General features: G+C 45.6%; 3 protein-coding genes across 5 annotated transcripts; 2 read left to right on the top strand and 1 right to left on the bottom strand.

Annotated features, from left to right (window-relative positions):
• Nucleotides 1-13,682: 13,682 nt before the first annotated feature.
• Nucleotides 13,683-53,700, bottom strand: STX6 (syntaxin 6). 3 transcript variants are annotated; one of them, XM_082833113.1, is made up of 8 exons: nucleotides 53,610-53,700; nucleotides 36,736-36,905; nucleotides 35,499-35,593; nucleotides 26,879-26,941; nucleotides 23,576-23,701; nucleotides 22,237-22,343; nucleotides 18,256-18,350; nucleotides 13,683-14,427 (listed from the first exon to the last, which is right to left on the bottom strand). In XM_082833113.1, exons 1-8 carry the CDS (start codon nucleotides 53,642-53,644, stop codon nucleotides 14,351-14,353), a joined length of 768 nt encoding a protein of 255 aa, XP_082689239.1. In that variant the 5' UTR covers nucleotides 53,645-53,700; the 3' UTR covers nucleotides 13,683-14,350. The 3 variants fall into 3 exon arrangements, with proteins under 3 accessions (XP_082689239.1, XP_082689240.1, XP_082689238.1); XM_082833114.1 differs by lacking the exon at nucleotides 53,610-53,700 and adding an exon at nucleotides 44,411-45,067; XM_082833112.1 differs by lacking the exon at nucleotides 53,610-53,700 and having other exon boundaries at nucleotides 36,736-37,039.
• A 15,448-nt stretch (nucleotides 53,701-69,148) lies between these two features.
• Nucleotides 69,149-70,965, top strand: LOC309958029 (major histocompatibility complex class I-related gene protein; the record flags this gene model as incomplete). Its single annotated transcript, XM_082833642.1, is given in 4 exon segments — nucleotides 69,149-69,419; nucleotides 70,062-70,081; nucleotides 70,083-70,251; nucleotides 70,865-70,965. Coding segments are annotated over 4 exon segments (546 nt in total). The 5' UTR covers nucleotides 69,149-69,163.
• Nucleotides 70,966-97,120: 26,155 nt separating this feature from the next.
• IER5 (immediate early response 5) lies at nucleotides 97,121-99,221 on the top strand. The gene has a single exon (XM_082860913.1). It carries the CDS (start codon nucleotides 97,319-97,321, stop codon nucleotides 98,294-98,296), a length of 978 nt encoding a protein of 325 aa, XP_082717039.1. The 5' UTR covers nucleotides 97,121-97,318; the 3' UTR covers nucleotides 98,297-99,221.
• The last annotated feature ends 15,445 nt before the right edge of the window (nucleotides 99,222-114,666 follow it).

Here is a 114,666-nt window from a genome sequence, read left to right as displayed (position 1 = left end):
GCTTTTTTTTCCAGAAATGAACAAAGTGTCCTGGAGTAACAGCCTTACAGCCATTGACCATATATTCCAAACCCAAAATTAGCACATGTGGTCTGGTGGGAGAACATCTGGGAGATGTTATCTGGTAGTCAGAATATTAGGAAGTTCTGGGAAATCTTTGTGATATAAGGTTGAAGGAACAAAATGAAACCGAGACCAATTTCAGGGAAGTGCAGCTGTGGCCAGTGGGACCGGCCAGACCAGCCCTGCCCCCCACCACAGCCTGGCCATGAGGACCTCTGTCTTGCTTCTCCTGTGACCTTGGACACGGGCTGCAGCTGGTGCCAAGCTGTCCCCAGCCACAAGCTCTCTGCCCAGACTCCCTGAGGGCAGCTGTAGGTGGGCCGCTGGCAGGGAGATGGCAGGGCACGAGCAGCGGGATGGGCTGTCCTGCCTGGGCGTGTCCACTGCCCAAAGGGTTGGGACTCTCTGGGAGTAGGTGGCTGTGTGTCAGTCTTAAATTATTAAAGAACAACGCTGAAACTTACCCTACTCTGAATTGCTAAATTCTGGGCTGGATGCTCACTTGACCTTCACTAGCCTGGCAGGGGCCTGGGGTGGAGGAGGGGGACGGGAGGGGGAGGGAGGAAACAAGCACAGCAGTGAGCAGTGTTGGCATGCCAGAGGGGGAGGGCTGGGGAGGCCCCTGGGGTTGGGGTGACGCCAGGGTTGAGGCGGAAGCCTGCAGAGACCATCCTTTGGCTGGTGGAGGAGCCTTGGGCAAGGTGCATTTTGGAGCAGGAGACAGAATGGAGCTAAGGGGCCTCGGATAGGAGCAGTGGGGATGGGAGGTGCTTGGAGTGGGCAGCCCAGGGCTGCTGTACAACTGGCTGGGTGCAGGCTGTGCTGAAAACACAACAGAATCAGGTTAGAGTGAGTGTTACTGCACCTCTCAGCAGGCAAGGTCGCTGAAGGAGACACGTGGCCTGAGAGAAAGAGGATGGGGGAAGGGGTCAGGCAATCCTGTGGAGTGTGTGTGCAGTGAGTGTTCTCCCCTTCTCGGGCCTTATCAGCAGGAGCCAGTTAAAACCCCTCTTTACTGTCCCTGGAGGGTGGGGGGAAAGCATGGCTCCCAGAGCCCCCCAGCACTGCAGGACGGGGAGGCTGGGCTGGCCTGGGGTGGGATGAAGGGGGGTTGGGGAGGCTCTAGCAGGTGAGCAGGGGGACCAATGGAACAAGTGCTTGGGCCTTCAGGATGTGAAGAGGGTGCTGGGACACCTCAGAGAGCAGCCTGGGGCCCCCAAAGCATAGAAATAGTCCCACAGCAGAAACTACAGGAGTGGGGAAACCCTAGTGGCTCCCATACCCCAGCTTGTGGCCTTGTGGTCATAAAACTTTGGGGAAATTTCATGTTGAAAAATGCTTCTGGGGCAAAAATCACCTTTGTTTTCTCTGTCTGGTGAGGATGACGATACCGATACCCTGCCTCAGCTGAGAAGAAATGGAAGCGGGGGTGGGGTGCTAGGGCTGGGACTGGGCAGGGAAAGGTCTCTAGGGGGTACTGAGCAGCTGCATCTGTTACATCCGAGGTGGGGGGGTCAGGCTCTTGACACATCTTATTTTGTCCTTAAAATAGTCCAGCCTGGGATGTCCCATTTATTGTCTTCATTTACACAGATGGAGAACCAAGTTTAGCAGCAATGGAGGCCATTTAGACCCGCACTCTGACTCAGCGCCCACTCTTCCTACTGCAGCTCGCTCCCCCCATGCCAGCAAAGGCTGGATGCAGCTCGCTCCCCCCATGCCAGAAAAGGCTGGATGGGGGGGAGGGAGGGAGGCACTCTGAGCTGTGTGTGAAGTAGACCTTCCTTGCTCTAATTCTACAGAGGCAGAAGGCCCTCCTTCCTGGGGTAAGATGCTGGGCCCCGACTTGTGCGGGTGGGAGGGGGCTTTGGGTTCTCCAGCCTCCTGTGTGACCTTCCCCATCTGCTCTGCCTGGGGAACGACTGACCTAGAAAGCTATGTCCAGCCCTGCGTCATCTGCGCCTCCCACAGGACCATCAGAACGCTCTTACTTAGGGCCTCGTGTTAACTAGGCGCCAGGTCACATGCCAGGCAGGAGCTCAGAGAGATGAGAAAGACGGGCTCTACCTTACCAGGCCAGAGGCTAGGGGCAGATCAAGCATTCCCACCTGGCCTGGTGGGGCAGTGAGAGGAAGCACCTGGTTAGCCCCGGTGGAGAGCCTAAGTGGTTAGCGGAGAGGGGCGGGGCGGGAGACGTGGGGGGGGGGCGGGGGAAGGCAGGCTTACGCAGTGGGAGGAAGTGCGTCCACGCTGGGTTTTGTAAAACGAGGAGGAACTCACAGGAAGGTAAGGGAAAGGACGCTCAGACACGGAAAATAAACAGCATGTGCAAAGGTATGGACTTCTCCCGAGTCGGCTTTCTGCCCCTCCGGTGGCAGTGTAATGGTACGCTACGTGTCCAGACCTCGCTTCGCACAGGTAGGCACCTGACACTGCAACAACGCGGTACAGAAAGTGGCACCAACTTTAACCTCAGGCGTGACGTCAAATCCTTAGGATGACGGGAGCGGGGTGGGGTGGGGTGGGATGGCAAGTTCCGAAGCCTCCAGCCGAAACCGCGGGCCCGGTGCTCGTCAGGCAGGCCTGGGAGGCCAGGGCGCCCCGACGCTGATTGGTTTTCTGTTTTTTGTTTGTTTATTTTCAGGGGCGCCTCTTCTCGGTGGCGGAGGCAGGTGGGAGGCGAGAGCGCGTCTCCTTGGCAGGGTGCGGCCGGGTGCCCCCGGCGTGGGGACCGAGGTGTGTCGCGGGACAGCAACCAGGGGGCGACTGTGTGGGCTACTACCCGGCGCCCACCGCGCCCTCCCCGCGAGGCTACTTTGTTCCTCGGGTGTCGCGGGCAAGTCGGGTCGGCCGGGTGGGGCTCTGCGCCGGCCGCACCCTTCCCGCCCCTCCGCTGACCCGGAGGCCCCCGCCGCGCCGGCAGGAGGCTGGGGCGGGTCTGCGCTCCAGGCCGCCTGCCTCGGTCCGCGTCTCCGCGCCTCCGGCCGCTCGTCTCGGTGGGGCCAGGGATGCGCCCGGACGCTGCCCCGTTGGGGACGTCCAGCCGGGCGCAGGCGCGCTCACAGCCGCAGGAGGGTTGGAGCCTGGAGTTTGACGGGGCCGGGTTGTTGGGGGTTTTACACGCCCCACACCCCGCACACCCAGGACGCTTGGCCCGGCGCCCGGGGCCGGGAGGAAGACGACCCTCAGTTTAGCCTCGAGGAACGCACCGTTGGGGGCGGGGGCGGGGGAGAGAGGGCAGCCTGGAGTTGCACGGAGCGCGCGCCCGGCTCTAAGAAGGCGGTGGTGGCGGCGCGCCGAGCGCGGCATGGGGGACGAGCTGGAGCCGGCGGGAGGGGCAGTGAGGCGACGCAGGGGCGGGCACGCGTGGCGGGGTGCAGTAATGGGGACCTGGTGCGCGCAGTGCCCCGAGGGCTGTCGCGTGGAGGAACAGCAGGCACCGCTCGAATTTTGGAAATCAAGTTGAACCTGGGAATTCAGGGACGCGCAGGCGCTGTGCCGTCTCCCACCCTGCTCTGCCTGCTCAAGTATTCCAGAGCTCTGCTGGGGACATAATGGTCACAATCCTGAATGCTTACGGCGACGCTGCGAGGGAGGGACTACTTATCTCCGTGTTACGAACTAGGAGTCCGAAACTCCGGGGGTAAATTACTCATCCAAGGTGTGATCCAAGGTCACACAGCAAGTAATTAGCGGAGGGAGGATTTGAACCCGGCCCTCTGCAACTCCCCGCCTGCGTCCATTAACCTTCCTGGGACCCTGTGGGGCTCACCTCCGTCGGTGAGCAGCTCGCGAGGCCCGGCTCCGCAGTGACCTTCACCATGACGGTGTGGGGGGCTTGGCTCGGGTTTTGCTTCAGGGAAATGGAGCTGGCGCTCCCACCTCCCCGCGGGGGGAGAGGAGTAGGGCGGGAAAATCATTTTACAGAACAGTGTTTCCCTAACTGCAGGCACAACCACTAGTGGGTCACAAAATCTATCTTTTAAAGAAAGACCAACATTAAAAAATAACGGCTTCCTTGCACAAGGCAAGGGTAGGTTTTGTGTGGGAAACGCTTCTTTCAGATGTGTGTCCTCAGTTGTAATCTGAAGTGTGTTCTGGCCATGCTCTGTCCTCAGGGCCCAGCACTGCCCAGCTTGGAAGCTGATGAAACCTGGCCTGGAGGCTGGCGTGAATGCACCTGGCCCCTGGGGGGAAGAGGCCTCCTTGCTCCTACATCCCTGTCATCTAGAGGAGGCCTGTGCCCTGGGGGTGGAATGCAGTGACTGGACTGGACTTCCTGGTCCTCCAAGCTGGCCTCTGGCAGCAGAAGTCCCACGTGAACATTTATTGGTTTGAGCTTCAGTTGTTGGTTTCTTGGTTCCACCACACCCCAACTCCATGCATTCATTCATCCACCCATTCATTTAGCTTATTTGTGTGTCTTTGTTGGAGCTATCTTCCCCTTGTCCACCCACCGACCCCAGACAGCCTTCAAAAATGTCAGAGGTGCCTGCCCTGGGAAGCATTCCCTGACACTGATGCTGAAAACGTGTGCACCAGTGCCGAATGGAATCTCGGAGACAAGAGTTTTGAGTGAAGTAGAAAAGAACAGCTTTATTGCTTTGCCAGGCAAAGGGGGACACGGCAGGCTCGTGCCTTGAAAACTGTGTGTCCCAATCTGGGAGGATTTGGTGAGGAGTTTTATAGCAGTGGTTCAAGGGTGGGGTTGCTGATAAGATTAGGGTGTGTGCAGGGCCTGCACTCCTTTAATCTGGTCTCAGGTAATCTCCTGGTTCCTTTAATCTGGCCTCAGGGCGTCTTCTCTGGAATGAAGAATGCTAACATCTTCCATTTGTTAGGGCTTTTAGTTCTGTAAAGAACTCAAAGATATTGTTATGTGTATCCCCTGAGGCAGAACCAGGACCTGCCCCAAGGCTGCACTATTGTTTCTTGGCCGCTCCTCCCTTGTCTCTGTGTCCCCTCCCCTCTCTGATTAGCAGCTGTTCGAATCTGCCCTTTGGAACTCAGGGAAGGTCATGGAGGCTGGAGTCTGTTCCCTACAAACAAGAAATAGGGGACAGAAAGGCTTCTGTGCCCAGGAGCCCCACAGGGTCCTGCTTAGTTTCAACACCTGCATGCTGTGGCTCCCTCCCCTTAGCTCCCGGAGAATCTGGTACCAAGGGCTCTTCATTGTGGTTCTTTTCCCATAGAACTGCTTGTTTATCCTCTACCAAACTTACCTGGCAACAATTGGACTTCCCTGGCTAATCTGCCCAACCTATTTCCCACCCCAAGTCTCCAGGCTGCCTCCAGAGCTATTGCAAAGGCTGGGCTGTCACCTGGTCCCCTTCCTTCCCTCCCTCCCCATCATCCTGAGTTTTCCTTTTCCTATAGAGCCAGAGCACCTGCTTAGAAATGGCAACAGCCTTCCTTGGCAGGCAGCTCTGCCCAGCTCTCTTAGGCTGCGGGTTTGGCTAGGTCGGAGTGCTGGGCCCCGAGGAAGGGGCTGCTGGGACTGGCTCTGACACTCTGCCCACAGCGCCAGGGCTTAACAGCTGTCCTGCCAGGCCTGGAGGGTATCCGGGCTCTCCTGTGGATGCTGGGCTGCCTGCTGGGCCCGCCTTTGTCTTGTCCTTCTGCAATCTGGACTCAGGCCCCAACTCACAGTGTGAAGCTGCCCTTATGGGTCTGGCCAGATGCCGGGTACTGGGGAGAGGCCTGCCCTGCCCTTGCAATGCCCATATACCCAGGGTGGAGGCAGCTACAGCTGTGCAAAGAGACAAACCCGTGTGCCAAGGGCTACAATGGGAGCCCCAGACAGGAGGCCCCATTGCACCTGGTGAGCAGAAAGGCTTCCCAGGAGAGCCAGCCCCAGGCTCACTAGCCTCCCTCCAGCTTGGTGTTATCTCAGGAACAAGGAATGCTGGCAGCCACGGGAGCTCACAGCAGCCTTCAGATGCCACAACTTTCTCATCCTGTGCTCCCCAGACTGTCTCCAGGCTTTTCTGAGTTTATATAATGTTTGCCTCACTTATTTTTTGCACATTTCCAGCCAAATAAACAAAAGCAACAGAACATTTCATCAGCAAGGCTGAACCGCTTGATTGAGGTCCTTGATCAGATTTCTTGAACTCTGCAGTAGGCTTGTAGGGTTCGAGTTATGGTCTAGTCCAAGGTGGCTGGTGTCCATCATCATCTTCGGCACTTCTAGTTCAATGCTTTCATCCGCTGCTAACTTGTACTGCAGGTTATTTGATCCCTCTTCCTCTCCTCGGCTTTACTCTACCGTTTCTCTGGTTAGAACAATGGCTTGCTGAAAGAAACATCTGCTTGCCACCCCTGAAACCTGGATGGTGACTTTTCAGGGAGGCTGCATAATAGTCCAGTCAGAGCTGGGTTCCCATTCTGACTCTACCACTTACTGATTGTAACCTTGGGCAAATTCCTGAATTGCTCCATGCCCTAGTTTTCAGGTACAAAATGGGCCTCAACAGTATTTCCCTTGGGACTTCCCTGGTGGCGCAGTGGTTAAGAATCCGCCTGCCAATGCAGGGGACACGGGTTCAAGCCCTGGTCTGGGAAGATCCCACATGCCCGCAGAGCGACTAAGCCCGTGTGCCACTACTACTGAGCCTGTGCTCTAGAGCCCGCGAGCCACAACTGAGCCCATGTGCCACAACTACTGACACCCTGCGCGCCTACAGCCCATGCTCTGCAACAAGAGAAGCCACTGCAATGAGAAGCCCCTGCACTGCAATGAAGAGAAGCCCGTGCTCGCCGCAACTAGAGAAAGCCCGCGCACAGCAACGAAGACCCAAGGCAGCCAAAAATAAGTAAACTTATAAAATCAAAACCCCAAAAAAGAGTGTTTCCCTCATGGGGTTGTGAGAATAAACAAAAAAGTGTTTTATTTCCTCAACGTGTCCCTAAGGCCTTGGTCAAAGACCTGCTGGCACATCAGATTCTCATCAAATATTGGCCAGAAGTATTAGCTTTATTAGCTACTAATGAGATACAAAGATTGAGAAATTTGCTCCTGGAAGAGTTGAGGACCGCTTCCCAAAGGCCGGCCAGTCCCGTGAGCTTTTGTGAATGGACACGAAGTATTTAACGGTGTCCCTGAGGGAGGACGGAGAACGGGAGGGAGGAAGCGGCAGTGCAGAGGTCAGGGAGGCTGGCCTTGTGAGTACATGTCCAAGTCCAAGGCGGCTTCTGGAGCCCATCGCTCCCTCCCTGAGAGGTAGTGGCGTGGACGTCTGTGCTCAGGCTCTGCCTGCACCAAACAGGAGCCACCGCTGCGTTCTGGCTGTCAGCATCCTGGAGTGGGGGCCCTGTTCCCAGACAACTGACACCCTGATGTTCCAGGGATGGGGGCGCACTCACTTGGAACGTGTCCTCTTGGACAGTGAAAACATTGTGATGGCACGGATGGGTCTTCCCGTCCTGTGAGTTCCGTTTTTGCCTCGGGCCTCGGCCTCGTCTTTTAGCACTTCCAACGAGTTCTGTGTAAGACTTGCAGCCAGTGGGACCTTGGGAACAACAGCACTCTTGCTGAGCCGTGGGGATGCGCTTCTCCCCTTGTCCACGCCACGTGGTCCACGTTGGCCCCTGGGGGACAGGGAGGTGATCGGCTTTTATCAGGAGATACATGGAACCGTTTCCTCCTCCTGAAATAGTCACCGTTAACTCTCAAAATAAGCACTCACTCCTCTGTCGAGGCTGGTTGGTATGTTGATTCGCCTCTGCCCCTTCTGGCTATTAGGGGGACGTCAGGCTGAGGACTCGGTAAACACTGCTGGGCCAATTTTTATGTGAGGCAGCGGGGGCACAGTATGTGGTCCAGTGGATGGACCTTGAGAAACTACTTGTTTCCCAATTTCCCCATGTGCAGATCTGAGATAATATTATTAGATGAAGAAACCTCTGGTTCACACAGCCATTTCCAGTGCTATATGTGTTAACAGCAAGTACTTAGAACAGTGCCTGGCACACAGAAGGTGCTCAGTCAGGCTGAGCAAAGGTGATGATGGCAAGAGGAATGAGGAAGATCCCTGCCCTTAAGGAGCTCACGTGGCCCGGTCGCCTTGTCCCGCAGAGCTACCAGCTGGGATGGGCACTATCCTTGTTGGTTAACACTTCAGCAAGAGGGAAATACGGGGCTCAGTTCCTTTGTGTTCTAGTCTCTCTGCTCCCTCAGGTGCCTCATTCCAACTGAAACTGTGTCGTATGATATTGGAAAGGAACAGTATGGCTGCTTGGGGGTTTAAGAATTCATATAACCTGCTCCGCCAGAGAAAACAGTTTAGAATTCACATCTTCCACCAGGCACAAACTTTTCCCACCCCAGACATACGCACGTATCCATGTTTACCAGTGGGGATGGAAGGAGGGGAGGGAGCTCTGTTTCGGTATGAAAAGAACTAAAAATAAAAACCAACCAAATCAAAAACCAGGACAAAGTTCATGGTCTCTCCATTTCTCTTTAATACTGAACAGTAGTCTTTATACAGTTGTAACATAATTTCAAGAGTAGAAGTAAGAAACATTACTGATAAACTTAAGGGTGTAAAAATATCACTTTTAAGGATGGCTAGTTGAGGCTTTTTTAAACACAAGTTTTTGGGTTTTTTTTAAGTTTTCAAGTTTATAGTGTCATCAACATTTGTTTAATGTCAGGATTACAATGAAGGCCATGAAGCTGTTTCATTTTACAGGGGTGGTTTACTGTAGCCTAAATTCCACGATGCAGAAGCAGTGGTTCGCACACTTGACTGTGCATCAAATCCCCTGGAGGGCTTGTTAAACAGCCCACTCACCCCACCCCAGTCTGTGAGTCTGGGGCGGGGCTCGCGAATCTGCATTTCTAGCAAGTTACCAGGGGATGCCGCCGCCGCTGACGGTCCCACACCACACTTGGAGACCCACTGCATACAGGAAGCAAGCTCTACCCACAGCGGGGCTGTGAACTGCTGGCACCAGGGCTCTGGCACCGTTCTCGTGTTGGGTGCGGGGAGAGCACCATCTGGAAATCACCGCGGCGTTTTGCATTTCTAATCCTTGATCTCACTTCTTTTGTTTGTACCTTCTAGTTAATTAAAAATAAAACGCCGTAAGGTTATTTATCCTTGAAAGGAAAAAACAATCGTTTAGTCCTGCTGAGCACTGCCACGTATTACACACTCTGTTTTTAATTACATTAATTTTTTATTACAAATGAGCCGGTGAAAGCTTACTTCCACTTACAAAAACCGAATCCATCATCATTTACAGCTTGCTTTCTTTGGCCCTTTCCGGGTTTCCAGGCCACCCCCCACCCTGCGCCTTCTCCCAGCCTGGGTCAGCCAGGACATCATAGCATGGCACTTAGAGGAGTTCCAGTAACTTATTAGTGGGACACCTGCCTGGCCTCTCCTCACCTCGCACAGACAACAGGGCACAGACGCACTATCTACCTGAGGATTAGGACGGCTGTCTCTCCTGGAACCGACTAACTGTGGTGTCACAATTCCCATTCAGTAGCAGGGTCTCAGCCAGAACCTACTTTCTGCAGAGCAGGAAAGAACCGTCCTGAACTCAGTCCCACCCCGGGGCTGACGGAAAGCCGGGCTGGAGTGGAGTGCTCGGCTGCCGCCAGGGAACAGGCTCAAGAGCTCCGGTCAGCAGACAGCAAAGCCAGGTGGTCTTATTTCTAACACCCCTGGATAATCAAGTGGCTTCCGGGTTTGATAACTCATAACCTTTAAAAAAAATTAAAAAGGTAAAATATACTTTCTCACAAAGCGTCTGGCTGCAGCTGGCAAACCAGGACCATGAAATGTTCATGTGAAACCCCGGCAGCAGGGCAGGTGATCGGACAATCCCAGTCTAAGCACAGCTCCCATCTGCACGGCCTCGGGGAAGGGCATTTCTGGACAAAGGTCACATCAGAAGGAAGACAGCGCCAACACATTAGCTTATGTCAGAGGGAAACCAAGTTCTTTTTCTTTTATCCTCACCTCCCCAAGCTTCTGTCCTAGTAAAGAGACATAATATCATATAACAAAGAACTTTCAGCGCATGGAGATCGCAGCAACGTGACCAGAGCGCCAGTGGTTGTCCAAAAGCAAAAGACATCAAGTGGCTGGGCTGAGGCGGGAGCGTGACAAGCCGCTACCAGACTACGTCATGTCACTGAGGTCAGCTTGGTCCAGATGGGGTGCAGGCTCCCCGGTGCCAAGTCTGCACTGCAACCCACCCAGTGACTCCCATGTCTGCTGCGGGAGCTGGAAGTGTTTCAACTCTGAAACAAGAGGACTGCTGAGCTAAGTGACCATAAGTCCTTCTGAGGCTACCGTCAGGGATGCTAACACCCCAGAAGTCCGCGAGCTTGGAGCTTCGGCCCCAGCCTGGGGGACCCGGCACCCGGCTTCGGTCTGCAGGTTCACAACAGTGCCGTCCTAGGCTCTGAAGGGCTGTCCTCTCTACTAAGAACTCTCCTGGGGTTCTGGACGCGACAGCAGCCTCCCTGTGAGCGTTATCAGGCAGCCATGGTGGGACGGCACCCATGTTTTATAGACAACAGACCGACACGGGCCTTGCAAGACAGGAGCTCTTGTTTTCAGCACAAGCATATTCTGTGAAGGATGGGAGCTGGGCAGGACAGAGTCTTACCTCCTCCTGCCAGGGCAGCCCAGGGGCTGAGCTGCCCCTCGAGCAGGGCCCTGGAGGAAGAGGCCGCCGCGCCTGATGGCCCCTCGGGGCCCTGTCCTCGTGTCCCAACTGTGGTCGGGGACAGCGCCACCTGACTGCAGGGCTGAGGACCCTTTGGCTTCACCTTCTCTCTGCTTTTGATGGACAAAGAACAGTCTTCAAAAGGAAAAAAAAAATCTTAAAAAACCTGGGAGTGGAAGAAATGCCAACGAGAGACGAAGAGGGAGCACTGACGGTAGTGCGTTCCGTGTTTTAGAACTTCAGCTTTCCAGACAGTCCGAATTTTGTTTACAAATTTGTCCTGTGTACAAGGTAACGCCAAATGGTCGAAATTCCAGAGTGGGAAAACAACTCCTATTTATCAGTTGGTTTGAGATCTTCAAATGCTATGCGTTCTCTAGAAAGGTGGTAATGGTCTCACTTGACAGGGAAATTACCAAAAGGAAGATCTTGGCTCTGCCACCTTCACTTACAGAAGGTAAAACACTTAGCGGAGACAGATTTCTGCTGGAGTTAAGACTACATTTTTCTTCGCAGCCCTTAATCTCACGAGGTGAGAAGGAGTGGAAGTTGCCAAGTTGTTGGCTACCAGACCCATCAGTCTGTTTAACTCTGGCTAAAAGCAGAGAATAATGGGCAAGTTACCAAGTTTCTCCCCCGACTCTGGCGTGAAGATCCTCATGTAACATACATGCTGCGACTTCCAATTGCCACACGGTAGCGGCACACAGAGCGCATTGTGATTCTTCACGGTTCTCACAAAGACAGGATCAAAAATCAGGACGAAAAACTAAAGGTATTTCGCTTTTCCAGCTGGAGTCCCACCCTGGCAAATGCTCTCCACGGTTCATTACCCCATTCCACCCCACCTCACCAAACCAGTGGAGGAGAAATGCTCTTCCAAGAAACAGAAGTCGAGCTCTTTCTGTTTGTTATCCGTCATATTCTGCCAGTTTTTTAGCAATGACGAGTACAGCACGAAGTACAGAGGCTGAAGGAGAGAAAAAGCCCCACGGCTACAGGAAGTGCCTCTAAGCCTAGCAGGGGTGTCGCGGGCATCCACTCCGCCCCCCCCCCCCCCAGTCCACCACTCAGGGTCAGGGGACCACTTGCAAGGACCCCAAAGCATCAGGATCACTGATGAGGAAACCTAAGCCCCGGCATGCTCTCTCTGCCAGTCTGGAGTCTGACTGGGCGGCGGGCATGGTCTTCAAGTGAACACTGGTCTGTAGTGACTGCTCAGTCCTGGTACAACAGGGTGGGTCCCAGGATCAGGTCACGTAGGCCGGAGGTTACATCTCGGGCCAAGCGGCTCTGACAAACACATGAAGAGGCGGCCTATCGGAGAACGGCTCCTCCGAGGCCAGGAAGAGCAGTGGCCCTACAGGGAGAATGCCGCAGTGACGGGATTTTAAGCAATTTTTCTTTCTAAACAGATTCCTCTTCGGCTTCAGCCCAGTCTGGTCTACAACAGCCACTGTTTAGCAAACACCTTAAATCAGCGAGCCTGCCGACCCTAAATAGCCCCACACATTTAGCGGCTAAGCCTCGGCGTCACAGAACTTGGTCCCTGAAGCCTGGGGAGAAGCTTACTCACTAATGACCGGCGTGTTCCCAACAGGCCCTGCTGACACACGTCAGTTTCGAGGGGCACAGTACATCTGGTAACACCCAGATAATGGCATGGCGTTTAAACAGGGCAACCCTGTAATTCATCAAGAAGCCGGCTGCTTCGTGTCACGTGGAAAGTGGGGATTACAGTACTGAGACAAGGTCCACGTGGATATTTAAAAAGACGTGTACATTTTAATGCAAATCTAAGGACCAGCCCTGTCCTCGGTTTGTAGAAGACTATCGTAACAAAGTCTCAAAACTCTGTAAAACAAATAATCTAGTATCCTACACCTGAAGCCCTTTGTAATAATCACTTTTTTTCCTAATTTGAAAAGAAATAACTTATATGTCACATAGAGTTGAGTGTAAACGTGGATGTCAATCACCCTTTTAGTTTTATAAACCTGCTTTTAGCTTTCATCAACAGGCAGATTTCCTTACCTACCATGATATAATACCCTTCTTTAAAAAACTGTTACAAATATTTATTAAAAAGTGCAATTCAAAGGTTAGCTAGGCAAGTACAATTACAACCCCCCCCCACACACACAGAAAACAAAAGCCCAACACAAACAAACAAGATACAAACAAAACAAGAAAAAAAAGCGTGCTGAGGAGTGGGCCCCGAGAGATGGGGAGCTGGAAGTCAAAGCTAGAACTCTACCCAGATGTTGCTGTGCTTCCCAAGTGCAAAAAAGATAGTGAGGAGAGACCTGCAGCCTCCACTGCCAAGTGCTGGCTCTGGGCGCAGCTGCTACTTCAATATTAGGTTTTCATCAGGGAGGTTATAAAAATATCCTATATACATGTGTACACGGGAGGCATTTTAAAAGTCATCAGAAGCTTGAAGGGTACAGTGTCTCAGCAGTTTCAGCTACTAAAACCCAACTGAAGTGTCTGTCATTTAAATTTTGATTGGCTCAGTTATTTGAATGGATGATAAAATTGAACTGTCATCTCAGGGAAAAAGGAACCAAGTTCACCTATCCATCCTTGCAATCACTCACAGGGTAAGAAAAATCTGGTCCAGAACTAGCCTTTTTGACATTATAGTTTCTGAGTAAATGTGATCAACGTGCTGCCCCCGCCCCCGCCCCCAGCCCCCAAGGCAGAGTGCTGCAGGAATAAAACAACTGCCGATGACACCACCTCGGGATCTCAGTCCACTCACGTGAGCTGCTCATCTAAGGGTCACTCCAGAAATGCAACTTGCACCTCTAGGGAGGAGGCTGTAGGATAGCGGCATGAATCCAGCAAGGGCCTGACCCTGGTGACCTCACCCGCCCTCTCCAGCTGTGTCCTGCTGCCCTGTCCTCCCTTCCATTCAAGCCACAAGTTGCCAGCACCCCCAAAGCCCAGTGCTTTTCATTCTTTTCCATTGGTTATTCCTACCACAAAAAACTGTGCTCGGGGAAGCACTTTCACCCTAGCACTTATCCCTGAAAAACCAGTCACTGCATCTTCTGTCACAAAGTACTTCCGAGCCCTCTGTCCCCACTAACCACCAGCTTTCGGGGGCAAAGGGACGCTGCCGCGACAGGATGTGAAACCCACCCAGGGGCCCGCACCCCCGATGGATGCCCCTGGATGGGCCAGCGCGTGCTGTCTGGCGGGGGAAGGGTCTGAGCCGGGGGTGGGGGGCAGGAGGAGCTGCCAAGACGGATGGAATGAGCAACAGGCAACACGAGCCGAGTCTGCGAATTTTTCTGGATTCCTCGAAGGCCCTCCAGGGGGAGCAAGGTCCAGGGGGGCAAAGCAGGGCCCGCTGTCCTCGGATCCAGGCCAGGGGGCACCAGGAGTGTGCAGTCGTCGACTTCCTCTTCCCGCCGGCCCTCCCCAAGCTGGGCTGAAGGACCTGATCTCCATGGTGGGGTAACAGAGAGAAAAGTCAGCGCAGGCTGTGTTTCCAGGCGAGGGACGCGAGGGGCGGGCACACCGTGCGCTGCTTCTCCCTCTCCCCTCAGGTTCCTGTGCAGGAGGAAGCGAGCCGGGGGCCCCGCTGTCACAGCACTAAGAAGAGGATGAGCACGACCAGGAGGACCACGAAGAGGACAGCGATGGCACACCACTGGCGCCGATCTGGAAGGCAGGACACGAGGGTCAGCTCTCCCGGGACTCGACGTCCCCCAAGATACAGTGACAGGAAACTTAAGGCAACACCTGGATGCAGACAGAATGGGCAGAGGCCCTGAACCTGCCCGGGCACCTGGACTCTTACCGCTGCTCTTCCTGGCCTGCACTGCACGTGCATTCACAACCCTGCCCGTCCCCTGAAAACCAGCCTTGTAACAAGTACCTGCTTTGTGTCTCAAGTCTCTAATTAAAATCTATGGATCACAGTTCTCTTCTGGCAGTTACCACATCCCTGGAAAAGATGTTGGCGTTGGTATTACAGATCAAAGCTCGTCAGCTTTAATCTCCCACCAAAATCAAATCATTTAAACAGTAATCATGTTCTTTTCTTAATGAGCACAATGGAAGAAGGATAGAAAGGAGATGAAAGCTACTGCTGGTCACTTCAGGAAACAATGAGCTGAAAAAAGCAAGCTGCAGTGATCACGGGGTGATGAGCTTCACACCACCCCTGGGCAAGAAAGATCCCTTAACCAGTAACTGTGTTAAAGTAACTGACACAGCTTATCTATAAATCAAAGTGGAATGTCTTTTCTGAAGCTTTCTGCCCTACTCACAATTGAGAAGAGGTGCAGTAAACAAAGTAGCCAGAATCCATCTAAATGGCCGAGAGCAAGGAGGCCCCGAGGGACAGAAGGGCCCACACAGGCTCCCGCCCACAATCCTGACTGCGTCCCCCTAACTCTCAGGGCTGCTGGGAAAACTACACAACACGAATACCCTTGCACCCTCTGCGGGCCCACAGTCGGGGCACAGGATGCTGTCTGTCGTCAGGATGCACCCTTCACTTGGGCAGATGTAGGAAGAGCAAGCCTCTCTCCACAGAGGAGCCCTGCTGTTTTGCACAAAGGGTCAGGCTGAGATAAAGCCTGTGACAATGCAGCTCAACTGCTGGAAGAGTTCCATTTAAGTAGAAATATAAAGGTACATACACTGATTCACCAAAAGTTTATTTGAAAGCCTGCAGATTTTAGCACACCAGAGCTATTGAGACTCACATTATAAAAAGGTCTGAATCTAAGAAAATACACTGCAGAACTCTCCACAAAGCAATGCGCCAAGTCCACAAAACATGTACTTAAGTTACTTAAATGCCACGGACAGCAAAGTCTTAGAACCGGCCAAGAGAACTGCTACCAAACGGTGGTGAGTAAAGCAAGTACCTTCCTAGTGGCTCATCCTGCTCTCCATCACACATGCTAGAAACTCACTTAGTAACTGGGGATTAGGGTCAAGACCTCAAGTCCATCTGTTCCTTTTCTGAAACAAGACTAGTCCAAAAGGTGTGGGGAAGCAGAGCTGGCCTATAAGAGTAATAGATAATAGATTATGGTATTAATAGATAATAGTATTAATCTGTTTAACTATCACTTCAGTGGTCCAGAAAACTCAAGTGCCTAGCATTCTTTCATCTATTTTAAAATGTTTATGACAATTTAAAAGCCCTCTCATTAAAATGATTAGTCTATATTCTAGGATGATACAGTCAAGGTAAATGCTTCCTAACAAGGCATCCTGCCATCTCAGACCTGGATTTCCAATACTGAACCAGCTTCCCGTCAGCCTCTACCCAACCCTCCTCCCACCTCCACTCACTTTCTCTTCTGCAACTGAACTAAATAGGGGTTTTCATCAAGGAGGACAGCCATCACACAAGCTAGCACAACCCAGGAATGCTCTTTTAAATGCACTTTCCTCTGAAGTGTTAAGTTGCTTCTAGGAAGCAGGAACTGGGCAACCCCGAGCTGTTACCGTAGCAGACTTACCCCCAGAAGGGGCGGGTACTAACCACAAGGGCTTTTGTGACCTCAAGTCACAAAACCAGCTTTTTGCAAGCTCAGGACCTGCCTCAAAAAGTCAGGGGGAAAAAGGGGACTCCACAGGTTTTCCCCCTCCCAATATAGTCTCTTCCCCTAAAGAGAAAAGATGAACAACAGAATTTGGGGAAGTGAGGGGAAGAAAACCTTGGTATCCACACAAAAGAATATACTTTTTGAGGGTAGGAGATTGACAAGATTAGTCTCTCTTGGGTCATTCAAAATAGTAAGCATGGCGTCTTGGGTGATTTCTGCCCAGGAAGCAGCCAGCACTGGGCCGGGGGCGGGGGGGGGGGGGGGGGGCGGAGGTCTCGCCTCTGCAGGGCTGTGGAGCGTGGGCGTTCAGTCACTGCCTAATCAAACTTCAGCGTGTCTTGACACTCTTTCTTTATGCACAGGCTTCGTTGAAAAGCAGTGAACTTTCCTAAAAGTTATGGAGGAAAACAGAGACAAACACAAATTGCCTCGCTGTCAAATTGAAGCCAACACCGCCAAGTAGGAGGCCCCGAGCAATTCTCTGGGGAGCAAACAGAGATTAAAATGAGCCCCACAGGCAAGCTGTCCAAACCTCAGGGCCTTTCAGGCTAAAGGCTCTGTTTCCTGGCTCTCTTTCTTAGACAAACATAACTGAAGTTCTTACTTTGCTCCCCAAACTTTTCTTCTGGGAGAAAGCATGAGAAGGCATAAGCAGGCCTAGTGCTATTTATACACACTGAAACACTTATCACAATGCAAGTACTTTTCTAAATTATTCATACCCAGAATGCTGGGGACAAGGACACAGTGCATCTTTGTTCCGCTGCTCTTCTCCAAACAAAACTGGTGCTGAAGTAGCTACTTGACTTTGCGACTAATACATAAACTAGTGAGAGATCTGGTTGAAATTGGTTATATAATACTTCAGTAAAACGTTTTTTTTTTTTTTTTTTTTAAGAGGGGTCGGGTGGAAGAGGAGAGAACAGAGGGAAGCAGGAGAGGACTTTGCAAACCTCCCTCTAGGTGTGTGGAAGATGAACTAAACTGGTGCCTGCCACAGGCAATGAAGAGCCTGCTAGAAGCATGAAGATATTTGCCCCTGGAGAGAATGAAGGAAACCGGGAAGCTAGGAGCTTCCCTTTGTCTTGAATATAACAGGTCCTTTGCCCCCAGGGCCATCTTCCGCCTGTCTTATCCTTTATTTTTTTTCAAACAAACATTTACTATGTACTAATACGTGAGAGACACCATTAAACGCTTGTACACTAATTATTATTTCATTTAATCCTCACAATGACCTGGAAGAATGTCTCAGTTCCTCCCTTCACCCGGAGACTCCCACAAATAAAGGGAAAAAAAGATACTGGATTTTCTTTTGACTTATTAAAAAGGTATTATTTCTCATATAATAGGGAAGATGGGTTGTAGTAACAAAAAAAATAGTCACTGGAAAACATCTTCCTACACAGTAACTAATTTGAAAAATGTTGCTTCTTTATCCCCAGCCTGGTGCAAATTTGCTGGAATAGTTTACTACAAATTTAAATAAAAACAGTTTAAATGAGATCTGCAAGGCCATCTTATTCTGAAATGGTAGAGGTTTTTCTTTCGGTGAAAAGTCAGTCCAGGAGAAACAGTAACTGGCTCTTAATTACTGTTTTAAAATGAATTCCCTATTTTGGCAAGGAAATAGGAAAAAAAAAAGGAAGGATTTTGTAATTGTAAAGAAAGTTACTCCACCAGAAGGAACGTCATCCGACACCATCAGCCTTGCACGGTGCGGACCACAAAGGCACTTCCCAGGTGAAGGCCACGAGCAGGAGACAAAGCCCGTGCGTGCTCGTCTTCTACTCCCTGACCCCAAAGCATGAGAAAAATGTGCCAGAGGAAAGGGATCTGAATGGGCACACCTGTGAGAGACCCCCTAGACTGTGTCTCTAGAATTTAGTAAGAATTCTCGAGCTTAAAAGCGCATACATACCACTGGTCATGTGAGATACTTTTGCAAGTTTCTTCATCACATTGTCCAGCCGAGACTGAGTGCTCTCCAACTCGTGAGAGAAATCATCCAACATACTAGAAAGACAAGCAGACGCAGGAGGCAGCTGGTCAGCACAGTCTCCAGATACACTGGCCATGGATCTGGGCCTCAGTTTTAGCAAACGTCGAACAGGCAATGTTGGGGTCAAGCCCCCAGTCTTTTATCCTTAGGACAAGGTATGTTTTTGATTTCAGAATTTTGGAAATTTAAAGAAGTAGTAAGTTACATACACTGTGTATTAGCCAAGCCCCCAGCAGGGTCTGGGACAGTCCCCATAATCAAACACACAAGTTACTATTTCTGCAAAGAAAACTATGAGGAGTCATAGCTGCAGTCAGTTCAGGTGAGGTTTAGAGCTTTCTAGATTTCAGAATTGCAGACAAGGCCAGTGTGGACCTGACCATACAATAATACAAACTCAGCAGCAGTGCAGTGTAGCAGAAAGAACGCGGTGTGAAGCCAGGCAACCAGGCTTCGCCACTTGCTCCCTTGGACAAGGGACCCTGTTTGCTTATCTGTAAAATGGGGCAATCCTATCAGCGCAGCTTCCCTGCCAGGGTTCCTGTAATACACAAAGCACTTTACAGCAATGTGAGTTAAGAAATACGCTTTGATCAAATAAGCACCTCCTTTACGGCACCCTGCGCTTTAGCATAAAGCTGGCGGCCTCAGGACCGAGTTCCTGACGGTGTGTGCGCCTCATCTCCACCCACAGAGGACAAGCTCACACTGGTTGCTGTCCAAGGTGCAGGTGGGAAAGAAGACACCAAAATACTTATACCAACGGTGTTTAATTTCATAAATTACTAAGCATTCCAGACTTCTCAACTTAAGATTAATATATGATTATCCTGAGGCTGGAACGTGACACACCAATTAGCACCGGCGGGCTTATTAACCACGCTTTATTCCCCTGGCAGCATCAAGGGCAGCTAGAACTACTGGTCTTGGTCTGTGCCCACACGAGGCACTTGACAGCCCTGCAGGATTCCGGCAACCAACTCCTCATTAAGTCAGTCATTAAATAAACTCCATGTTGACAACTAAATAAACAAGCCTTTGTCCCTTACCTGAATTTTCAAATTAAAACATTTGTAGCTCATTTTAGATCCTGGTAGCATCTGGGCCCTGCAGCTGGCAGACCTATCCGGGCAGGGCCAAATGCTGAGCTACTTTTCTTACTGAAGACAAAAACGGGTAAGTCATCCAACCTCCAGCCCAAGTACACCCACTAACCACCCACTAACCAAGTTTCTAGCCCAGCTCCAACTAACTCAGCGCTGTCCAAAAGAAATACAATGTGAGTCACATATGCCGCTTCATATTTTTTAGTAGCCACATTAAAAAGGGGGGGGAATTAATTTTAACGACCTATTTGGCCCAATATACCTAAAAATTATCATTCTGACATGTAATTTTACATTTTATTCATACTAAGTCTTCAGAATCTGGTATGCATTTACGCTCAGGCCCTTCTCAGTTCAGACTGGCCACATTTCAAGTACTTGATGGCTGGTGGCTATTGTACTGGACAGCAGAGGTCTAAGTCCAAGACCCATGTTTTTTCCTTTTAATTTACTTACTATTTTTATTAGTTATACACATACACGGTTTGTAGAGCTAAACAGACCTACAAGGCCTCTTATTAAAAAAAAACACAGCTGTCTCGCATCCCCGAGGGCCACTGCTTTCAGCCCCTCGCACTGTTCTCTCGGTGCTGTTCTCCAGTTTTTGAAGCTACACGCTGGCACCTCAGTATCCCGACCCTGCTGACTCCGCACAATGAAAAGCTAGGGCTTGGCCCTCCTCCCATTCCATACCCCACATCAGCATCCTTCCCACTTCTCTTGCCCCTTCCTTCCTTCCAATATAACTGGGTCACAGTTTGATAAGGTCAACATTCAGGGTTTACACTATCATAAGTGAGGAAACGCTCCTCTCCCAGCTCAAGGGTTTGGGGCATGAATCACACCGCTCCTTGGCTCTCCCCTCTGGCTAGCCGAAGATTTGGCTTTTTCAGGTCTGTTGAGTCAGTAACCATTCATCTATTTTGCAGTATCTAAAATGTAAAGGTCATTGCTTCTTATTCCAAGCTCTATGTCCCCATAGATTTTATGCCATTAAAAAAAAATTCCTGGGCTTCCCTGGTGGTTCAGTGGTTGAGAGTCTGCACGGGTTTGTGTCCCGGTCTGGGAGGATCCCACACGCCACGGAGCGGCTGGGCCCGTGAGCCATGGCCACTGAGCCTGCGCGTCCGGAGCCTGTGCTCCGCAACGGGAGAGGCCACGGCAGCGAGAGGCCCGCGTACCGCAAAAAAAAAAAAAAAAAATTCCCTCTGTTCCTGTTCTAGTGGACTTTAGAGAAAAAGCAGAGATAAGAGGTTGTGTTCAGTTCACCATCTGTAACCAGAAGTCTGCCAGGCTCTACCTCTACCCAACCAGGGAAACTGCTCAAGTAATTTGTCCTTTCCCATCCCCACAATACATTTGAGGGTAAGAATGCATTTTAGACAAATTAAACTGCATGCCTAGATTCTTATTCTGCCAGCTTCCGACCTGGTCTCCCTGCTTCCAGTCTTTTCCACCGTGGTTCATCATCTAAACCACAGAACGATGGGCTTCCCCCAAAACATAAACCTGACCACGGCATTACTAACACAACCTTCGCTGGGGCTGTGTTTCCCACTGCCCTTTGAATAAAAAGTCCGAACTCCTTAACATGGCTTCTAGGGCCTTCCCTGATCCGTTCTCTGCCTCCCTGACTTGACTTCTGCAACCTCCCTCTCAATCCCCATGCTCTAGACACACTAAACCTCTCTGTTCTGTGCACTTTTTCACCCTGAAATCGTCACAGGGCTCTTTCTTCCTTCCGGTAGGCCCTCCCCTCTCCCCCGCTTCTCCCACCCAGTCTCACCCCACCTGGCTACCTTCTACTCATCCTTCTGGTCCCAGTTAAACCTCTCTTCTCTTCTCAGGGACTTGAGACTGAGTCAGGTCTGCAGTTCAGGCTATTAGGGCCCTCAAGGCACCACGCATCCCCTACCGCGGTAGCCTAGCCCTCCACTTCTGTCATCACTTAACCATTTATGCAACATCTGTTCCACCCAGTGACCAGTAAACTCTGATGGCAGGGACACTGTCTATTCTCTGGGCTCCTCTGTGGATACCCAGGGGCCTTCCAGTAGAACAAGATGCCCAATTTGAATTTGTAATGAATGAATCCATAACGTTGAACACAAAATCGAGGTAGGAGAGTTTCTGAAATATCCTAGTGGAACGATTATTTTTTTTCAGAAAAGGTATTTGTGAAATGGTAAAGGTATTATATATATATGGTAGCATTTAAGAATGCTGTTTTTGGTGTCATACTTCAGGAGTGCTCAAAGAGATTGTTCTTCAGGAAAAACAAGTCCAGTTATATTTTCTTGCGTTTTCTTCTTTTTCTTTTTGTGGGGGAAGAATTTTTTATCAGTTGGAATTAAATTGATACTTTTTTCCCCATAAAATTAAAATTAAAGATACAGAGCAGAAAGGCCAGTTGAATGTAGTGGGAGAGGCATGGGATGTTAAGTTAGCCCATGTCCTATCCTCTTTGGGACAAAAATCTCCACAGAGCTTACAAAGCCGTATCAGTTTCACATTCCCATTCACAACAATACTTCAAATACCTGTTTGGAGGAATTTGTTCCTGTTTTTGCAGGTGTTTAAAAATGTTAATAACTTTGCCTAAACCCTGTTGAAAATTGTATCTGACAGATTCGCTTCTTTTGGAGAGGCCATTCTGTGAAACAGAATAAAGATGCAGCTATAAGCAAAATAGCTTTTGGTTTTACTAGCCATGTAACTGTCAGGCTCTTTACGGGTCCTTAAGACGGCTTTTCCCGCCATTTCTCTGCGGCAAGAGGGGCATCTCGGTACTCACACTGCCTGCTCCTCCAGCTCCCCTCCGATGCGCTGGGACATGTTCTTCAGCACCCCGATGCTGCCAGAGACCAGCTCCAACTGCTCATCCTGCTGTTCCACGATCAGCTGGTGCCAGAGAAATGGGAAATCAGCAATTAAAATCCATCTTACCTGGTTCCAAGCCCAGCACTCTAGCAGCTGCTAGCTTCCTTGCCAACTCGGGACAATTCACATTCAGAAGCAAAGCCCAGAAATCAAAGGACCAGACCGTTGCCTCGGAGAACACGCTGCTCAAAAGGCTGGGTTGTAAAGCTACTGATCTCCCCTGCTGATGCAGCTTGTGAGCAGTCAGCGGGGCTTGAAACCACCCAGAGAGATTTACCCTGGTTGGCTGAAGTCCAACAAGGGACAGACAATGGCCGAAAGCACCTGTGCAGTGACCACAGACACATGGGGACGCTTGGGAAGAGGAAGCCCGCTGCCAGGGTCAAGGTCTCAATCGGCAACAGCCGGCCACAGCTTAACTACAAGAGAACGTCTGGCAGATCTCTAGATGTGGGAAAACTACGCACACAGAGTCCTTTGCTCCCTCCTCAAGGACAACTAGAGGAGGCTCTGTGACAGCAAGCAGACAACTTCAGAGCCATAGTTACTTTTAACTGTGTTGTAGTCGCCTTTTTATTAAAAAAAAAAAAAGTGTGCTTGGTTAATAGCAATGTAAGTAGACAAATGGTTAAGCAGACATGCTAATAGAAGAAGAACAAAAGAACACATAACCTACATTGAATATATAAAACACAGTATTTAAGAACCAGTAGTTTTGATGGATAGATAATCCTCAAATCCCCAGATACTTTATTATTAGCTTCCTTTTATTAATACAACTACATATCAAAAGCAACAATACAAGTGTAATCAACCTCACTTTCCTTCTACCCCTTAACCTCCACCAAAGCAATCATTTTTATATATAATGGAACCAAAAATTTCAATGAAAAAACAAGGACTGAATTTTTCTCGAAGTGCCTTTGTTGAAATGAACAAAAAGCCCAGCACAGAAGTGGAGGCTGGGGAAGAGGCTGCTGTGTTTTTAAATCAATGGCCGCCTCTGTCAGTTTCGGGTGTCTGGTCTGCTTGTCCTAAGAAATCTAATCAAGATTGGTTCTCTGGAAACTGTCATGCTCTGAAGGACGTTTTAAACAGCCTTTCTATATGCAATCATCACACAGGTAGACTCAGGCAGCTGCAGGGCGAGCTCTGGTCCATCCTGCCTGTCAAGCCCCCGGGGTGGCAGAGGAGCGGGGAGGGAGGTACCTGGCCTCCCACCTCCCTGTGCTCGGCTGGTGGTTCTCAGGTACCTGCTGCTGTGCCTGTTGCTCCTCGATGAAATGGGAGTTGGCCAACTGGAGCTCCCGGTCAAGGCGCCCATATTTATCCATCGTTCCAGTGCTCCAGTTCTGTCCGCCACTGTCTCCTAGCAGGGCCTGCGAGAGTGGGGCAGGGGGCAGCAGGGCAGAAGAAACAAACCATTACTATCTCTGAACAAATACCCCATCACCATGATACAAAGATTTCTCCCAGTGCTCATAAGCTGGCCTCCCTGGGGTCAGCCTTTTATGTAGTGGTGTAGGGTAGTGCCTGTGGGGTACAATTTAAGGAATGCCGGGAAGGGTACTCTCTATTTCCAAGCTCTCCCAACGGGACTCACAAATGGGCTCTGTCCCATTAAAATGCCAGTAAGTGTCAACTTGAAATCAACAAACACCCATCTGTGTACTGCTTTGTGGATCTAAAGGCACTTGGTCTCTGTGGGCCAGCTCTTCCTAGCACCCTTGGAAGTTCACCAGAGACCTGTTGTAGGTTATAGTCTAACTGATTCCAGACAGCTAGAGTCCTTTCTATTTAAGTATGACCCAGGGAAGTTTTGGTTTTTGGGAGGGGGGAGGAAAGCGTTCCCTAAAATGACAAGAAGCTAAGTCACAGCCCCCTCACACACAGAAGGCTCAAGAACCATCGATGTGTATTCAATGTAACCCACAGATAAATCCCAATGCCCTTCAGGTGAACTAAAAGGCTACAGGTTTCCCAGACAGAACTGGGGGTTGCTTCACCAGGCAGCACAGTCACAGCGGGTGCGTGACCCTGATGACCCAGGCAAGCGTTGGCCCTGAAGTCAGTTCTCGACCTGGGCCCCCAGATGCCAGGGTCAGGTTTCTCAGTGTGAATTTGAGGAAGTTTGTAGCCAGAAAAGGATAAGTTTGGGAATGTCTTCCTTCCTTGAAGAGGCCAGCCAGCAATGTGAGCTGGCCCTGCCTGGAATGCCCACAAGCCTTTCTGACTTGGCCAAAGTACTGCTCAAACCAGCCCTGCACAAAGAATCGGAAGACGCTGGCGAATAGGATTCTTCTTCCTTGAAGAGCTGTCAGATCTTCTCAGCAGGTACTTTTTAGCTCTGGAACTGTTAAAAGCCTACCTGACTACTTGGTTCTGTCTGAAAAGCCCTCCCATAGCCCCTCAATGTTGACATTAGCCTCACCTGACTTTCAGATGGGAATTCAGTCAAATGGCCACACCTGAGGCTAAGTTCAGGGAAGCTCAGGATGCATCTTAGGTTCTGAGCAGTTATGAGAAGAAAATCAGGAGGCCTGAGAGCTTCCAGCAGCCCAGGGCCTCAGTCAAGAGTCTGGATGGTAACTGTCTCTGGTATAAGGCAGACCCAAGGCATTTTGGGGATGGCTCTGCTCCAAACTGGTTGCAGGGCTGTCAAGATTTCAAAGGTCCTGCTCGTTCTGATGCGAAGGCTCTAAGGACTCTATGGAGGATACTGGGGCCTAGTGATAATTTTTTCAAGGTCAGAGAAAGGCTACAGTGCATCATTAGGCTATGGGCAGAGAACTGGAGCTCCCGGGGTCACAGTCAGGGCTATTTTTTCTAGCTTACCTGTGGTCTACTCTTGGGGGGACATATGTCATGCTGCTAAGAGTCATCTGTGCTTTATTGTGAGGCAGTTTAGATTTCCTCAGTCTGACCTCCAGGAGTCTGGTTAGTGGGAAAGAAGATAGAGGGCCCGGAGCACCAAGGACCAGCCTGTGTGTAGGTGCCAGAGGAGGAGGTCCTGGCTAAGCAAGGGGCACCTGGTGCTAGATGAAGAATCGAGGTGGACTGTGCCTGTGCGAGTGCTTAGAGAACCCTGGCCCCGCTTTTCCTTGAAACCCTGTGACTCGGAGACATTTTACTCACCGCCCAAAACAAAATTCCCAGCCATACTTGGAAAGGCTACGTATAAACACACATTTTATTTATTTATGTTAGTTCAAATATACTATCTAGAGAATAAAAATTCAAATAGAAGTAATAGAGGATAGGTGTTACTATTCACTGTCGAAACTACTGATACTTCAGGTAACTGTCACTCAACTTCTGTAAGCTGAAGCAGAAATGAAAAGGGGACTCCAAAACTTGGCCAGCCTGCGGCCGTTCACTAGCTTCTCTTAAGAGTTAGTGCCAGACGGGATGGCTAGCTAATGGCTTTCCTAGCTGCACTGAGAAGAGCAAGGAGGGTAAATGGGAAGAAAAAAACAATGACTTGGAAAATGAGATGCAGGGAAAGGAAACAGGATTAAGTTAGGTGATATTTAGAGCATCCTCTCCCCTTTTTAAGCTTTTATAATACTTGTTTTCAAAATTAAGTGGGTCAAGAAACACCTACAGGTATAAAGTGAGCATTTACATCATAAACTACTGATTCCTAGTTAGTTAAAAATGCTGAGCTGGGCTTCCCTGGTGGCGCAGTGGTTGAGAGTCCGCCTGCTGATGCAGGGGACACGGGTTCGTGCCCCGGTCCGGGAAGATCCCACATGCCACGGAGCGGCTAGGCCCATGAGCCATGGCCGCTGAGCCTGCGCATCTGGAGCCTGTGCTCCGCAACGGGAGAGGCCACAGCAGTAAGAGGCCCGAAGTGTACTGAAAAAAAAAAAAAAAAAAAAAATGCCGAGCTGATTTCTTGAGTTAACAGTCTAATAAATTCAAGGACTGGGTCTCTTGTAGCTTTTATTTTTGATGTGTCAATATCTGGGCTTTGGTTTCTGAAATTAGGTTTCATAATTTATTTGTAATAACTTATAAAAACTGGACCTCACATCAAAAAAACGAAAGATACTTAAAATGGTGAAAGATTTAACACACATTAAATTAACACACATTTAACAAATGCTTTACATAAAATTTCAATCATTAAATGTCTAGTGACTTCTATGCATAGGCAATGTAATAGCAGCTAGAAATAAAAAGAAAAAAAAAAAAGAAAAAAGACCATGACACCATCCCTCCTAACTCACAAAGGAGCTTGAGGTCCAGCAGAGAAAGTAAGCAATTACAGCTCTTAACAGAGCGCCTGGTACACGGAATACGCGCAACAGGTGCAGAATAAATGGCCTGGGGCAAAGGCTCTAAGGTACGCAGAGGGTGCAACCCGAGCCCAGAGGAGGAAACCAGAGGGTGTGAGGGAGGGGAGCGGAGGCGAGGCTGCCTGCCAGCATCACTATGGGCTCAGCGCACAAGGTCTTCTGCCTGAATACATGATACATGAAGTCAGAATTTTTTAATTCCAAATATCTCTGTATTTTCTTTGATTGATACTGTATATTCTGACATTTACCCACCTGTCTATTTTTCCTTTCAGCTAATGCCTGCACAGATGAAGTTGACATCTGATCCTTCATGTCCTAATGAGATAAATAGAACACCAGAAAACAAATGAACATCCTTAAACAAAATCATGGTTAATATTTTGCACACTAGCAAAATATGCATAATTTATTATTAATTTTTAAACAAAAATACAGCATTCTTTGACTTCTATTTTCAGTCTTAAAAATAAAGGAAATAAAGAGAAGGACATGCCCTTAAAAAGAAGTAAACTGGATACTAAATTTAAATATGAGGAAAGAGAAAGTACTTCCTGGGTACCTACCATAGGCCGGAAACACTGTTAAACATGTACACATATGATCACTGACTTTCCACAATGCCCCTGGGAAGCTGGTATTACCTTCATTTTACAATTGAGGACACTAAGATCTAGAAAGACTAAGATACTTTCTCAAGGTCACATAGCCAGTAAATGGCAACCCGGAGGTATACAAACAAAAGCTGTGTTCAAGGGCTAGCATCTTTAAGTACAATACATGTAAAAAAAAAACATGCACTTTATGATAAAGTATATTTACCATTACATGCCAGAGAATATTTTCAAATAGTGATAAACAGGTAACGTATTTTATTTGAGTTGCGTTCATGTGAAGTATAGACTATTTCTAACACCAGTATTTTCCAGAGTGGTATCAAAAATAATTTTGTATGCAAAGAAAAATGAATTACTTAATCTAAAAACACTTGGGGATTCCCTGGTGGTGCAGTGGTTAAGAATCCACCTGCCAATACAGGGGACACAGGTTCGAGCCCTGGTCCAGGAAGATCCCACATGCCACGGAGCATCTAAGACCGAGTGCCACAACTACTGAGCCTGCGCTCTAGAATCCGTGAGCCACAACTACCGAGCCCATGTGCCACAACTACTGAAGCCATGTGCCGCAACTACCGAAGCTGTGTGCCTAGAGCCCACGCTCCACAACAAGAGAAGCCACCACAATGAGAAGCCCGCGCACCACAACGAAGAGTAGTCCCCGCTCACTGCGACTAGAGAAAGCCCGCGTGCAGCAACAAAGACCCAATGCAGCCAAAAATTTTAAAAATAAAACACTTTATTAAATATGAGCCATTTGCATCATATTGAACTACAACCCAATATACTTTAAAATAATTTCAGCTGAGTACATGATTATTATAATACAAATTTTCTTGAAAAAAAAAAAAGGATGCCAAAATACTTTATAATTTCCTGTTGGCAAGTAGGCTATTTTAGAGGTGCAAATGTTGAAGTATTAGGCTTTAAAAAACTTCTTCCAAGACCCACGACAAGTGAGTGGTAGATGAGACAGTGCCACAGCTTTCCTGATTCCTACTATGAGAATTCTGAATGACAACCACCTTGCTGCAACCTTCAAACTGCCTGATCCCTCGCTCAGCAAATACCGACTGATGCCCAGTGTGTGCCAGAGCACAGCGGTGACGATACAGACAGTGTCCTTGCCCGACGGAGTTCACATCATGGTGGACAAGAGGCAAACAGCAGTCACACACACACTTCAACAGGGTGACTTGCATTTTGGGAAGGAAGGGAGTCAACAGGGCTGAAATCCAGTGGGTGAACGCCACTTTAGAAAGATGGGGGTGACACTTGATTGAGACCTGAGGGCCGAGAATGAGCCCACCACAGAAAGAGCAAGGGCAGAGAATTCCAGGCAGGGGAAACAGCAAGCACAAAAGCCTGGAGGCAGGAAAGGCTCAATGCTTTAGCTTTTGAGAAGGAAGGCCCGATTGTCTGAAGGAGCCACTGTGTGCTGGGTGTCCGAGGGAGGATGTAAGACACGTCTGGCCAAAACACGCAGGGCCTTCAGGCTGCTTAGATTTTATTCCGAGGCAGTGGTTGGCAAACTTCTTCTATAAAGGAGTAGATATTAAATATTCAGCCTTTGTCACATTTTTTTTTTTAACCACCCTTTAAAAAACGTAAAACCATTCTTAGCTCTCATAGGCCACAGACTGCAGGCCCCTGCTCTAAGGCAATGGAAAGCCCTTAAAATATTTTGAGCAGGGCCATGGAGTATTCTGGTTCATGTTTTAAAAGATCACTTTGGTTATTCTGTGGGAAAAATGTTGGCAATTAAGCAAAGCAGAAGTAAAGAGATCATCTTACTGCCACACATTAAAGTGCTGCCCACGATGGGAAAGGTGCCTCTAGGAACAAGTGCCCTGACGTTGGAGGCCTTCAACAAGAGGGTATGTGAGCCCTTGGAAATGACACTGGGCAAGTAGGGTGTCGTTCACCCACTGGATTTCTGAGGGTGCTCTACCTGGGGTCCAGCTGACCCATAAATTCTAAATTTTATCTGTTCACAAACCTCAAAAGAAAAAAAAAATTATATATATATATATATATATATATATATATATATATATATATATAAGAAAGCCACCCACAGAAACTGAGAAAAATTTACTTAGTAAAAAAAGTATTCACCATAAAAATGGAGGTATTGGTACATTTAAAACAAGGGAAACTTAGTGATATAAGCCATGTTTCTTAAATGTTTGAGATCTACCTGAGTCAGTCACCTGAGGTGCTGTTAAAAATGCAGGTCCCTGGACCCCACCCAGCCCTACTAAGTCAGACTCTAAGGAACAGTTTAACAAGTCTCCCAGGCGAGAAGCTGTTCGAGAAGCTTCGATCCCCACAAATTCTAGAAGCCTTCAAAGGAGACCATTATGCTGTTATCTCCTGGACTGCAGGATTCCTTTTCTAATTATCAATTAAATTGGAGTTTAAGATGATATTCTGATATTCAAACAATATGAATAGCACAATCCCATTTATTTAATATATATTAATAACTACACAAAGCAAATATCTGAATTGTTCACTGGTGGGATAATATATGCTTTTTTTGTTGTTGTTTGTTTTTTGTTTGTTTGTTTGTTGCGGTACGCGGGCCTCTCACTGTTGTGGCCTCTTCCGTTGCGGAGCACAGGCTCCGGACGCGCAGGCTCAGCGGCCATGGCTCACAGGCCCAGCCGCTCCGCGGCATGTGGGGTCCTCCCAGGCCGGGGCACGAACCCGTGTCCCCTGCATCAGCAGGCAGACTCTCAACCACTGCACCACCAGGGAAGCCCAATATATGCTTTTTTAAAATGCATTTAATATATTTTACAGTAGCCTTTTTTAAAATAATGAACATTACTTGCATAATAAAAATATCAGCCCACATGTATGGAAAAAGTGACTTTGAAGTTCTAGTTGAACTTTGAACACTGTCTGTAGAATGTGCTTTTGCTGTTAGAAGGTAGGACAGTGAGGGGGGCAGTAATGACTAAAAGCACACAAGGGGGCTTCTGGGGGTGCTGCGAATGCTCTGGAATGCTTCTGGGTCTGCTTCCATGGTTGTGATCAGTTTATAAACTCTTTAAACTGTATATTTGGGGTGCATGCACTTTTCTGTACTATTATAACTTAATAAAAATGTTTAAAAGAAAACTACTGCTCTTGAACAATGGCTGGGAGGTAAACTAGACCAACCCTTTGAAAATAAATTTGGCATTTTGCCTTAAGAGCTTTGATATTTGTAACAAGTATCCACTGCCTTGACCCAGTAATTCTAATAGGACTTATTTTAAGGAAATGATAGAAAATATAAACTGAAACAGATATGCAAAGATGTAAACTGCAGTGTTATTTACAATATGAAAGAAAAGTAGAAATAAGCATCATATCCAAACAAGAGAATAGTAACTTACAGTAAACCTATACACAATGTAATATCATGTACTAGACATTACACTTAGGAAGAGAGTTCGGTGAACAGACAATTCACAGAAAAACACAAATGATCAAACATGAAAAGATGCACTAACCCATTAATAATCAAAGAAGTGCAAGTTAAGAGATATTTTTCCCAGTTAGATTGGGAAAGATGAAAAAGATGAACACTACTTAGTGTTGATATAGGTATTAAGGAACACGGAATCTGCACTCTGCTTTTAGAAATATCATTGATAAGGTCTCCTTTCAGGATACTTTGAAAATATTAACCAATGTTTTAAATGTGCATTTTCATTGAACTTTTTAGTACTTAAATATTCAGGATATGCTCACAAAGATGGTTCCTGAAGTATGATTTGCAATTGCCAAAAATTAACAACCACCTAATATCTACCAATAGGGTCAATGATCAAACAGATCATAATAGAACCAGGTTAGAGAAGAGGTTAAGAGCATAGTCTTTCATGTCAAAGACCTGGGTTCAAGCTTAGTTACGCTTTTTAGTAACTATGCAAAGTTGTGCAAATTACTCAATTTTTCTAAGTGCCTGTTTCTTCTGTATAATATTTTATAGGGTCATTGTGGGGACTGATAAAGTATGCAACCATTAAAAAGGATAATCTAAATCTACTCTATCCAACAGCTATTAGCCAATTACGGTTACGTATTGAGATCATGAAATGAAGTCAGTGCAACTGAGGAATTAAATTTTTAATTTTATTTAATTTTAATTAATTTAGATTTAAATTCAATTACTGGAAAACTTTCACATGTCTGGAAAACACATGGTGTGCAAATCAACCTTTTCAACTGTATTATAAACTCTAAATGCAATGAAGTATCCCCAATGAAAAGTTCACTTCTGAATTGAGATATCCTTAAGCGTAAAATATATGCCAGACTTAGAAGTTTTAGTAAAAAAAGTTTTAAAAATTTAACAAAAAATCTCTATTACTTTTATATTGATTATGTGTTTAAATAATAATCTTCTGGATATACTAAGTTAAAAAATACATTAAATTCACTGTTTCTTTTTACTTTTAAAATATGACTACTAGAAAATTAAAGATAGCTTGCATTTTAATATTTCTATTGGACAGCACTGGTCTAGATATATCTGTACTGATATAAGACTACGTCCACAATATTTTTTCATAGAAAAAAATTACAGACTAATGTCATTTCTTTTAAAAGTGTACTTCAATGTCTACAAAATGGCTAGAAAAAATACTTAAAAGTGTGATTTTTTTTTTTAGGGAGTGGAATTACAGAATGGAGGGACATTTCACCTTTCTTAATCAAAATTATCTGCATTTTAAAAATAGTATGAATTACTTTTAATTTTAAAAATTAAAATAAAAAATGCTTATGACTGCATAACAGTATGATCACAACTACGTAAAAAACACAACAAAGTTTTGTGTTTACGTTTCTTATTTTGAGTTTAGGTTTTTCTATTTTTTCCTCTTGTAAAATTTTTCTCATTTTCTTTGAAATGAACACGTGTTACTTTAATGAAATACACGGTTTAAAGTTCCAGTTTAAAAATTTTCTGTTTAATAAAATATATGTGTGGGGGTATATGTTAGCTCTGATGGTCAGTGAACTCAACAGCCGTGTGGTGCGCATCCTGTTTGGGGCCATGGCAGATGGTAAAGAGCTATGGCCTTCACTTTCAGGATGGTACTTTTTTTATGTAGTGTAAAAGTTGCCAGATACCATACCACAGATTACCTTCTTATTAGGATATGGAATTTTAAACTATGTCACTAAACAGTTTTGAGCATTTTTTAACCACCTGTCATGCCAAAAACATAATTACTCATCTTTTTAAAAAAAAAAAAAAAACAGTTATTTGTTGTTGTTTTGGCCACGCTGTGCAGCTTGTGGGTAGTTCCCCGACCAGGGATTGAACCCGGGCCCTTGGCAGTGACAGCGTGGAGTCCTAACCACTGGACCACCAGGGAATTTCCTCATCTTCTTTCTAATACAAGAAGTTTAGAACAAGCAGTCAAGACAGCAGTTAGTATCGATAAAAAATGGTTCACCTGCCAAAAGAACAACAACGGTCCCGGTTGTTTATGCTCCTGTTCCCATTTTATGCCATCTTCCAAGCTGAGTGAACGGCACACTGTAAATCCCAGTGCTTCCCACTCAGAGGAGTCACATCCCAGTGTCATTTGTAACCACAGAGTATGACTCACCCTTTTTGATTAACCAAAGCCATTTCTATCTTGACTTATAACTGACTACCAACAATTCCTGGGTTTTAAGAGGCTGGATTTTGGGGAGGCGGTGCTATAGTTCTGACTGCCTTTGAAAGTTTAAACAAAGTTGGAGAATGTTAGTGAGGATCATTTAATTGATAAAACTGAGATCCAGAGAGGCTAAATGACTTGCCACGCTGAAAATGTATTAAGGTCTCAGCTGAGCCTAGAACTCAGGTCTCCTCACCTCTCTCACTGTTCTGCCATTCACTGCAAAACCTTTCACTACTAAATTAACCCCACGTCCCTTCTGCAATAGATTTCCATAACACGAACATCTCACAAGCGAAAACTCTGATGTATACGTGACTCCACAAATGTAAAAATGATGACCTCAAAAATACCAAGGTTATATAAACAAAAACAAGAATGTTTTGCTTTCTTTAGTAAAAACTGCCAGCAAAACTTAATAAAAACTGCACGAACTTAAAAGACGTTTTGAAAAACATATACAAAACTTTTTAAACAAAAATGACTTACTAAAACACAGTGGACATTGAGAAGATAAACAAAAATAACTTATTAAAAAGCAAAAACAGTGGACGTTAACTGAGAACAAACACAAGAGAAAGATTTAGTTCTTCAGGTAGAACAGCAACAACAGATGTATAATGCCCTAAGAAGGAGAAAGCATGACTGGCATACACTGTGGATCAAAAGGTATTCCTTTAAGCAACTAAATGAAAACCCACTGATAATGGTAACAGGAGCTTACATAAACTTGTGATGTACAAATTCCTAATCTGGGCTTGGTCTTGTGTTTCATTTCCCCAAATTGCTAACTCTCTGATCCCACAATATCAGTGTCCTCCAAGTGGAACCCAGAGAGTTCTGGATACAAATACTGTTCAGCTGAATGCAATAATATTGAATCAACACAATGCTTTTTTTTGAAAAAAATCAAGTTAGCATCAATTACCACTTCTCTTCTACAAAACCTCAAATAGAATTTATTAAAATCAGATGAGCAAAAACTCAGGTACTATTAACCCATCACCAGCAAATAGTAACAGCTTTCAAAAAGGAGTCATAAATTAGAAGAATGATTAAAAACTCTAAAACATTCAGTTGGGTCACACAGTTGAGTGCAGTTTAGATCTCAACTATAAAAGGACTGCAACATTATGAAGTATGGACTTGATTTAGAATACTTCTTTCAAAGAACGTACTTTAAAAAGCTTTTCAATTATTATAAAATGAACTTTGGATTATACTTCCAATTATACCAACTCACTTAACTTTTACTATGTTGACCTCTGAATTTCAATTTGCAGAATTTACAAGTACTACCTTGCAGAAAAACAAATATGATGGTTAAAGTCAAGAATATACGCTTCACTGCAAGGCACCATTTAAATACCAACATCTACAGAAGTCATTTTCAGAAAAATCTATCACAAAAAATTTAAAAAGCACATACTACATTTATAAAATAAGGAGTTGGGAAATTATTTACCTTACCAAAAAAATACATCACCCAACAACAGGGCTTCCTTATCAGAACAGCCTCTGAACTGGCTAGAGACTAAGAGCGTCTAATCCAAATGTTCATCGTATAGATGGGGCACCTAGGTCTAAAAAGGTTACTGCCCCCATTACAATGTGGGTTTATTTTTAAACAATTTAGGTACATGGATACAGAAAGGCAACTAATGAGTAAAGGAACAAGAATATTTAAAGTGCAGTGATAACCTACCATCTGAAATAATTTCAAAAGGAAATCACATGACATGGAGTCTTTGGCAAGCACACACCAAGGTTCCCGCCTAAGATGACTCTTAAAAAGCCATATGTTAGCACTGGTATGATCCCAAGTCTTTTTATTCAAGGAAGCTGCTTTCTAGTACATATGTTAAAGACAGGTGGTTCTCCTACATCTAGTTATGCTAATCAACTGGCTTAGCCATATAGTTTCAAAATACAAACATATCTTAACGATACAAGATTTCACTTAAATGCTATTTTCTCTTAGGTTTTTTTAATAATAGGTTATTATCTAAATAATTTGAGACTGAAGATTTGTTCCCTTGGACTGATTTTTTACACGCTGATAGATGCTTGCTTGCTTTGGGTAACTCCCGAAAGGCTGTCAAGCCGTTGTATATGGAAATGTCAGTAAATGGGTTGCAAGAGTTCCAGAAGCAATTCAGATGGTGGAAGAGGCCGCCATCCAAACCCAGTAAGAGTACCCTTCACAATGCAAAGGGATTACCAATCAATCAGGAAAGCAAATGGTTTCTACAATAGCAGTTCTTCTTTTTGTCTAGAAATACAGTATACTAAGAAGTAAAGAGGAAAAAAGATAACTGCTTTGGAGGAATGAGAGGTATGGACAGGAAGATTACAGTAACCTTCCCAAAGCCAGCAGCCTACTCTCTCATTTTTGCTCTGAGAAAAAAGGCTGACCGATACTAAAAACAGATTTCTTTTCAATCAGAGAAATATGTAGAAAACTGGCATTTAATTCATATTAAAAAGGAGTTTCAGAGTTGACCTATTAGTTTAAATTAAAGGGAAGAGTTCAGAGAAGTCTGGCTATTTCTTGCACAAATTACACAGTAAGATCACATCCCTTACCCTGACGACTTGCCGAGTACTTGTGATGAAAGCTTTTCTTATACTCAATTCGGTTGCATCGAGGTTGAATTTCCTAGGATTTGCTTCGACTATGCGTGGGTCAAAAAGTCAAGGTAAAGCAATTTCATCATCGAAAACCTAACAACCAACATCATGTGAAACCACAGAATCTCACAGCAATAAAATCTGGCCCAGCATTTCTGAACACATAGTCAACTTGGCACTAATCATTCTCAAACTTTCTCTGCCCACAGCTAGATGAGGATCCTTGTGCCCTGAGGCAGAGATGACCTGCCTGGGTTCACTGCAAACCCATGGGTGTCTGACCACAGCTGAGCTGGGCTCTTCCAGATGCCTGCCAGCACGTTTTTTGACTCCAGATCACCTTTCCCAGGACAGCTTTTGTCCTGGGAAACAGCAAGCTGTTTTCATTTGCCATTCCAACTCATTCCACTTCTGTCAAGAAGCTAACTCTGCTTCTTAACCTAGAGATCGAGGCTTCTTTTGTGAAGCTTTCCTGCTCTCCTCACCCCCAGCTTGGTTCTGCTGCCCCGTGTCACTCACATGGCTCTCTGTACTTATCTCTTATCATCTGCAAGTATACACTTGTGCCAATATTTGACTAATGTCTGTTTCTCCCTCCCCCAAGTCCCTCTATACTCCCACAGTAAATTCTACAAAGGCTGGTATAGTTTTGCTTATCCATCCAATCTCAGTAACTAACAAAATGTCCAGCACATAGCACACTCAATAACTATTGCGGAATGACGAATATCTATTAAAACTTTTGTCCTCTTATCTCACAATTTCTCTTTCTCCCCCAATCTTCTTCTCATCCCTCCTACCTCGAGGGAAGACATATCTCCCTGTAACTGTGCTTTTGATCCCACTCCCTCACATATGTTGTTCCACTAGTTTTAGAGAACACATTTGTCTTTTAATAATTTAAAAGGTGCCCCGGGGTCATTGTGATTAATAGAAATTATGGACTCCACATCCAGTCTGACTCCAGGGTCCAAGCTCAAAATCACTGCACTATGCCACCTTCACGTTGCAGGATTTGACTACTCTACCTTAGATTACTGGTCAACGATTTTAAGTGTGTCACGGTACGAATAAGGGCAACATCAATCAACGATAAAAGGCAACATCTAATCTATGTACTTGAGACATCTAGATGAAACTTGTCCATCTGTCTGCTTGCCTCACGTGGCACAGACACTGCAGAAAAGGATATTGATGGTTTCGTCAAGGTCCTCTAGATCCCACTCTATGCTCCGGAGGTTGTTTCTCAGCTCGTTGGTGGTCCAGTCGATTTCTTCCCTCGTGGCTGTGGATGGGTCCTGGAGGAGCTCTGTCCATCTCTGGAACAATCCCTGTGCAGTGTTGACTGCTTTCTGTACCTCTCTGTATTCAGGTGAAGGGAAAGGAGAGATATGAGACAGCATGTTCCACAAGCAACTTATAAGACTCAGGTGAACCTTTACGATCAGACACCATCCTCAGCAACCACCATTCCCCAAAGTGTTTTTAAGTCGTTACAGAAGGCTCTTCATGGACAAATAGCAAAGTTCAAAACTTTAAAATAACAGGCTGAGTATTATGTTCTCAGCTGATTTCAAAATAAAACAGCCTCTACTTAAGCAGCTATATTACCAAGTTTGTTTGTGAAGGACAAAATTTAATTTTTCTAACAGACTGTCCTTAAAAGTAGTCTAAGAAGCTATAATATAAATTAACTAAAGGGCCATTAACATTCACACATGTTGCCAGTTGGAGTGAAGTAATTTATATTCAGAAGAAAAGGTTCTAAAACAACTTTCCTTTTCTTGGGGAGGTTCGTGTGGAAGAGGGGTAAAAAAGGATAGAAGGAAGGGTTACTCTTACACAGCTAGTCTTTTAGAAGGCAAGTATTTTAATCTGAGACATTTTAAAATCCAACATCTCATTAGAAGATTCCTAAACATTATTAGCTTTAAATTTATCTACTTTCCTGGATTAAGCAACTCTGTACAGCAGATTCGTGTGCTTCATGTTTAGGGAGTGAGACTAGGCCATTAAGAGCGACGGCCTATTTTGCTTTTAGATTAGATACAGTCACAAGGTCTTAAAAACTCCTCGCCTGCCCCTGCCATTGGGCCAGTATCCACCATTTAAATATTATAATCTAACACTACCACATATAAAAGCCAAAAAGGACTCATTTTATAATCATGGTCTCTTGTGTACAAAGATTGTAATCTTCATGCTCCTAAACTAAGAGATCTGTTTTGATCCTTCTATGATTCCTTAACCAATTCTTCTGGGTGTTCAATCAGTGTGTTCGTTATCTATTGCTTTAAAACAGAAATTGCACGCATCCTATTCCCTCTGACATTTCAAGTACCAGAGGAGACAGCACTAACAACATGAAGAAAGGTGACTTACAATATCTTGGACTGTGAATACTGATGAGAGCTAAAAAGCTGAATGTTAAATAGAGAATACAGCCATTGGGACTAGCTGAATAAATCACTGAGCTACGCGGCCAACAATGAATCTACCAAGGTTATGTTCATAACCAGTTCACGGGTTAGGCAAGTCCCCTCATTTTTCCTCTCACATCAGTCTTATGCTTTTAGCGCCAAAGAGAAACTCTATTGAGACAAAAAGAAGAAGGACTAAGTAAGTGAGATGTCAATCTGCTATTTTTACTCTATACTGAGGTTTCTGGCTGATTTGATAAAGAAAGAGGTATACATTTTGCCATAATATGAAGTACTTGGTTTATCTGTAAGTGCTGAATATCCTCTATGACAACAGAAGACAGAGTTAAAAAGATATCTAAAATGATATCTCATTCTAAAGAATATGAAAATTATCAGTTCTGTAAAGGAAATCTGAATTCCTTTTTGAGAACTAGAAGCCTCAGGCTAGGGTATACCACGTTCTCCACACCAGTAGACAACTAGGATGCCGGAATTAAACTCTTAAGCAATGATCCATGAACTTTTTTGGTCTCAGGGCTCTTTTGCGCTTTTCAAAATTACTGAAGACTCCAAAGAACTCAGATTAATGTGGACTCTATCTACTGCCACTTACTGTATTAGAAATTCAAACAGATATTTAAAAATATTTACCAATTAATCAAACATAATGATGAAATTATGATATGTTAATGTTTTCGCCAAAAATTTCTAAAACAACAATATTTAGTTAAGAAGAGTGGCACTGATTCACATTTTTGCAAATCTCTTTAATATCTGGTTTAACAGCAGACAGGTGGATTCTCACATCTGCTTCTACATTCAGTCTGTTGACATATGTTTTGGTTGAAGTATATGATGGAAATCCAGGCTCATACAGATAGGTAGCTGGAAAAGGGAGGAGTATTTTAACAGTCTTTTCAGATAATTATGGATATTCTTTCTTGACACAACACAAAAACTCAACAAGTGGCAGTTTCTTAAAGATTAGCTGCAACGTGGAAGCTGAAACTGTACCAAAGACGTTGTATATTCTCATACATTACAACCCACTGCTCCATCTTGTATTGTGAAGGGATGTTCTACCCACATATGATTTTACAGCATCACGTACTGGTCATTTGTAAAGTATTAGTTTACTGAGCATCAAAGATCTTCCAAATGCTGACTCATTTCATTATACAATATCCAAAATCATATAATAATATCACCACCAATTCCATCAGAAAAACTTAACTACTGGGAATCTGTAAGATGATAGCAGTTGATACGAGCTTTCCAAAATTCTATTTTTTAAAAAAAGGCTCTAATTTCATCATCCACAAAAATACTGTCAGTTGTTTTCTGAGAAGTGACAGGTTCACCTCATTCATTTTTGAGAAAATCTCAAGATAATTTTGAGATTTGTGAACATATGCAAATCTCAATAACCAGTTTGCAAGTCATTCTTTTACGAAAAAATAAGATTCTATGGAGGAAAAAACGAGCTATTTCAGCTCACAGCTGGATCACAGAAGTGCTTTCCCCGGAGTCACCATCTTAGCTCACAATACAGCCAAAGCGTTTCACGCACTCTCTCATTTCGTCCCACAGAGTATTAAAATGTGTACTAAGGCTGGGAGAAAACATTTGTGCATTACATGTCTGATTAATGACTTGTATCTACAATATATATTTTTTAAAAAAACTCTCAAAACATAAGAAAACTCAATTTAAAAATGGACAAAAGATCTGAACAGTCACTTCACTAGAGACGACATACAAATGACAACTAGCACGTGAAAAGACGCCTAATATCATTAGTCATCAGAAAAATGCAAAGTAAATCCACAATGAGATACCACTACAAACTTAGAATGGCTTCACACAACTAACCAACCAACTGACAATGCCAAGTGCTGACCAGGTGGTGGAGTAACTGGAACTCTCATTCATTACTGGTGGAAATGCAAAACTGTACAGCTACTTTGGAAAACAGTGTGGCTGTTTCTTAAAATTAAACATACAGGGGCTTCCCTGGTGCCGCAGTGGTTAAGAATCCTCCTGCCAGTGCAGGACACACAGGTTCAAGCCCTGGTCCGGGAAGATCCCACGTGCCATGGAGCAACTAAGCCCGTGCGCCACAACTACTGAGCCTGCGCTCTAGAGCCCGTGAGCCACAACTACTGAAGCCTGCGCACCTAGAGCCCGTGCTCCACAACAAGAGAAGCCACCGCGATAAGAAGCCCACACACAGCAACAAAGAGTAGCCCCTGCTTGCAGCTACTGGAGAAGGCCCGCACGCAGCAACGAAGACCCAACGCTGCCAAAAACAAAATAAATTTATAAAAAACAAGAACCAAAAAAACACACAAAACATACATTTACCATTATGACCCAACAACCCCACTTCAAGGTGATACAAAAACACACAGGTTCATACAACCACCTGCAAATTCTTATAGCAGCTTTAGTCGTAACAGCCAAAAATTGAAAACAACCCAAATGTCCTTCAACTAAGGAATGGAAAACTGTGGTACATCTGAACAATGGAATACTACTCAGCAATAAAAAGAAACAAACCACAAATACACACAACAATATGGACAAATCTCAAATGCATTATGCAAAATGTGAGAAGTTAGAAGGCCACACAATGTATGATTTCATTTCTGTAACACTCTGGAGAAGGCAGAACTATAGGGACAGAAAACAGATCAGTAGTTGCCAGATGCTGGGCATGGGGGAAGGGGGACACAGAAACTTTTAGGGGTGATGGATCTGTCCTGAAACTTATTTGTGGAGGTGGTCGCTACTGACTATACACATTTGTCAAATTTCACAGAAGTATACACTAAAAGGGTCAATTTTACTGTAGGTAAATTATAACTTTTAAAAAAATGAGGAAAGGTGTTCTTGGGACTCAAATTTGATAAATTTTTTTTTTTTTTTTTTTTTTACTGTTTCATGAAGAACATTCTTGAAGGAATATGATTCTCATTTTTCTTTTCCTCTGTGAGGGAGGAATACAATGACTACTAGTACAGTTTGGTGCCACTGCCTTGATTTAGGCTAAGGCACCAGCAGTTTGTACCATCAGTGTTATTGTCAACATGATGAAAAAAAGCAAATAACATCTGAGTAGTATCATGAAAAGCAGTTTAAGCTGAGGGGCTCTTCTATGAAAGGATATTGAGACCCCCTTGGGATCCAAGGGCCACACTTTCAGACTTGAGGGGGAGGAGGGGCAGGTGGGAAGACTCAATTCTTGCAGCACAGAGTGAAATCAAAGAGTCCTTAAGCATGCAAGAACTTGTGCATGTCCTAAAGAAGAAATGAAAGAAATGGCAGGAATTAGAAAAATGCTGCAAAGCATTCCCAGGACGACATTCAAAACCCAACAGGCCTGGCCAGTGACCTGGCTTATTCCACTCTCAATCTCTTATTTTTAAAAGAGGTTTCATTTTTAGTTTTCATGTAATAGCATAGACATGAGAAAATCAAAGTAGTCTTAGTTTACATTTCTAAGACACGTTCTAAGGGATCACAAAGGTGGGAACTGTCAGGAATGAAAAGCCAGAACATGCAGTGTGTCAAGGAATCCTATCTTAAAAGCAACTAACGGGGTCCCTCAAAGTTTAAAACATCTCCCAATTTTTCTTCTTCCAATATCCACTCAGCATAGCATTACCCTGAAAAAGAAGGCATGAATGAAGAGAAAACGTGTGTCACAGACAAAACCTATTTTTAAGCCAAATATTAATGGTAACCAGAATATACCAAAGAACTTAGAATTTCTGAATAGTTTCAAGAAATACAAGACACAATGTAATAATGTACAAGACCCTACCTAGTGAGACAACCTGCTCAATTCAGAACTATTTGTAAATATCTGGGACTAACTATTTAGAATCACCTGTCATTCCAAGTAAACAGATGAATAGGACAGAGGGGTATATAACCACGACAGCTGTTTGATATTTGTGAGGGTTTCAACAGAGAAGAGCTGGTGGAATTTTCTTCACCTACTTTCCCAGGCAAGGTAAGGGAGTTGTTTCTGCATGCATTGGCTAGTTAGGCACTTCCCACACAGGCATGCCCAGCATCATCTACTCCATAGTTAGTGCTCACCACACAGTGAGCCCATGTGAGCACGCTGCACGCTGTGGGCAGCGCTGCAGCCGCCGACTCCTTAGTCAACAGTGATCCACTTTCATCTGTGCTCTCCAGAAAGGTCAAAATCACAAGATATTGCCTCTGTTTCCTGTAGAGTTAGGTGCAGCTCTTTTCAGGTTTTTCTTCCAAGTGCGTAATGGGAATGATTAAAGTCTGACACTCACAACTTTCTATGAGGGGTCATGTATACCTTGAATTTTTGGAGTTCTTCAGTTTAGCAATCTTCTTGGTAAATAATAATCTGCTCACAGACAGCTTTGGGTATCATGTCGGACACCATTTCACCAAAAACTTGCTAATTGCTTTCCTAGGAATTACAGGTTTAGCTCCTGACCCAGAGAAATCTTTCAGTCCATTGAAGGAGAGAGATGGCTATCTCCTACAATAGTCAAGCAGATGTTCTGCTCCTATATCTGTTGCAGATGCTTCCAAAGTCAGTTTTGTCTTACACGTTTCATGAGTAACAAGAGTCACAGCATTGGAAATACTACAGATGAGCCTCTTTCCCTTGCTGTCCACCAAACGGCCCATCAAAATGATGGGACCCATCATATCCTCATGGATATGAACTCCTTATGACCAGCAGAATGAAGGTCCTTCACTGCAAGCCATGCCAGTGCCCATGGGACCACCTGTAACACAGAGCTTCTTTCCCAGTAAGCAACTGTCAAAACTGAAAACACAGTCCACATCTTTGAAGAATGTATCTTTCAGGCAAAAATAAAGCTTTCATCTAAGCTTTCAAAACCAGATTCTTCCATTCCTTATAAATAAAGAGTTGACACTGGCAGGACTAACCAATCCAGTTTTGTTTTTTGCCACGCCATGTGGCATGTGAGATCTTAGTTCCCCGACCAGGAATCGAACCCGCATCCCCTGCATTGGAAGCACGGAATCTTAACCACTGGACCACCACGGAAGTCCCTCAGTTTGTTTGGTTTTTTTTGCGGTACGCGGGCCTCTCACTGTTGTGGCCTCTCCCGTTGCGGAGCACAGGCTCCGGACGCGCAGGCTCAGCGGCCATGATTCACTGGCCCAGCCGCTCCGCGGCATGTGGGATCCTCCCAGACGAGGGCATGAACCCGTGTCCCCTGCATCGGCAGGCGGACTCTCAACCACTGCACCAGGGAAGCCCCCCCAGTTTGTTTTTGAAGCCAGCCCAGCACTAACCCCTGGTCACTGCTAGTGGAGCCCCTGCCATATAGCATTCCAGTCTGTTCCACCATGGTAAAAGGCTCACCATCCCAAACAACCCTTAGGGCTTCAGGCAATACATCCAGGTGTCCATAAAATAATTTCTTATCTGGATCTCACTAAATCTGTTGGTAAGATGGGGAGGAAGAAGTATTTTAGCCATTAGGGAGTTTTTGTTTCCCGGAATCTGTCATTCAATTGGGCCAACGAATTGCAGGATAACCATAGCTGCAGCCTCCATCAGCCTTTTGATTTCTCCTTTCTTCTCTGACCCTGCTAATAGGCTCTGAACTGGCATCCGTTCCAGTTACTGTGGTTGTATAACAGTTACCCCAAAACTTAATGGCATCAAATGACCATTTCTTATGGGGAGTCTGTGGGTCAGAAATTCATGCCGAACGCAGAAGAGACGGCTTGTCCCCGCTCCACAATGTCTGGAGCCTCAGCTGAAAGACTGCCAGGCTGGGGCTGCAGAAGCAGGTGCTCCTCGGTTAGTATCTCTGTGTCTGCGTAGTCTCTCCACGTGCGTGCTCCAGCAGAGTGGCTTCAGTAGAGCTGGACTTGTGTCCCAAGTCAGAAAGATGCAGGTGAAAGCTGAATTGGTTGGTTGTCTTTTGTGACGAAAGCTTCAGGAGTCAAGCAGTGTCATTTCTGCCTCATTCTGTCAGTCGAGGCAGTTACAAAGGTCTGCCTGGGTTCAAAGAAAAGGAATGAGGACCCCAGCTTGATAGAAGAATGCCAGCTTCACAAGTTAAGAAAAGCAAATAGGACAGGATATATATTGGGGCGGCCACCTTTGGAAAAACACAATAAGCCACAACACCTATACCTGGGGCAGCACCCATCCTGCATGTCTCTTTACAGTGGGGTCCCTGTTTCATCAACACCCTGAGAGGCTAGTGAAGGCAGATGGTTTCCACTCTACTAATGAAACCTGAAAAACCTAGGCTGGGCAAACCTCTGCAACCCTATCACCCTTCTACCCCATATCCCACCAACCTGTTCTACCACCAACCCCTTGGGCTAGGTGAGAAGCTCTTTTTACTGCTTGACTTCCACACTCACATGGTTTGTATTTAAGGGGAAAAACACACATACCCTGCACTTGACCTTACTGCCATTTCCAAATTCAACTTCACTGTGACAATATCTTTTGCAATAATTCTCCTGGAGGGAAAAAAAAGTCTTCACTTAGTTTCCTATAGTTATATACAGTTTTGACCTCATCTTGCTGCTGCTTCCACAATGCCCCTGGGATACCACTACTGCCACCAAGGACACTGCAGGTCAAAGTCATGGGTGCCTTGAACTCGTCCTCATTTCCAGTGTGCCTGACCCCACAGCCTATTTTCTTGAAACTCTCACTTCCTTGATTTTGTGGCATTGTGGTCTTCTAGTTTCCACCAATTTTCCCTTTCCTCTTCCTCCACTTGGTCCCAGTATTTCTCAGCACTGTTTTTATAGCTTCTAGGTGCTCACCAACACTAGCAGGTTCAAAAGATTCCTTGAAGCTGAGGACTCCCCACTGCATTTCCAACCCTAACCTCTCACCCAGGACTAATTCCTATATTTTTAGCTGCCTACAGGATCATTCCACTTGCCTAAAACCAAAGCAATCGTATCCTCCCTACAAAACAGTAAATATTCATACAACAAAATGAAACAGAAAAAAAAAAGCTTCCTTCTCTAACTTCCTCATTTTAGTCAACAGGGACACTATTTTCCAAGATTTGAAACTCGTCTAGACAAGCATCATCTTTGACTCTTCCTCTTACTTCTCACCTTGCACAACCTCTACTTAAGTTGCATCACTGGATTTTAGATCTAGAAGGAACTTTCACGATAACTAGTCTGCACTCATTAAACAAAAAAGAGAACGGGGGCTCAGACTTCTTGTCTTCTGGCCTCTAGTTCTGCTGACCCAGAGCATGAGGGGTCTTCCAGTACCTATTCAATCCCATCTTTGCAAAGGCTCCAGACAAATCTATTTTCTTTGTGGAATCAGAAGACCTGGGTTTGAGCCCTCAGAAGTTGTTTGACCATAGGCAAGTGCATAGTAACTGCTAGTTAAAACCACCTCCTGATTAAGAATTTACAATAGGAAACATTAACTTTAAACTTCTCAGCTGGGTATTCCACGCCTCCTCCACCCCAAAACTGGCCGATTTTAATCTCCAACCTGATTTCTCACTGAAACAAAATCTGTTTCACTTGGCAGGTCTTCTTCTCATCCTCCCTTTCCTCATTCCTGGCTCTACTTTCACTCACTGCTTCCCCAGCTGGAAGAGTCCTTACACCTCTGCAAATGAAAAGCAGACATTTCCTTCAAGGCCCAGATTGAGGCCCTACTTGCTTCACTAAAGTGTCACTGACCAACATTCCCCCTGGGGGTCTTTCCAAGTTTTTTCAGTCTCCACAGTATCTCAGCTCTATTCCAAACTCTTACACGCAAAGCATATTGTCTTTCACCTACACTGTTTCACATATCTGCACAGTGTTCTCCAAACCAGACTATAATTTCAGGAGCCAAATAGAGTTATTAGGCATTCAATAAATGCCTAATTCAATATAACAAATGTCTGCAAAGTGGTTTTTACAGTGAAACATCTGATTGGGGAATTCCCTGATGGTACAGTGGTCAGGACTCCGTGCTCTCACTGCTGAGGACCCGGGTTCGATTCCTGGTCAGGGAACTAAGATCCCATGAACCACACAGCACAGCCAAAAAAAAAAAAAAAAAAAAAAAAGAAAGAAACATCTGGTTGATTTTTAAAAAGTAGAAAATGAGACCTGACTTACATTCAATTTTACTGGATAAAATTACTCGCTAAATAAGGATAATTTTTTCACAGTGACTATACCAATAAACAGTTTTTTCAACAGTGTGACTAAAATGCACAATGCTTGGCTTCAAGGAGCTCATAATCTAGTGTTTAAAAGGCTGTACACACAGACCAGAGATGGTTAGAGAATAATACAATGTAACATACACTATCTTGCTCATCTGCTTACTTACGCCTTTATTTCAACACAGATCCACAGCTAAGAATCTGGAAATAAAACTGTCCTTGTTCGGGCACACAGCGCCTCCAAATCAGCAAAATATTAAAGAGCCACAACATTCATGCCTTTTACCTATAGGAGAGGCTCACTCGGTACCAACGTACTCTCATACTCCACCACTCAATTTCTTAGTGCCTTATTCTGATTAGAAGTTGCAAACAAGAGAGGGAAAAAAACTACAGAACCCAAAAGGAAAAATGGGCTCACTCATCAAACAAATACTATGTAACACCTTACTGAACACAATGATGAAAACAACATGATTCAAATACGGTATGTTTCACCTAGCAAATTAATTAAGATTTCTTAAAAGGAGACTCAGTACAGGCAAGGGGTCAAGGGAAATGGGCCCATCAAACTTCTGGGGGTGGGGTAGTGAGTCGAGTGGAGTTAGGGGTGTATCCTAGAGGGCAATTTGGCAACATGCATCAGAAGCTCTGAAAATGTGCACCCCCTCTAAATTAGCAAATCTGCTACAGGACTACAGGCTATGGAAATAATCAGGAGCAGCAATGAAGACCTGTGACAAGCAGGCTTGCCACTATATTAACTGTAACAGTGAAAAATTTAGGGACATCATAAACCTTGTCCTGGGTGATAAGTTATATCACATTTATATAACAAAATACAATACAGTGATTAAAAAGCCTCCCCACCAAAAGCATTTTAAGGATATAAAAAAATACAGATGAAAAGATTATAAGACAGTATGATCACAATTTCTTAATGATTAATAACAACAATAATACCCATTTATATAAATCCTGGCCTTTCCAATTACAGGCTTATGAATTGTAAGTTTGTTTTTTTTTACTCTCTAAGTTTCATTTTCTCCATTTGTAAGATGATAATAATACTAGTACCTACTTCATAAGGATTAAAAAGACAATCCCTGTCATGTTCTCAGGACAGTGCCTGATATATTTATATCAAAAAAAAAGAGATCAAAAACTGATGGATAATATTACATAAAACTGTTAATAGAAACAGATTAAAAAAACACCAAAATTGTAACTAATTATTTCTGGATGGTGGTATTTCAATGAATTTTTAATCCTTTTTTATATTTTTACTTCCTAAGTTTTCTAAAATGAGCATATATCACTTTAAATGTTACTCCAAAAAAAAAAAAAACCAGTAAGACATGGTCTTTCCTCTCAGAAAGGACAGCCTGTTTGGATGGAGCCATATATAGACAGTTAAAAGAGAATGTTTACTGAGCACTTGATACATACTCCAAACTGTGCTGAGGCAACTTACATGCATTAACTCATTTAATCCTCATAACCGATAAAGCAGGCATTGTTAAGCCAATTTTGTACATAAAGAAACAGGTTCAGAGAGGATAACTAATGTGCCACAACTTACACCAAGTAATTGACAGAAGTGAGATCCCAACCTTGGGTCAGCTTGATTAACAAAGCTCAGTTCTTTCACCAAACCTCACTGCCTCCGGAAGTCAAATAAAAAGAAAAATTACACCCAGAACATGCATTTCCTTTCCCTTTACGCCCAGCTTTGTTCTTCTTACAGAAGTTATCACCACCTGACATACCATATATTCGTTCATTTGTTTACTGTCTGTCTCTAGAATATAAGCTTCATAAGGACAGGGATGTCATTTGTTCACTGCTGTCCCCTTAGCCCCTGGCACACAGAAAACAGACACTCGGTGAGTATTTCAGAATGAAGGATTCCGAATAGAGCTGTGACCTGAACGTGTCTCCGAGGTCACGTCTGGCAGCAGTGCAAATGAAGCTTGGTGAAGAAGCTGCTTAGAAGAGTTCAGGTGCGAGAGAACAAGGACATGAACTAGGGTGGAGGAACCAAAACCAGAGAGGAAGAAAGGATTCCAGAGAGATCCAGGGGATGCACTGATGGGCCCCGGTGACCAAGTGGACATGGGACTGAAGGGCTGTGAGGAGTCAGGAGTAAAGAGGGCTAAGAAGAGGCAGGCATTTTTAAGGAGGGTGAAGGAAAAGAAAAAACGGGGAAGATATCCACCCCATAGCATGGGGGAGGGCAAACAATTAGTAGAAAACACAGAAAAACACACAGGAGAGAGTTGGGTCAGAGTGACGGGGGTGCAGGATGTGCACAGATAAACAGGGACCACCTGACACAATGGGAATAATCAAGCTCACCCAGTGAGAACACACAGGAGAGGGTCAACTAGACAAACTACAACTTAGGGGCAGGCCTGAGTTGATTCAGTAGAGCTAGGGGTTCTGGTAGTGAAAATACCACTGTGAATGTCTGTGCCAGGTAGGGCCACATCTGCCCAACTGTGGTAGTTTTCTCCCGTGTTCTGGGATTCTGCTCTGAACAAGAAGACATTGAGAGTGTCAAAACCTCACAAGACGAGCTTCAAACACTCAGGCACTAATCACTGCATATTTAAATTAAAACAGCTTTCGAACTGGTCTCCTTTTTATTTTTATTTTTTAATTTTTATTTATTTATTTTTGGCCGCGTTGGGTCTTCACTGCAGTGCGCGGGCTTCTCATTGCAGTGGCTTCTCTTGCTGCGGAGCCCAGGCTCTAAGCCCACGGGCTTCAGTAGTTGTGGCTCGCACGCTCCAGAACGCAGGCTCAGCAGTTGTGGCGCACGGGCTTTGCTGCTCCAAGGCATGTGGGATCTTCCCGGACCAGGGCTCGAACCTGTGTCCCCTACATTGGAAGGCGGATTCTTAACCACTGCACCACCAGGGAAGCCCTGGTCTCCTTTTTAATCTTTCTACACACTGATGCATCCAACACTATTACCAAATCAATATTCCCGAAACCCTAATTTCATGTCATTTCCCTGCTTTAAAAATCTCCAATGGCCTCTTAGAGACTCTTCTTGACCCTATTCTACCTGTACCTGTGGATGTACCTGTAGAAGTGTTAACAGTATGAGTAGAACTAGGCAGCTGAATTTTGAATCCTGGGTCCATTACCTATTAGCTGGGTGAGTCTGGGGAAGTAACTCAACCCCTCTGTGCTCCCTCAGCTCCTCATGTGTAAAATGGGGCTAATACCCACACCACAAAACTGTTCTTATAAAGTGAAAATTCTTATAAAGTGCTTACTTAGCACGCGACGCCTGACATAGGAGTTGCATCCTTTAAATGTTAGCTATTATTATTATTACTTTTCCAAATAAACTTCCTACTGCACCTGGGATGCTCTCCTTGATGATTTCTAAACACACAATGCCCGCCTTTGCTGGTAGTGTTCCCACCCACGAACCACCACTCCTTAACCACAACCACCAAGGAGAATTTATTCAACATTTATGCTATATATTCAAGGTGCTGGGCTGGAAATACAGGAAAAACAAACAGTTCTCCAACCTTCAGAGCTCACAATCAAGTAATGAAAGACAGCCAGAGGAAGAGGTGCAATAATGTGTTACAGGTGCCAGAGGAAGCACTTCCTGGAGGCAGTGGAGATGCTGACACTGAATCCTGAAAGCTGAGTGGGTGCATCAGGCAGAGTGGATGCATGTAGAGTAAGAGCATCCAGTCCTGCGGTCCCCGTCACTGTACTGAGTCTGGTGAAGCCGGAGCTCTGTGCTAAGGGCAGGCAGAGTGAGCGGAGGGTAGAGGAAGGCTATGTCAAGGAGGTCAGGAAGTGCTGAGATTTTATTCTGTAGGCAACAGGCAGCCACTCAGTGATGTTAAGTAGGGAACTCCTGCTTGGGTTCTAGAAAAGCTACACCTGTGCTGCCCAATATGGATGCCACATGTGACTACTGAACCGTGCTAGTGTGATTGTGGAACTAAATTTTAATTAATTTAAATTTTAAAACTGATACACAATTCAGTTACCGAAAATTTTTAAAGTATATTTGGAACAATTTGGGTATGTGAATCTATTGAATACTTTTTCAACTGTAAGTTTAATGAACTCTAAATACAGATCAAGCGTTCCTGATGGGGCTTCGCTGGTGGCGCAGTGGTTGAGAGTTCGCCTGCCGATGCAGGGGACACGGGTTCATGCCCCGGTCCGGGAAGATCCCACATGCCGCGGAGCAGCTGGGCCCGTGAGCCATGGCCGCTGAGCCTGCGCGTCCGGAGCCTGTGCTCCGCAACGGGAGAGGCCACAGCAGTGAGAAGCCCGTGTACCGCAAAAAAAAAAAAAAAAAAAAAAAGTGTTCCTGATGAAAATTTAGCATCCAAATTGAGATGTGCTGTAAGTGAAAAATACACACCAGATTTTGAAGACAGTACAAAAAGGGTAAAATCTTCTTTAATAATCTTTAGATTAATCACACGTTGAAATATTTTCACTATACTAGGTTAACGATGACATTAAAATTAACTTCACCTGTTTTTTACTTTTTACTGTGTCTACTAGGAAATGTAAAATGGAATGTGTGGCTCACCCTGCATTCTGGAGAGCACTCATCCAACAGAACCAAGGCAGATGCAAGAGGAAAGAGACTGGAAGCAGGAAGACCAATAAGAGACTCTTCTTGATGAGTCCAGAAGAGACACAGGCCTGAATTACCTAAATGCTCCCCACCTTCGAAACTTAATTCAAGACCTACTACTACCTCCAAAGCTGTTCCAGTCGTAACTGTTCCTAATGAGATGCCCTTCTCTGAACTACTGGGGGAGTTAATCATCTGTAGGATTCACTTCGGCACTTAAATCATTTCCACCTGTCATTTCTACTTAATTCTGGGGTGAGCTGTTTCTCAGATTAGACTATCAGCTCCTAGGCTAAGTGCCACAATTTAGGCATCTTTAATTTTTCCACACTGTGCAGTGCACTTTCAAAACTTTTTTTTTACTTCTTTATTGGAGTATAATTGCTTTACAATGGTGCGTTAGTTTCTGCTTCATAACAAAGTGAATCAGTTATACATATACATATGTTCCCATATCCCTTCCCTCTTGCGTCTCCCTCCCTCCCACCCTCCCTACCCCACCCCTCTAGGTGGTTACAGAGCACCGAGCTGATCTCCCTGTGCTATGCGGCTGCTTCCCACAAGCTATCTACCTTACGTTTGGTAGTGTATATATGTCCATGCCACTCTCTCGCTTTGTCACAGCTTACCCTTCCCGCTCCCCATATCCTCAAGTCCATTCTCTAGTAGGTCTGTGTCTTTATTCCCATCTTACCCCTAGGCTCTTCATGACATTTTTTTCTTAAATTCCATATATATGTGTTAGCATACGGTATTTGTCTTTCTTTCTGACTTACTTCACTCTGTATGACAGACTCTAGGTCTATCCACCTCATTACAAATAGCTCAATTTCGTTTCTTCAAAACTTTTAATAAACAGAACTACATGAATGGCTCCCCATATATTCCGTCACATAATCTGGAGATACTCGTATAGCTAATTTTACTTTTCCTCAGCAGAAGGTTTTGACATCTTAACGACATGAGCTAAAACCATGTAAAAGTCAACCAACACTCCAGGCCAATGTTCCAATAAAGCAGTGACATCTAATCAGTGAGCAAGCCTTGGCAAACTGTATTGGATACCAGCAGGAACAAAAAAGTCAAGAGGCAGAGCAATTTAGCATTTTCACAAATTCCATTAAAAATCAAACCAAAAATTCTGATTATCTATGGCCTCCACTGCCAGAGATAACCTTTGCAACCTAAGCATTAAGAACATTCATTCAAGGGAAAAAACACACAGCTTTCACACTTAAAAATCAACCCCTAGGGCTTCCCTGGTGGCGCAGTGGTTGAGAGTCCGCCTGCCGATGCAGGGGACATGGGTTCGTGCCCCGGTCCGGGAAAATCCCACATGCCGCGGAGCGGCTGGGCCCGTGAGCCATGGCCGCTGGGCCTGCGCGTCCGGAGCCTGTGCTCCGCAACGGGAGAGGCCACAACAGTGGCCCGCGTACCGCAAAAAAAAACAACCCCTAAAAATCAATCCTTCTAATAAGCAACAGATTTTCCAGATAGAGAGCCACAGATTACTAATAATCTAAACTCAGCATTTTCCTATCTAAATTAAAGTCAGGTGAAGGAAAATCTTTTTAGGGAAATGTTAAAAAATATATATCTTACTGTATCATTGATAATAAAGTATTTCACCTAAAGTACCACTTAAATTTTCTGAGAGGAACCCTTAAAACACACACACACACACACACACACACACACACACACACACTCAAGCAACTGGTCAGCTTTTATCCCTACAAAAATAGGAAGCTAGCAGCAACTAGTTTAAAGCAAAGGGACACTTATATGGTTATCAGCACTGATCTTTCCGGAACTTTGCAGTTCTCAGAATTTTAACGTTTGTTTGACATTTTTTAAAAAAGCTGACAAGTTATAACAACAACAGAATCGATCTTTCCTGAATTTGTTTAATGGCTATAAAGCCTATGTAACGGTGCAAATAAAGTTTCTATCTCCAAACGACTGAGCAATCAAAGATGGAGTCACGACAGCTCATGGGGAAAAATAAGTTAAGGCTGTTCTAGTCTGAAAGGCAGAAGAAACAGGGGAAACCTGTCAAATAGCCTGGATGAAATCAGGGAGTTAAAAAGAAAGCACTCATTTCCTTTAGCACTGTGGGAAAATCCCGGTGCTAACAGAAAGCTAAGGAAAGTTTGGTTTGGCTGATTTCATTTTGTTTTCCTTCCAACATCATCACTGAGTTTGAACGGCTGCTTTCCTCCCCTCCCATTACTCGGTAAAAACTCCCCCACTGAATTGAGTTGTCTTCCGGAGCCTCGCGCCCCCGCCTCCCAGCCTGCAAACGTGCTCAGACGCCTCTGGGTATGTTGTGGTCTCACCAGTCCGCGGGCCAGCGCTCCGAACTCAATGGACAATGGGAGCTCACCCCCGTGCACGCCAACTACAAAGCTCAGGAGGGCCATTTCCCTTTTCCTGCCCAGATGCTGTTTTTCCCCCTTCGAAGCAGGGCCCCGTTCTCCACTACAGCTGTAGTTTGGTCTGGGACGCCTGTCTCCCTTCCCACCTGCAGAGCTGCTGAACCCCTCCACCCCTCCAAATAAGTTGTAGGGCAGCGCACAGGCCAACGGGGACCCCCTACCCAGGGGCTTAATTGGGGTCACGGGTTTCAAAGTCCAGGTAGGACGGGGAGGGATGTCTCTGGACGCTTGATCATGGCCCTCAAGGCTAAGTCGTCCCCACTGTCCCCTCGCCAGCCTCTACCTGTCTCCCATCCCCCTACAGCGAGGAGAGCGGGGAGGTGCGGGCAGGCAGCACGGCCACCTCCTCCTCCAGTGGAGCCCTCGGCGACACTCACCCTTTCACCACAAAGAAGGGGTCCTCCATGGACATGGCGTCCCGGCCCCCGGCCGCCTCACGCTTGCTCCGCGCACAGCGCGCCCAGCGAACGCTGCCCACCCCACCCGCCTCGCGCGGCCGCCGGCGCCTCGGCCTGGGGGACCCGGAGCCTCTGCGCGCGCAGGCCGGGGTGCACTGGCCCGCCGCGGGTCCAGCACTTGGTCGGCACCGCAGACCGAATCCCTGACTCTGTTGCCCGGCCCCGCGGCCGCCCCCTCCCCCGGCTCCTCCCAGCGCGTCCGGCCGCCTGGCTCCGCCCCCGGGTTGCTCAGCCTCCACCAGTCACGAACGCCGTCCGCCGCACCACTTCCGCACCCATGCTCACGTGACCAGACCCGGCCCCGCCCCTTGTCGGCGGGGCATGGGCACCTTGTCACAAGACCCTGGAGACGGGGCTCTGGGGGTGGTGGGGGAGGGCGGGTCTTCTCTCGCCTCGCCCCTCAGGATTCAGGGGGAGGAGTTGCTTGTTCCCTTGCGGGAAAGACTGTCGGGTTTCCTAGATACGCCGTAGTACCTGCTTTGCACAATCCTTTCACCTTTCCTCTACTTTTGATACTTGATTTTTGATAACATGTTGATTTAGAAATCCATCTCGTCCTCGACATACAATAAAGCGTGCTCGTATACATTATCTGACTATGATAATATTGAACAACTCCTTTATGAAGGTCTTACTATATCCAGCAATGCGCTGAAGGCTGTATGTGCATTATCTCAATATTCTTGGGGGGGGGGGGCGGTATTACTATTCCCATTTAGTAGATGGGAGAATTTCAGAGAGGTTTCAAGATTTCCTGTGCTCACACAACCTGGACAGGGCAGAGCCAGAGAATCTGTGCACTGTCTACCAGACTGGGGTGTGTTTTCTTTTGCTGTGCGTTCTTTTCATACAGCATACGGTGCTTCCCAAGAGAGAGAACTTTTGAGGGACAAAGAAAGGGCCAGGTATAGCAACTTCTTCCAGGCTAAATGGTTCAAAAGCGATTCCAGAAAGCATTTTGGTCAGAACAGTTATCAAACGTATATGCTAGATATGCTGTGGGGTTTTTGAACTTTAATTGCTGATTATCATTGAGCACTTCCTGTATGTCAAGCACTGTGCTAAGTTATCTCCGTTGCACTCACAATGAGGTAATTACTGTTGTTATCCCCATTTTACGAGAAGTCTGAGGCTCTTGGAATGTTAAGTGACTTGCTTAAAGTCACCAGTCTTTTTGGAGATGGGAGAGTGCTCAAAGCCAGACAAACCCTGTTTGAACCTGAGTTCTATTATTCAGTTCCTCATATATAAAACATGGATCATAATATGTAGCTCATGGACTGTTGTGAAGGTTAAATTGAAATGCATGGAAACCCCAAAGCCCCAGCGGAGTGAGGCAGTGAAGTCAGGGAAACCAGTCCAGAAGCTACTGTGGTCATCTAGTCTGAAGGGGTGAAAACCAGACTAGGATGACAGCAATTGTGGGGAGAATCTGATAGATGTTTCCAAGGAAAAACAAAACACCTAGACATGACGAAAGATTGAATAGGGTTAAGGAGGAGAGAGGTGAAAGCCAAAGACTCCAGTCTTCTCTGAGACCCTGGAGGAGCAGTGGAGGTCAGGTATGGGGGAACAAAGAAGCTGTTGGAAGAGAACTGTTTTGGTTCTGAACATATTGAGTTGGGGAACTGAAAAGGGATCATCTTTCATTCATTCAATAAACACACAGAAATCGAGAAGATGAGAGTTGTGATTAAGAGCCATAGTTGCAGACAGATTACCTGAGTTCAAATCCTAATTCTGCTACTTCCTGACTGTTGTGTCTTGGGCAAGCTTAGTCTCTCATTGTCCTCAACTATGAAATGGATACTATAATAACACCTTCCTCATAGAGAGTGTCATCAGGATTAAATGAATCAGTGTCTGAGAAGTGCTTAGAACAGTGCTGGCACGTGTTGTATTCTTACTGTGTGCTAGGCACTGAGGACACAGAGATATACAGGCTTGGTCCTTGACTTCAAGGAGCTCTCAGACTGGTGGGAGAGCCCAGCCAGTTACACAATGTTGCCACAGAAACAACCCAGCCTGGAGACAGCAGGGCAGCCTGGCCCCCCCCCCCCCCCCCCCCCCCCCCCGGGCGGCGAGCCACAGCGGGGGGCATTGCCGGAATGGAAGGAATGGGACTATGGCCACAGGAACTAAGGCTGGAAAAGGGCAGGGCCAGTTTATTGGGGGGCCCTTGATTGTGCTGTTAAGAACTGTGGACACTGTACTATAGATCATGGCAGCTGAGGGAATTGACAGGATAATACTGGCATTTGACACAGGTGCAGCAATGGCTGAAAGGTCAGCTAGGAGGTCATCATCCAGAGGAGGGATGAGGGTGTCCTGAAATAAGCTCACTGGAGGACGGAAAGGAGGGATACATTTGAGAAATACTTTAGAGGCAAAATCTGGGGACATGGTGAATTATTATCCCAATCTTTTAAAAGCCCTGAGATACATGTTCTTTCCTGGAACACTCCAGAAGACACTTGCTCTTGTTGGCATCCATTGACTTGGCCATGGCTGTCTACATTTCCCAGCACCAGCCACAGGAAATATCCACATACTGGTCATGTTTTCTTTCTTTGCCTTAGTTGTTACCATCACCTCCACCCTTATCTACACACTGGATTAAAATAAACCAATTTTAGTCAACACAGGAAGTGACTAAAAATTTATGGGACATTCATCTGATGGTCACTAAAAATGTTTAAAAGTGTGTAATGACGTGTATTGAAAGTAGCAAGACAATATTGTATATATATGATTTCAATTCTGTTCATTTTTATATATAGAAACAGTTTTATGCATAGAAATTTTTATACATAGGAAAAAGAAAATGTACTTAAAGTTTGGCAATTTTCTACAATGGACTATTTACTTGGATAATCAGAAATATAAAAAGTAAAAAAGAAAAGAAAAATTGAAGAAAGATAAGTGAGAAAGCCAAGTGACTACATATGCAAAAGTACATCAAAGGTTAGCAATTTTAAATCCTTTCTAGAATAACTCAAGTTAGAAGTGTATGAATGAATGGATATTAGTGAGTACTAAAAGTTAAAATACTCTATTGGAATTCAGTGAACTTCTTGACATAACAGTGAGTTTGAACCATCGTAGAAGGGCAGGTATGACTTTACCCTCCTCTATGAATTTGTTAGTGCACAGGGGAGGAAAAAATCACAATTTCTCTTGGTAAACTAGTGAATAACGATAATAGTAATAGCAATTGCTAGCATTTACTTACTATGTAAGTTTGTGCTAAGTAATATACACTATGCTAAGTAATATACATGCATACTCTTCAGAAGTGGCTCCAAAATTTCTACATGGGGCAGGTTTTAGAATGTAACTTGTTTGGACAACAGGGCTAGGAGGCTTGAACTGAGGTTGCATGGCAGACCCACTGTATTTTCTTAAATTTGGGGTTTATTTGGGACCATGATTATATGTGCATGATAGTGGTGCTCTAAAGTCCCAAGTGAAAAGTCACCTCTTGGTTCCACCACGCTGATTTCATTGAATCCTCACAACAGCTCTGCTTATTATCCCCATTTTTCACAAAAGAAATCTGAGGCTTAGAGAGGTTAATAATTTGCCCAAGGTCTCATAGGCAGGCAGTGAGAGCCCTATTTGAAAATAAGTTTGTCTGACTCCTAAACCCATGTTCTTTGTTACAGTACTCTCCTGCCGATTTGTATAAGGGCTAGCCTTGCCCCAAAATTGGTGAATGGATTTTTTTTTTTTTTGCGGTACGTGGGCCTCTCACTGTTGTGGCCTCTCCCATCGTGGAGCACAGGCTCCGGGAAGCCCTGGTGAATGGATTTTACCTAAGCACAGAAAGTGGCTCAAATCAGATTTCACAGACATGCATGTGCACATACGCACACACACACACACACACACACACACACACACACACACACACACACCCCTACTGAATTTTTTAAAACAGCCCAGAGGAAACTACTTATTGAACATGATAAAAAAAAATTACAGTATATTGAAAACAATATACTTAACAAATAAGACCCTTTTGCTAACTTAATAATTTGTCTTTTGGTTTTTGAGGATGACTTGTCCCATTTGCAAATGGGTCAGATTCTCCAGAAGGGCCTTAAGAGATATATAATAAAGCAGGTAGTAAAAAGCCAAAGACATAATTAGAGGGATCCGTAGTAAACAAGATAAACACAAGCCACTCTGAAAAGTACAACTTGAGATTCAAGGATAGTCAGCTGCTCAGAGGCAGAGCTAGTTCCCAAGGAGAGTGCACAGGATGCTCCCCACTTCAATGCTTCCCAGCTTAGTCGAGCAGTCTTCACTTGTCCTTTAAGATCTTGACTGTTATCAAATCTATTTATTTAAAAACTTAAGAACTATTAAAGCTATACCATAAAAAATGCATGTTGGGGCTTCCCTGGTGGAGCAGTGGTTGAGAGTCCGCCTGCCGATGCAGGGGATACGGGTTCGTGCCCCGATCCGGGAAGATCCCACATGCCGCGGAGCGGCTGGGCCCGTGAGCCATGGCCGCTGAGCCTGCGCGTCCGGAGCCTGTGCTCCGCAACGGGAGAGGCCACAACAGTGAGAGGCCCGCGTACCGCAAAAAAAAAAAAAAAAAAAATTGCACGTTGGTATTGGGAAATTGTTAAGTGAAAAATAAATTACCAAATAATGTTAGGATGTGAAACCTTGTTTTGGTAAAATGAACCTCCCAAAGTGTGTCTGTAAACGTACATATATAGTCATAGCAAAAGCACTGAAGAGACATATACTAAAATGTTAACAGTGGCTTTCTCTGAGGAGTGATTTTGATCTTAGTACTCTGAGTTTTTGGTGTATTTTGAAGTTTTCTGGATTTTGTTTGTTTGTTTTTTATTTATTATTATTATTTTATTTATTTATTTTTGGCCACTCAGCCCAGCTTGTGAGATCATACTTCCCAAACCAGGGATTGAACCGGGGCCCTCAGGAGTGAAAGGGCTGAGTCCTAACCACTGGACTGCCAGGGAATTCCCTTCTGGAGGGTTTTTGCTAATTTGCACTTAAGATAATATGACTTTAAAAAGTGTGGTCATCATGCCCACTTTTTAATGTAAATGCTGCAGACTGCAGTACAGTGTGCAGTTTTGGAACAAGATACGAACAGAAATTCAAAGGAACAAATAAATACACTGCCATGGAACTCCAGTGCTAGTGAGAGATCTCTGGGACTATTGGGGTCTCTGGGAGTGGCACAAGGGTGCCCTACATTTGTTAAGTGAAGAGTTAAGGGAAGAACAAAGAAGTGAAGGAGGAAAGAAAGGAAGAAAGAAATACAAAGATCTGAGAAGAGAAGGTGCTAGGAGATGCTGAGAAGGTGTCAAATATTAATTTCATTATTGTCTTCTTTTTTTCTTTTGGGAAATGGAAGATGTGTAGTTTCCTGTTGCTGCTATAACAAAATTACTACAAACTAAGTGCCCTAAAACAACATACATTTATTCTCTTATAATTCTGGGGGTCAGAAGTCCAAAAGTGGGTCTCATGGGCTAAAATGAACGTGATGGCAGGATAGCACAGGGAGATCAGCTCGGTGCTTTGTGACCACCTAGAGAGGTGGGATAGGCAGGGTGGGAGGGAGACGTAAGAGGGAAGGGATATGGGGATATATGTATACGTATAGCTGATTCAATTTGTTATAAAGCAGAAACTAACACACCACTGTAAAGCAATTATACTCCAATAAAGATGTTAAAATAAATAAAGTGATGGCAGGGTTGCATTTCTTCTGGAGGCTCTAGTGGAGAATCTGCTCCTTCTGTTTCCAGTTCTAGACACTGTTTGCCTCCCTCTTATAAGATCCTTGTGATTGGACCCACCAGATAAGCCTGGATAATCTCCGCATCTCATGATTTTTAATTTAATCTTATCTGCTAAGTCCCTTTTGCCACGTAAGGTAAGATATTCACACGTTCTGGAGATTAGGATGTGGAAATCTTTGGGGTGAGGATGGGGGCATTATTCAGCCTGCTGCAGAAGGAAACTAGCATGTTCTCCTACCTATCTGGTACATTGTAAACAGAGCCTCATCTAATTCTTCAACAAGCCTCGTGAAATATATGCCAGGATTTGTTTCTAAAGTTGAGGAAACTGAGCCTCAGCACAATTTGGGATTCTGCGCAAGGTCCAGTAGCCGGGATGCGAGCCCCGGTCCCTGAGCCGGAGCTCAAGCCAGCCTGCCTGGTGGCCTTGCCTCCACTCATCTCTCCCACTTACCCCTACTTCCTCTTTCTTGTCTGGGCCTGTCCTCCAACTCCCTGAACAAGCTTAAGCTTCTGTTTCCCAACTCCTCCGTGCTCTCGTGATGACAATGCAGCCGTGGCTTGGCGCTGAGCTTTGCTAATCAAGCAAGCCAAGCTAGCTGCCCCTCAGAATCTTCTTTTAGGCTTTTTTCTACCTCTCCTTTATTCAACGAGCATTTTTTTGAGCTATTGGGCTGGGTGCTAGAGCAGCAGGGAAGATAGGCTAAAAATGTCAGGACAGTCTACATGATACATATTATATCAGACATAAGGACTGAAGCATTATAGGAAGCCAGGGCAAGTCCTGGGAACTTTGTGTGACTCTTTCTCATGGACCTTGGGAGAAATCTAAGCTCCAGGGAATAAGCAAAGACTTCTTTTTATTTTGAGCCTCCTGGGGGACCAGATATGATTATTCTTTGTGTTCCTTGTTGTCTTTCCCATAATTGTGTTCCATAAATATTCGAAAGTTGGGAACAAGGTCAAGACAGGAACAGCAAAAAGCAAGCAGTGTCTGAGACCAACAAAGGGTTAAAGGCCACTGCCAAAAGCAGGCAGTGCTCTTGTTTTCCCTCTCTCTCTCTCTATTCTACCTAGCATCTGATGACACTATTTCCTCTGTTTTTCACTGGGAGAGAACCCTGAGTGTCACTCAGTTGCTGAATCACTCAAGAGCCGGTAGAGTATAGGTTCTTGAAAGATCAGCAGGGACCTGTCAGTGTTTTGGTTAAAAGAATCGGAAAGAGAAGGATTTTAGAGGGGCTGATGGTGCTCCTGTTACCTCTCATCATTGCATTAGCAGTGATGCACAGTGATGCTCGTGAGTACCCCAAATTCTCTTTGCTCTGAACTCCTCAGGCGAGGCAGCCTCAGGGAAAGAGCTTGTCTTCCTAAAACTTCTGGTGAGATGATTAAGAAGCCAGGGGCAGAAAATTGTTTATTAAACCCAGGACTTGTCAGAGGGTTGGACTAGCTGTACAGTTTTCCAGTTCACGTGTGTAGGATTTTGATGTCACCTGCCTTCTGAAGGGTTGGAAGCCATTCCGGAAAGACCCTCTGGGTAACTTCCTCACTTCCTACTTCCCTTCTGAGCACTGCTCCCTTTCTTTTCTGTTCATGTCTTTTCTTTTACTTTTGTTTTTCCTCTCTACTAGCTTTGTAAGTCTCATGAGGATGTGGTCAGAGTTTCAGGGCCATTAAACAGTTGAGCAGATCCATTGTTCAGGTTTACTTGTTTTTCCTCTTCACCACAATCCCAACCTGTAACACAAGATCCCAGAAAGATAAAACCATGGTTCTGGACTTGTTTACTAGGTGTAAGAGATATCAACTGAGTAGAGGGAGTTTTTCATTGTTTAGGGAGCCTATGTTACTAGGGAAGCAGTTGCTTTCTGTTGCCTGCAATACACCAAAAGACCTGTGGGCTGGAAGCACCAGGCTTCTCTGCCCTAAGCAACTGCTTTCCCAGCTAGGGGCCAGCACTCCCGGATGGCTGCCGGCAATGTCTCCATCTCAGTCTGGGCCACCACCATAGGCAGTGATTCACGAGCGTGACAGGAAGGAGCTCTTTCAAATCATCTGTGTGTTAATTATACAAATGTTGGTTGATGACCTACTGTGTGACAGCACTTTTGGGGACATGACCATGAACAAGACAGACAAAGGTCCTGCTTCTATAGAAACTTAATCCAGAAAAAGTCCTACCGTTCAAGTCAGAAATGGGAAAGATTGAGGGTGAGGGTAAGAGACAGAGGATAAAAAGAGGAAAGGAGTGATATTTCTAGAATGTAAAAAGCCTATATATTACCTGTATTTAATCCTCAAAGAACTCTCCAATAATATGACCACAGTATCCCCTAAACATAATCTTTCATGTAATGGTCTAACTGACCCTTGTGGCAGGCTAAGAAAATATCCCCATTTCCAGATGAGGAGACCCAGGCCTAGAGAGGTGGACTCAGCTCACATAACGAGCAGAGTCTGAAGTACATGCAGGTCTTTTAGCCTACGGTCCGGGGCTTTTCCACAATATCACAGCACCTCTGGATGTGGACGCTTGGCACTTCGATAATAGGTGGAATGAGAAATAGAACCCGTCATATATAAAGGGCAGGGAAGGTCACTTTGTGCTGGCTATTCTCCTTTTGACTCCTTCCACTCCAACCTTCTCTGGCCTGTCTTGTGCCCTGGGAGGCTGACTGCTACAGAAGGCATCACCCAGTCTCTCTTGCAGGCTGATTTCTGTTCGGGTTCACGCAATGGGAGATGCTGAAAGGAGAGCAGTCACAGAGGAAAGAGAGGTTGGGGTATTTCCTTCTTCCTCTTTCCCCACTTTGTTTAATGTTTCTGGCAGTAGCTGTGTCCCTCTGCAATATAGTTTTCTCTGAACAGCCCTTTCTTCATGGTTCTAGCTCCCATTAGGCCTCAGGAGCACTCTTTGCTCCTCCAGTCTCTACAGCCCTAAGGGTGGTAACGGCTTCCTATAGTTGTTAGCTTATGGGTGCCCTATCATCCCTCATCTGTTCCTGTAACTTTGCTCATACCTCTGCGTGAAGTCCCTTCATTAAAGTTTCTTCATGTGACTCATCTGGGATGAAGGTTGTTACCTGCCACGATCCTGACTGAGTGTTCTGAGCATGGAGGGATGCTGACAGGGAAGGGAAACAGGGTTATGAAAAAGGTCTTGGTCTACTTGATATTTGGGCCTAATGCTAGCCCTGAGTAGGAGCTTCTAGGCATGGAAACGTAGGGAGGAGATACCAGAGTGTATGGGGGTCACAGCTCAATGACAAGATCACTCCAACATCACTTCCAGTGTGTTGATTTCATTGACTCCATGGCCTGCAGTAGACTGTGCTTTCCTTTGTACTTCCATAGCTCCTGCTCACAGCTTTATAACTTTCTATTTACCAAAATCTTTCCTTCAAGCCTCTCCTCAAAGGCAGGAAGAGAGATCTTCTCATTTTTCTCTTCTTTATTTTCCTCGTACTTCCTAGTGACCAATAGGCACTTAATAAATGCCTCCTGGAATTTATGTTCCAAGGTGACGTCCCTAAGAAATTGAAGTGATCTGGCCGTGTGCCATAGAGAACTTGGTCAGCAATAATAACTAAATTCACAACTGTGGTTTATTCTAGTTGCAGAATTTGTATGAAAAAGAAAGGTGTTTCATGCTTTACAGCTCCTCCTGTTCTTCATTTCAGCCTGTGGGAGACGGTGAGCTGGTGACGTGGGTGGGTGTCATCAGGGCGGGGGCATGCGTGGGATCTCTCTTGCAGAGGCATATGTGGTTTGTGTGTTTCATCCTGAAAAAGCCAAGGTCAGTCTCTTGATATTACTCATAACTCTATGGATATTTCAATCTGCTATATCAATCTGCTTCATGAATGATGAAGTCCTTCACAGACAAGGAGTAATGATGGATAAGTCCCCTGAACTGTCAACTGGGCTAGCGTTAAAAGACAGATTTGCAAATTATCTGCTTAGAAATGACCTTGCGTTCCAAGAGTTAACATGAGAAAATATGGGCATTTGCTATAGACATTATTAGACTTAGAAATTATCTGCTTAGAAATGACCTTGCGTTCCAAGAGTTAACATGAGAAAATATGGGCATTTGCTATAGACATTATTAGACTTCAATCTGTTTCCATGGAGCTGTTGCCAAGGCACATGCGGTAGAAATTTCTCCAAGATACTGTTTTACTCCCTTAAGGCCTTCTTGGTTGACATTGAATCTATCTAAATCTGAGAAATGCAACTAATTTGTAGATTTTCTTCTGACTAGTTGCAATATTTGTCTATTCTCACTAAAACGCATTGACCTCAGTCATCCTGTTACCCCAGAAGGATTGCCAAGGACTCGAAGGAAGGGGCCTAGGTTAAAGATCAAACAAGTGGCTCTTTAAACACTTGAAACCCAGATTGAGACAGATGACAGAGGACATTCTTTCTGACAGCCAAATTTATATTTATTATGGAAAACCCTTCAAGAGTATAAGTACCAAATCACATTTTGTTACAACTTCAATGAATCATCTAAAAAGAATAAAATTCATAAAAATGTAATTCTTCTGGGAAATAGGAGAACATATGGTCGTCATTGTATACAGAGAGTACTGGGAAAAAAAAACCCACCAGGGCACATTCATTCATTCTCCAGAGCTCTACATGGCCCACAGTGATCTCCTTGCTATTCCTCAAATACATGGAACAGGCAACTTCCTTGAGGACTCAGGCTTGTTGTTCCGTCTGAAAGGTTCTTCTCCTATGACTCACTTCCTCACTTCATTCACATCTCTGCTCAGATGCCACCTGCTCAGAAGGCCTTTCCTGGTCCCTCTACCTAAAAGGTCAGCCCTCTTCACACTCTACCTCCTTTCCTTGCTTTTTTCCCTTTTTCTTTTTTAAATTTGTTTTTCTCTTTTTGAACTTTTTTCTTTTCAATTTCTTTTTTCCCCTTTTTCTTTATTATTATTTGTGTGTGTGTGTTTATTTCCTTTCCCTGCTTTATTACTCTTCACAACTCTTATCAGCTGCTGATCCTGTATTATATCTTCACCTACTGCAGGTCTTCCTTCTAGAAAGGAGCTCAGAGGGCTGGGATTTGATGTGTTCATTGCCGTATCCCTAGCAGCTAGGACTGTGCCTACTGGAAGTTCAGAAAAGGATAAAACTTAAAAGAGACATTGGTAACCTCCAAAGGGTAGCCTCAAAAGAGTAGCTAAAGAGTCAAACTGTCACATTCAGCACTTCCGGGCCCTCGATGACTTCCTGTAGTGAGAGGAGTTGTTAGGAGAGGGACTGGCAGTACTTGATGCGTATAGAACTACCTATATCACTGCATAGTTTGAGAAGTGTCCAAAGGCCCTCTTAACTAAAAATATCACCCTCCACTTCTCCCCCTCATTCCCACGATGCCTGAAATTCCAGAGAGTAGTTCCCAGGAATCATAATCATTTGGACTGCATTAAGGCATCGGGCTACTTGGGAGGGTCAACAGATATTTGGGACTTTGTCGAACTGGATATTCAGTTGGGACCCACAGCCAATTGTAGGAAGGTCTGGAGCCGGGGTCCCCAGGGACTGGGAAATCCAGGACAGTGAGTCATCCTTGACACAAGGGGGCGGGAGAGAGCAACGGTGATCTGGGTGAGAACCCTGAAACAGAGCCTGGGATGGGGAAGTGCCTCTGCTTCGGATCAGCTGGGCAGTCTAAGGCAAAGGGGCTTCTAGCCTGAGAGGTCAGAGTGTAATTCCTAGGTCCTCCACTTATGGATTCTAAGGATGATCTTGGGCAATTTTCTTCAACTCTCTGCACCCATTGTCCACCTGTAAAATGGGAATTTTAAGACGTTTAAGACTCAAGAGGTTGCAGTGAGGAATAAATGTAACTCATGCTTACCAGAGGCTTAGCATGGTAACTAACACATGGCGGCATGTGCTCAAGAAGTAAGTGCGGTTCTGAGGGTTATGATTCAGATTTTGCTGCCCTCCATGGCTCGCAGAAGGCCTAACTTCACAGCAGGTTTTCTACCTCCTCCTTGTGGATCCCTTTGTGTGACAGCAGGATCTCTCTCCTAGCTGCTGGAACACCCCATTGGTACCTCTTTTGTGGCACTTAACTGCCTGCTGCCATGTGTTTGCCCCCATGGAGGAATACCTGAAAACACTTTATCAATTATTTTATAATCTAGTGTTTCACAGCCTTTTGTCAAAACGGTCCAACTAGTTAATCTACAGGTTAAAGGGAACATAATATAGGATGTAAAGTCACCACTGCATTTGGTCTAATTGCTGTTCGGTTGTGTTGTTCAGGATTTTCAGCAATGCCTATCACAGGCTATTGGGACAGAGCAGCGAACGCTCTTTGAGAAGCAACTTGACTGGCCTGGACAGAAGACCAAATTCAAAATTGTAGATTTCAGTTCAATGAGTGGATTGATGTTCATGGAAAGGGAGAGAGAAACCTAATTTCATAATTATTGCAGCAAGAAGAATCAGAAGGTTAGATTGAATCATATGAAATTGCCATGTTGGTAGATCAAAAATGGTCAAGTACAGGTCTTTTCAAATGATTCAACCTTCACAGTTCTTGTAGAAATCTAATCATCCAGGCAACATATCCATAGGCTATAACTTATGACAAGGTCTAATGCGACATGAGAGAAAGGGTACCATGGACTTTCCCCTATTTTTTCTGTGACTCAACGTCTGTCAACCAACTTCCCATCACAGCTGAGGTAGCATTTTGGAAGCCCACCTGAGGAGCAAGTGTGACTCATACCTGTGGACGCACCAGATGGGTAATTGTATCCGTGGCAAACGAAGGGGAGAGGGCTGTGATGTTCTGGAGCAGAGCCACGGCTGCATGAGCCTGGACGGGCAGATGACCGGCAGATGGAGGCCAGCCTTTTGGGGCAGAGCAGCCTTTGAAGTCAGGGCTGGCTAGTGGAGAAAAACTGCTCCAAAACCAGGAATAAGACTGAGATTGAGGTTGGAGAAAAGGGCATTAGTATTGGCAACAGACCATGTGCCTCTCTACTTACCTCTTATAAACTCTGGATAATGCAAATCTTTATGAAGTTACATTTTTATAAGAAAGTGAAATTACATGAATTGTAAATATTATGTATGGAGATAATGTCAGTGATACTCATTTAGAATAAATCCTCCCATTCATTGAGCAGTAATGCCCCAAGTTGGTAATACTTTTTTTTTTTTTTTGCTTGTTGGCATCTACTAGGCATGTAGACCCCAGATGTCATAAAACGAAATACAGATTCCAAGGGAAGTTCTACACGTCAATAACACAGTCTCTTCTTAAATCCCTTCTTCCTTGCTCTCTCCCATTCTTTGCCTGGAATTTGATTTCTATGAGGTTTTTGCTATCAGTAACTGTGGAAGCCATTCCTAGCTATGTCTTTGCCCCTCATTCCTTCAGCTCCAGCCGCAGGCCTTATTGCTGCTGGAGTGTGCCAGCTTGGCCTCTCTTCAGGGCCTTTGTACAGGCCCCCCTGCCTGTACTGCGGTCCCCACATGTCTGCCTGGCTCCCTCACTCCCTGCAGGTACTTGTTCAGAAGTCTCCTTCTCGGAGCGGTCTTCCCTAAGTATTGATGTTTAGAATTATATTGCTTAGTCCTCTTTGCAAATTTTTCTCCATTGCACATTTTTTTTGAATTTTATTTTATTTTTTTATACAGCAGGTTCTTACTAGTTATCCATTTTATACACATTAGTGTATATATGTCAATCCCAATCTCCCAATTCATCACACCCCCACCCCCACCCCCCGCCGCTTTCCCCCCTTGGTGTCCATACGTTTGTTCTCTACATCTGTGTCTCTATTTCTGCCCTGCAAACCAGTTCATCTGTGCTATTTTTCTAGGTTCCACGTATATGCGTTAATATACAATATTTCTCTTTCTCTTTCTGACTTACTTCACTCTGTATGACAGTCTCTAGATCCATTGCACTTTTTATACAACATGTTATATGTATTTATTTTATATTGTCTGCCTTCCTCCTCTCCTCCCGTTAGGATGTAGGCTCCAGAAGGGCAGACATTTTTATCTGTTTTGTCTGTGGTGTGCTCAGGGCCTGGAACAGCGCCTGGCACAGAGGTGGTACTCACATGTTTGTTGACTACTCAGCTGGAGACTAAAAAAGTGTGAGAACTAATGTTCCTGACTTGCTCTTCCTTTAGCCTCCACCTTAAAACAGTTGTACATCTGCAAAACCTTTCTAGAGGTGGAGAAATAGAACCGTTTGCAAAATCGGTTGCAGATTCAACCATATTATACCTTTTGCAGACTCCAGGCTGGATGTAAATTAGATTTCAGCTCTGCTCCCTTTATGAAAAGTATTTTTTAAAGTATAAGCTCCTGGGAATTCCCTGGTGGTCCAGTGGTTAGGACTCGGTGCTCTTACTGCTGGGGCCCCAGGTTGGATCCTTGGTCGGGGAACTAAGATCCCACAAGCCGTGTGGTGAAGCCAAAATAATTTTTTTTAAATAAGTATAAGTTCAAGTTAAATAGATTCATACTCATTCCAGCATACTTAATTGTTTTGAAGCAGAGAAATAAAGTGTCTTGCCAACAATTTAATTCACAAATATTTACGAAGCACCTACCATGGGCTAGGCTCCCTATGCTAGGCCTTGTAGGAAATACAGAGGGAAGAAAGTAAGTCCCAGTTCTTTTTTTTTTTTAAAGCTTTTTTTTTTGTATTTATTTATTTATTTTTGGCTGCATCGGGTCTTAGTTGTGGCATGTGGGGCGGGATCTTTTTGTTGCGGCGCACAGGCTTCTCGCTAGTTGTGGTGCGCGGGCTCAGTAGTTGCGGTGTGCAGGCTTAGTTGCCCTGCGGTATGTGGGATCTTAGTTCCCCAACCAGGGATGGAACCTGTGTCCCCTGCATTGGAAGGCGGATTCTTAACCACTGGACCACCAGGGAAGTCCTGTCCCAGTTCTTAAGTACCTTAGGATTGAGAAGAGGGTAGGAGGTGAACAAAGACAGAGAATAGAAGGCAGAATACGGCAGCTGTTCTGGGGATAGAATTTGTGCTTCTGCTTTACCCTGGCTCTTGTCTTCATAAGAACCAAGACTTCTCTGATTATCTTATGTCCAACCTCAGAGGTTTCCAATGTGCTGCCTCCCTACCCACACAGGAAGGGAAAGGGGTGGGATATAAAAGGTCAACGCAGTGCAGAGGGGCACTGGGACCCTTCTGCTCTGCCCAGGCCTGGGGGAGACCAGCCTCCATCTTGCCCAGCACCGCAGCTGACATGCAGGATACAACCTCCAGGGAGGGCCCACGGGGCAGGGGTGCCTGCTCTGAACCCTGGGGTGATATCCCAGGATATTTCTGGCTCCCACATATCTCTCCCTTCTCCACTGCACTAAAAACTTTATCAGTTAGTTGTTCCCAATATAGGATAACTCCCAAGGAGGGAATTATCATACTCCTTTTGTATGCAGTAGGTACTCTGCAGATATCTGTAGATCAATGGACTTACATCACAGGAAACTCCTGGCGACTCAGTGATGCCATGGCAGGCCTGTGCAGTGATGTATTCTGGGGTAGAAGATGTTTCCAGTCATGCCCCCTGTCACGTCACCTGGGCACCCACCTCCGCATCCCCATGTCAACCCCTCCCTTCCTGCCTGCATGTGTATTCCCGGGTTTCCACACTTACCAGAGAATGATTGGCTGTGAGTTACTGGAGGATGGAAACACCACGGGGTTTCTCCAATATGCATATGACGGACAGGATTTCATTATCTTCAGTAAAGATACCCTCTCCTGGATAGCTACAGACAATGTGGCTCACATCACCAAGCGGGCATGGGAGGCCAGTCAGCATGAGCTACAATATCAAAAGAATTGGCTGGAAGAAGAACGTATTGCCTGGTTAAAGAGATTTCTGGAGTATGGGAAAGGTACCCTACAAAGGACAGGTAAAGAGGAGGGAGAACACCTTGTCCTCATATCCTCAGAACTCATGGTTTTATACGTAACTTCCTCTCGTCTAAGTTATAGCGACCCTATTCTGAAATCCATTTTGTTACTATCATGGTCTGTAACTCTCCATGAAAACTTCCCCTAGTTACTTTTTATCGGCATTTTGACAACATTCAGCAGTTCTTGTGGGCTCTAGAGCGCAGGCTCAGTAGTTATGGCACATGGGCTTAGTTGCTCTACGCCATGTGGGATCTTCCTGGATCAAGGCTCGAACCTGTGTCCCCTGCACTGGCAGGTGGATTCTTAACCACTGCCCCACCAGATAAGCCCCAACCATCTTAATTTTAATGGTTGCAGGTAACAGAAAACTACTCAAACTGGCTTTAGCACAAAGAATTTGTTGTTGTTGGCAAACCAGGGTTCTGGGTCATTCTCGGTTTTAGATGTTTCCTGCAAAGAAGAAAATTAATTGGGAAATGCAGTTGCTGAGTTCTAATACTGTGTACTCAGTACATAAGATACTTCTGTTTAACTTGAACTTCTTCTTCCTAGAGCCCCCACTGGTCAGAGTAAATCGCAAAGATATTTTCCAGGGATTGCAACTCTTTACTGAAGAGCTCACGGCTTTTACCCCCCAGAAATTTCCACGATCTGGATAAAAAAATGGGGAAGAAATTGTCCAAGAAATGGATTATGGAGACCTTCCTCCCGGTGGGGATGGGACCTATCAGACATGGGTGTCAGTTGAGCTGGATCCTCAGAGCAGCGACCTTTACTCCTGTCATGTGGAGCACGGCGGTGTCCACGTGGTTCTTCAGGGTTCCCAGGGTAGAGACGGGGTTGTGGCTGTCTGGGGAGTGAGACTGAGGACAGGGGGTGAGCAGGAAGCATGGATCACTGCATGCTTTAGAATGGGTCTGTTCAATCAGAGGTTCTCTCACTTTTCGGTCTCAAGCCTCCTTTATACTCTTAAAAAAATTATTGAGTAACCCAAAGAGCTTTTGTTTATTTAGGTTATATCTGTTTCTATCTACTGTATTACAAACTAAAAATTAAAAAAAATTAAACACTAGAAAACACAAGCACATATTCCATTTGCTATCAGAGTGATGATGTCATTTCATATCATGTGGCCTCTAGAAAACTCCACCGTGCCCACGTGAGAGATGGAGGTTTAAAAAAAGCGGGGGGGGGGGAGATCATGAATTAGATCTCATGGACACCTTGATTGGGTCTTGAGGACCCTTGGGGCATTCGGACCATACTCTGGGAGCTGCTGTTCCTCTGTTTTAGACTATTCTCCACGGAGCTGTGAAGTAAGAAGTGACAGTACGAAAAATAGTGTCGGGCTTCCTGATGATCGCAGGTACAAAAGTTCCCAAACGTTAACATAGAAGAGGAGGAGCACTTGTGGATTTTCCCTCATTTGCTTTGCTTTTAGAATCAGAAACTATGCTTCTGGCGATGAAAGCTGTTGGGTTCATTGTCCCCGCCATTGTCCTGTCTGGAGTTGGTGTCGTAGCCTGGCAAAGGAAGCCCTGAGGTGAGAGGCCTGTGGAAGGATCCTAGGAGTTGACAGACTGTCTCTCCACAGCTCCAATGAGTTTTATATTCTGCACCTGACACTCTAAGCTCCATTTAGAAATGGGTTGGGCCTCACTTTGCAATCACAGGACCTAGAACACCCCTCTCACCATATAGGGAACACACACCACGGATGATGCTTGTAAGGAGAGTGGTCTGTTCCATAGGTGGTGCCTGACATCGACAAAGTAGTACAGTTCCTGTCCAGGTGGACAGTCCTCCTAGAAGTTGGGTCAGAGAAGATACAGTGACATTGGTTTGTCTTTTTCCAAGTGATATTGTTATGATTAATTACTATCAACTTTTGAGGGAATTTTGTCCTTGGTTTCAAAACTTCAGTAAGTTTTCCCATTTTGACAAACACTATTCTGCTTCAATCATATGGAAGTCACTTTTCTTCTAAATTCATCTTTCAACACATGAAACGTGGAAGAGCGACCCTTTGGAAAATGGAATTCAGGGTAAGAAAACGGGGAAGGAGAAATGGGAGAGATATAGGCTCTTAGTACCTTGGGGAAAAAACTTCATTCATTCAGTAAACATGTCTTAAATGCCTACTCTGTTCTAAGCACTGTATTAAATGCTGGGATATAGCAATGCAGAAGACAGACATGATGCCTGTTAGAGAGCTTACAGTCTAGTTTTGTAAGGTCATTCCCCACCTCTGGCCTCACTAGGTGCTCAAGTTGATCACAGCATAATATTGATGAGTCCTGGGTAATGGGTTTGAAGCCAGTGTGGGCCAGGAATTTGGCTTTGTTTCATAGCCACAGACTTAAACCTCGATTCAGGTGATACCATGCAAAGCATGTTATTAGTTCAAAGTAAAACCAACCCTCTACTAGAAAATTAACTCAGAGTTAATGGGCCATTATGTTTTCTTTAGAAAGTATAGCACTAATCCCAATCCAGCAAGTGATCGCTGCTGAAGCAAAAAAATATATTTTTTTTCTTTTTATAGAGTGACACACCTCTCTCAAGAATGATACGCACCATGAGTTCCTGCTCTTTATCTTGTGGAGTCTGTGAATCTGAGTTAAAGTTTGTCAAGTACTAAGAGAATCTTGACCAAGTAGACTAAAAATGTCAACGCCAGCTTCTCAGTCTTTGCTGAACATTGCATAATTTATTTTTGAGCTGTAAGGAAAAATGCACATATCTGACTAAAAACTTTTCCTTTCAGAGCAAAATGGAGTTGTCTACCTTCCTACACCAGATCACTGATGGGAGATGGCTATTTTCCAGCTGTCTTTCCTCTAGGAACCATGGTCTCCTCTGTCCCACATGGACTCAAGTCCAGAGCTCAAAGCTCTTGACCACACCCACAACAGACATGGACATGATAGGATTAATTATTTATGGCAGACAGATAGGAGCTACAAAATGTTATTTGTTCTTTGGCTCCAAACAGACTGTCAGCTATCAGGCTCTTTGGATGGACTCCTTCATTACGTTTCCTCTAAATGTGGCTGCTCTCATGGCACAACACTTCTTTACATCCCATTTGTCAACAATGGTTTGCGGGTAGGTTAGAGAATCTCAGGGCTGGGAGAAAACTTCAATCCAGGGCCGGAAATGTCTTCTCCAATGCCTTTGCCTTGAGCATCTAGCCTCCACTTGAATTCCACCAGTGAACGTCACCTCACTATGTCACAAAAGGCCTTTCTCTTCTTTCATGAGAGTGTTGACTAGGCAAAAGCGGTGGGTGCCACGACTGTGACCCTACAGACAGGTTGGACCACCCCATGAGAGCAGTCAGCCAGTCTCTACAATGGCCTGTGCACTGGTGGGATCATTTTACACCTTCCCTGGCCTGAGAGAAAGCAAAAGTGCCCTGTTCTTTTGCCAGGCAGCTCTGCCTGGTAGCTTGGCATCTTGGAAATATACCTGGTCAGATCTGTGGAGGTGATTTCATTCTGTCTTTTGTAAGAAAGTAAGAAAAATAAGTATCAGACATTATCACCTTTAGTAGAAATACAGAGACTTGAACCCAATTGCTACCTTTTAATGTAAAAATGATAGTGTGTCTCAGAAGAGCATCCAGTTCTAATTTCTGTCCTTCCTCTACTGGCTTAGATGGGCCCGACTCATCTTTATACATATGCTTTTTCTCCGTACATCTGCCCTGGGAATAAATAAAAGCCCCACTGTGAGAATTCACATCCCCTTGATCCTCCTTACTCTTCCCAACCGCCTAAAATCCTCACCATCATTTACCTCTGGTCCTGCCCTCTGTAGCCACCGGTCCTTGGGTTGACCATCAGTTATACATTCATCGGTCCCACTTCACTGACTCTGTCTGACCGCACACGTCGGCTCTGATACTCGCTTCAGTGGCCCCAACTTTGACAACTGACTTTGAACATGTGTGTCAGACTTGACCTTTGCTTTCCCTTGACCAATGCATTTGCCCTCTGGCTTTAATCATCACAGCCACAGGTACAGACACTCTCAGCGTGCTAGGGCTATTCCTTGCTCCACTGTCCCCACCTTCTTCCATGGTTGAAGCTCCCACCCCGTGTCTCTTTGCTGGTGCCCGCTGAGTTGCATAAGAGAACAACTGTGTTTGTTTATTTTGCTTTTAGGGTTGCCATGGGCAATTGCCATACCATCTTTTAAGCAGCGTTGCACTGTGAAGAGAGCAGCTTTATTTCTGGAATGGTTTCTTCTTACAATTAGAATAGTTAGGACTTAAAATATTTTTGGATGGACACTTACAGTGATTCAGATGCTGTATCTATATAAATGTCTTCTCCAACTGCCTGGTGCTCTCATCAAACACATGAATGGTCAAAGCCTTTTTGTGCTCCCAGGGCCTTGCCCTACACTTAACATGTAATAAAAATGTCCACATGGATGAAGAGGAGGAGGCAGAGGCAAGGGCAAGGATGTGGTGATGAGACCTTCGGTAGTGCAATTGCAGTGTCTCTGTTTCTCCCTTGGGGATTTTATAATATAAAGAGAGTTATCATATAAATATAATATAAAGGGATGATTTTTCAATAATATGAACAATTTTGCACTTTCATTTTACAAGTAGCTCAAGATTACATTATTTCTTAATAATTTTAGACTTATTGCTTCATGAACTTGTGTTTGTTGCTTACAGATGCTTGGTAATTGGAAACTATGAAATATTTGATAATGTAATCTAAACATTAAAAACAAAGGACTGTGCTGTCACCACAATCATGCTTTGATTTTGGATTCTCTTTACTTAATATCTGGATTAAGAACACTGGATGAGAAATCTGTTCAACTCACTTCTTCATTTTTTTTTTAATTCTATTGTCTATTTTCTTTTTAAGCACATGCAGACCAAACTATAGTCTATTTAAATGGCAGCGTAACAGGGAGGGAAGAAAAGCAGTTTGAAGAGCAGGGTGAAAGTCAGGCAAAGTTTTCCTGGACCAGGCTCCTCTGTTGTAGGGGTGAGCTGTCCCATCGGAGGGCTGGCCTTCTCTGCCTCTTCCACTATTTTCAAGTTCTTCTGGGCTGTTCCTTATTTCTGAGGAACCATGTACTTGGTTTTTCCTCTTCTACTTTTTTTTTTTTTTTAATAAATTTATTTATTTATTTTTGGCTGCGTTGGGTCTTTGTTGCCGCGAACAGCGGCTACTCTTCATTGCGGTGCACGGGCTTCTCATTGCGGTGGCTTCTCTTGTTGTGGAGCACAGGCTCTAGGTGTGCGGGCTTCAGTAGTTGTGGCACATGGGCTCAGTAGTTGTGCCTCGCAGGCTCAGTAGTTGCGGCGCACGGGCTTAGTTGCTCTGCGGCATGCGGGATCTTCCCGGACCAGGGCTCAAACCCGCGTCCCCTGCACTGGCAGGCGGATTCTTAACCACTGCGCCACCAGGGAAGCCCTTCTGTCTACTTTTGACCTAAGAGGAGATTGTTCTCGCAGTTGTGGCCATGAGGAATAGTCGTCCACTAGGGAAGCCAGTTGATCATTTTCTGGCAGGGTCCCTCTGAGAGGCCACACCTTATTTTGATTGCCCATGTCTGGAGTCTTTGCCTTAACATGTGCAGGTCAAGCATCCCCACGGGTGCATAAACTGGAGTGCCAATGTATTCATTTACTGTGAGAAACACAATTGCCAAGTGGGTCAGATATTTGTCTCAGCTGGTCAGTACATCTTCCAGCAGCAGAGTCTACGTGAGAACAACTAATCAGAGGCAGAGCTGTGTGTGGTGGTTCCACAACTGGTGCATGGGTTGGGGTGGCAGTGTGGGACAATTCTTGCTCTTTAGCTCCCCCTTTCCAGGATTAGCTGTTCTTTCACACACTATTCATTCACAGAACATTCTCCAGGGAGAGTGGGCAGCAGCGCTGGAGGGGTTCAGGGTCGCTTGTGTCCCAGCCCAGGTGTTTTCCACTTGACTGCACTGCCGTTCTCAGAGGAAGAGTCTCCACTGCCCTTCCTGAAATGTCTTCACCACCTCTCTTCTTTTGGACATTTGCCATCTTTTAGCCTTTGATCTCGCTGTAACATCTCTACATCTCTCTTTCACTCTGGGCTCCCTCTCTCCAAAGTCCTTTTATCTTCTGGTTGTCCCAAACCCTGCAGGCTGTGTAACAAATCTCAAACCCTGGTGGTTTAAAGCAACAACAATCGCTTTATTATCTTTTGTAGTTTCTGTGGGTTGGGGATTTGGGTAGGGCTTGGTTAGGCAGTTCTGGCTTGGGGTTTCAAGTCAAATAGTGGCTGGAATCAAAACAGTGCAGTACTGGAGGAGCTAGGGGTGGGGGGTGGTCAGGCATCTCTCTCTGTGTGGAGACTTGGGGGCTCTCCGTGGGGTCTCTTTGTGTGGGTTAGATTGGGCTTCCTCACAGCATGGTGGCCTCAGTGCAGCAAGACCACTTACATGGCAGCTAGCTTCCCTCAGAGCACGTATCCCAAGAGATCAGGGCAGAAGTGCATAGCATTCCTCTGACCTAGCCTTGGAAGTCACATAATGTCACCTTTGCCCTACTCTAAGTAGTCAAAGAAATCACGAAATCCTGTTCAGTTTCAAGGGGCGGGTACAGAGATCCCAACACTCAATGGGAAGATTGTCAAAGTCACGTTGTGAGAAGAACATGTGGGTGGGAGGTATTGTTGCAGCCATTTTTGGAAAGATAGAACCTGTCACAAGTGCCATGCCCCACCAGCTGCTCCCCATTCCACCTTGTATTAGTGTCCTAGGGCTGCTGTAACAACGTACTGCAAACTGGGTGGCTTCTAGAACAACAAAAAGTTTTCATCTCACTGTTCTGGAGACCAGAAGTCCAAAATCAAGGTGTTGGCAGAGCTGTGCTCCCTCTGAAGGCTCTAGGGAAATATCTGTCCCAGGCTTCTCTCCTAGCTTCTGGTAGTTCCTTGGTTCGTGGCTGTATAACTCCAGCCTTCAGACGGTGTTCTCCTGTGTGTGTGTCTCTGTGTCCAATTTCCCTTTTTATAAGGACGCCAGTCATACTGGATTAGGGGTCCATGCTACTCCAGTAGGACCTCATCTTAACTGACTACATCTGCAACTACTCTATTTCCAAATAAGGTCACATTCTTAGGTACTGGGGTTAGGACTTAAATTGGGGGTGTACACAATTCAACCCATAGCACACCTGTTCCAAACCTCTGCAGGCTCCCCTCAGTCCAGCAAAAGCTCCTTTTGCTCCAGGGAATCAGCTAGCACTTAGGAAATCAAACTAATTAAATGAATTCTCCCTATAGTGAGATTGACTAGTAATCCGTCCACCTTACCTTAACTCTCCATGAGAAGAGTTAGGTCAAATGAATCTGGCAGAATTTTCGATGGTTCTGGGGGAATTGGGGGGACAGCCATCCTTTCTTTAAGTCACACCACTTGGTTTTCTTCCATGTATAAGGCTCATCTCCCAACCTCTGCAGGACAAGGAAAGGTATTCTCGACCTCCAACTCTCATCCCAGATGGTGAAGGCAGTTGCTCATTGATCTACTTGCCCAACAGCTTCTCCTCGAGAGCCTGAGGCTTCTGACGCTTGCGTCTTTGATTCTCATAAGAAGGTCACATTCTGCCAGAGGGGGGATGCTTGCGTCCTTCAGTAGGTTAAATATGCATTCAGACCCCTGGACATTTCTGGAAACACTCAGACCGTGGGCACCCCCTGCTGAGGAAGAAACCCGAACTGTGACTCCAGAGGAACTCACCACGCTTTCACTGAGGCGTCCTTCTCCTGCTCTCTTGCTTCCCCATAGTTGGCTTGTCTGAGTAAAAAGAACACCAAATACCGCCACATACGTGAGTGACTTACCATGTAGCTAGACAGACACCATATCTGCCATTAAATGTATCTTTGTTGTAAATCTTGTTTGATGACAACATTAAACTCTGCGCATTTGTTCTATTTCTGTGGGTTAGGACCGCAGCTAACCCATGAGGGACATTTGTGCAAATTAGAAAATTGTTCCCTTCCTCTGGGTGGACGCTGACTAAGGCCAGCAGAACATAGAGTGGATTTCTACCCTGTCTGCCCCCTTGGTGGGGTGTCCTTGTACAGAGCACAACTTTACATGACAGCGCTGGTCCTACCATTAGAAAATGGATGGAAATTGGCTGTAGACTAAGATGAATGAATTAGTTTGGAAGAGAGGGGTAATGATGGAAAAATACAGGTCAAGTCATTCAAAATGGTAGAATCAGAAGCCCTGTATGTGGACACAAACAGCTAAAATTATCTGAAAGGTTTTACATAATCCTATCATCGAATTTATTTATGGCGATCTATTTTTAAATTTCGATGTCATATTAGACAGTCTGTTTGCACAATGCCTTGTATGTAGTAGGAACTCAGTAAATACTTCTTGAATGAACCAGTACAGTATTTTAATTAGCTAGTCCTCATGTACTGGTGCAAAAGAACAGTGTCATCTTACAGCTGAAGTCATAGAGGGGAAATATCCCACTCAGGATTGGATGACATTCGAGGGGCCCAGGATGAACACTCCAAGGATTCATCTGAATTCTTCAGAGGTGTCATCAGCGTTAACATTCTTTATTTCATACTTTACCTTGTTTATTGCCTTGTCTGTGAGCTTAGGGATCCCAAACATTCTAACCACACTCCTCCTCCCTGACACACATATTAGGGACAAGGACAGATTTCAGAGGTTCTTACATGAGGCACCTTCTTCTGGAAGGCTTTGAGAAGAGGCACTGAGGAATGAGTTCTCAACCATCTTGGGGGCCCAAATATCTGATACTTAACATATATCTTTTTATTCTTAAGGCCAGTAGAGCTGTTATATAATCTGAATTTTCTTTTCTATCATCACTTGGGTATTTAGTTAATGAAAGTTCTTGGGAATTCCCTGGCAGTCCAGTGGTTAGTACTCGGTACTTCCACCGCAGAAGGCCCGGGTTTGATCCCTGGTCGGGGAAATAAGATCCCACAAGCCACGTGGCACAGCCAAAAAAGAGAGAGAGAGTTCTTGAAATACAAATTCTATCAGTTCTTACCCATGACCTAGGAAGGACAGGAAAGTGCTTGTTCTAAGGAGAATTGATCATGCATTTGTTCTCCTTTCCCCCTTCCTCCTATTCAGTGTTAGCTGAACCCAGCAGAAGCGTCTGCATTTGTTCCTTGGTGTGGGTTGGGTGTGAGAGAATGTTTGGGACCAGAAGGTTCTGAGTCGGTCAGAGCTGGACAGTTGGAGTGAGCAGCTGAGGGGCAGCTGGAAGGCTGGGTTGGCCTGGAGCCCTGGCAAGCCGAGGCCGGGGCTGAGGCAAGTGCCGTGGCAGCAGCCAGACCTGCGAAGAAGCAAAACAGGGGCCAGAGAGTGGCAACAACTAAGGAGAAAAACACCTTCTGAGAAAATAGCTTCTTTTTTTTTTAATTTAATTTAATTTTCTTATACAGCAGGTTCTTATTAGTTATCTATTTTACACATATTAGTGTATATATGTCAATCCCAGTCTCCCAATTCATCCCACTACCATCACCCCACCCCCGCTGCCTTCCCCCCTTGGTGTCCACACGGTAGTTCTCTACAACTGCGTCTTTATTTCTGCCTTGCAAACCGATTCATCTGTACCATTTTCCTAGATTCCACAATATGCATTAATATACGATATTTGTTTTCTGAGAAAATAGCTTCTTAAATGGAAAAGAAATTCAGAGAACAGGAGGCTCCGAATGAAATGGGAAGCCACTAGAATGGAAAAGGAAGTGAAACCAAGGGAAAAATGAGATATTTAACCCCAAGCTAAAGCAGTCTTTGCCTTTTTCCCTTTTTGAAGAATCAGTGTGGATTCTAAGGTGAATTTGTTAGCTGAACTGAGTAAAAGCTCTCTATTTTTTTAAAGCAACATGACAGTAGCCTAAATAGAGAATTCTGGGAATACCCGGAAAAGACACAAAACTCTAAAAGGTGACAATTCCAGGAAAATCTGGAATAATAAAAAGCAAAACATTTGGAGTCCCATCATCTGCTAAAATATAACACCTTGATGTACTTAAAAGATCCCAACGCATATACTCTGCATATTACATAACAGCTACAGACACACGGGCCCTGTGTGATCTACCACAGGAAGTCGCCAAACCAGATGTCACCCTCGGAGGCTGAGAACTTGGGCTGCCTGCCACCTGACTTTAAAAAAACTGAATTAGAAAAAAAAAAAAAAATGTCATGAAGAACCTAGGGGTAAGGCAGGAATAAAGACACAGACCTACTGGAAAGTGGACTTGAGGATACGGCGATTGGGAAGGGTAAGCTGTGACAAAGCGAGAGAGAGGCATGGACATATAGACACTACCAAACGTAAGGTAGATAGCTAGTGGGAAGCAGCCGCATAGCACAGGGAGATCAGCTCGGTGCTTTGTGACCACCTAGAGGGGTGGGATAGGGAGGGTGGGAGGGAGGGAGACCCGAGAGGGAAGAGATATGGGAACATATGTATATGTATAACTGATTCACTTTGTTATGAAGCAGAAACTAACACACCACTGTAAAGCAATTATACTCCAATAAAGATGTAAAAAAAAACTGAATTAGTCATTGATCCCTGAGGATCAAGGAGGGTTGAGGACCAAAGGCAAGCTGCTCTAACCCAATTTAGGCCTTTGCAACTGAAACTGCGATCAAATTTCAAAGATTTGTAAATTGCCCAGATTCACAGACCTGCGATCAGTCTACAAGATGACATGTTTATAGGCCCAATGATGACATTTTCAAGGATTGGCCTGGGCCACGCGAATTAGTCGCTTCTCTGTGTGGTACTGTAGACACTATACTTTCATTAAAGCCACAGAGTTTATTTACTCCAGTTTCTCACTAATAATCTGCCACAGACAGTGATATTCAAGTTACATTCTTACGTCTTTCATTAGTTAATCAGCCATTCATAGAATGTATGCTCCATGAGGCCTGAGCCTCCAGTGCCTAGCACATAGCAGGCCCTCAATACATGTGCATATTGACTGAATGAATTTCTGTAATACCTACCACAAGCCAGACTATACAGGCAATAGTGCCCAATGACATTTTGAAAATTAGCAAGTGCAGAGATGGCCCAGACCTGTGCTTGTAAGCAAGTCAAGCTCACATAATACAGAATGATTCTAGGGAAGATAATCTGGAATGTATTTCTGTACAATAGACCCTGGGCTTCATGTTAATAGAGGAAATACAATTCTGACAGTGACCTTGTGTGATAATGCTGAACAGCACAAGTTGGATAAAACTTTCGAGTCTAATGGAGACAGGAAAGCCTGCATATAAATATTGCATTAATGAAGGAGAGGAGGGAGAAAGGGAAGGACTGGAAAAACCCAGGGCTGCCCCGCTCCCCGCAGCAGCTGGGCTGGGCTTCCAGGGCCAACAGGCAGTTGTGATGGTGACATCTAGGAACTCAGAGATGTCCAGTGAGACAGAGTAAGCTCTAATCCTCTCGTTTCCTTTTGCGTTCCCCAGCTGGCCAGTCCTCAGAATTAACTCCGTCTCTCAACCCCTCAGTGCTCTTTGGCTCTGCCCCACAATGGACACCAGCTACTCCGTGCTGGAATTTATCTGTTTCCACACAGCATATCTGTCTGGCTAGACCGGACACCGCTGAGGGACACAATTTGAACTCTACCTCCTTCGCTTGGTATCAGGGTGATCTTAAGTTATTTAACTTCTTAGCCTCCGTTTTATAAAAACAGGTAAGTACCTGTTTCTCAGTGCTGACGTGTGAGTTAAAGGAGATATGAATGTGTGAAAGCACATGGCGCAGGGCGTGCCATGTGCTGTGTCTCTTCCTCTAGGTTTTCTCCAGGGACTACTCCCCATGTCCTGCATAATCACAGCTACCATTTATGGAGTGCTTACTATGAACTGGGCACTTCACGTGTATTATCTCTAATTCCTCATAACTTCAGCAGCAGGCATTCCCATTTCACTGAAGTTCAGATAAGTTCTATCTCTTGACACGGTCTGCCATTCATAAATGGCAGAGGCATGATTCAAACCCAAGTCCTTCTCCATATACAGCTGTGCTCTTTCCAGTACATCACCCTATCTGCACACAGTAGGCACTCAATCGATGCTTGATGGAAATTATAAGGTATCATCTACACTAAACTATGTTGCATAGTGAACCTCAGGAACAAATGAATAAAAACAACTTTACAATGAATCAGAAACTAATAAAGTCCTTATAAATTGTGAAAGGCTGGATCTTTTTGCTCAGGCTTTGAGGATGTGACTAAATGTTGAATAGGGCCAAATGAAACACATAGGGAACTGTCACACATTTCATGGAAATGTCAGTGAAGCCCATGGATAAGATTCATTCTTGGGCAATTGTTGGCAGATGGCAATAGCTGAGGCACAAAGGGAAAATTTTAAAAGCTCCTCACCTTGCAAACAAACTCACCCAAGGTAGATCCAGTGATACACAGACTTTTCAAACTGGGAGGTCATTTAGGGGTTATATAGTTAAATTCTCTCATTTTACAGATGAGAAGATTGAGGCTTGGAGAGAGGAAAATGATTTGCCAAAGGAAAATCTAAAACTAATTACAAACTTCATATCTTTATAACATAACGTCACTAGTCATTAGGGAAATGCAAATTAAGACCACAGATATCACTACATACCTATAAGAACAGCTAAAATAAAAAGTAGTGACAACACCAAATGCTGGCAAGGATGCAGAGAAACTAGATCACTCATCCATTGTTTGCAGGAACACAGAATGCTAAAAGCATTCTGGAAAAACTAAGTATACAGTTATCCAGAAATTATACTCCTGATAATTTACTCCAGAGAAATGACAACTTATGTCTACATAAAAATCTGTACACATTGCTCATAGCAGCTTTATTTGTAATAGCTAGAAATGGAAAACAACCAAAATGTCCCTCCATAAAACAACGGTACACCCATGCTATGGAATATTACTCAGCAATAAAAGAGAATAAACTACACATGCAACAATTGGGATGAATCTCAAGGTCATTAGGCTGGTTGAAAAAAGCCAATTTCAAAAGGTCACATACTACATAATTCCATTTCTATAACACTCTCAAAATGACAAAATTTTGAGAGATGGAAAACAGATTAGTAGTTGCCAAGGTTAGGAATGGTTGCGGAGAAAAGGCTGGGTGTGATTATAAAGGGGTAGCATGTGAGAGATGATAGACCTGTGTCCTGATTGCAGTGGTGGTCACACAAATCTACACATGTGATAAAATGACATAGAACTCATGCAGCTCAATATTAAAAAAACAAACAAACCAATCAAAAGATGGACAGAAGACCTAAATAGCCATCTCTCCAAAGAAGACATACAGATAGCCAAGAGGCACATGAAAAGCTGCTCAACATCACTAATCATTAGAGAAATGCAAATCAAAACTACAATAAGGTATCACCTCACACCGGTTAGAATGGGCATCATCAGAAAATCTACAAACAACAAATGCTGGAGAGGGTGTGGAGAAAAGGGAATCCTCTTGCACTGTTGGTGGGAATGTAAATTGATACAGCCACTATGGAGAACAGTATAGAGGTTCCTTAAAAAACTACAAATAGAATTACCATATGACCCAGCAATCCCACTCCTGGGCACATACCCAGAGAAAACCATAATTCAAAAAGACACATGCACCCTAATGTTCATTGCAGCACTATTCACAATAGCCAGGTCATGGAAGCAAGCTAAATGCCCACTGACAGCCGAATGGTTAAAGAAGATGTGGTACATATATACAATGGAATATTACTCAGCCATAAAAAGGAACAAAATTGGGTCATTTGTAGAGACGTGGATGGACCTAGAGACTGTCATACACAGTGAAGTCAGAAAGAGAAAAACAAATATCGTATATTAACGCGTATATGTGGAATTTAGAAAAATGGTACAGATGAACCGGTTTGCAGGGCAGAAATAGAGACACAGATGTAGAGAACTAACATATGGACACCAAGGGGGGAAGCAGCGGCGGGGTGGGTGGTGGGATGAATTGGGAGATTGGGATTGACATATATACACTAATATGTATAAAATAGGTAACTAATAAGAACCTGCTGTATATAAAATAAATAAAATAAAATTTAAAAGTATATCTATATATATATTAGGGGACTAAAAAAAGTTGCATAGAACTATAGGCACATATTGTATCAGTGTCAGTTTCTTGGTTTTGATATTGTACCATAATTATGTAAACTGTAACCATGGAAGAAACTTGGTGAAGTGTACCTGGGACCTCTCTGTACTATCTTTGCACTTTCCTGTGAATCTCTAATTATTTACAAATAAAATATTTCTTTTAACTGAAGGACAATGCAGCAACTCATTTCTTTTATGATACTTGTAATTATATGGCTTATATGAGACTAGTTCCACGTAGAGACTGGCCAAATAATAGAACAGTCTGATAGCTCTAGCTTGTTAAAGTGATCTGTGCCTGTTATCACAGCTACCCGCAAACTCCTTTTTAGAAAAATCCCATTTCATTTGCAATCAGATTGTAAACTAAGATATTTAAGGGGACCCGTTAACAATGAAATAATCTGAAAAGGCTGTCTTACTAGAGTTTGGTAATTTCAGATTATAATATTAAAATAATTTATTTGGGGAGTGTTGGGAGCATTTCCACTGTTTTAAAACCCTGTAGAAGAAAAAGCATAACGTATTTGGTGCCGGGATCCTGCTACCGTCTTTTACAATTTGAAGGTGTCCCCACCTAAGTTAAGGTAAGCATCATCGACCTATGTGACCAAAAACGCCCATCACTTGGTGGTGAGCACCTCAGGATGATTTGGATGTTAAGCCTCTTTTGGCAGAGACAGGAGGGCTACCTCTTAAGACTGATTATACTTCAGCTATTTGGATTGTCGGGTTATCAAGCTGGTTCCCTTGCAGCGGCTGTTTTCTACTTGTTCACAGCTGTACCTTGAGCCTGGTGCATCACCTGTTTTCTGGGGCTCTTAGTGACCTAAGGGGTGTGACTAATGCTTTCCGTTATGACTGTACTGGTCAACCTAATGATTGAACTTCAGTTAACTGCATAGTTCCTTAGGGGCAGTTCCTCATGGAATTGATCCGCATGTGATGCAGCTCACCTCCTTGTAGGGAAGACAGGTAAGAATACAATAGAAGTTCATCGTGATCAGTCCTACAACAGGACTACGTGCAAGGACAAAGGTGGGATCCAAGAGAGCAAAGGTAATTCTTCTGTGATGAAGGGCAGGGGGGGCAAGGGGAGCACTGAGGACCAAGGCTCACGGTGTCAGAGAAAGAGGCTTGAGCTACTTTTTCTTCTACTAGTTGCAGAAGAGGATAAGGTACAGAAAGATGGGAGTGAGTGGAAGAGCTCCAGCTATCATCCGACCCTTAATGAAGCAGCATCTGCCCCCAAAGTGTGCTAGGGCACCGCATGTGTCTGTGTTGTTCACTGAGGTATCCCTAGCACCCAGGACAGTAGCTGGCACGTCGTAGTGTTCAAAAAAGAGCTGTTGAATGAACAAATAAAAAGAATACATTAAACACATCCTCTGTTCACTTTATCCCTAACGACTTTTTTGATCAGCTCAGAATGCTACACGGTGACATCCCAGAAGCCAAGGAAGGAGATTTCAACAAAGAAAGTGTATTCTGTGATGTTGGGTCTGGATGGGGCCAAACTCATCCAGGTGTTCCCAGGGCCCCGTCTGGGGCCCAGTACAAGTGGACAGAGCATCTTCATTGGATAAATGACATCAAATAGGTTTTTTTTCAAGAGTTAACTAGAATGTTGTGATGGCTGTTTCTGTCCTCTTATATTTTGTGGGTTTAGAGCCCAAACTGCAGAGATTTTAATAAACCCTGAAAACATTTAGGAAACATCTCAGCTCCTTTTTCCTTAAAATATTTCTCCACTGCCACTAACGTGGCAAATAAAATTGGGCTATGCAAAGCCTTTTTCGTTCCTCTTTTTCTAGTGTGTTGGAGCTCAAAGGGACCTTAGATGAACCTCATCATTTCACAGATTAGGATCTTGTGAACCATGAAGTCCCACAGCTTGCTCAGGGACTGGCTGGCTAGTGGCAGAACCCCGGGAGAATCTAATTCCTCATCCAGTGTTCTCTCCACTATCCCCTGCTCTCTCTCAAAAATTCAAAGCAACAGATGTTTATGGGGTACCTATTACATACAAGACAGTAGGCTGGTTTCTACTGGAGAGACAGAGGTTGAAAAAAGGTCCCTATCTTGAACCATTTTATAATCAAGTAGAAAGAAAGACATGTATGTGGAAAATTCTAGAAAATACATCCAAAAAATAAGTGACATGAAAAATCCATGCGGGAATGAACTTCAACTTGAAGGACTGGAGAAGACGCTGGGGCGAATGTGATATCTTAAGTGTGCCCACTCTGCTCCATACAGAGAGTGGTGGTGGGTGTGTGGATATGGAGGCGGGGACGTCAAATCCTTCACTGGTCCCGGGGACCATTTCCCACACAGCTGATGGGTTGGAACGCTGCTCACCGCTCACTGTGTGCTCACAGGAGAGGCCAGGAACCATGACGATGCCCAGGCCTACCACAGGTTTTCTGAGCAGAGAAGAACGAACCAGGCTCAGTATTTCAGGCACATACTTACTCCCTTATCTTTTCTTAATCTAGTATTCATAAACGAGGGCTTTCGAGCCCATAGTCTTAGTTTGAAATTCTAGTCAATACAACTTGATATCGTAAAACCACCTCCAGAAATGCCCAGGATATTAAGTGATACAGGACTGCAGAGAATAGTCAGTAGAATTCATCTGCTAATGAGGTAGTAACACAGCTTTGCTCAGGGTTAACACTTTCCGGAGCCAACCAATTAACTGCCCTTTCTAAAACCTCCCAGGCATGTTCTGTGTTCAGAGCTTGATAAAGCTCCTGGCCTATGTAAATCTCAGCTCTCCTATGCTTTTTGTTGTTTTTTGCAGGACTTGGGGAGTGGGAGAGGAATTGAAAATGAATGACCTAAAGCTAGATGAGTGATAAATCCCAGGTTGAGTTACCTCGTTGTTTTACCAAATATTGGTTATATATCAGCATAGTCATGTACTTGTTTAGCATCACAGCAGTCCTTCATGGATTCACACCACCTTTCTCCCACCCCAATTTGGGTCAGGGCAGAAGTCATGCTCTCGGGGCTGCAAGTATTCTGACTGCTATTCTACCACCAACCTTACTCTCTAATTAACGTCCCTCTACCATGCAGAGTCCTTGCCAAAATAAAAAGAATGAAAGCATCTCTGGGTCCTAACGTCTAATATTTGAGTCATCCACAGATGACTTTGTGGGAGGGTCCTTTGGAAATAGTACAGCACATACACACCCCCATTACTCTCTTTACTCTGAAAGCCCTTCCCTGGTCTCCAAAATACCGTTCTCTTCATGAGGTATTTTTCTTCTTTAAGATGTTTCACAAAGTCAAAGTTGGGAAAGATAATGTCATAAAACACTTTACATTTGTGGCGCTATATACTGCTCCTCCATTCTCCTTCCGGGAAACCTTTCCCTCAAGGGAGGATAACTGTTTTTCTCCTTTCTAAATCATTAATTCAACAAACATGTGCTGAGTGTAACCCTGTGCATGCCATGTACAGTGCTAGGTGCTGAAGACGATATATGAGGAACAACTCTTGTTGGAACATCAAAGTTAATCATATCACGTCTCTATTTTGTTTATCTGTTAGAAGAGTTTGCCAATCGTATATTCCCTTTTCTAAAATATCAGGAGAAAACGAGATAATTTATGAGTATTCTAAGTGTCTTCCTCTATGTATTCTCCCATCCATCCATCCATCTATCCACTCACCCCAACACTTTCAACATTCTGTTGTCTCCTTTGGACCAAGTGCTGTGCTAGGCACTAAGGATGTACACCTGTCTGCTGCCCTCAGGGAAGTCCCAGTCCAGAGGGACATGGTTGTATGATCAGACCATGAGCCAGAATGTTATTGTTAGAGAGGAAGCATGTACTCAATGCAAAAGGAACCAAGCCCATGGTTTCTAGCAGCTGAGGTTCACTGTGAGTTAATTCATGGAACAGGTTTCTGTTTTTGATAGCTGCTTTAATTCCCTTTGGGTATATTTTCAAGGAAATTTAAAAACAGCAAAACCTAGAATCCAATTTGATGTGTATAATCTTTTAATCCTTTGGGGGCATATTTGGTCCTTCTGTTTCTCCACCTCCCTCCTTTGCCTTCAGGCTCCCGACCTTCTCGAAGTTAGGTCGCTGGTCTGTTCCCTTTGTTTAATGCATCGTGTGCTTTCTCTTCCCATCCACATCCCCTCTCATGACAGGAGACATTTCAGGACCCCAGAGAGCCCTGGCTGGCAGAACAAATTGACATGTGGGAGTGTGAGATGCCGTCTTTCAGAAAAAAAGCCAGAGGAAGAGGTAAAAATGGCAGGCTGAGAGAGGAGAAAAAGGAAAAGAGAAAAAAGAAAGAGGACAAGGCAGAGAAGAAAAAAGAAAAAAACAGCAACACCAGCCCTAATCAGATCTCTCCAGACCTGCTGTTGAGCAATTTCTGTAACTGAGAGTCAGGTTTAGAAAAAACCTGGCTGGAACGGTCTTTCCCAACACGGGGGCGAGGTGGGAGCAGAACTACAGGAATACCAGAAGACTTGACTGAGTCGCATCTTAAACGGAGATTTTGTTTCAAAATTATGAACAGGGGGTGTGCGGTGGGGAGAAAAACCTTCCCAGCATCCATCATGTGTTGCTTTCGAAAATTATTATTTTGGAGCACAAGCTGTTTCCTGTCTTTAAAGCCTATTATCTATTTCCCTTCCCGGTGGAGCCTGGGCTGCCTGCTAATTTAATCCCCTGGGCTTCCCCCTCTGCCTTCAAGATCTCACAGAGATTCAGGCTTCCTAAAGAGGGCACCTTTGTGTCTTCCTCCCCTGAAGGCTCCCATCTACCCTGGCAGCCAAGGAGATGCTATTTTGGGTAACAGCAGCTGAGTGGGAAGGATTGTTAATTGTTTGTCAAACCCTTCCAGTCTAGTTAGATCTCACTGAAGGAAAAAAAAAAAAAAGAACAAAGCCATACCCTTTCCTTCATTCTACTTTACTCTCCCAAAGCGGGGGAGGGGGGGAGTGCAGGTAGGGCCGGAGGGGGGGGTGGGGGCTGGGGGGGGAATAACTGGCTTCCTTTCCTCCTCAAGCACAAACGCACAAACTAATGTTTAAAAAAAAACTAATTCTTCTAGCCAACTGGAAACACATAAACATAATATTGGCCCAAGAACCAAAGTAGTTTTAAAATCATTTACAAAGCTCAAAACAAACAAACAAAACCAAACAAACAAGCAAAAAAAACCCAAACAAACATAAATCCCATCACAACAAAAGAGACATAGGGGTTCTGCCATCCAGTGGGACCACAGCATTTATTCAAACCACTGAGGCCAAAATGACTAAGCAGATCCCCCAGCCCTGGGCCAGCACCCACTGACACACTAGAAAACAATTCTACCCAGGCACACTAATCAGAACACCCACGGCGACACGCACTTACTCCATCACAGCGTGGACAAATTCAAAATCAAACAGAAAATGACCCACACTGAGAAAGGGCTGCTCAGGACTCTGACCTCAGGCAGGGTCGCCCACGTGACTCTAAAACTTCCTAAGCATTGCATCAGCCTACTAGGAAAGGGGACGAAAAGACTGGGAACCAAAAATGTTATGCTTCTTAAAAGGGCAATGCCACAAAAACATTTTATAACTATTTTTTCTTCCTTGACCAATTCTCTTAAGGAACGATGTCTAGACTTACTTGACTTTTAAAGAACACTTGTTTTTTTCACAATGATCTTTTTGGTATTTTCCGGGAATGCCGAAAGGAATTATCTCAGTAAGAAAGGAGCTGAACTCAGAGAAATTTATAAGTGATGATGGTTCAGGGGATGGATATGAGCGTGCTGCCTATTTTACAATCATTTTTCCTCAAAAGAGCTCAGACTGCCTTATAAACATAAATTTGCTAATCCACACACTAGCTCCTGGTTAGACAGCAGATCTGAAACTTCCTCTTACACTGGAGGAGGTGTCTGTATAAATACTTACTCAGAATTTGCTTAGTCAAAATGAGCATGAGGGCTTCCCTGGTGGCGCAGTGGTTGAGAGTCCGCCTGCCGATGCAGGGGACACGGGTTCGTGCCCTGGTCCGGGAGGATCCCACATGCCGCGGAGCGGCTGGGCCCGTGAGCCATGGCCTCTGAGCCTGCGCGTCTGGAGCCTGTGCTCCGCAACGGGAGAGGCCACAACAGTGAGAGGCCCGCGTACCAGAAAAAAAAAAAAAAAAATGAGCATGAGATGGGTTAGTGATTTGGGGTTTTCAAACTGAATGAGGATTCGTGTTGAAATTTAGATCAGATGTGTTGATCTAAAATGGACTTGACTGATGAATTAGAATTTGTTCCATTAGCTACAGCAATTAGAAGGGGGAGTGGGGAGATGAGGCAAGACTTTCTTATTGGCTGAAAGAGATATAGCGTGCCCCTAAATGAGGTGCTGATAGCCAGTAGGGTTTTCAGTACATCATAACCAGTAATGTTTAATTAGAACAGAGTAGGCAAGCAACTACTCTCTCAGTAATAGTATCACCTGTTTGTAAATAGCATGGCAACAAAAGCAAACCGTCTATCAAAAACAAAAACCCCTTATTTTATGTGAAAAACAGCTTTTATAGGGAAATGGTAGAGCTTAGGGTCATGAATAATTATGAGCCAGGGTTGTTGCCACTAGAATAATTTGTCAAGTACTCTTTTCTCCCCCTTCTAGTTAGCTGTGTTTGAATATGTTAACCTCAAATTTTGGGAACCCATTAATTGGTTTATCAGATAGTTATTGATCCCTTGATATGTACATAGTGATACTCAGGGTTCTGGGTGTAGTGGAAACAGGATGCAAAAAAGTGTAATGGAGCATCTCTCAGCACTTTATATTGTTATTGGGAAATAAATACGTCCACATCAAAGTTAAATAACTAACATGTGAGTAAATAAAATACAAAGCTAAAACATAAGGGTATCATAAGATAACAAGTGGTATTGTGGTTTTAAGTAACAAATGAATGTTAGGTTATGAGAGTGTGTGTGCCCAAGTGAACACATTGTAAATACCATGGCTGTGGAAGGCTTCCTGGAGGAAATGGTGGTGCAGCGTTTGGGCAGGAGGGGAGAGTGCATTCTGTTGAGGAAGCAGCAGATGAGACATATACTTTTGATTAGACCTGTCCAGCTGATGAAGAGGTGGGGCATTTATGTTGCTCAGGGTAGTAGAAAGGTTCGAAAGACTTGCCTACATTCATTGAATCATAGAATTCTGTACCTGAAATGATCCTAAAACAATCAGCTAGGCCACTGGTTCTGAAACGTGGCTGCATATTGTAATCGCCTACAGAGCTTTAAAAAATCCACTGCCTGGGTCTCACCCCAGAGATTCTGATTTGAGTCATCTGGGGTGAGGTCTGGGAGACTGGCTATTTAAGGCTCCCCAGGTGATTCTAATATGCAGCCATCTTCTGAGGACCACTGATTTAGTCCAACTGCCCAATTTTACAAAACAAGGACCACCTGCAAATCTACCCATGCACAGCTGGTAAGAAGCCAGGCTCTGTTCCCCCATTCCAGGCTATTTGCCTTTAACAATGTATGTAGTACTCTGAAGACCAGGCCAGAGGGTTGGATTTTTGCCATAAAGGTCATGGGGAACCGCTGAAGGTTTTTGTGCAGGAAAATGGCACATTGAAAACAAATGGTCCTGCAGTTCCAGGTGGACTTCAGAATTGAAAAGAATCAATGCACGCTAAGAACTCCTGAGAATGAGGCTGTCCAAGTGAGTAGGCTTTCTCTCTGACATTTGTATGCATGTTTGTATTTTAAAATAATATTGTGATAATTTATGTGTTGTCACATTCAGATACGAAGAATTGGGCTTCTCTAACTTTGTGGCTACTTCTCAGTTCTAGAAAGAACTTTCTTCTGGCCAATTAGCTCTGTTTTTTACATTTTTCTTTGATTTTCTCCTCACCTCTACAACCATCTAAGTGTTTCATGTTTCACTTCCCTTTCACTTTATCTTTCCTTTGCTCTCCCTCTTCAACAATCAAGGACATTTGTTAATTGCCCACAATATGCTCATACATATTTATATGTCCACACCTCCCTATCCCTTTATTATCCCTAGGGCAGTGTTGTCCAATAGAAATATAATTAGAGCCACATATGTAAAAAGAAACAGGTTAAATTAATTTTAATAATTTTATTTAACCCAATATATTCAAAATTTTATCATTTCAACATGTAACCCTTCTTAAAAACATTAATGAGATATTTTACATTCTCTTTTTGATACTAAGTCTTTGAAATCTGCTATGTGTTTTACAACTACAGCATCAGTTTGGATGCTAACCATTCAAACCTCAAAAGTATGACACAAGTTGGGTTTCAGTAAAAGGATTTTATGTTATTTCAGTTTTTAGATTTGAATGAAATAAAATGTAAAATTCAGTTCATCGGTTGCCCTAGCCACATTGGCCTAGGGGCTACGGTATTGAACAGTGCAGGTCTAGGGTCTTCTATAGTGGTGTTTTTTCATTCTGTGGCTTGAGAGGGTACCACGCTCATTTTAATGAGTTTGAACGCTCTACTTATTGAGGGAATTTGTTTTTCTTTGGCGTATTAAAGGAGGTGAGGTACGACAAAGATGATCATTAAAACATCCTAAGTTTCTCTGAACCAACATACAAAATTTAGGACAAGACAGAGGGCGGGGCTGTAACAGTTTTGGAAGGGAAACGGGGAGGAGAAAAAAAAAGACAGGCCGGTTTTGGTGCCCACCCCTGGTTGAACATTATTTCTTTTTTAATTTATTTTTTTATTTTTGGCTCCTTTCGCTGCTGCACGCGGGCTTTCTCTAGTTGCGGTGAGCAGGGGCTTCTGTGCGGGCTTCTCACTGTGTTGGCTTCTCTTGTTGTGGAGCACAGGCTCTAGGTGCACGGGCTTCGGTAGTTATGGCCCGTGGGCTCAGGAGTTGTGGCTCGCTGGCTTAGTTGCTCCACGGCATGTGGGATCTTCCCAGACCAGGGCTCGTACCCATGTCCCCTGCACTGGTAGGTGGATTCTTAACCATTGCACCACCAGGGAAGCCCCGAATGCTCTTTGACGATAAAGAAATTCTATAGCTGTCAAGCTGCCAAGAGAAAAAAAAAGATGTAAAATATGCCAGAATAGTGAGAGAGGAAAAGTTGAAAAGCAGATTTGCCTGTTCTCAGAAGAGCAAGAGGAGTATTATTTACAAAAAAGTGCTTATAATATATTTCTGTGGAGCTCTCCTCCTGAAGGACTCGGGATGCCATACAAATGATTATTCACTTACATAAGCAACTTTGACCCAAAAAATTTCCAAATGTCCTCACATTGAAAGGTAGGACATAACGTTATTTCACTCACCCATGGTCACTTCTCACAGAGCTATTGTTTGCGTGATCCATAGTGGGTTGGCATTCTTCTTACACAGACTAGACTCCATTTAAGGCAATATAAGCTCTGTAATCATCTGATAATAATACTTAGTCTTCAATTCGTCATGCAAATGAGAAAGTCAACAGCAGTGGGCAGACAGGCGCTGTGTTAAAAGGAATCCTCGGGCCAGAGCCTAAACAGTGCCTGAGTGGGGACAGCTGTGGCCACAGCACTCAGCGCGCTAATCTGCTCGTGTCCCAGTGGAGAAGGTGGGGGGTGGAAGGGCAGGACAGACTTGATAGACATCCTTTCGCCACTTCTTCCAGAGCAGTTGCTTCCTCTGTCCTTCTGATACCCCCAGTGTGTCCCATGGTGCTACCAACTTTTTTTAACTGAGAGAATCCTAAAGATTGATGACGGCAAATTCTAACTCTGCTTTCTAAAGCTTAGAAGAGTACGTTCTATACTTTCCCTTTTTTTTCCCGATAAGTGGAGGTGAAGCTTGCTAATCATGAGAGCCCAGGTCCTCCAGAGATGAGTTCTCAAGGTTCTGTTTTGTTCTCAGGATTAGAGGAACTCCTGATAATAAGAGCGATCAGGCTCAATTTCAAGTCAGCAAACATTTATTGACCATCTATTACTTGGTATAGTAGAAAAAGCATTCAAAATTCAACAAGTGCTAACAGCACACCTACTATGTGCTTAGTACTGAGCTACGCACTGGTATAGTAATAACAATCACGATAAATAAATGTTTTAATGGCACTAGGAACTATACTAAACACTGTAGGTATTCTTATAATTCCCATTTTACACAACAGGTGACTGAGGCCCAGAAAGATGAAATAACTTGCCCGTGTTACAAAAACATAATTTTCTTATTTCACCTAGATGTGAAATAACTTTCCAAAGGTCACACAACAGGTAAGAAGTGGAACAAGGTAATCTAGCCCCAGAACCCCACACTCGAGCTTTAGAGTTAAATAGGTTCGGAGTTGAAGCCCACCCTCTCCACCTACAGCTGTAAATTACTTAACCTTTCAGAGTCCTAGTTTCATCACCTGTAGATGGAGATAATGACATGGACTTTCAGAACTTTATAAGGATGATACATAATGCCTATATGAGATTAGCTCAGTGCCTGGTAGACAATATCATTGTTAGGAATTCATTAGTTCAAGTGCATAATCACTCAGTATGCACCTGGTATGGCCATCCCAAGTGTTAAAACCTTGAAATTCTTCCATGCCAGTTGGCAGAATCTCTTGAGTGCCCCCCTTCCAGGCCACGCAGCCCCTCCTGTAGGAGCCTGCCCATAACCCCCAGCACTGTAAGGGCCTCCAGGACTCTGTCCTGATGGTCAGTGCCTGTATCCTACAGTTGTTAAATATTTTCACTATATCTCCTGGCTACAAATGAGATGGGCTCCTGCCTTTGATGAGAGCACAGTTTGGGAGGGGCCCTGGGCATGACAGGAGAAAGTAATGAAGACAGTGATGAAGGAGTCTGCTTCCACTGTGGAGGATGGAGCAATGCCCAGCTCAGGTGGGTCTGGAAGGCTTCCCCCGAGGCTTGCTCTATCCGTGACCTGTTTGGGTGGGTGAAGGCATCCCAGATCATCACTAAAGTTCCTTTTGTCTCTAGGCTTTTTCATTCTTGCTACCTCCACCTGGTTCAGACCTTTATTACTCTTTGCCTGAACTCCAGCAAGAGCTTTATAATTAAGTGGTCCCCTTTATAATTAAGTGGTAATTAAGGTACTGACCTTTCTAGAATGCATTCTGAGGTTCTCTTACTCAACAACTTTTAGTAGCTCCCTGTAGGAAGCCCCATCTCCTCATTGAGGCATCCACAACCCACTACCATGTAACCCCAGCTTCTACTTCCAGTCTTTTCCACGTACTATGGGTGCCTGGTATCTCTGCCAAATGAGGTGTTCCCTACAATGGACTCTGTTGCTCCTGCTGGTTGGAACTTGTGGAGCCCACCTCAGGGTTTTTCAACACCCACCTCAAATACAACTACCTTCTCCCATCTATGTTCCTTCCTTCCCCAGCCTCTTTTTCCACCCCAAGTCATGTGAGGAGTGATGTGTTCTAATAGCCGGCATCCATTGCTAGTTTATTATATGTCAGGCTCTTCTAAGAGCTTTGAATGTGTTACCTTGTTTTCTGCTCACAAAAGCTCTAAGAGGTAGACACTATTATTATCTCTATTTTAAGATAAAAACAGCCCAAGACAAGTGAAGTAATTTTCCAAAGGTCACACAGCAAGTAAAAAGTAGAGCTGGGATTCCAACTCAGGAAGCTTGTCTTCAGAGCCTGAGCTCTTAGTGTTTTATAGTGACGGCCAGCTCTCAAAGAAAGAGAGAACAGAAGAAAAAATTTCTCATGTTATTACTCAAAACACATGGCTTGCCTTTGTAATTACTTGTGTTGTTATTTTATCTCCTTCTTTACGCGAGCTGAAAATTCCTAGAGGGGAGAGATTCTGGGTCTCATGAACTGGTGTCTGTTATTGTCGTTAAGTTGTGGGAATAGATAATTACTGCGCCATCACATCCTTTGGGGGCCTCCTGATTATGAATTAGCCATAATCAAGCCCACCTTTCACTAATAGTTTTCCTAACTAAATACACTACTTGGCCAAACCCTGATGCAAGATCAGGCCGGTGTTCCACGTGGACTTCAAGAAAACTGTGTTTAGTTTTGTTTTTTGTTTTTTGTTTTTTTGCGATACACGGGCCTCTCACAGCTGCGGCCTCTCGCGTTGTGGACCACAGGCTCTGGACGCGCAGGCTCAGCGGCCATGGCTCACGGGCCCAGCCGCTCCACGGCACGTGGGACCCTCCCGGACCGGGGCACGAACCCGTGTCCCCTGCATCGGCAGGAGGACTCCCAACCACTGCGCCACCAGCGAAGCCCCTGTGTTTAGTTTTATAACTCAGATTGTTGCTGAGAGTTGTCATTCATCAGAAGATGCTGCATAATAGAGCAGATGTGTATGTGATTTCTCCTTTTTAGAGTTGGATAAATTAAAGCATCCTAAGGTTATTTACCAGAGTCATCGGCAGGTTTGTGGTGGAGCTTAGGTTGGACTAACTCAAACTGACTCTCCAGGAACCCAGTCTAGGACCCCGGACAACCTTGTGCTGTAAGGATCAGTAAATAGACTAAGTTGTTGATTGACCAGAAAATTCCGCAACACTCTTCCCCTATATTTTTACCTTGACACAAAATAAAATTATGACATCATGATGGGAATACAGGACTTCTCTATTTGTATTTTTAGAACTTGTTAGATTTTTCCAAGGGTGGACTGGTCAGTCCTCGTGTTGAAGAAAAATCATTTTGGAGAACGTGTACCACCTTTCATTGTAACTGATGTGACAACTGTGTTGGTTCTAGAATCTAGAGAACAAAGTGATAGATGCTAGCTTTAGTGGAGAACCAAAAACTTTGTGCGTAGACACAAAGCCTTGATAAGCAGTCAGAAACTTTGGAACTTTTAGAACCCTCTTTTTCTTTCTTCGGTGTTAAAACTGACAGGTGCTAACGAGTGTATGTGACTCTAGAAGGCAAGGGATTTATCCAAAATTAATATCTGCTAAATATCTTGTAGTAACACTATTTGTTATCCAAGGGTATCCTGTGCCACGTTTTGCCATCATCTCCATTTCTATCGGGTTGCCCCGGAGCTTACGGGTGTGTGACGCCTTGCAAACGGTGGCGGGGGAGGGAGGAGTGTTGATCAGGGAAGGATCAGGACTTTATTGCAGAGCAAAGTCCACCACCATACTCGGATGAAAGTTCGAATGGTTTAGTTCGCTTTGGTTCCGGCAAGTAGCGCATAGGCCAGCAAGTTTAAGTACAAACAACACCGTGGCCATCCAGGCCCCCGCCGCTCGGAGCACTGGCCCCGACCCGCCGGTCAGCGGTCGCGCGCGTCGCCCCCTTTAAGAGCCTGCTCCGCGGGACCAACGTTCGAATGGCCCTGGTGCCCCTCCTCGGTCTCCGATTGGCCGCGCGAGGCGCACGAGGGCGCGGCGATCGGCCCCGGAACGGTTGGCGGCCCTTCGCTATTGGCTGTCGGGAGGCCTTTATAAGGCGCCCGGAGGCCGGACTGCCCTCAGTTAGCGACCCGACCCCAACCTGGCTGCCAAGCTTAGGTGGGGAGGGCGCAAGCCTGCGAGCGCGTCGCCGGAGCCGTTTCTATTCGGGGTCTTCAGAGATCCAGGTTCCACTCCCGGGGCGGACTCGTTGACGCCTATCGTTCCCGTCTCAGCTTCGGAAGGTGGGTCGGGGCTCACTCCCTCACCTCCGCGCCAGCCCTGGGAAGGCGAGGCAGGATGGAGTTCAAACTGGAGGCTCACCGCATCGTCAGCATCTCCCTGGGCAAGATCTACAACTCGCGGGCCCAGCGCGGCGGTATCAAGCTGCACAAGAACCTCCTGGTCTCGTTGGTGCTCCGCAGCGCCCGCCAGGTCTACCTGAGCGACCCGTGCCCCGGACTCTACCTGGCCGGTCACCCGGGGGCCCCGGCGCTGCCGCAGCAGCCCGGGGAGTCGGTGTCCGGGCCACCCGCGTGCTGGGGGGAGCCACCTCCGCCGGCCGCCTGTGCCGCCTGGCCGGAGCCCGAGCCCCAGCTGGAGCTTCCTGCCGTCCTAGAAGTGCCACGGGCGGGTGACGCGGAGCCCGCAGCCCCGGTGACGGGCGCCGGGGACACTCTTCAGGGCGGAGAGGCGGAGGCGGCGGAAGCTGCCTGGCGCCGCGTGGAGGGACCGCGAGAGACGGCGGTCGGAGGAGCCGGGGTTCCCGCCGGAGGCTCAGACGTCTTCCCCCAGGGGCCTGGGGCAGCGCGCCGTCCCTGGGGCTGCCCCCCGGGGGACGAGGACAAGATGAGCGCATCTCCCCGCGTGGACGGCTGCCGCGCGCCTAGCCCCGCCGGGCCCGAGCCCCCCGTGCCGCCCGCCGTCTGCCCCAGGAAGCGCGGCGCGGAGGGCGTGGGCGGCGGCCCCGCGGACCGCCCGGCGCCCGGCTCGACCCCGCTCAAGAAACCCCGCCGGAACTCAGAAGAGCAATCGGGCGGGGCGGCGGCGGCGGCCGCGCAGGAGGAGGAGGAGATGGAGACCGGTAACGTGGCTAATCTCATTAGCATCTTCGGTTCCAGCTTCTCGGGACTCTTACGGAAAAGCCCCGGGGGCGGCCGGGAGGAAGCGGAGGGAGAGGAGAGCGGTCCGGAAGCCGCCGAGCCCGGGCAGATCTGCTGCGATAAGCCGGTGCTGAGAGACATCAACCCTTGGAGCACTGCCATCGTGGCCTTCTGAGCCCTCGGGTCCCCGAGCGGGAAAGAGATTGAGCAGCGGGCGCCCCGACGTGAGGGCTGGGCCCCTCCGGCTGCGAGGACGCCCCAGAGGCCGTCGGCGCCGAGCGCGAGGAGGAGACCGGGTGCCGCCGGGCGGCACCGACTGCCCTCGGGCTTGGCGGCCGGCTGTGCGGAGCCTCTCGGGTCTCCTCTTGAGACTGGGCAGTGTGAGGCGTGTCGGAGGAGCACGATCGTGGACTTTTGTGTTTGTGTCTGTTAGTTTGTCTCGTTGAGTGAAGACTATTTTGTCTCTCTGGAGTGCATCCCCCCTTCCCCTGGGCTTGGGAGGTTGGGGGCAGACAGGGACTTTCCGCCGCCGGCGGCACCGAGAAGGAAGCGGCGAGAGAGGCCGGGCCCGGGGAGTTCCCCGTTCGCCGTCGGGGGAGGAAGGGACTTTACACAGACCCCTCATGTGAAGCTAGAACCGCACCGGGGCCAGGAGCGGCGTTTCCTCACAGGATTTCCTCAGACTAGAGGGATTTCGTCTGGACTAGGGGCTTGTGTTTCTCCCCCTCCCCACCTTTCTCTCTCCCTGAAGAAACGTTTGTACCCTGTGATCACTCTGGGAAAGGGGAGCGTTAGCGGCCCTTGTCTTCCCCACGGGGAAAATGCTTGATGAACTTCACGGCAGAGTTCAAGCTTGGAAATACGGAGTTTATAGAGAAAAGATTTATTTTTTAAAAGCTCTAGATCAGACCTACTACACAGTGCTTTTAAAAACTGTTTAAGGAAACAAAGTTTACAGACAGAAGCCCTAAGTGGAAAGACCTTATGGGTTTGTAGATAGTGACTCCAGTCTTTGTTGTATAAAGGTTGGGGGAGCTGACAAGGTTTTTGTACAGTATTTTCTCCTTCGTTGTTTTGATTTTTGTATAAAAATGTAACTACGTGTCTAACACGTATTAAATATTTTGAAGCAACTTCACCGCCTCCTTGTCTGTAATCACCTGTCTGGGTTGGGAGGGAGGAAAGTGGGAGGAGGGGAACTATGGTCCACGTGGAAAATTGAAGGTGTGGTTCTTAATATCAGTGGTTCACAGACTGGGGACATTGTTTGCTGGCTTCCCTAAGTATCGAGAGAGACACGTTTAATTTCTCCTCCACATCAAGAGGAGTGCTCTTAGATACTAATATCAGTGGTATGCCAGTTTCTTGAAACCTGTCACTGCAACTGTCTTTTCTAAAGTCTAGGTAATTTGAGTTTTTACAGCCCAGTCTTACAGTGTCTAATATTAAATAACTTAAGTGCCAACTTCTGAAGCCCTTCCCATCCACGGAAGTGTTTTTCACTTAAAATTTTTAGTTTCCTGTTAGGTCACATGGGTCATCTTTCAACTTCGTTACTGAAAAAAAACCTGACATATGAAGGAAGCTGATGAGACTGACATGCCCAGCTGATCAGGGCTACCTCTGCATTCCAGTGGATGTCAGGATGGAATTTTCAGTGCTTTAAAAAAATTTTTTTAAATTATATTTGTAGAAAGTAAATGCATCAGTGAAAGGAAATAGCTTGTGTCAAGCTAGATAAGGACAGTAGGCCAAGGAGGGCTAGACAAGTTTATTTAGCAAAACCTGATTTGCTTTTGTCACCCAAATGGTGACATCAGTGTTTGGGCCATAGGAAACACTTCGATGATGACAGCCAAGTCATCTATTGATTTTTTTTTTAATACAGTTACTGCATTTAAGAGCTTTTTGTCTAAGGCAAAATGTTCAGTATTTTGAAAGGTATTCAATTATCTATTTCAGAAACAAATCAGAGAATGGTGTCTTAAAATACGGTTGATAGCACTTAAAAAGACGGAATTGTTCTAAAACATGAATAAATTGGGTGTTTATGAGATGGGAGAAATTGAGGAAACATTAGACAAAGCTTTAAGAAAGGGTAATTTCCTTTGGGCAGAAGGAGCATATGAATGGTGCTTTGCCCTCCCTAAAGTCCTGACGGTATGAACTTCTGTCATAGCCGAGTAGGCCTGTGTTTTGACATTTTTGCAAATTTATTAGTGATTCATTAAGCCTAAGGAACTTTCTACGTTATGCTTCATCACCATAAATAATATATTCATAGAATTAAACATTCCCTAATCAGGGTCTTGTTAAAATTAGTTTGTTTTTCTTTCAGAGGTTAGTTAAGTTCTGTTACAGCCACAAGAGATCTGTTGCGTGCTGGCTGCCTAAACTGAAGATGTCCAGGGCCTTAATTCTGCAAACATTTCCTGTTGCTAGAAAGTAATGATTATGCTTGAACAGCTGTCTCAGTGCATTTTTATATTTGAAAGAGGGTAACATTCGGTGTGTTTGAGTTGATGTGTTTTGGTTGAGATGAAAATCCCCATTGATCCTTGTTTTCACATTAAGATGAACCATGGAACCATGTGTCTGCTTAATTTAGAGAAGGTAAATGGACATATCTGATAGGGAAATAAAGCTTTGTAGGAAATCAGTAAAGATCATTATCTGTTTGATTGGAGAAGCAGTATGTGTCATGGTTAGAGCTGGGACCTGGAGCCAGACTTCCTGGGTTCGTATCTTGGCTCTGCCCCTTATTAGCTGAGGGACCCTGGACAACTTACTTCATCTCTCTGTGCCTCAGTTTTTTCGGATATGAAGTTGAGATAATTGTGCCTACCTCATAGAGTTGTGAAAATTAATGTCAATGCCCCTAACGTTTTTAGAAAAGTACCTCATACATAGTATAGTAAGCATGCAATTGTTGTTAATGTAGAAGTTCTATGTATAACTCAGATCTATTATGGTCAAAGAACTGGGTATATTTGTAAGAAAGGAGGGGAGAGGAGAGTCTGTTTTTAAATTAATCCTATCTGTGAATTCTGGGTTCTTTTATTCTTGTTTTCCTCTGGACACTTGGCAGTGCACAAAGCTTAGAATAGTTTTGCTGTTCTCTATGCCTCACACCAACCCTGTGACTTTCCTGATTGTCTCAAACAACTATTTTCAGGGAGGAGTAAGCTGGAGTGAAAACTCTCAAGGAACAAAGATCTTGTTGACACACAAATGCTTTCTGTGGATGAGTAGAGAAAAAAATAGCCCACAGAGTTATTTTTAGCCTGAATTACTTGAGCATAGAATGTTTCTTAAGCCTGTTAATTGATAGGTCCTGGAAAAGAGCCTTCCTGGTGCCAGGATGGGGTTATCAGATTCAGTGTGACTAGAAACGAACCATAGTTTTAGTACCTAACCGCTTCTTGACAACTCTGGGCGGGAGTTTTTTGATCAATTTAACCTTAGGTCTGGTCCAGGAAAAAATTTTCTTCCAGATGTTTAAAGTGCTTTTTGACAAGTACTACAGGAAGATCACATCAATAGTGAATAAAGGTGATAAGTTTTAGTACAATACTTCTCAACTGTGTCTCTTTAAGCCTGTCTTCCTTCTCAGAAACCACTGATTGTATTTGGGGAAAGGAACTAATGATAGAAAGCTGGAAAGCTTGAACTGCCCCTTCGGAGTGACTGGCTTTGCTTTAAGGCACCTAACGGAGTAATAATAACTCTTGCGTTCCTACCATTCACTGCTGATGAGATTTTGGGATGAGAAGTGGAAGGGAATGGGCCATCTAACAACTTTGGTAGAATGCATCTCAGAATAAAGATAGAGTAAATATCGGGAACAGACTTCATGATGACAAAACTCTATTTTATCACTTCAACTTGCTAGGCATAACAACTCAGCTTAGAGCCTGTGAGATGGGGTCGAAAGGCTAATACCCACTGTGACATGCAGTCTGATGGACGTTTACTTCCTTATACTTTTTTAAAGTAGAGTTAGTTCAGTTCACTGAATAACCATAGAACTTCTGATCTCTTGCCCTAAATATTTTATTCTTGTCCTATTTGTGAATTTTTTTTATTCTCCTAGGCTTGCTTTTATCCCAGCAGTTCCTGAAAGAAGACGAGAATGAAAAGAAACACTAATCTAACCCTCCCGTGACTATGAAAGAAGCCTTTCCGATTAGGTACAGAACTCTGGTGGGGAGTGAGGTCTGCTTCCCAGGATTCCTGGCACTCTTTCCAGTAATGAGCAGTTTGTCTCTCAGCCTTTGAACCATTGTTCAAATTTAAAATTCTACCCAGTGGAAAGCCTTGGGAGGAAAAATAGAGTAGAAGCAGAGTTGATGTTAGGAATCATTGTGATCTTAACTCACGGCCCTAGGAGTTTTTCAGTAACAATTCTTGAGGGTACACTAGAGAATATGTAAGAACAAAAAGTGTAAGAGGATACGCACATCTAGCAGAATGCCCCCTTCCTGATCCAAGCACAGTTTTCCCCAATGCCTACCACCACCCCCTGCCCCAAGTGGGAATGAGGGTTTTAAAAATAAAATCTCTGTCTAGCTATTGCTCATTCCCAGAGGAATATAGCCCGATTGGGATGTTGCTGGACTGTATCCTGCGGTTTATCTCAGACGTTTGGAATTCTACAAGCAGGGAGGGAGAAGCCTCCAGGGACTGGATTCCTGACAGGGCCTCTCCCTCTCCCCTCTCTGCTGATCAGAAGCAGTTTCCACTGCTGGGTGCTGCCCGCTTTAGGGCAGGTGAGAAAGTCTTGGCTGTCAGCTTTGGGGAGCTGCAGAAAGAAGGGCTGGTCCCGGACATCACCACCGAGCCTCTCCAGTAGCAATTCTCTTAGGAGACTGCTATAAAATAGGCCTGTTGATATTTGTTGGTAGATCTACTTATTTTATATAATCAAGTTTTCTGGGACCTGGTCACACGAAGTCTCTGTGTCATAAGCCACATCCCTAACTTACAGGATGAAGGTGAGATGCAGCGTCCCTTTTTCGCCCCTTCTAGGCACCAAGTCAGCCCTGATCCCAGCCCTCTGCCTTCTCCCCGGGCTTTGAGGACTGGGCTTCTGTCAGGCTGCTCCAGCCCAATCATTCCCCTAGATGCCAAGGCAAGGCTCCTTTCAGTTTTTCTAGCACTCAGAGCTGTGCCAAAGCCTGCTTGTTCTTCAACTCATTTGACCTCTCAAGTCTTGGGGCAGGGCAGCTGCTGGCAACTTGCTTTCTCTGAGGTAAAAAACCATTCTGTTCCCTCTGCTCAAAGCACTGAAGTTGTCTCTGAGGGCAGGATTTCCTTAGGCTACTCCCCACACTTGATGCCTTTCCTGAATCCAGGACACCACCCAGTAAGAGTCTTTCTCCAAATTGATCCCCAAGTGCATGGCTCTCCTTCTAGCCAGTCACAGCATCATCCTGCCCTTTGTGGCACAGATCCTTTCTTCAGTGCTGGAGTTGTTTTGTTTTGCTGTCTCTGCTGGGTCTTTCTAAGATTCCCCTCCCTCCATCCCCTTCCGAGGGCACTCACATTTATCGTTTGCCTGGGGAAGGGTCTGAGGCACAGGGAAGAGCTGGGATTGGGAATGCTACCACCAGCTACGAAGGAGCAGAGTTGGATTTCTTGAACTTGAGACTTGCGGTCTCCAGAGACTCTGCCCCCCAGGGATCAAGCCACAGCTGTGATTGCTGGTGGTCCAACCCTGGTGCCTCACCAGACCCCAGATTCCAGCATAATAGCAGGGGGTGGGTATGGGAGTATCTATCTTAGAAACAGGAGCAGCCACTGAAAGCCAACTTGGCTTGGACCAGATGGGGGAAAGGAGAGGCAAAGTCAGCGTAGCCCAAATGTGGGCTACACAGATCCCCCTTGCCTTTGCTGGAACTCCCAGTGCTGCCTTCTAGAAGAGAAAATGGATCCCCAGGCCTCCTCTAATGGAGAAGTCCCAAAGTGCTTCTTTGCTTTGTCTTTCCTCTCTAGGCTTTGATTGATTAATAGAAACTTTTTACAGTGAGTTAACAGAAGTGGGAGTGGGGAATAGTTACAACCTACTGGAATCATGCAACAGAGGTGATGGGCAGCAAGTGAGCTGGAGATCGTGAAGAGAGACTGTGGGGTGGGAACAGTCATGGATGGGGGGGGGCAATCGCCGTGGAGTCACGTTCTCCAGGGCAGGAGCGCCCCTCCCACTTTCTTCCCCCTGGCTTTTCTCAAGCTGCACCACAACCTCCTGCTTTCTTCAGACAATTTCCAAGTTTTTATTTTCGGTTTGGAAAAGGGTGAAAGCACCTTGACATCTGCACTTATCAGCACGAGCCTTTCTCTCTCTCTCTCTCTCTCTCTCTCTCTCTAACTGCGTGACCTACTTTAGAGACTGGAGTTGCTTTTATTTTTATGGCCATGGGAGAAATCCCTGAACCCAAAGATTCAGTTTCAGAAGCTGAACTTAGAGTACATGGGCCGCTGTGCTGAGGTCGTTATTACTCTGTGATTTCTGTGGTTTTCTCCCTACACTTCACTCACTCCCTCTTCAAAATGTCTTTTAAAAGGTGCTCCTAGTCTGCACTGCTGAGAGCAGCTGTAAAGATGCAGTGTGTGGACGATTCCAGTGCGTGGGCCGGCGCAGCTGTCTGCTTCTCAACCTTTTAGTCACCTCAGCATGAGGTATCTGGCCTCCTAACATGGAGTTTGCCAGTCCTTAAGGCTCCTGAGCTCCTCTGTGAGGAGGGGAGGGTCTCCTACGGATCAGTCAGGAAAGAGGAAACAAGGTCCAGAGAGTGAGTGGGGCATCTTGCCTGGGCAGGTGAGAACCCAAGCAGAGGCAGTGCTGGAATTCCCCCTGGACTGGGATCCCTCTGAGCCAGGGACTTGTAGGCCAGGATCTGAAAATGTGACTCACTACTTGGAGAGTCATTCATCTTTCCTGGTTTCTATCTGTAGTTTAAAAAAAAAAAAAAAGTATCCACTTGCCTCACGATTGTGATTTGAAGATAAATTAGTGTTTGTAAAGCAAAGCCGGAAGATATAAACAACTCAGCCCTGGGTTCCATCAATTAAGTATTTACAGGAACACCCAGAAGGAACTCATCAGTAGGGAATACAAAGATGCAAACGACTGGATCCTGGCCCTCAAGTTGGGTTACATTCCAGATGAGATACATAAACAACACAGAACCCCCCCAGAAAATCTGACCATAGGTGAGTGTGATCTAGCCCCTTGCTCCTCAAAGTATGGTCCTTGGACCCGCAGCATGGGTCATTTGGGAGTCTACCAGAAATGCAAAATCTCAGGCCCCACCCCAGCCCTACTGGATCTGCATTGAACAAGATCCCCAGGTGATCTGCATGGCACATCAAGTAAAAAGCAGTTATTTCCACCGATGGGGGTGGTGGTAGCAGGGGGTCAGGTGGTGTCCAGCTTGAACTTCTCACCTTGAGGTCACTCAAGCCTGGCTCCCTCTGGCCGTTCCTTTCCTCATACACTGCCTCCTGCCACGTGGGACTAGCTGCAGGCTTCTGCGCCTTTTCATATGCTGCTCTCCAGGGGGAGCATAGCCGAGTTTAGGGATGATCCTTAAAGCTGACAGCATAAAGAAACTCTGCAGGCAAGAGAGAAGGGCAGAAGCTAAGGACCTCGTGAAGGGGAAGCATGAAGTTAGGGGCTGGAGTAGGAAGAAGGCTCTGTCAGCAGGATCACAGTTTGTGGAAAGGTGGGAATCAGGCTTCTACACAGGGAGACGGGCAACATACAAGTCACGGAAAACAGGAACATTGAACTAAACATGGTTACTGGTGAATTTTGAGAGAGACTCAGGTAGAAGATGGGAGAGAAAACTTGATCATAAAGGGAGTGGAAGGAAGGATGTGGAGGCTCCGGCTGTAGCTTCCCCCCCACCCCCGAAATTTGGCGTAAGAGGCGAAAGAGCACCAGGATGATAGCTAGAGAGGCTGCGGCGTCCATTGAAAGGGCCTGTTGAGGTGAATGGGGTTTGAATATATAAACTACTAAGTAAGTGTCTCTTATCAGAAGGAATAAACAACTTTCTTTTCCTTCTCCTGTCAAATAAAAGGAGCCTGGAGTCGCTAATAAATCACTCCAGGGACCTTGTTAGGATCCGTCGCCTGCATTTTCTGCCTCGCTCTCAGCCCAAGAAGACTCTTGCAGCTTCAACCCCAGCCTACCAGATGGCAAGGTAACAATGTGCAGGAGGATCCCGGAGGATAAAGGCTCACTCCCCCAAACCCCAGCACCTGCCAGCTACGAGTCTAAAGATGTATATTTCTAATGCTTCGTTCTCTTTATATTTTCGGAGTTTAAAACATCAGAATGCAGGCATGTGCTCTGAGGAAAGCAGGCTTGGGGGTTTTGTCAGCAGAAAACACACACACACACACACACACACACACACACACACACACACGTAGTCTGTTCTCATTTGGAAAGCCAGTTATGAATGAGCATGGTTTCCTGGGTAAGAAACTCGCCTTTCCTTCCCTCCCCAGCAAGTCTGACCTCATCTGTCATTCTCGGTGTTACGGAGGGTTAGTCTGAGACTGAGAACAGGTTGAGACGTGCCCAACAAAGAGGCCCTGGATGCTGAGAAGAGGGAGGGAAGCTGAGCAGTTTTAGGTCTCGTAAAGCAACTGATGAGAGGTTAAGGAGATGAGGGTAGGAGTGGGAGAGGAGAGAGGGGTGGACGGATGGTGGAGGCAGGAGCGACAGATGTCTGTGATAATTTCAAGAGAAACACGAGACTAAAATAAACTCAGAGTCAGAAAACAGGAAGAATGTGAGAAGGAGAAAAAAGGTAATGAACTGAGAACTGTGTATTTGATAAAACATAGTGCCCTCCAGATGGAGAAACAGCATTACCCCCCAGCAAAGTCCTCTGGAGCATGGGGGAAATGCAAAAGAATTAATAGCTCTCCTTGGCGTGGGATCATTTTGTGCTGAAGCTGGAGGAGAGATTTACCGAGCAGCCCCATTCCTGAGCCTTCATCACAGTTTTTGAAAGGACAAAAAAAAAAAAAAAAATGTAATTCCCTGGAGGTCCAGTGGTTAGGACTCCGCGCTATCACTGCTGAGGGCCCAGGGTTCAATCCCAGGTTAGGGAACTAAGATCCCACAAGCTGTGCAGCATGGCCAAAAAAAAAAAAAACGGACAAGATAAGGCCCTATAGCTTGTTAGGCTTTCCATGCCTAGACCACCAAGAGACAAAAGCAATGCAGAGCTCAAAAGTCCTCCAGTCGGTTTGCTTTCTGTCCTCATTAGCTGAAGCTATTTCTAAAAACAAACAGATCATCTCCTCTATCAGATTCCCACGCAGCCCTCTTCCCACTGCTACCTGCATCCAGTGCCTTCTCATGACTTTGGTCTGCTTCTGCTATTCGAGTTCCTTCTCCGGCACCAGGGCTGCAGACCTTGGCCTCACCTCATCCCGCATCCCCCTCTTAAACACATCCAAACGTCTTGCTCAAGCTTCTAGCCCTACCTCCACCGTGAAGCTCATTTCCATCCCCTTTCCAGTCCCCACTGTAGTCTTTGTCATTCTCAACTTCCAGCCCTTACTACTTCAGTCGTTCTCCCAGCTCCCTCAACCTCCCTCCTCCCAGCACTACTGAATAACTAATGGATTACTCAGCTTACAATATAGTTTTCGGATATTATCAGCCTCTGACTCAAAAGCCTCTAATGACTTCCCATATTCTCTATGAGCTCCTCTGCCTGCTGGGCAGCCTTTCATCCAACTGTCATTTAGTGTCTACTCTGTGCCGGGCTCTAGGTACAAAGATGAGTAAGGAACTTGATGTTTACAAGGGAGAGGGATGGAAAACTCATTATAATTCAGACTTCATACTGTGGTGATAAGGGGATATTGATGAGGGGTGCTTAACTCAGAGTATCAGGGAAGGGTTCCTGGGAGGTGGAAGTTATTTCCGTGCTGAGTCCCCCAAGGCAAATTGGAGTTAGCCAAGTGGCCAGTAAGAGGAAAAGCATTCCAGGCAGATAGAGCTGCCTGTGCAAAGGCCCTGAGGCCAGAGAGCCGGTAGTATCTGGACATCACAAATGCTTCACTCCTGTTGGAGTGTGAGTGTGGAGTGGGAATGGCTTCGTGGATTAGAAGAGGTCAGACTACAAAAGGCTAGGGTGTCATGTTAGGAGCTTTGGTTTCATCTTGGAAGATGTGGAGGAGCCAACAAGGAAGGCTTTTAAGTAGGGGTGGGACCCAATCGGATTTGCGTTTAGATCCATCACCGGCTATTGTGTGGAGATTAGATGGGGAGTGGAAGAAGAGGAAAGCCTGGAGGCAGGGTGAGGCAGGGCCAGTTACAGGGCCGTTCAATAATTCAGGTGAGAAATGACGGGACTATTAACTGCAGTGGCCCTTCTCCTAGGCACACATTATTGCCTTGTATTGTTATTTAGGTACATTTTTTTTTAACCTCCTAAAATTCTTTCCTTCTCGTAAATTCTTTGAAGATAAGTGCGGGACCTTAATCTTATCTATGTAGAGGCCTTTCAGTACCAGGATCTGAATTGATATCAGCTGAACCAGAGAAAGTGAAAAAAAAAAAAAGGGTGGGGGGGACTAGCCCAGCAACAGTAGGCAGGGGGAAGCTCACAGCCAAACAGAGAAAGGAATGTGAGGTTTCTTTCACTCAGACCCCACACTTCCTGCAGCCCAGCTGGGCTCCCACTCTGGTTTCTGAGAAAATTCTGAGTCACCTCTTTCTTCCTAAATTCTCTTCCCCCAAAGGGTTTGAAGGCTGTAGGGGTATTGGAGTAGGGAGGGTAGCAGCACCCTCTGATTCTTTCCCCTTCTCCCAATATAGACAAAGAGCAGTGATGTTGACAATGGCAAACCAAGCAGAACGTAGCCAGAACAGAGCCCTCTGCCTCTGAGCCCTGGGACCTTGCTTCCTCTGAGGGTGGAGTATCACTTGGAAAGTAGGCAGAGGGTGGTGAAATTAGCCTTGAGAAGCTGGGGAGGGGTGGGGTGCTTGAGGGAAGGCAGACATCCTCTCACAGAGCGAGCAGAATCAAATTCTTTCGGCCGCTTCTCTGGTTACCAGGCTGTCTTGTAGATAATTGCTTGCTAACTCACCTCCAGATCTCAGAGGCCCGTCGGACCCTTGATGCTCTGGGAGTTGTGGTTTTACTGACCCCCCTTCTCCCCTCACCTTCTCCACTGTACTGAACCCGCTGGGAAAGAACAAAGACCAGAGTTCAAGTTCTAATGAGATCTCCAGTGAGGCAGAGGTGATAGTCTTCATTTCGTCCCAGGCAGAGAGATGTTGAAATCCCAGAACCAGCCCTTAAATTGGCTGTTGGCCTGGTGTGCAGAATGAGCACCCTGGGGAGGTGGGCAGACCTGCGGAACCCAGTTTCTGGGAGGGGGGCTGGGAGTGCATATAGCCCTTCTGGGTTCATTTCTTCCCCAACCTGCAGTCTCTCCCCAAGAGAGGGCATTTGTGTGCTGCGATTTAATAAGTCCCTGAAAGTCAGATATCACAAGTCATACTTGTTATAAACACAAGTGTGCAACTTGTAAAGAAGACAGTAGAAGGTAAGTGAATCCTCGTATCCAACTGGTAAGAACGTGGACTAATGCTCCCAAAACAGAGCAGACAGATGTTAGTCCCTTCATTAACTACTATCCTTTTCTGCATTTCTATTGTGAGGGATGATCCTGTATTAGTTTAAGTAAGACTCTGTGCCTCTGGAAACCAGACATTCTATATAAACACTGACACTTGCTAGTAAAACGCATAGGTATGCAATTCATATCTTCTCTTAATTAAAGCACATTATCACTTATTTACAAGTGGTTAGGGCTGTAATAAACTAACCCTTAGGAGACCCCCCCCCCAGCTCAAACAATCAAACAAAGATAATTTACTATAGAATGTCAATATGAACCTAATTGAAGAGTTCACTGCTGCATCTCCTTAGGGATATTAGGTCCCTTAAGGACTGGCTTGATCTCTGTTCAAGTTCAGTTCTCTCTTTTGGCCAGGGCCCTGGGGAGGCAATCAGAGTCCTTGGGCAGGAGGAAGAGGAACAGTACCTTCAATGGCCTGTGGAGCATCTCTGCCTCTTCCTTCCCTCCACTATACTCTGCTCTAAGCTGTACTTGTGGCTCCCTGAAAAGCCATGTTTTCCCAGGATTCCTCTGCCTGCAACGCTTTCCCCAAAAACCTGCTGGGCCAATTATCCTTGTAGACACTTTTCTTTGCTGTAATGATTTGTTTACATGTTCCTCTTCCTGACCAGACTGTGCCCTTCCCATCTCTAAATCACATTCATCTTTCTAGTCCCATAATCCAGATCAGAGCCTAGCACATGGTAAGTACTTAGCATTAGTTGACTAGATGTTGTCTGGGGAGACTCAAGTGTTGGTTTGGCCCATTCACAATCTGTGTGACTTTCAGCAAGTCACTTAATCATTCTGAGTTTTAGCTCTTTCATTTAAAAATAAATCCTGCCAATTCCAACTCACACAGTTAGGAATTAAAAATGAGACAACTGTGGAAGTGCTGAACAAAATGCCAGGTGGCAGAGGTGGCAGGAAGGGTGTTCAGCTCCAAGCAAAGACATATTTGTCTTAGTCTGCTCATGCTGCCATAACAAAATGCTGCGGACTAGGTGGCTTAAACAACAGAAATTTATTTTCTCATAGTTTTGGAGGATGGAAGTCTAAGATTAGTGTGCCAGCATGGTTGGGTTCCAGTGAGGGCTCTCTTTCTGGCTTGCAGACGGCTGCCTTCTCATTATATACACACTCTGGTGATGGTGATGGGGAGATCTCTCTTTTCCTTCTCCATATAAGGCTACAATCCTTATTAACTCAATTTTAATTACCTCCTAAAGACCCTATCTCCAGATGCACATTGGGAGTTAGGCCTTCAACATATGAATGCAGGGGCTGGGAGCGCAATTCAGTCCATAGTAATATTAAAGGAGATTCAACAGCACATAGAGCCGTTCAGTCCCGCCCCCCCCCCCCACCACCACCCCCCCCCACTTGCACATCTGGCACCTGAGTCCATGCACCCTCTTGTCTTGTTCTCTGGACAACAGATTGTCTTTCTGGTCCTGGGTCAACATTTATTCTTTTATAACTCCTTTGTCTTCTGGGCTTGGGTTTTGATGCCTACGCTTGGAGTGTGTAGTAGTTGAAGCTATCTTATAGGCTAAGATGTAAAAAGGAAGTCATCAGGCGTTTTGATGCCAAACTGAGCCAAGGATACAGGAGTGGCCCTGGAAAAACAACTGAATTTCTTCCCCGATTCAGAGGTGACTGGAAAGAGGTTGTCTGTGTCTTACTAGTATATCTGGAGAAATAACCAGTAAGGTCTTGGGAAAGTATTTTGCAGCTACAGTATATGAATCATGACTTGTATACCAGTCCCAGTAACTAAAGGATTTATGTGGCATATCCTATGGCTTACGAAGAATACTTCATATTATCTCATCGTCACAGTAATCATTTCTCAGTAATCATACCTCATCGTCACAGTAATCATTTCTTCTGGGCCTAAATGGCCCAGCAAGTCTCATGCCTAGGTCCTCTGACTGTACATCCCCTAACTCTTTCGATCATACCAAAGTAACCCCACCATACCACTTCAAAGAAATCACAGGGCTTTAAGAATCAACGAAGCTAACTCTTTATGCTCCTCCACTCTGACCATGGATAGCTGGAAACTTATTTGCCCCATATGAATCCTTTCTTCTGCTTTGGAATTTTATCCAACTTGAAGTAAAAAATATGTTTGGAATGAGGTAACATTCTTAGAGGAAAAGACTTTACAAATGCAGAGTATTAATTATTTTATTAGGTTCCTTTGATTTGGGGCCAAATTTCAAGGGACCCTGAACACTTTCTTAAGTGTATTTCCTTGGGATGCCCTGCCCACCCGGGACAACTGAATGACGGAGGCACTGCTGTATCTGGTTTTAATCATATCCCTTCATAAACGTTAATTTAGTTCAGAACCTTTTATGTGCCAGGGGCTCTGCCCTGCAGGAACTCACCTTCCAAGAAGTCAGGGGTAGACTCTGCCCCTGAAAAGGGATGGTGGAAGTGAAACTCTCTAGTCTGCCCCTTTCTTTCCTCCACCCCTCCCTCCCCCCATTTGGTCGGTCAAAGTCTCAGTACTGACCCAATCACCCTGGAAGCTGAGACACTCTTTTGGGGACCCGCAACACTCCCTGCACACCACACCAGCAAACCAAAGCGCGAGGGTCACGTACAGTGGAAATCTTCCTCTGGGAAGGGAGGGGTGGGAGCGTCAATCCCACCGAGGAGCTCCAAGGACTTTCACAGCGTGCAGTGCACTTAGGGAGGGGCTCCCTGGAACGCACGACCCCGGCGCCCGAGGGCGATTCCCCCTCCAGCCCAGTGCCCCCTCGGCCCACACTTCCCGGTTTTTCCCGGCCCCCGGCCGTCGGGCGGGAGAGAGCTTTATTTTTCCGACCCCCCCTTCCACGGGGCTGCGCAGGCCGGAGACCCTCCGCCAAGGCCTCCACCCATTGCCGGAGGAAGGGTGGGGAGATTCGGGGAGGATTTCGAGGGGCAGGAGGTCAGGCGGGGCCGGAGGAGGCTCCGAGGAGACAACGCGGTCAGCGCGGTGCTCCCGCAGGCTCAGTCGCCGCGGAGCTTCCTCCCCTGCTCCCCCCTTTCCAGGAGGGCAGGCGGCGGGGAGAGGAGGTTTCCTGCGCCGGCTCCCGTCGCGTGCCCCTCGGCGGCCCCGCCCGAGAGCTGGCCAGGCCTGGGCCGGGGCGTCTGCGAGAACCCGGGCCTAGCGCGCGGCGCCGCTGGCCGGAGGGAAGGGGCCGGCCGAGCGGCGTTAGGCGTTGCGCCCCGCCTCCTTCCTCCCCTCCCCTCCCTCCCCTCCCCTCCCCTCCCTCCCCCCTCCCCTCCCTCCCCTCCCCTCCCCTCCCTCCCCTCCCCTCCCTCCCCTCCTCCTCCCCTCCCTCCCCTCCTCCTCCCCTCCTCCTCCCCTCCCTCCCCTCCTCCTTCCCTCCCACCGTGCGCCGCGGCCACTGTTGCCAAGGTTACGGGGGGTGCGCCCAGGTGGGAGGGAGTCTGCCTGGGCGCTGGCCGGCGGACCTGCGCAGCGGGCGGGGCGGGGCGGGGCGGGGAGGGCCTGGGGCGGGCGGCGGGGGCGGGAGTCGCTGCCTGGTCGCCATGGGAACGGCGCAGCTATTTCCAACCCGCGGGTGGTGCCAGTGGCGCGGTGCCAGGGTGCGAGGGTATTGCAGGACAGCGGCAATCTGCTGTGGCCTGGGACTTGACAATGCGCCCCTTCTGTAGCGCGGGGCCCGCCCTCGCGCGTCGCGCCTCCTCCCCGGCGCTCCTCGGCGGGGAGCCCGGCCCCGGCGCTCCCGGCTGCACGTGCTGACCCCGCCGCCGCCCTTGCCAGACAAAGCGGGGCCCTCCTGGGAGAATTTCCTTGGCGCCCCCCTTCACTCGATGGACCCTTTGATTTCCTCCCACTTTCGTCTTCATCCCTCACTCGTCCCACCGCTCACAGCTGCCTCCTGGAGTGCCTTCTCTTTTGTGCTCACCAGCTCAAGTTTGGCCCTCACTTCAGAGCTTTGCCTTAAAAAAGACTCCATTTGACCTTGCCCCTCCCGCACTCTGTCATCTCCTTTGCTAACTTAATGCTTTTGTTATGAGGGCGACTGCTCCGTCTTACCTTTTCTGTTGTCCACTGGCTCCCTTACCTAACACCGTTTACTTTCTGTCCTCAGCCTTTTCAAGACTTCCAGAAACCCTCTTGACATCTCTGCTTCTTTCCCAGTTTCCTTTCTGCCTCTTTCTCTCAAGAGGACTGTGGACAGTGGAAGGGAGATTGCAAATGGCTACCTAGATTGAGCCCCCTTTGTATCTCGCTGACACCACCCTTTTTTCTGCGACCTGAAATCGCATTACTTGGGTACCATGGGTGACGCTCTGGTGGGAGTGTGGGAGTCTGCTGCTGCCGCCGCAATTACCTGTCTCTTTGATTGTAAGCTTAAGTAAAGGAAACTTCTGGGAACTGGCCAAAGACCCTTGAAATGCAACTTGAGGAGTAAATGTCTCTGCTTGGTCACTCTTTGCTTCAGGTCATACATCAACTGCCTCTTCCCACCTCTAGACTCCCTTCACCCCGTCCACGCCCCCGCCCCCCTCAACATAGCATTGTTCATCCTTTTGGCACCAGCCCTAGAAGAGGAAAGGGCAGGTCCTCCTCCCCAGGAAGGAAGGTGGGGCAGAGTAGCTCCTGCAGGAAGGGAAGGAAAAAGGAGGGAAGGAAGGAAGTGGCCAACAGAAGAAGGTGGAATCCGGTGGGAGGGCTTTGCATTGTTTTAACTCCTTTCCTTTTTAGCTCTGCAAAGTCAAGCCCAAGGTCATCCCAGAATCAAGGTTCTGCTGCCATCTCCCAGAACCCTAGCTGGGACTGCCTGCCTGAACCTGAAGGGGACCATCAGAAGCTTTGGGGAGCATATTAAAGGCAGGTGGGCAGAGTTCAATGTATGC

This window comes from Leucopleurus acutus, assembly GCF_964270905.1.
Source record: "Leucopleurus acutus genome assembly, chromosome: 2".
In the NCBI taxonomy this organism is placed as follows: domain Eukaryota; kingdom Metazoa; phylum Chordata; class Mammalia; order Artiodactyla; family Delphinidae; genus Leucopleurus; species Leucopleurus acutus.
Note: the sequence above shows the minus strand (reverse complement) of the source record. Positions and strands in the feature narration are given on the sequence as shown.

Excerpts from the sequence above, each read along its gene's own strand:
- IER5 (XM_082860913.1), top strand. The coding sequence starts at position 97,319 with ATGGAGTTCAAACTGGAGGCTCACCGCATCGTCAGCATCTCCCTGGGC.
- STX6 (XM_082833112.1), bottom strand. The coding sequence starts at position 36,946 with ATGCTGTCTCATATCTCTCCTTTCCCTTCACCTGAATACAGAGAGGTA. Across the intron at positions 22,344-23,575 it reads AGCAACAGGCACAGCAGCAG|CTGATCGTGGAACAGCAGGA; the intron begins GTACCTGAGAAC and ends CTCTGGCACCAG. Across the intron at positions 18,351-22,236 it reads GAGCTGGAGGAGCAGGCAGT|TATGTTGGATGATTTCTCTC; the intron begins GTGAGTACCGAG and ends TTGTCTTTCTAG.